Source organism: Dreissena polymorpha, chromosome 5 (assembly GCF_020536995.1).
Source record: "Dreissena polymorpha isolate Duluth1 chromosome 5, UMN_Dpol_1.0, whole genome shotgun sequence".
Lineage (NCBI taxonomy): Eukaryota > Metazoa > Mollusca > Bivalvia > Myida > Dreissenidae > Dreissena > Dreissena polymorpha.
Genome location: NC_068359.1, coordinates 94,312,912 through 94,440,194, shown reverse-complemented (window position 1 = coordinate 94,440,194; position 127,283 = coordinate 94,312,912). Strand labels below are relative to the sequence as shown.

Here is a 127,283-nt window from a genome sequence, read left to right as displayed (position 1 = left end):
TTAACTTACTGTTAAAATAGCTATTACTATACTAATGTATCGTTTCCCATAAGGCATGTTGAGATGCGGGTTGACAACGCTATTTCAGCTCCAAATTCTTTGTCACGCAAACTATCATATCATGAACAGAGTGACTTTCTTTGTATAAACTACTGACTTTTTTTGTTTTGTTTTTAATGCCCAAGTGCAGATTTTATGACTGACCTAGTTAAGTAATATCTATGAACATTACTGACAACATCTGTATACATTAACAATCGCATAAACGCCTTTTTACAACTATGGAACATACCCAACTATTATAAAAGTAAATGTTAATACATTGTTTCGATATTTTCATTTATTTTGTTTGTAATTTGTATTTTTATTATAACACTAAAAGATTGATTTAGATTGTGTTTTTGCGCGTATTATGCTTGCCATGCAATTCAAAAAGTAATAAAACAGTTCGGGGAAATCAAATAATAACCACACCAATATAAATCAAAGCGCAGAAGGCACCAGAGTTGTTGCTATTTGAACGTATTTAATGTCATTTACAGTCACAGGACATGAAGCTTAAATTTTAACTTAGGCAAATTAAACGGCAAAGACAAATGCAAACAGCAATGTAATTTACTTACTTCATTGACCGACGTCTATTTTAAAAAAAGTATAGCCCGTTATAACCGCCCTCCTTAGCATTCTCGGAAACGATTGGAAGGCAAAAATAACAGTGTGGCGACTAGAAAGTAACCAGAGAATTTCTTGTGACGCATCTGTGTGAGCACACATGACTCTGTACTACTTTAGAAGTTTGTTTTCATGTCATTGCTGAGTCTTCACGACCCCATTATGTGCAGACTGGCCCCTGTGAACTTTCACTTATTTAATTTTGAGCCAAAGTATGTCAAATTTACCTCGGCTGCCTGGGTATTCGCCAAAGAAATATTTTTAGATCCAAATAGACTAGTGCACGGTGGCCAATGAGACCGTAATGTGCACTGGTAGACAATTTAAAGACAATGTATATATGGTTGACCTTCAAAGGACAAAATTACTCCGCTAAGACAATTTAAAAAAAAAACTTCTTTCCGCCCCTCGCGCCTTGCGCCGCCTTTATGGCCTCTATACGCCACAAGCCGTCAACCCGAACCCCAGGACGGCTTTGCCACCATGTTGAAAGTACTGAGTACCGCCGTCATGGGACACGTCCGTTATCTTCAAAGGTCCACCCCTTCGCAATCCTGGTCTGAATCTCTGCCCAAGGTCTGCCCCGTCCTCCTGTACGCCAATACATCACCTGCTCCCGTCCCTATGCCGGCGATGTAGTGAAACCACCATCCACCTACGGACAATTACCATTCCGCTTGGAAATGGGAGTCGGCGAAGTCAGCCGGGGGATGCCGTTTGGCTCGATGGATGACGGTTCTCGCTCTATTAACAGAGCCGCCAGCAGAAGTTCCCCTATCCGACCCTCCTCAGACGATGTAATGAAACCACTATCCACCTACGGATAATTACCATTCCGCTTGGCGATTCTTCGGAGTACCGGTAGTCTTCAAGAAATTCTTCCGCGGATGACTCTCGCGACGTGCTTGCCCTAGCTGCTGACCGAACTCTTTTAAAGTAGGGAATATTAATATATTCATAGAGACACATTGATTTTTTTTTACAATCGCCCTCGCCATGTTCAACTTTTATCGCCAGCTAAAAGATTCAATTGTCATTGTCGATTTTGACGATCGTAAAAGCGCTAAAATATAATATCCTGATTTTGAAATAAAGTTGAAAAAAAAATCATTGTCCATAATTTAATTTGAAAATAAAAGAGTTGAACTTGTTGTTTTTTGTCACTTGTTTCTCGCATATTCACCGCATGAAATGTGTGTTATAAATTGCATATAATTGATATTTAAACCATACGTAAATATTCGTAAATAAAATTATACATATCAAAATATATGGTATGTTCATATTTGACTAACATGCAGTTTTCTTTCGACACATGCAAATAATACTTTCAGAGCGTCTTCATGCGAAAATGGGTCTTATTGGAAATTTGTCTAGCGTGACTCAAGCCCAGTCTGCGCAGTTGCACAGGCACAGTCTGGTCAGGAGCTGAGCAATCCGCTATAAATCCCGCAGGGTTTCGTGTTTTCATTAGATATGCCCTGAACAGACTGCTGTATACGCAGGCTGGACCAAACCTACGCTCTTCGCTTATCTTTGTATCTTATAAATGGAACATCTTAGCACCATACTTTTCGATAAAAAAACGAAGTGTTATTCATAGAAAACAGGCATATTACGGTAGCCTAGTCAGTCTTTGAAGAACGATTTCCGTACCGTGCGGATAACTAAAAATTAATATTTTACACAATTTAATCATCATTGTTTATTTAAAGATACCATGCTACGAACATCAACTCAGGCATCGTTTTGCAAAACAACAGTTTTCAAAATATTTTCTGCATTTTGATTAAATTACTGGGCACATTTTACCGTGTAGAAAAAAACACACGAAAAATGTTCCATGTTCGAAAAGATGAATGCATTTCACCCCTGCTTAAAGGGGACAAGAGAGCGATCCATGGCTGTCTTCTGGCGTCATAGAAACGCAATCCCGTCATGCAATCCATTAATGTCTTCATAAAGACATCAATGTTTCCAAATAATCATTTAAAATGAAATTATGACAAAGCATTATGAAAAAGCATTTCGCTCTGCAACACAAACATCATTTAAATGGTTAGAAAATTGGAAATATATTCTTTTTGCTGATTATAGACCTTTAGTGAAGATGAGGGAGGCTAAACAGTGGATTTGTATTGTCAATACATTGTCACATATGACACAAATAAAGAAATCGTACATGAACTGACATTTAGTAACGTTCACCACGATATTCTCTGTATCACCGATCCCATTGAATGACCCCAACCGAATGCATTTGGGGCCGAAATATATTCATACAAAAACCTGGCAACTCGAATTTTCTTTTATCGGAAAGCGCGCATATACCTACAGTAAACTATGAACTTGACCTTTTTAGAAATATTGTGTCTCATTCACAAGCATTTTGTCGGGTTTATCATAATATCCATATATATTAAGTTGAAAAAGATATACATAATCCAGTGAGTGAACAATAATATAAAGCAATACATGTTTTTATTTAACTTTTTGCAAAAGCAGGCTTGTTTTATCGTCATATTTATACACTTAACAGTATTGTGTTGTTGTTTGTTTCATTTTGCCAACATCGACAAAAGTATGTTGATAAGAGTTATTCTATGACTCATTGCGGTGTTCATTATGAAAACAATGTGCACAATTACAGGATTAAACCATAACAGACGAATAGTTTTATCTTGTATCTTTTAATGACTAAAAAGCTTCATTGCTTGCGATGACATGTTTCAACTGACATCGGATCATGACCGATGAAACACCGGATAATAATGCTGAGCCAATGGTGAAATAATTAACATATTGTTCAGCTTGATGAAAACGTTAATACAAGACTTCACAATTAACTATAAAACAAAAAGAACTCCCGCTGCATCAGAAGGATTCCATTAGGATCAAAACTTAAAGATCATTTATTTAAGGCAAGTGACCAATGTCAATAAAGTAAGGTGCACATGACAAAACATGTGACACTTACGAACATCAATGACTGTTGTCGTGCGCATAATGTTTTCGATATTTCATTGTACACCGATGAATACAAGTACGAGAGGAAAGATTTTGCTTGGGTCGACGTTTATTTTTTTCATATCATTGGAAAACTTCATAATATAATTTTCAGTAAAAATATATTTTTCTGACGAAACGTGTGTAAATACACACCATTGAAAAGAAAACCATCTTGATGCCCATGAGCTTTTTAAGTGACGAAAGAAGTACCGGTATATATCAGGTTCCTGTTCATAAGGCATAATTAAAACATGAACCAGAGTATAAAACGCTATAAGTATTAAAACATATGTGTCAAAATCTTCTGATTTATCATACACATGCCTTCATAAAAAACGTATCTGCGAACTCAAGCTATACAATTATATAACGTTTTCTTATGTACCGTAATAATAATTATATACATTCTTTGATTGCTAATCTTCTAAATCGGTACGCAGTCGTTTGTAACAACATTACGATTAACCTTTTTTGTGAATATTTCATAACTAGGTTTAATCGTCAAAATGTCAAATTTAAAATGAAATGTTTTGGTTCATGTCATAACCGTCGTGCATTTGATAATAGTTATACTTTAAATACATTTCGAGTGTCATTGTTTTCCAGATAGATACGACACAAATAACAGATACCAAATAGATATATCACATCAATTTACCCCTAACCCTAAACCTACCACTACCCTACCCCCAATTCTACCCCCACCCCTTACCCCTAACTCCTAACCTCTAACCTACCCCTACCCCTCCCTACCCCTAACCCTAACCCTTCGTGGGCTGAGTTAACACCGCACTTTCAATTGTACAATTTCTCTTAGGGTGTGCATATATTTGGAATACAATGTTCTTGATACATATCACACTTTTTACAAAACTAAACAAATGTTAGACTTTTTAAATTTGTAAACATACTACACATTACACACATCATCTGACAGAATACTACTTTTCCGTGAAAATCATAATAGCTCCGTAACGAATTTCTTTTATCCAAATTATGCCTAGCGATTAAAAAAATGACCTTGGCAAACAGCGTTGACCCAGATTAGACGCCGCATCATGCGGCGTCTCATCAGGGTCTGCGCTGTTTGCTTAAAGGAATTTCTGTAAGAAATATCTTAAATATAGAAATAAATATATTAGACATCCCTTATTTTGAAAATAAATTGATCCAATTTAGAAGGATGGGGGAGTCCACTAAGCATAAATGGGTTAAAAACTATCACAATTGATAGCGTTTAGTTTTGACAGTTTAAGGATCCTGTCTCTTTCATATGAGAGAGAAGCAAATAGCGGAAATTTAAATTGATAATGTTGATTCCCTAACGAGTCTGCGGCTGAAATGTGGGTTGTTATCCCCTGACGGTCTTTAAAGGTCCTGTCAGAAAGGATATTAGCGGGGAGGTATCACTGTTTATTTAATGCACGTATTCACGACAACACAGAATTAAAAATTGTAATGACGTGTTTAGACAATTTGTAGACTGGTTAATTGGGTTTAAAATTGTATTGTTATATTGAGTACTTTTGTTTTATTTACATGAAAAGGAAAATAAAACCGCTTTTTGATACATTGTTTATTTATTGATTGGAAATTAAACAAATGAATATTGGGAGTGTTATTTTACACTGTTTGACAATATTGTACTCTGAACAATTTTGGTTTTTAAATATGTTATTTATTTGTTTCGAAATTTGTTTTATTCGATATTAGTTGAATACTGTTAATAAATGTATCGGTAAATTACATAGGACTTTATTATTTTAATGAGTGCATTTCATTTCTGTTAATTGTTTAAAGATACTTTCGGCAATATTTAAATACATCGCAGATTTCACCCAGCGTCTTATTTAGTTAGTTGCGTATGTAAAAAGGTGATCAATAAATATGCAATGTTACATGTATGCAATAAATATATTTGGCGCGAGTTATCCTAAAAATTTTGATGACACATTACTCAACTCTGGCGGTAGAACCATTCGTTTCGCTGACATAAAACGGGCGTGACCAATCAAATAAGATTTATATAAGAACAGATATGTTATTTGTATAAATACGAAAAATTGGACCCAAAATATAAGGCATTCTGATAAGAAACCTAGTTTCTTGGGATTATGCGTCGAACCGCATGCCATAATTAACCTCCAGTTGTCTCCCATTGCTTGGTACACGCTTGCGTCATATCTGTAAAATTATAAGAAATAGGCTTGATGCCGTGAATGTTACTCCCCAAGAACATTTTCTGAACAATGTTCAGACAATGCTCAGTAATATTCTACGAAACTTGTAGGAAACTTTTTGAGGAATGAAATTAGTAAAGTAATCGGTCGACATTGGTCTGAACACGTTAATAAAACAATTAAACTGTTTATGAAATATATCATTAATTGTAAATATTATTTTGAGAATCAAAATTTAAACAAATTCAGATCAATCGTTACATAATACATTGTTACAGCATTAAATGAGTTTCAGATATTCAGTTCCCTTGTTCGGGCCTCAAACGACTGTACGGTACAGTTTTCTATTGTAAGTATGTCTGTGATATGGTAAGCAATCATAAATAAAAGTTTTATCTCTATTGATAATGTGTAATAATGTATTATTCAATCGTAAGATATCGGCAACACTGAAAGAAAAACTTATGCACTAAAGAGTTTGCAATTATATTTCAATAACTTGAGATATCTGCAAAAATAAAGTTCTTAACGGCGTGTTTTCATTCTGTCCAGCCAGTGTGTAATCATATGTGAACCCCATTGATCCTGCGCCCTGAATAATATGTGTCCCGTATTCCAAACGAGCAAGTTTACGCGTAATTCTGAAAACCTAGGTTCTCTGAAAACCTAGAGAACCTAGGTTTCATGAGAACCTAGGTTCTCATAATGAGACCCTAGATTCTCAGAGAAGCTATGGTTCCCAAATGAAAACCACGGATATGGCAAGCAGTTCGACGCATAATCCCAAGAAACTAGGTTTTTCATAAGAACCTAGGTTCTCAGAATGAGAACCTAGGTTTTCAAATGAGAACCTAGGTTCTCATGAAAACCTAGGTTCTCATGAAAACCTAGGTTCTCATTTGAAAACTTGGGTTCTTAAAGCCATGTGCAATCTTCAAGCGAGTACCTAGGTTCTCATTCTAAGAACCTAGGTTCTCATGAGAAACCTAGTTTCTTTGGATTATGCGTCGAACCGCTTGCCATACACAAGGCTTCAACAAGTTCAGCTCGGACCAGCATGAACCACTTAAGCATGAGCGGATGCTCCTTGTCCCGTTTTCCAATAAATATTGCATATTCGCTAGCCATGTCAACAACTTCTGACCGACTGTAACCATATCCACAGCTTGCCATTAGTGTCAGATGGTCTGTGAATTGTGCCTCTTCCTTCAGAGAGAATGAAGGTGGTGGTCCGGAATGTGTAGCTTCCGGATCGACTCTCCTATTCAACCTGTGCCACAGAGAGCTTCTGGGATGCCATACTCTCTAGCAGTGGTTTTATGCATTTTCCAACTGTATTATTTGCAAAAGATATTGTGTGCTTAGTGTCCAAAAGTTGTTTATTAAGTAAAATACATAAACAAATATTTCATTTGCAAATAATCAAATAAATATGTCGCAGTGGTGTAGTGGATTATGGTGTCCGCCTAGCGATTGGTCACCGGTGTGATCCCCACCGTCGGAGCGTTCTTAAGATTTCCGCCTTTGACACCAATTACTGGTTTCCAACGAAACGGACTCGAGGGCGTGTTTTTTAATAAGATGTGCCTGCTATGCAATGTAAATAGGTTTTAACTAACTATATTTTACATTTGAACCTGCTATTTACCACATAACAAACACCAACTGAAGTAAAGTGTTCGTACCGTACAATATGTTACTGTATGACGTCAACGTGTTTATTTCGCATTTCTTACTCATTCATCAGATTGCGTTCTGAATTGAGCAGTGTTTAATTTGATAGCATGTTATGTTGTTCTGTTTTTAACATGATGTTACAATGACAATATCAAAAATAGCATCCCGCCTCTATGGAAACTCGTAAATATTCTGGATAACAAAATGTATTTATTTAGTTCGCACCCTAGCAAATATGTTTGAGTTTGCCAACGCGCAAGGTTCTTAACAGTTTCTCGTGATATCATTTTAAATGATTATTTGGTAACATTGATGAATTACAACGTCCGGAGACAGTAATCGTAATACATTTCATCGCAATGTTGCGTGTTTTCCGTCATGTCTTTTAGCAACGATGCAGTTAATCTATCATAGCATTCATGCAACGTCGTCATTTCTTTGTCTCTTGTCACTTTGAAATGTGAAAAAAGCGATGTATGTGTTTATTGTGTTTGCACAACTGTTTACAGGTTTTTTTTTATCTAATTTTTGGGAAAGGGTCTGGCCTTTTTGAGGGGAAAAAATCGCGCGAAACGCCGGATTTGGGGAAAATAAGAAAGTCTTAAATAATCAATTTAGCATATTTTACTGTATAAAACACATTCAAGGTAACAGGTTAACTTATATATTTAAAGCATACAAAAATCTTTTTTTTGGTAGGAAATGAAATATAGCAGAAAATTTACCAGCTGAGGGGAAAAAATCCGAGGGGAATAGCCCGTTTTTCGGCAGGTCACAAAGAAAGAAAAAAAAACATGATTTTGAACGCATAACATATGTCGATGTTCAAAGGCGACGGCCTTGTTGATTTGGTGTGCAGTTACTGTTAAGAACGCTGCGATATTTTGCCCCACAAATGCAATTATTAATTGTCCCTGTTTGACACTCTTAATATTTGTTCACAGTGAACATTATGCCTTTGTTTCACTACTTTGCATTCTATTTTGAATCATACAGTATATTACTTGGAAAGAACATATTTTAAGATTTCAAACTTTATTAAACAGCAATATTTGAGACACATATGAGCTCAGACTTGTATAATGATGATAAGAGAATAAATTTAATATAAATATAATATATATTTAACCCACTTCGGAACCAAATGCAGCCCCATAAAGACCCACATCGGACCCACCTGCAGCCGATATGGGACCCATATGGACCATTATAGGACCCATATGGTCCTTAGTTGCAAAACCAATATGTGACCCTTATACCCTGCTTTTTGAGTGTTCACTTGAACTGTTTATGGTTCCCTGCTCACCACGCCGTTCAATCAGTTCAAACATTCAATTGTGTACATTGTGCATTCACAGGCGACGATGCAAGCTTTAATCATTTCATGTTGCAGGGTATGTATTGTCCTGTATTGAACAAAATAATTTTGTTAATAGCCTTTAGGAACATGATTTCTCTCCTAATAAAGTTTTTGGATTTTCATCATAACTATATTTACTACAACAATGACATGGTCTCTTTTTTCAAAGCAAATTCCTTGACAAAGAGGCAGTTTCTTAAGTAACGTCGTAATCCCGACTTTAATCATGCCTAAAGGAAAACAATACATTATTGGCCTATTATAACTGTTTACATGATTGGTTGATTTCGACAAGACCATTCGTGTGTTGTGGATTTTGTGCTACAAGATACAAGATACAAGATACAAACTTTTATTTAAAGTCGGTTTATAGTAGTAACATTTCAACATTAGCTACCAGTATGTATAGCTATTTACCGACACAATCAAAGGAATTATGGTTCTGTACAAGGCATATATAAATACAAATCATATTCGGTGTTAGTAAAAATCCACATGCTAATAATTAAATGCTATATATAACTAAATAATAGATCTATATACACATATAAGATACTACATATTTTAGTAAAAAACAAGGAGCTGGCACTCATAAGTAAAAAAAACTGACATGCTAAATAAAAGCGATGAAGAGATTATTATGTACTTTTAAAAGTAAGCCATGAGTGTAATAATAATCGAAAGTGATATATATAGGATTGAAAAACATAATTATTAATTTAAGTAATAAAGTTAAAATATTATTCTACCATATATTTAACACATAAACAAAATATGTTGACAGTGTGTTTTACTTGATAGTGGTCTAACTTACATTAAATACTCAGTTTCCTTACATGAACAAAGTACAATCTCAGTGTGCATGAAGCATAAAAAACAAGCAAGCACAAAAAGCATAACTCATAAAACAAGCAAGGAGCAGAGAGCCAATTTTAGCAACTTACATATTTAATAAAACAGACATATATCACAGTGTGCATGCAAAACATATAAAATTATGATGAAAGTAAATTTTACTTAATATTAATAATAATATTGATATACTTATATGGTTAATAATTATTTTCTTACATGAAAGAAAACGCATATATCACAGTATGCAAGAGACATTAAACAAGCAAGCAAAAAAAGCATGATCATAAAGACAAGCAAGCAGCAGAAAGCCAATTATAGCAACTTACATATTTAATAAAGCAAACATATATCACAGTGTGCATGAAAAACATATAAAATTATGATGAAAGTAAATTTTACTTAATATTAATAATACTACTGATTTACTTATATGTTTAATAATTATTTTCCTTACATGAAAGAAAAAGCAAATATCACAGTATGCATGAGACATAAAACAAGCAAGCTCAAAAAGCATGAATCATAAAACAGGCAAGCAACAAAAAGTCAATTTAAGCAACCTACATATTTATAAATCATTTAACTTAGTGTGTGTGATAGCATAAAGCAAGCAAGCAACAAAAGCAAATTTTAGCGACTATGTTTAGCAACTATGTTGGATCCATGCAATAGGAACAGCGACAACTCTCTCCGTCCCATGAGCTAACCAAACTGGAGAACTGATTGAAATGTACCTGGTCCCTAAAATGTTGGGGCAGAGAGTTCCACAGCTTGGCAGCTCCGAAACGGAAAGAGTTAACGCCGTAACTTGTTGTTCTCACTTGGGGGATTTCGGCAGTTCTGGTGTATCTAAAAGAATAGGAACTAGATTGAAGATTAACAAGGTCATGACGATAAATGGGGGTTTGATTATTTACTATTTTAAAGGTTTCTAAAATAATTGATCTTATTCTCCTAATTTTCAATGAAGGTAGTTTTAACTTTTTCAATAAATTATCATAATTTGAAACATAATCAACGAATCTTAATGCTCTTTCTTGATTTTTTTTCCATTTTCTTTGTATTAACTTCTCCACAGTAATGCCATACTATGGGGCAATAGTTAAAATTTGATAGGATAAAAGAATGGTAGATGGTAAGTTTACCTAATTTACAAATGTGTTTTCCAATTCTTTTCAAAACATTTAATTGCCTTGAGGCTTTTTTTTTACAAATGTTAGATTTATGGCTATTAAATTTTAGTTGAAAGTCAATCGTAACCCCTAATAATTTGGTTTCCAAGATTGAATGATATATTTTGTGGTCTAGATTTTTCCCAATGGCCATGCCTTGAAATTTATCCGGGTTAGCTTGCATTCTATTGTTTGAAAACCAAGTTATAATGTTTTGCTATCTTCCTCAAGAGTATTAACAACCTCTGTTAAATTATGTCCTGAATATGAAAGGGTATTGTCGTCAGCATAGTTATACAAGCTGCTATTTGAAATAAAGTAGAAAATGTCGTTTATAAAAATGTTAAATAAGACCGACCTAAGAATAGATCCTTGAGGAACTCCTTTGTATAAGTGTAAAAACTGACTATTTAAATTTCCCATACGGACACACTGTTTTCTATTCGACAGGTAGCTTTTCAATAAATCAGTTGAGTGTTCGGATATACCATATGCTTTAAGTTTTAATAAAATCAAGTCGCGAGGGAGACAATCGAACGCTTTAGATAGGTCCATTAAAATTGCAGCAACAAATTTATTATCATCCAAGGATTTTTTCCAATCTTCTATTATTTTTTAAAAGTGCAGTTTGGCAACCATAGCCTTTCCTAAAAGCAGATAAAAAATGGTTAAAATGATTGTTAAAGTATGTTGTTAATTGTTCATTTATTGATCGTTCGAAGATTTTGGACAGTGTGGGTAAAATACTTACTGGTCTGTAGTTAGCTTTATCTAAATTACTATTTTTTTTATGTAATGGTTTTACTTGGGCTATTTTAAGTTTATCCGGGAATGTTGAATGACTAATACTAGAGTTAAAAATGACGGTTAAAGGACTTGTTAGAGCAGGTTGAGCTGCCTTTAGTAATTTACTTGATATACCATCAATGCCTACTGCCATTTTAATGTTAAGTTTATTTATTTGCTTCCCTACAAAATCTTCACTGACAGGATTGAAAGTAAAACATTGATTAGATTTGACATTAGAGGATATCATAGAGATGCTAGGGTGATTTTCATTAGCTGTTAGGGATTCATTTCCTATGTTTTGTGCCACATTTACAAAAAAGTTATTGAATATTTCCCCGACCTGTTCTTGATTTGTAATGAGTTTGTCATTTTCGTTTAAAATGGTGTCTTTGTTAATATTATTGCCTTGGTTGGTTAAAAAAGGTTTGACAGTTTTCCAGAAGTCCTGAGATTTGCATCCCTCTGTACACCTTTCAATGAAGTAGTTATTTAAAGATTTCCGTTGTATTTTGGTTACAAGATTTCTTTGCTGTCTGTAATTTTCCCACTTTTGTGTATTTTTGTTATTTAAATATTTGTTATGAAGCATTCTTTTTTATATATTGCACTTTTTAATTGTTTATTCATGTATGGCACTGGTTTCTTTTGGACTTTTTTCATTTTAACTGGTGCATGTTTATCAGCTACATTAAAAAAGTGTTCCTCGAAAGTATTATACAGTTTATTTACATCTGGTTCGTTAAAGTCAACATATTAAAATTGTGTTTCTAACTCAGCTTGAAATAAAGAGATATCAATTTTTTTTTAAACTTCTGTAAATTTCGATATTCTTGTGTTTTAGCGGGTATGCTATGTTTTAGCTGCCCCCTAATCAGATTATGAAAATAACTTAAACCACAATGAAAGTTACATGTTTTCCCTAAAAGTTCAGGTTTATTTGTTAAGATAACATCTACCAGACTTGGGTCTGCATTTTTAGTAAAACAAGTATGATCTGTAATAACATTTTCTAGACTAAAGACATCACATATATCAAGTAGTGGTTGACTTTTACTATTTCTCATTAAATCATAATTTAAATCTCCGATAAGTAACAAATGGTAATATTTTTTCAAGCATTTATCCAGGATCAAAGTACAATCTTTTTGAAAGGTTTCATTGTCTAATACTGGTGGTTTGTAGCAGCCAAGAACTATCCATTTGATTTGACCAAGTGCAACCTCTATAGAAATTGATTCTATGTTATTGAATTCTAGATTATTCTTTCTGCCACATGCAATGTTAGACCTGATATATACGGCTATACCCCCTCCATGTTGGTTTCTATCAGCCCGCCATATGTGGTAATTATCAACTACAAATTCTGCATTTGGAAAAGAGTCATCTATTTTTGTTTCTAAAATAAAAAGGAGGTCAACAGTTTTATCTATAAGTAAATCTTTGATGAAAATAAATTTGTGTCTAGGACTATTTATATTTAAGCTTGCACAGATAGATGTTTTTGTCGTAAACCATAAATAGAGTAAAAAATATTGTCATTTGTCACTGGTGCTTCTTGTGAAGAGGGAGAATCTGAACTTGCAGATAGATCAAAGAAGGAGTCTGCGAAGTGGAAACGAGTACAGGCATTACAGATCCAAGGGATATCATTTTTGCCCAGCGTGTTGTATTCGTCGGGTGAGATGCCTTCACATTTAATGTGTTACCACTGTAGACAGGCTTCACAATAGATAGCCCTATGGTTTTTGGCAACAGGTTTATTGCACTGTCCACAGGGAAAACGTACCGGCCCAGGATTTAGTGCAACGTCAACGCAGATGAAAAGGAGCAGGCTAAAGTGTTTTCTTCTATGGAGGCTTATAGGTTGTGATAAAAGACAAGTTCTCGAGTGTTTACTGGCGTAATATAAAGCACTGTAGAAATCGCAGAAAGAGTCCTGGGAGATGATCAGGTTCCAAAGTTTAAGGCATATTGACTGATGATCAAAGTGCCACACTGTGTAATAGTCTACTCCAAAGTTGTTAGTTTTTGGAGCTGCGTTAATAAAGAAGTTAAGGTTTACTTGTATTTGGTCTGTGTTGCCTTCTTATTGATTGGTAAACCCGAATTCTGCCATTTTATCTCAAGGCGTAAAGATCTGCTGATAGTTGTAATGACTTTATTTAAATTAATAACTTTATTTTTTAAATGGTGTTGCGAGGGTCTCGATTGCCCATGAATGCGTAGCATTAGGAATAGATGCCATAATATACAAATTGAAATAACTGTTAGTATACATTGTATGTATCTTTATAGATTGGTGTTTAAAAGTAGACAAACACATTTCATCGCAGGTTCAAAACTGTTAACTTCTTTCCAAAACGAAATAAACGTAAAGACGGTGGCATAGTCAGAGGCAAGGGTGCAGAAGGGGTGAGGTCCGGGCTATTCACATACGGGAAAATGTGTTAACCTTTTACCAGGGCCAGGATCATGTGACATGATGGGGTTTATAAATGGATGTTAATGGATGTAAACATACCGGTATGTAGTGGTTTTTTTTCAAATAACTTTTTAAAACAACTTTTTCAATCGGTGAGAACGCAGAAAAACGCCACACGATCAACAAGAACGCCTCTTGTCGCAAAATGACAGCGAGTACCTCGAGGTTCCCTTTTCTTATGGCGACCTGGAATGGTATGCAACACGATTAATTTATTTAACCCATTTATGCCTAGTGGACTCTCTCATCCTTCTTACCTTCTTAAAGGGGCCTTTTCACAGATTTTGGCATTTTTTTTTAACTTATTCATTAAATGTTTTATATTGATAAATGTAAACATTGGATCATAAAAGCTCCAGTAAAAAATCAAGAAAAAAAATTAAAAAAAGGAAAAGAACATTGTCCGGAGCAGGTTTCGAACCAGTGACCCCTGGAGTCCTGCCAGAGTCCTGAAGTAAAAACGCTTTAGCCTACTGAGCTATTCCGCCATATACACAATCTTGGCGTATTTTATACCTTATATAAGCAATCTTCGTAGTTTCACAAAATTTAACGACAAAAACAGAACTCTCCAAATTATTCAATCGTTTCGCGTTGCAACGCTTTATAATTTTTTGGTTTTAAAATCGTCAAAAGATGCATATAATGGCTATATTAGAGCATAGTTAATGTTCAGTATTACTGTTTCCTCACAAATATCATAACTAAAACGAAAACTTACGAATCTGAAACAACTTATTTCAATTTTGTCAATTTACCAAAGCGTGAAAAGATCCCTTTAATTGGATCAAATTATTTCCAAAATTAGGGATGTCTTGTATATTTGTTTCTATATTTAGAATGTGGATCATGCGGCGTCTCATCTGGGTCTACGCTGTTTGCCAAGGCCTTTTTTCTAGACGCTAGGTATAAAAGGGTCGCCATGCTTTCAAAAGAAAATAGACAGATCGTGTGTTATGTTTCTATTTAATCACTAGATTGTGTACTTCCATTTCACCATATTGAAATCCCCTTTCGGAAAGTTAGTTTATGCATTGTATGATTTGCAATGGCCTAACTTTGTGGGCTTGCGACCAATAAATTGCTAAAAAGTTGAAGTTAATTGTATACAGCAGGTATATATACGCATCCCGATAATTATTTAATTCGATTTGGTGCAAAAAAGATTTAAATATAAATGTGTTTGAGTTTTAACTTATTTATTTTAGCTCGATTGCATAGAAAGCCTAAGGCTTATTTGAAACGCTCTCGAGTCCGTTTCCTGGTACTAGAACCAGTACTTGGTGTCTATAGGGAATATCTTAAAAACGCTCACCCAGTGGGGATCGAACCCGTGACCTCCCGATCGTTAGGCGGACACCATATCCACTACACAAATGCGGTCAATAATTGTGTTTTAATGGCAACATAGGACTCCTTGGCAAGAAAACTGTTTATTTGGTTTGCATTGGAATGTTTTACATTGGTACATGTGTAGAAGAATATACATGTTATTCGGTTACAGCATCCTACAGTTCGGGTAAATGAATGGGGTCGGTGATGCAAAGAATTGCATCTACCATTGCATGACGATGAAACTTATATTGGGCGCCTGGCATGCCTGACTTGCAACTGCGTAACGTAAATAAGCAATTAATTTCGCCTCATACGTCTAGACATAGTCCTACACTTTTATATTCGAATACGACAATGGAGAGTGAATTAGCACTACAATATGCTCTCATAGTTCTCAGAAAACCGGGCTTAATGTTTGTGCGTAAAGTACCGTCCCAGATTAGCCTGTGCAGTCCGCACAGGCTAATCAGGGACGAAACTTTCCGCTTATAATGGTATTTTTTGTTTCAAGGAAGTCCCTCCTTACCGAAAATCAAGTTTAGGCGGAAATTGTCGTCCCTGATTAGCCTGTGCGGACTGCACGGGCTAATCTGGGACGACACTTACGCACATGTATTATGCCCAGTTTTATCAGAACAAGACACATAGTGTCTTTCGTTAAAGACTAAAGTGTCATTAAAAAGGGCTGGTTATTCAACATTTTTGAAATCATTATATTTCATTTTAATTGTTTACAATGCTTGCTGCACTGGTTCTGGCTTTTCCTTTTTGACAAGTTCAATTATTTAAGAAAAAAGTTCAAAGTTAATTACAGCTTTGAGGAGACTCAGTGACCGAATATCAAATTTAAGAAATCGGGAAAACATCATTTCCTCTCCATAAACGCAATAATTTAGTTGCCTTTTTTGACGCCAGTGAATTTGAGAGTTACTTCCATTACAGCTTGCCATGTATTTGCGCCATTGCAAAGAAATGCTCAACGTGGTACCGGTCTCAGTCAAAGGTAATGCCATTGTCAATACGCACGGTAATAATAGCTACACGCCGCCACTTCCTCGAGCGCTCGCGGGGTGCAGGCTTATTAAATTTTGGTCGAAACTGAAATCTCAGAATGCGTTATTTTCCGGAAATGGATTGACTGAGATTTAAATCACATGTCACCAGGTCTAAAGAAATGCAAATATGAAAACATTAAAGATCTCTTAAATCTTGCAGTTGACTTCTATCATTTCAAATGCATGTTTGTTTAATCAACCCATTTATGCCTAGCGTCTAGAAAAAAAGGCTTTAGCAAACAGCGTAGACCCAGATGAGACGCCGCATACTGTGTTTGGATGTATAGATTAATGTCCGCACAATAGCAACACTTTTTTATCCAGAACAATCCTATTCTATGTGGGTAAACATACTGTCAGAACAATCCTATCCTATGTGGGTAAACATAATGTCCGAACAATCCTATCCTTTGTGGGTAAACATAATGTCAGAACAATCCTATCCTATGTGGGTAAACATAATGTCAGAACAATCCTATCCTCTGTGTGTAAACATAATGTCAGAACAATCCTATCCTCTGTGGGTAAACATAATGTCAGAACAATCCTTTCCTCTGTGGGTAAACATTATGTCAGAACAATCCTATCCTATGTGGGTAAACATAATGTCAGAACAATCCTATACTCTGTGGGTAAACATAATGCCAGAACAATCCTATCCTATGTGGGTAAACATAATGTCAGAACAATCCTATCCTATGTGGGTAAACATAATGTCAGAACAATCCTATCATCTGTGTGTAAACATAATGTCAGAACAATCCTATCCTCTGTGGGTAAACATAATGTCAGAACAATCCTATCATCTGTGGGTAAACATAATGTCAGAACAATCCTATCCTCTGTGGGTAAACATAATGTCAGAACAATCCTATCCTCTGTGGGTAAACATAATGCCAGAACAATCCTATCCTCTGTGAATAAACATAATGTCAGAACAATCCTATCCTCTGTGGGAAAACATAATGTCAGAACAGTCCTATCCTCTGTGGGTAAACATAATGTCAGAACAATCCTATCCTCTGTGGGTAAACATAATGTCAGAACAATCCTATCCTCTGTGGGTAAACATAATGTCAGAACAATCCTATCCTATGTGGGTAAGCATAATGTCGGGCATGACTTGAGTGAATTACGATACAATTTGAAGTATTTTTAAGATGCGTTTTATTTCTTAATTTAAATCATCGACAACGAATGTGAAAAAAACATCGCTATTCTGTATTCAGTGACTCGATGAGATGGTCGTTATAAATACAGTTTTACCAACTGAAGGCCCAACACAAACCTAACGAATTAGTTGTATCTTGTTTCTTTAAACTCCGTACTAAGCTTTGTTTCCCGCGATGATATGTTTTAAATGACATAAGAGCATTACCAATATAAGAACAAGCAGATAATTAAATGATATTGTAAACTTTAAAGACATTTTCGGAGGTAAATGTTGATGACAAATTTTATTTAATACATAACAATAATATCTCGTTACAACCATTCTCAGAATACCTATAGTTATATTTTGTGTACAGTTTTTCCTATTTTTACGAATAGGTATAGTTAAGAATCTGACTTTTGTGAATGCTTTTGTGTATCTAACTTTTCGGACAATTTCCGAAAACAAAGAGAAATCCTCGGAAATAAGCTGATCTGCTAGACTATGGAAGCGTATATGGTACACCCTGATGCTGTGATGATGTCAACGTTCTATGACGGCATATGAAAAAGGTGTCATGGCGTAAACAATAACTAATCGTATCTATACGCTTCCGTAGCTAGACAACAAAACCGATGCTGTTATCATCTCCATTTTCAGATGAACGTTAATTAATGTAAAAATTAATAGATCTAGCAGTAAGATTACTATCACCACCCACCGATTAACAAATTGTGTACATGCGCCATTACAATTTTGAATTCAATGTCTCATAGATATCGTGAAAACTAATATCCAAGCTAATATCCTTCCTGACAGGACCTCGGAAGAAAGTACGGAGATAACAACCTGCATTTCAGCTTTCAACTCTAAAGGGAACCAACATTATCAAAACTCATTGCCGCTAGTTGCTTCATTCTCCGATGAAAGATACCGGATCCTTGTACTAGCTGTCAAATCTAATTGCTGTCATATGTGATGGTTATTTAAACGAAATACGTTACGGAGCTGTTATGATTGCTATGAGACACAACTATTGATCTGTCAGATTGGTGAATTGAATTTGTCTCAACCGGACAAATTACAAAAAGTATTCAACATTTTTTTTAGTTTTGTAAATAGCCAGATATGCGTATACGTTCCATGTTTGATAAAAGGCAGTGCACGATAGTTGTTTTTATAATGGCGCTGATTTTTTTTTTAATAGATGCATTGACAATTAAATATATTTTTGAAATAATGAAAAAAGATTTGACTGTCAATTTTGATGCATGTCGTGAAGACTAAATTACCATTTAGACGATAAGCAGATTGAAGAGAGAGAGAGATATAAAATATATTTTTATTTTATGCTTTCCGGTGGTTTATATAGAAATATCAGTAAACTGAAACTGATAATTTCACAATTTAAAACAGTGAAAACTAGCAGTGAAAATTATCGATAATTTTTATTTTACTGTGAAATGACGTCTTGACGAAATGACGTCATTATCCCAGCGAAATTCTTTAGTTTAACTCTTAAACAATGTATATAAACGGTAAAAAAAAGCATAAAATAAAAAGAAAATGTGTTGGATTCGTCGGAATATCGATTTTAATTCACTCGTGATCATAGAAAATATTTTTTTCACGAGTGGCGCATCTTTATAAATGCGGTACATAACGTGATAGTCTTTATAAAATTAGTGTAGATCGAGTGCCAAGTTTCGTATTTGTTGAAGGTATGTTTGTGATCAATAAGTAGGCGTCATATTTTAATTACTTTAAGCATTTAACATTTAGGGTTAGTTTTCATGGCTTGTTATGAATATGTACCTGATACATACCACTCATCAAATTATCAATTTAATCTGCACATGTCAAGTTGTGTAATAATTCAGTTATTTATTACTGAGAAGTGTTCAGAATTGGAACCGCGCTGAGGAAAAACGAGCCCGGTTTTTATAAACGTATTGAAGAGCATTTATAAAAACGGTAATACTTAAATTTTTGTTATTATATACTTTTTCAATAGCTTGAGCCACTTTTTAGGATGGAAATGCGATGCCCGATGGTGCATAGGGTTGTAAGATAAATTCTTACACAAATAAAAATCCTGCATGTAACCATTTCATAGTGTGTTTTTTTTAAAAGAAGAGCTGTCAAGGCGAGATGGATGCAGAATCGTGTGTTCGATTTAAAAGTCAGTAGCAAAGTCTTGAATAAATAATTGTTCGCCTTGCTTCGTTATTGTTTACGCCTTTTGCGCCTTATTATATGGCAAATGGCCATTCGCATTAACCCATTTATGCCTAGCGTCTAGAAAAAGGCCTTGGCAAACAGCGTAGACCATGATGAGACACCGCAGGATGCGGCGTCTCATTTGTGTCTGCGCTGTTTGCTTAAAGGAATGTCTGTAAGAAATATTCTAAATATATAAATAAATATACTAGACATCCCTAATTTTGGAAATAAATTGATCCAATTTAGAAGGATGGGAGAGTCAACTAGGCATAAATGGGTTAAATATATATCTTGTATTGGTGATACTAATGAAATCCAGCTGATCCAACTGGAGTTTCATTTTATTTATAGTTGAATTTGAATCATCGCAATCTATTTCTCATCAAGGCTATGCTAATTTCTAATTTATTCAACATTGACTCATCCACTTCATAATCCTTCTGTTTTTTATAAGCCATGATTCAATGCCAGTTGAAACATGTCAGCACAAGCAGCGAGGTTTGTTGTGGCATTAAGAGATATAAGATAAAAAGTATCCTTTATTTATGGTTGAATAATTTAATTGTTAACAATGTTTCATAATGAACACCACAATGAGTCACAGAATAACTTGATCAGACCATCATTTTATAACCATTGTGGATGTTTGCAAAATGAAACAAACAACAACAAAGTACTATAGTAAGTGTAGAGCATATTAAAGAGATATTATGGACATCTAACAGTGTATAGGTGTCTATCGCAACCGTTGTTTATTTTTGGTGTTTTCACTTCATATACACTTATATTTGTTAATGCAGCATTAACATACTAAAACAATATCCCGGAAAGAGAAAGATAATGCATTTAAATATCAACCGTACTTTCGTTTGACAACTGATCATGCATGTACGATGTGAACCTAAATTTAGTTTTAGTGCAGATTCGTTCATACGACACAAAGACACAATTTTGTTTTACGGATCAATTCGGCTTAGAGGACTGGTTGAGTCATGTAAAATATCGTATATAAAATATATTTTAAATAAACAATTGGTAGCAAAATAAGTTGCAGATAATTGGTTAGTAACCACATTTTAACTAACTCTTTTCACCTGTTAATTCTTTTCAGCTCAATTCAACAGTGAAAAATGCCCATAATATCACTTTAAGATATAGCAAACCTAACTTTGCAAAAGAAATAAAACATATCTTATGATATTATTTTATTATATTTAATGAAAAAAGAGCATTGTGGGTCAATAGAACTGTTTCATTCGTACGTTATTCGTACGTTATTGTAAGAATATAGTTCGGTCACAACGGTTGGGGTAATTCTATTGGGCCGGTAATAGGTACATATCGCTTGTTTTAAATGGTACGGCATTTCATGTCGTGTTAGATTTCTTTGTTTGTGCCATGTGTGTCAGTGGTCAGCAATACAAATTCACTAAATTCATCTTCATAAAAGGCCTTTTTTTTGCAAAACTATGTCTTATTTCCATCCCATTGGAATGATTTTTACAGCGATGACCTTTGCAATCCGTTCTCGTAACGTCATTTTATATAATGATCAGGAAACATTGGTATCATTAATTCACCAGAAGACAGTAATGCATTTCATGGCGGGAATTTTAATGCCAGAAGACAGCAATGAATTGCATGACGGGATTGTGTTTTCTGACCATGGTTTCGAGCAGGGTTGAAATTCATGAGTCCTTTTTATCGCGGAAACTTTTTGGTTCTTAATTTTTGTTATTTTGTCATCAGACAATGTGCCACTTTTAAGCAAGTGTTAATTCAATTGCACAAAATATTATGAAAACTGTTGTTTTGCAAATTTGATGCATTGGTAGAGTTCCGCTATCTGATATCTATGAACAAAGAATCGCTATAAACCAATTTATGCCTAGTGGACTCTCCCATCCTTCTAAATTGGATCAATTTATTTCCAAAATTAGGGATGTCTAGTATAGTTTTTTCTATATTTAGAACATTTCTTTCAGAAATTCCTTTTAGCAAACAGCGCAGACCCTGATGAGACGCCGCATCATGTGGCGTCTCATATGTGTCTACGCTGTTTGCCAAGGCCTTTTTTCTAGACGTTAGGCATAAATGGGTGTGAAATCGCGAATTTTTTAACAAGAATAATGTCATTCATTTTCCAGAAACGTTTTTATCACATAATGAATTTACTCCAGTCACCATTATGCACACCATAACACGGAACCGCCGTTTTAATTTCATTAAAATTATAAATCAATATTTAATGTAGTATAATACATGTTTATGCAATATATTTGCAAATAAAAGACGCTTGTATTGTTATTTTGCTTGGTCAATTATTCAAGCATGCATTTGTGCATTCGTTTTAAAACACAGTAACTCATTTATAGAAAGAAATACACACTGTTTTTGATAGAACAGCGTGTGCGACAAAGAACCTGTATCTGACATATGATAGTCAATCCGCATTCAATCGTTCCATTTACCGTTCCTTTGGTTAAACAATACATAAGTTAAAAACATTTAAATTTATATTTAATGGGAATTATTCACATATTTTTTTTTATCTTTAAAAAATCGAACTTAATATGTTTATGTGTAATATGTAAAGGCTCGTTACCTAAATCTCGGTTAATCAATTTCTTAAAAAATAATGCATTTTGGGAGTTTGGTTTCGAACACCAGCTAATTAACCTGCACCCCGCGTTCGCCTGAGGAAGTGGCGAAGTGTAGCTATTATAACGGTCCCTGCACATCTACAATTCCGAGACCATTGACTGCGACTAGTCTCACGATGAGAATTTTTCGTAATCCAGTTCATGGATGACAAGTAAAAATGAAATTAACTCCCAGATGCACTGGCGTCGACTACTGGCAAAAATTAAATGCATTTGTTTTAAGAAGTAAAATATTGTTTTCCAAATTTTTTAATCGATATTTGTTACTGGGTCTCCAATGAACTGCTTTATATAAACTATGCTCCAATACAATTAAATATGTCAAAATAAAAAAGTAAAACCAGTGCAGCATGGTACAAACTAAGACTTAAAACAAGTCAATATCAAAAATGTTAAATAAACATTCAATGTTAATAACACCATTATCAGCGCGTGTGACCGATAAACAATAAGTTATTAAAAAATATACAATGTATATCATAGATATGTATAATTCAAGAGTTTGGCTTTTTAAAGTGATATTATGGGCATCTAACAGTTTTCAGGTCGGACCTCAAAGACCTCGTGAAGAGGCCGATAGGACCTGTAAATAAACTCTGATATACACACATCTAAAAGTTTATAGGTGTCTATCGCAACCGTTGTTTTTGTTTGGTGTTTTCACTTCATATATTTGTTAATGCAGCATCAACATACTATAACAATATCCCGGCAAGAGAAAAATAATGCACTTGAATATCAACCGTACTTTCGTTTGACAACTGATCATGCATGTACGATGTGAACCTAAATTTAGTTTTAGTGCAGATTCGTTCATACGACACAAAGACACAATTTTGTTTTACGGATCATTTCGGCTTACAGGACTTACCAGTCACGTAAAATATTGAATATAAAATATATTTTTATAAACAACTGGTAGCAAGATGAGTTGCAGATAATTGGTCAGCAACCACATTTTAACTAACTCTTTTGACCTGTTTATAATTTGGAGAGTTCTGTTGTTGTCGTTATATTATGTGAAACTACGAGGATTGCTTAAATGAAGTATAAAATACAACTGTCATTATATCCGGAAGGATGACCGAGTGGTCTAAGTAGTAGACTTTTTACTCCAGGACTCCAGGGGTCAGTAGTTCGAGCCCTGTTGAGGGTTACCTTTTTTCTTTCTTTAGTTTTATTCTTGATTTTTTACTGGAACGTTTAAGATTAAATTTTTATATTTATCAATATAAAGCATTAAATGACAAACTTCAAAACATGCCAAAGTCTGTGAAAAAGCCCTTTTATTGAAGGGTAACTGTATAACTTGTTTTAAATGTTCATATATGGACTATCGTCGTGCGTTTACGACACGATGTTTACATGTTTTTAACGCCATATTTGCATAGTTACTACCAATACTTCTCGCCCTCTCGTGATTTGTTTGCATAGTTACCCTTTTGTCTCCTACATATTCCATGGTCACACATGCAATCATTTTAACCAATTAATGCCTCGCGTCTAGCAAAAAGGCCTTTGCAAACAGCGTAGACCCAGATGAGACGCCGCATGATTAGGCGTCTCATCAGGGTCTGCGCTGTTTGCTTAAAGGAATTTCTGTATGAAATATTCTTAATATAGAAATTAATATACTAGACATCCCTAATTTTGGAAATAAATTGACCCAATTTAAAAGGATGGGAGAGTCCACAAGGCATAAATGGGTTAATGCGACCGCTTTGACATGTATTATGTATGCTTGTATGATCTTAAATATCGTTAAACAGTTTCAAGTCAGGCGTACTTAATAAAAGTGTCAGCGTAATCATGAGATTTGAAAAAAAATGTGCAGCAAGTTCTTGTTTAACTTTTCGTTTGACAGGGTATCATTAAAACACTCAAAGCAAGTAGAAAATTGTCACCGTTTGAAAATAATTGAGAAATTTTGTTTCCTGTTAAAACGCGAAACATTACAGTAAAACTGAGTCATTCTTTATAAGATTATCAATTTAAGGGAAAACATTATTGTGTTTAATGAGGTGTCGTCATAGGCTAAAGAATTCAAAACGTTTTTATAGAAAAGTCTGCCGGAATAAAGCCGTTGCAATTTGGCATCAGATAGAAACTATGGTGGTGTCTGTTTAAATTACTATACAAAATGCTTCATTGTGCGTAAAATAGAACTTCCCTTTTATGTAAATGGCAATGTTTTAATCTGAAATTCTCGTGTCAACATTCCGGAATCATAAACGATCCATTGACAATGCGGTATTGAGATCCGTTAACAGAAAATATATAAATGTTGACACGCGAAAATACCGAATTGTTTTCAATGAACTGTCGTATTTTTGTTTGGGAAATAACGGAACAATATTATGAATCTACATAACACCAATATATATGAATTGATTAACATGCTGAATTATGCAGTGCCATGATAAAAAATGAAGAAATGTACCATAAAATACCTTGCAATGTAAACGCCAGCATACCTGGGGACATTGACCATTCTCATCGTACGAACGCAGGGTATATATTATTCTGTCACTATTTTATAAACCGTGGAACAACTGGCTGGCTGTCGTTTCCATACATAGGGATTAGCCAAATAATATCAAACTCAACTATAGATCACTCCTAGAACATATATAGCGTACTTGCATTTGAGTGAACTTGACTTCCGACCAAGACTCATTTGATTGAATAGATCGCCTTTTATGACATACGGAAATATGAGTCGTGTTCTGAGAAAACTGGGCATAATGCATTTACGTAAAGTGTCGTCCCAGATTAGCCTGTGCAGTCTGCACAGGCTAATCAGGGACGACGCTCTCCGCCTAAATTTGATTTTTGCTAAGAATAGACTTCATTTAAACGAAAAATATAATAAACACATAAAGTGTCGTCCCTGATTAGCCTGTGCGGACTACACAGGCTAATTTGAGACGACACTTTACGCACATGCATTAAGCCCAGTTTTATCAGAACGCGGCTAATATTGTCAGTATGCGCCTATTTTTTATTATGCCTCGCCCTGGGAATACCGGGCTTAATGCATGTGCGTAAGCGTCATCAAGTAGGGGCGAAACTTAAAGCGTTTATGTTATTTATCTTTTAAAGGAAGTTCTCTAAGCGAAATCCACATATGTCGGAAAGAGTCGTTCCCGCTTAGTTGTATGCGGATTGAAGACCTAATTTGGGCTCGATTGGTTATTGTCGGCTCGGGTACTACTAACAGGTACCCCGGGTACTCTTAAGTATACTTACATGTACCCCGGGTACGGTAACTATACTTAAACGTACTCGGTCGATATTAGACTGAACCCGAGTTGTATTTCCGCCAAATATCCGATGTCGTGAAACGCGCTACCGATTACCGTAAAACGATATTGTTTATCTTAAACAAACTTCTCTTCAAATACACAACAACTGCAAAACATTCTTTTTGAGTATGAGTTTCGATAATATACAGGTCATTTATGCCCGGTTTGGGCGACGCTTTACGCACATGCATTATGCCCGGTTTGGGCGACGCTTCACGAACATGCATTATGCCCGGTTTTAGCGACGCTTCACGCATATGCATTATGCCCGGTTTGGGCGACGCTTCACGCACATGCATTATGCCCGGTTTGGGCGACGCTTCACGCACACGCATTATGCCCGGTTTGGGCGACGCTTCACGCACATGCATTATGTCCGGTTTGGGCGACGCTTCACGCACATGCATTATGCCCGGTTTGGGCGACGCTTCAGGACATGCATTATGCCCGGTTTGGGCGACGTTTCACCCGGTTTGGGCGACGCTTCACGCACATGCATTATGCCCGGTTTGGGCGACGTTTCATGCACATGCAGTATGCCCGGTTGGGGCGACGCTTCACGCACACGCATTATGCCCGGCTTGGGCGACGCTTCATGTACATGCATTATGTCCTGTTTGGGCGACGCTTCACGCACATGCATTATGCCCGGTTTTGGCGACGCTTCACGCACACGCATTATGCCCGGGTTGGGGGACGCTTCATGCACATGCATTATTTCCGGGTTGGGCGACGCTTCACGCACATGCATTATGCCCGGTTTGGGCGACGCTTCACGCTCATGCATTATGCCCGGGCGACGCTTCACACACATGCATTATGCCCGGTTTTGGCGACGCTTCACGCATATGCATTATGCCCGGTTTGTGCGACGCTTCACGCACATGCATTATGCCCGGGCGACGCTTTACGCACGTGCATTATGTCCAGTTTGGGCGACGCTTCACGCACACGCATTAAGCTCGGTTTGGGCGACGCTTCACGCACATGCATTATGCCCGGTTTGGGCGACGCTTCACGCACATGCATTATGCTCGGTTTGGGCGAAGCTTCACGCACATGCATTATGCCCGGTTTGGGCGACGCTTCACGCACATGCATTATGCCCGGTTTGGCGACGCTTCACGCACATGCATTATGCCCGTTTTCTCAGGCTCGTGTGTACTTCATAATCCGTCCTTCACAGCTTCACGGAGGAAATCTTAACATATTAGCTGACCGTGACTAACAAAAAGGGTTAATTTTCATTGCTTTTATTCGAGGCGTTCGCAACTTGTAAATTGACATATACTGACCAAAATGAATCGAATTACAAGCCATGAATCATGCTTCTAAATTGCTAACATCGGACGAAGTAATTGGATTTAATGAAGTGTTCGCTACTATACAAGATATGAATGAGTGTGACATCGAACCGCTTTGAGACACGTAGAACCCTTTTGTTTTGTCGGTTGTCGAAATATTGTAAGCCCTTTTTGTTCGTTATTCAGTCTGGATAAGACCGTGCAGCGTTGTCTCCGTCGATCTGGGCTCGTATTCACCAAACATTTCTTCGACTATAGTCAAAGAATAAAGCATTTTTTCTATAAATTGGACTATTCGAGAATTGCTTTAATTTAAAGTCTTTATTCATGTACAACATTCTGTAAAGGATATTTTCAATATTGATAGCCTATACATATTCAAACGTATTTTTGTTGTTTCTATGTCTATTCTTTATTCTTAAGTCTGAGAACAGCTTCGTGTAAACGGGCCTTGGATTCGTATACACACCCTTTCTTAAAATTACCAAGAAATGAAGAATAGTTTCGACACTGTGAGGCAAAACCATCAACAATAAATGTTAAAGGGGCCTTTTCATGTTTTGGTAAATTGATAATATTAAAAAAAGTAGTTTCAGATTCTCAAATTTTCGTTTTAGTTATGATGTTTGTGTGAAAACAGTTAAATGAACATTTGTTCTAAAATATCCATTATATGCATCCTTTGACGATTTAAAAACCTGAAAATTATTAAGCGTTGCAACGCGAAACGATTAATAATTTGGAGAGTTCTGTTTTTGTCATTATATTTTGTGAAACTACGAGGATCGCTTTTATAAAGTATAAAATACTTTTCTAATTGTATGATCACGGATGGCCGATTGGTCTAAGTGGTAGACTTTTACTCCAGGGCTCTAGGGGTCAGTGGTTCGAGCCCAGTTTAGGGCTACTTTTTTCGTTTTTGAATTTTATTCTTGTATTTTTTGTACATGAGCTTTTAAGATCCAATTTTTACATTTGTCAATATAGTTCTTTAATAGTTCGTTTTGACGCATGGCTCGTATTCATGAAGCTTATTAGGGAAATCGTAACTTAAGTCGTATTTCAGTAAAAAAAAATAGGTATTTGTATTACCTCTGCTTACACAAGTAATGTGTATTTGTTTAAAACATTTTCTCTGTATACAAATGTCCTAGACAGGAAAAAGCCCCGAGACTTAAGGAATTTTATAAAATTAACGGATTTCTCTCTGTTTTGTACTTAAGATGCTTAGTAACTACATGCCAAGATGGCAGATACAGAGTGGAGTACGACTGATGCCTTCGTATCTAAATAAGTACAGTATCATCTAATCCTTCAAGATAGACGCTTGCAAAACCGGATCTTTTCCGAATTTAATGAGTACATTATCTTCTAATCCTTTCGATAGACGCTTGCAAAACCAGATCCCTTCAGAAATATCGCATATAAAACGTGATTTCGTATTCTAGTCACGATATTCTATTTTCTGTTGTCTTCAGTGTCTGGTAAGCCATTCAAATCGCTTTCGGAGCGCATCAGATACGGTGTCGAGTTTGTATTTCCACACGGTCTTATTATTTAAATTCTGTATCTGACAAAAGAGTTGCCTTTCGTATATAACTAACTGTATGGGATTGTTTATATTATATGCCCCCGATAATAATAATAATAATAATAATAATAATAATAATAATAATAATAATAATAATAATAATAATAATAATAATAATAATAATAATAATTATTATTATTATTATTATTATTATTATTATTATTATTATTATTATCATTATCATTATTATTATTATTATTAGTATAAAAAATTATAATAACAATAATAATAATGATAATAAAACAGTAATTTTAAGGATATAGATGTTCGCCCATTTTCTGAATTGTTGCTATTATTTGATAGTTAGATCAAGTGCCATAACATACATTCTATTTAAATTGTATACCCGGCGCACATGTATAGCTAATTTTGCAGTATGCATAGTTTCCCAATTATCTGAAACATCAATTAAGTTTCTCACATAAATGGAGCCATCTGTACCGCCTTTAATCAATGATCAAGCGTGCATCTGCTTGCAAAACCATTGCAAAGTTGTAATAAAGTTATGGTTAACAATTCTATAATTTGACGGGGATAAATGTAGCGCCACAAACTACAAATTAGCTGATCGAGTCAACGGCCGACTTTGGGCATAAATTCATATTTACGGCAAATGCCACAGCGCGAATTGATGATCTATGAGTTGGAAGTGTCGAGGTGGCCACGTTTAGGCAATGAAAACACCGGGGTGTCACTTTTAAGGACCAGAAAAGGGGTGCGTAAGCTTCTGTTGGGTCGCGCCGTTCAACGAGACTAATGGTATAATTGAGTTTCAAAATCCATTAGGATTTCGAGAATAAGTTCATCTATTAGTCGATGTTCATGTTATATGATACTTGTTTGTGTGCGTTAGTTTGTGGCTCATATGAACCGCGTTCTGAGAAAACTGGGCATAATGCATGTGCGTTCAGTGTCGTCCCAGATTAGCCTGTGCAATCAGGGACGACACTTTCCGCTTTTATGGTATTTTTCGTTTAAAGGAAGTCTCTTCTACACGAAAATCCAATTAAGGCGGAAAGTGTCGTCCCTTATTAGCCTGTGTGGACTGCACAGGCTAAAATGGGACGACACTTTACGCACATGCATTATGCCCAGTTTTCACAGAACACGACTCATATATACTCCAAACACTCGTATTCTGATTATTGCTAAAAATGTCTTCGGCGTGTCACCTCACAATGTATGATAAGTATCAAGGGAAAGAATGCCTGACAGAAACTCGTTGTCAAGTAGACGGATCGCCTTGGGAGTATTAAAATCATCAGAAAGCATCCCGCCATACCCCACTTCAATCAGAACAAACAGTAGTTACGCTAGCACAGTAGGACATTATCGTATGGTAACGCTTCTTTTATAAAATGGTGTGAATGAGGTTTTAGGGGAGATTTCGTTTATACGAGAAGTACACGGACAGTCGCACGCAGGCAGGATGGGCGGTCTGATATGGTATATATGTGTCGTGTTCTGAGAAAACTGGGCATAATGTATCTGCGTAAAATGTCGTCCCAGATTAGCCTGAGCAGTCCGCACAGAATAATCAGGGACGACACTTTCCGCTTTTATGACATGTTTCGTTTAAATGAAGTCTCTTCTGAAAAATCCAATTAAGGCGGAAAGTGTCGTCCCTGATTAGACTGTGCGGACTCCACAGGCTATTCTGGGACGACACTTTGCGCATATGCACTGTGCCCTGTTTTCTCAGAACAAGACTCGTATATTCTTGATTTCATTCGGTCTTGGGAGCTAAAATATCGTTGACAAAATGCCAAAATACCTTAGTAACGCTCTATTGGTCGATTTCGGCTCAGGTACTACTAAAAAGTACGCGGGTAGTCTTAAGTATACTACAATTTACCCCGGGTACGAAAAATACGCTTAAAAGCACCCGGCCATACCGAAGTAGTTTTTCCTATATTTTCCGTCCCCCAGACAAAGTTGTACAGTATACTTAAGAGTACTCGTGGTACTTTCAACAAGTACCTGGGCCGACAATGACCAATCGTGCCTAAGTTACACTGCGTACGGCATTATTGTTTTTGATATTGATAGATCTTTGGAAATATATTCTCTGATAGTTGCTCTGTTATGACACAACTCTTGTACTTCACTTGTTTTACGATCGCTTGATTTATTTCCAGATCCGCAATTGTCACTGACGGCGAATATTTCACGTCTGGGTAAATAGTCCCATATTGATGACTGACATAGTGACTCAGACGTTCTTTGAGACATTCGAATCGATCAGGTCAATAAATCAAGAGTGACCTCATCCGGTGTTATTTTTTTACCAGGATCTCTTGTGAAGGATTTTGATAAAAAGATGACACAATACAATGGCCGTGTACTTCTACAAGGTTCTTCACACACAAACATTTCATACGAAATTGATAAAAATGTGAAATTCCTTCATTTGAGTTGCTAACAAGACGGTAATTTTCTTCAGCAAATGTGGCACAGAAATTGCGTGCGTAAATGAATATTTGGTATAACGGCGATGATTCTAGTTTAAATTATCGTATGATTATGGTTGGTGTTTGATTTAACGTTAAAACCTATTTATTATAGCTTAATTGCATCGAAATCTTAAGGCTTATCGAAAAGCTCTCGAGTCCGTTTCCTGTGTACAACCAGTCCTTGGTATCTTTTAAGGAGATCGGAAGGACGTTCCCACAGTAGGGATCGAACTTGTGACACCCCGGTCGCTAGACATACACCGTAACCTCTATGTCACGGCGACCTTCAATTGGTGTTCTGTTATAAAAGTATTTTAATAAAATAAAAATCTCCTGATATAGTTTCTGAAGTTTTAGTGTTTGCTATGTTATAGTATACAACAGCTTGATGTGTGCAGTGTGGATGCAAAAGAACGTATCGTGTGCATATTTGAGTCGCGTTCTGAGAAAACTGGGCATAATGCATGTGCGTAAAGTGTCGTCCTAGATTAGCCTGTGCAGTCCACACAGGCTACTCAGGGACGACACTTTCCGCCAAAATTGGATTTTTGCTACGAAGAGACTTCATTTTAACGAAAAATGTCATAAAAGCGGAACACGACTCATTTTAACTGTTGTCATTATTCAGTCGTTAGAGCTGATTTGCCTGTGCGGACTTCACAGGCTAATCTGGGACGGCTCTTTACGCACATGCATTATGCCCAGTTTTCTCAGAACACGACTCATTTTAACTGTTGTCATTATTCAGGCGTCAGAGGCTATTAGCAGTAGAGCTATTTTTGTTATGAGGATATATTCTCGATCTTTCAAGCGCCTAGTTTGTTTGACAATTTTGTGAAGATGCATCAGTAACTTTGAAATTTAATATATTTTATGGATGGACATTTTTTGGGGGTTAAAGGGGCCGTCCAACAGATTGGTAAATTGACAAAATTAAAAAAAGTTGTTTCAGATTCGCAAATTTTCGTTTTTGTTATATTTTTGAGGAAATAGTAATACTGACCATTTACCATGCTCTTAAATATCCGTTATAATTTATGCATCTTTTGACGATTTTAAAACCTGAAAATTATAAAGCGTCGTGCGACGCGAAACGATTGAATGATTTGGAAAGTTCTGTTGTTGTAGTTATATTTTGGGAAACTACGAGAATTGCTTATATACGTAAAAAATACATCCGCTAAAAGCATGAGCATGGATGGTCGAGTGGTCTAGGCGGGAGATTTTATACTCCAGGACTCCAGGGGTCAGTGGTTCGAGCCCTGTTGAGGGTTACTTTTTTAAATTGTATTCTTGTTTTTACTGGAGATTTTTAGGTCAAATGTTTAAATTTATCAATATTAAGCATATAATGACATGCTTCAATACATGCCAAAATCTGTTTGACGGCCTAAAATAATAACGTTGAAACCTATCCCCTTGTCATATCAATTTATTCATATTCTAAGGACACTTGGACAGTTCGTGTTTGCAGTCTTCGATTTGTCACGTTTTGGCATTCATGCTTCTAATTTCTGTCTGCAAACCGGTAAGTACGTTTGACTGTGATCGATTCAGTGGCGCGTTTGGTTTGTGATTGATTATAGGGTAAGAGTGAGGGTTTGGCTAGTCATCAAACCGGTTTAAACCCAAAATGCTTCAATTGACCGTTTCAAGGCGGTGCACCTAGTTTTAAGCATCGCATATTTATTATTAGTGATCTGTTATAATAGTGGATAAAAATAAGAATTTCTCCCATGAACTATTATCTGAATTTTCATTGTTTCCTATATTTTGTATTGCAGATAACAATTAAAAAAGCACGGGGTTTTAAACACAAAATAGAATTTAATGCATATATACAACCAAATTTACTTAATACACGTGAACAAACCGTGTAAGCTGCGGGTTATGAACAACCAACCAAATGAATTAGTTTTGTTTCAGTTTATTTACAAATTGTTAATACTATATAAAAATATATATGGATTGGTACAAGTCTAAATAAAATTTAGTTTTACAAAACCTTTTTTATGGTCCCGAGTACTCCACGTTCACATCAGATAACATGTACAAGTAACAATGTAAACATGAAGAAAAACAGATGGGAGAAGTGCAAATCGTTTGACGTAATTGGTGATTTCTTAGCTTTTTGTTTTAAAGGACAGAATCCGTACATCAGTGTAAACCAACCTGGGATTACCTTTAATAACACATTTTTCAACTACAACTGTTATATGTTATATAGAGAATAATAGGTTAGTGTTGATTATAGACCAGGTTTATCATGCGAGCATGATAAACCTGATCTATAATCAACACTAATCTATTATTCTATTTATCCCTCTGTTTATTCAGTAAACCTTTTTATTTAAACAAAATTGGTTTAAAAGGATAATTTCGCTGGATTTATGACGTCATTTTGTCGAAAATATTTCGCGGTACAAGTGGGATAAATATTGTTTCATAATACGAGCGAGCACTGTATGCCTGACTGTAAATTTGTAGCTGCAACAAGGACATAATTATAAGACTATACCAAAACACAGTGTTTACACTAAACAACCCAATTTTGGCTACGTGTGATAAATTCAAAAACGTTTTGTAATGTCACATAACGTCCGAATCATAACACATTCATTTTATCAATAACTCTCGCCAAATGCTTGAAACTAAAGTTTGACATTTGTACTTCAAGCAGTTTCTGCAAATGCCATTGGTGAGTCTGATTCAGAAAAAAGTGTTCACTATTTATATAACAAGAGATGTGTTTGTCAGAAACACTATGCACCCTACTGCGCCGCTTTGATTTATTTAATGTTTTTTTATCATTTGGCAGGTACAGATAATTTTTACAAGGGAAATATTATTTTTTTAAAGGGATATAATAAAAAATATTAATTCCCTTGTAAAAATTATCTGTACCTGCCTAATGATAAATATAAATTATCTCCCTTTAAAGCTTGTAACTTCCCTTGGATTTGTTTTTTTTACCTTTGACCTTGAAGGATGACCTTGACCTTTCACCACTCAAAATGTGCAGCTCCATGAGATACACATGCATGCCAAATATCAAGTTGCTATCTTCAATATTTCAAAAGTTATGGCCAATGTTTAAGTTTTTGGACAGACAGACAGACTGACGGACAGTTCAACTGCTATATGCCACCCTACCGGGGGCATAAAAACACGACACCTGATTTTATGCAGCAGATACATATCTGGAAGAACGTGATACACGTTCTACTCATTGATATTTGATTCCAGAGTGCTTTGTCAAAGATATATGCAGTTGTTGTTTTTTAATTCAATTTTTTTCACAAAAACAATGGTGATGAATGTTGAATTTCCGGAACGAAATGAAGCGAAATAAATTGGACATTTACTTGAAGTTTTTTTAAAGACCTTTAAAATTATGCTTTAAAAAAGATGCATTAAACCACATGGCATATTCTGAAAAAATCAAGAGAGTAAACATTGATTACTTATTACCTATAACATTGAACTTTAAAATCGCTTTAACGCACTACGGCATATTCGTGGCTTGATAAAGAACTATAATTATGTACAACATAATAAAAATATCTACCTGGTACAATATCTTTTTTGATACAAGAGCCTTTGATTATACGTACATGTTAACATTTTGCATATATGTATGGTGTTACTTATATACATCTTTATATGGGAATTCATTGCAGCACATCAAATTCAACTGAAAACAAATGTCTTTTATTTCAATCACTTACTGGTATTCAAGTAATGAATTCTAACAGAAGCTTTTGAATGATTACTACAGTCGATTATATACAGAAGTTGTGAAAAAATACATACATAAAAATGCCATGAAAATATTGAAATATTACTACAAATGTATTGTAAGAGTACAAAATGTATATAAATGATTAATATACATGTATGTACAGATCTGATTTATTCTATACTGCTCTAAAACAATTGCAACAAACTATACACCAGGACTGGTATTTACAAATTAATCCTAAGAATTAAGTATAACGAATATACTTTGGTCCAAAACAATCTTACTTTAAAGTTTGAAAAGATACTGGCTAGTATAAATGGTGTTTTGGCATACGCTTCAGGTTCAAGGTAAAGAATGATGTCATTGGAGGTGTCAAATGTCAAATTACACTCAACAATAAGGAACATTAAGAGCATTACAGTTTGAAAAATATTCGTTATTTTTAGACTTTAGTCTAAGAATTGGTTGGTAAAAACGGGCCCTGTTGTTTAAGTAAAAGTTAAAGAACAGTAGTCCAAGTGTGAAAGTTTAAATTTTGTGTAAGAATGTCAGCTATTTCAAGATTTTGACACAAATGTGTGTTAAGTAGTTCCTATTGTTTTACATTTAAAATTTGCCATTTACTTCTTTAAAACCGTTTTCAAAACCAAAAATATATTTAAACAACATGTTTCTGACCCTTGGGTAAAAACTGGCCACACCCTATAGGATCACATAATTTTATTGACGTCAACGAACATCAGAATCGTAATCAATATTTGTACAGATTTTCTACCATTATATAATATAAAAAAATCTCAACAATATCCCTTGCTTAATGCTCATATGAAAAAAAGGTGAGAAAAGGCTTATCATCCTTGCAGTGGTACCATTCTGTTCACACTAATCCACGTCTCCCTTGGCCCGGGCCATGCAGTAGAGAATGACATTGAGAAAACCGGCTATGACGCAGCAGACTGCAATTCCGAATCCTGCATGAAGACCCAGGTGTTGCACGCGCAGTAATCGAGGATACAGGGAGCCATACACAACCACGGAAATCAGGCACAGGAAGGCTAGAAAACAGTACAAGGTAACCTAGGTTACACATCACTAAATTTCATGTATTAGTGTGCACAACAAGAAACACAATGAGGTTACAACTGACTTTACCAGATGAAGTATCATGTATGTAAATGTTTTTTCAGTACATCACTTATCCAACAAGAACGCTTAAAATGTATAAAAGAAACACCAATAACAGGCATGAATAAGTGACTCACAGACATCAGGTACTAGAAGGCTACATGACAAAAAGCAGTTACACATTACTGATTTGTATTCATAGTTTTTGCAAGCAGAACTATATAAATATAACTATACTATAGATGAATGAAAGAACACTAAAGACGTTTATAATTCATTCACACAGTTTAATGCAAAATTACAAAATTGAATGAGAAAATAAAAAATCAAAATGTTGAGAGTCTAGAAATAAAGGTCTTTAAAGCGTAAAGACAGCTGAAGAAAGTGTAAAAAGCAGCTGTTCCTTATCATAGCGCTGTTGGAAAACACATTTTAAAGTTTGTGAATGACTAATGAGGCATCATCTTTGTGGCAATATATATTTCAAGTTTCAAAATTCGTGTAAAATTTTGAGATAAGACGCAACCCACCTCCAATCGTGATGAACACGGTTGCCGCGGTGATGAAGCCTGGCCTATCACTGGACATGAATGTGTACCGGAAGCAGAAGAATGTGGCCAGCATGTAGAAGCCCAGACCTACCAGCATGAACACGCGAACCAGATCCAGGAACTCTGTGAGACAGCCAAACAATGAGGTTTAAAAATAATGGGCAAGGACATTTATGGGAAACCCAAATATCAAAAGCAAAAATTGAGTGGAGAACAATTGTTTGATATTAATGCACATTATCTGATTTGTTTTCATTGCTATTTTATCACGTATCAAATAGAATTTTGCATTGTTGAACTGTGAGGCTATGTTGGTATCTTGTTAGATTGAAGTTACGGTTTGTATGTTAAAGGGTAAATGCAAACAAAACATTAAGCACTGAAAAACAACCTTGAACATGACAAAATATTAACATAAACAACTAAGTTTTATTTTTTTTCTTACAGCAATATTGGTATGTTTTCCCCTTTACAAGATTCAAACAAAAGTCCCACCTGGCGGCAACTTGATGATCTCGCATCGCAGCTCGGTCCCAGTGCCACTGAGCAAGCTGGGTTCGCAGCGTTGCCATAGGCCCTGATAAGCCTTGTTGGGTCTCTCAGTGTACAGCCAGTATGGTAGAGCTACGGCAATGATGTTGAGAATGCAGCAGGTCAAAGAACAGAGGAACGCGATGTTCAGCGCCCAGCCCATGGTTTTTCCCTGAAATATAGAATTAAATGAGCGGCTTAAGTTAACCCTTTACAGCTCCGGTATGCACTTTGACGCAATTGTATTCCATAAGAAAATATAACTGAACAAGAGCTGTCTCCATAAGATGACATATGCCCCCCAAAAAATGCTGCTATAGAAGTTATGAGCATTTTTCGAAATCTAGGCGCAGATTTTGAAACCTAAACGTGGAACCTAAGTTCAAGATCAAGGGGGTCAAAATTTGTGTGCCTATGGAAAGGCCTTGTCCATATACACGTGCATACCAAATATGAAGGTAACATGTGAAGCGACATAGCAGTTATGAGCATTTTTCGAAACCTAAACGCAGATTTCGAAACCTAAACACGGACCCTAAGTTCAAGGTCAAAGGGTCAACATTTTTGTGCGTATGGAAAGGCCTTGTCCATATACACATGCATACCAAAAATCTGAAGCAACATAGAAGTTATGAGCATTTTTTGAAACCTAAACGCAAAGTGTGACGGAAAGACAGACGGACAGTGCGATCACTTTATGCCCTCCTTCGGGGGCATAATTAAAGACCTGACTTATAAGATTCATGTTTTAAAGGCTTTATTTCCAACCTTGAGATACTGAGGAGCAGCAAACGACAAAACGTTAACAGCCTGCCAGTGTTCTGGTTTAATGCTGGTTGCATAAAGCCATTTTAACTTTTCTTCTGAGTAGAAAATGGTATAAGCTTGGAGATGAACATGATGAAAGGTTTCATCAAAGCCCAGTCAGATCATTTTCTCTCACAATGGCATAATTTGTATACAACAAGAAAGACATCGTGGCTGAATAATGGCTGGCTAAGATTGTGTTAAAAGGACCTTTTCATGTTTTGGTAAATTTACAAAATTAAAAAAATGTTTCAGATTTGCAAATTTTCGTTGTAAATGGTTCATACCATACTTTATTTTGAACAAAATCAAAATGTGTCAGCTTTGTTTGTACCTACATAAGAGTTTTTTAAAATGCAGCCCATTGTGTAGTGAGTTATTTACCGTGTATACATTTCATTTAGATTTAAAACAGTGTGTGTGATTCAGAGATATTTTCAGGTAAATCATGATTGTCACACATTTTGTACAGGTTTATTGATCATGATTGCAGCCTTGTCTCTTTTGTAGCCTTGACCCCAATCTAAATGTAGCCATAAGCCCCTTTTTTTAACAGTCACGGACCATTAAGAAATATAAAGATATGATGATGTTCACAACCCCAAAATATTTGAGCCGCAGCAACGTCTGTTCCTTTACACCTAAAAAATACTAGTTTTGTTACAGTAGGTTTTCATAATTATAAACCTAAAGACACTGTCCCAATCATGTTTTTATTTGGGAACCCACATGTGTGTCTATTTAGAAGTTTATGGATTTCATTTGCGAATGAGGCTGGATCATGTGTGGGCTCGGTGTGTGAACCAGCACTCCTACCTAATTAGCTATTTGATTCACAAATGTTGTGGCAAATGTTGAATTAAGGTTGCAATTTGAAATATGTGTACAGTTGTTTACTGAAATATTTTTTATTTTGTGTGTGTGTGGGGGGGGGGGGGGGGCATGAAAACGTGGAGGAAACCCCACCAGTCCGGTAAGGTGACCACCAAGCAAACTCACAGACATTAGCAATTTTAATGACTCATCCGATTTAACAATGATCGGTATCCGAAAAATGTAGTGTGTTGCACTCATGTCATGATAAAAATTAATGCACCGAGCCCCGAATCTATTGTTTCATATATTTATTAAGTTTGTCTGATGTTTAGGTTGTTCATGGTATAGCAAGTAAAGAAAATATTATTTAAATAGGTAAACATGTTCGGCTTACCTAGCTGTATCCTATGTATTGCTGAAGATCTTTATAAATGCGAAACATATCAACATTAACATGTTATTTCAAATTAAATTTAAGGCATACACTCTCTCTACACAGGTAAAATAATTTAAAGTTGTCATTGATCAACCGCTGACAGCAAATGTTTCTGAATATACCTATCTTACCTTTCAATTTAAATCACAAATTAACAACAGCAAAATCGTTTCCTGTTTCAAATACTGAACTGTTACTAAATATAGCTAAAATTGAAAATTCTTTACACCGCCATATTGTTTTTATCTTTACGCGTCAATGAACAGGTAAAATTTCACAGGTAAAACGCGATTCGTCCGATGACGATTCGTACCAATTATTTATCGTTATTTTTATGCTCCCGGAAGGGTGGCAAATAGCAGACGCACTGTCAGTCCGTCTGTCCGTCCGGCATCCAATTTACCGGACTTTTTTTCGCAAACGCTTTCATATATTGACCTGATATTTGGGTTGTGAGTATTCCTACATGACTTACAGATGAAGTGTGAATTTTGTTCCAGGCCATTGATTTTTTGGTTCCAGGCCATTGATTTTTTGGTGCAGTTTTGGGCATTGGTATAAGATATTTTCTCTACAATAACCGTTTTCCATATTTTTTTACGAAACGCTTTCAGATATTGACCTGATTTTTGGTATGTGAGTCTACCTACATGACGAGTATTATGAGTTGCGTTCCGGTCAATTGTTTGACCGGAAACAACGCTTTCAGATATTTAGCTCACTTTCGGTATGTGTGTCAACGACATGACTTACAGATAAAGTGTGAGTTGGGTCCCTGTCCATTGATCTTTGGCGAACTTATGGACCTTGGTTTCAGACCATTTATAATAATAGTCTCCGGAGATTTTGTACGAAACTCTTTCAAATACTCAGCTGATTTTTGGTGCGTAAGTGTTCCTACATGACTGACAGATAAAGTGAGAGTTTCGTTCCTGTTCATTTACTTTTGACGAAGTTTCGGGCCTTAGACTTAGGAATTTTCTTTGAATTAACACTTCCGGATTTTTTCCCGAAAAGCTTTCAGATACTACCCACCAAGCAAAGCCCGTTACTTTGTAAAACATCAATGGAATATAACAACGCCATGATGTTGTTAATTGGGATATAGTTGTTGTTTTGCTTCAAAGTGAAGTAGGGTGCATTGTTTTTCACAAACGCCGCTTTTGTTTTCGAAATGCATGTGTACCGGAATATATATATTGACATTCTTCGTCGCCATCGGGAACCACATGTTCAGAGTATGAAATAATTGATCATCCAATTATATAATAAGTAAGATGTAATTTTTTCGAAGTTTATAAGTAAGTTCGGACTGCACTGAGTAATCTTGGACGACACTTTACGCACATACATTTAGCCCTGTTTTCATAGAGCGCGTATTTAACCCATTTATACCTAGTGGACTCTCCCATCCTTCTAAATTGGATCAATTTATTTTCAAAATAAGGGATGTCTAGTAAATGCATATTTATTTATATATTTAGAATATTTCTTACATAAATTCCTTTAAGCAAACAGCGCAGACCGTGATGAGACTCCGCATCATGCAGCGTCTCATCTGGGTCTACGTTGTTTGCCAAGGCCTTTTTCTAGACGCTAGGCATAAATGGGTTAATAGATTTCGCAGTGCTGAGGCAACGCAATCACGTGCAGTTTGCTTCCCGTGTGATACACGTTGAATCCCACTCATTTCTGCACGAGTGAATCAGACATGTTATTTCTCTCCGGAGAGTCTTAGCCGCCATGTTTAACAATCCCGCTGACGTATTGGCCCCGATTATCCGCCGTCCCGGTACCAATCTATCGCATGTATTGACAATCGGCAATTTGTTGCGTTTCCTCAAGGGAACGCTGCGTACTTCTGCTGAAAAGGAGTCGTAGCTGATCGCCGATTCTGCGTGATGGATGACCGGAAATGCTCCATTTGACGGGTAAATCGAGACTCCGATGTTTTTGGGTGTCGCTAATATGTGTTATTAAGACACGAGTAACGCCTAATGTCTTGTAATGGTGGTCTGGTTTGTGTAATTTTTGTAAGTGATTGGTGCGGCCTGTCTCAGCTTGTTAGGTCCTGAATTAACGACCATAGCTAGTGAGCGGGGCTGCTAGTTAGCCGGACTTTTTCGTTAACGACGAAATCCACATAATCAGCTGTATTAATCACAAAGAAAATGACACGTTTTCCTGATTTTGTGTTTTTAAAATTGTTTGCCGGGATATGCAAGTTTCTCGATTATAGATTTGCACAACATGTCCGCTCCATTACACTGACACGAAATATGAGATCATTTTTAAAAACGCCCCGTATGTGTTTGTCATTGTTTTTCTTGTTTGTCAGTCAGAAAACAGAGGATATTGACACTGAATACAAATATGTAATTATGTATGCATTTATAATTGTTGTAAATTCGATTTATACTAATTAATCAGTGGATACACATACTGCTTTGTACACCTGTATAGCTTTTAACGCGACGCGGTAAAGCGCGTTTGCCCCGAAACCGCATTGTACCGAGTGCGGCGTTTCTAGGATGGTTAGAATGTTTTCCGTTTACACTACAAAAACGGAATAGCGGGTATACACGATCTTGTCAAATATTAATTAATTAATATAAAATGTGTACAAAACTTATTATTCATATATTTCAATATAAACTAAAATTAAAGTTAAGAAGAACATGTGTCGAAAAATGCTAAATAAGCCAGATATTTTATTCTGAAATCGAAAAAGGCTGTACAGCCGAATTCGTCAGCATGCTTGTACGATGTGAATCTAAATTTAGTTTCACGGTTCATTTGAAATTCTTGCAGCGATATCGATACTAAAAAGACGAATGCATCGGTTATTGTAGGAAAATATGTACGAATTATCTTCGTCACAATCGGCTCGGGGCGCTTATTTGTATTTGCTGCATTTTATGAAATTCGTCGTAAATGCATCATTTTTCTTGCATATTGTGTGTTATTATAACATATTTGTATCAATATATTACAATTCAACACATATAAAAATCGTATAATCTCGCTTTAACATGGCCTAAAACGAGTCTCTATCACTGTTCGAGAGAAGTTAATACGTGTATATTACTAATTAAATTGTAGGGTTTAGTGCAGTACAAGTATACATGCACCGCTCGACTGATCTGTTTTGCAGTCAACGCTTTATACCTCAGTCACAAATATAGACCTATCACCGTCCGATGAACGGACGACGTTTTTTTTCCCGCTCATCGGGCTGGCAACCGGCCGGTGATCGCACAGACACCGGGTCATTTTGTAGCATCGGGCGGCCTCCAGACTAATTTTAAGTCTAATTAAAAATTTTACCCAACGTCGGGCCCGGGAAGGAATCGATTTGAGATGGAAAAAAGATCGGACGATCAACGACCGATTATCGCCAGGCGATCGCCCGACATCGGATTCATTTTACATGTATAGGTAAAAGTCAACGTATTTCCGAGGGACATATACATCCGCCGGCGACCGTCTGATTGCCATGGGGTATCCGTACGATAACTGACGGACGCCTGACAGAGCTCGTCATGATACACGAACAATGAATCCGATATCGGTCGATCGCCGTGCGATAACCGTGCGTTGATCGTCCGATCTTTTTTCGATCTTTACTCGATTCCTTCCTGGGCTTGACATCAGGTACAATTTTAAGTGAGACTTAACATTAGTCCGGAGGCCGCCCGATGTTACAAAATGACCCGGTGTCCGTACGATCATCGGCTGGGTGCCAGCCCGATGACCGGAAAAATACGTCATCGTCTGATCGGGCGTTGATCGGTCTCTATTTATGACTAATAGGTATTAAACAGTGTCACTCAGCGGATGTCTCCGACGTGTCCAGTATTCCCAATGCCTGGTGATCGGACAAATCGGCCGGCGACCAGATAATTTGTGATTGAATCATAAATTTGCTGTTTCGTTTTGCATAGCCTTTCCTTCCTCGAACTGTCGTCAGCAAATAAATAACATCATTTAAGATATAAATCGTGTATGGAAATTTAATTAAAAAATTCTCGCCTCATTTGGAAATTGTCAAACGGCAATTCTTGTAATCTAAACATTGTGGATGATTTGTTTTCATGTTTTGGCGCCACAATCATAACTTCTCATTTATTTTGGTCCAAAATTAATTCAGTTCCACATGAAGACGGACGTAAAGGTGCAGAATTCTTCATTAAAAGGAGAACAGTTTTAACGAGTTTATGGATTTTACATGGAATTGTGAGCGAAATTAACTCTCGACCGGTCGAACAAGCGCGTTTCGGTCAGGGGCCATTAAAGCAACTATTCAAAGATTAATCACAGCGGAGCAATTCGGTTATAGAAATATGCGCTTTTGACAGGTCGCTTTTTCTAACAAATTGTGCCAGTAAGACGCGATAACTTTTGCCACTTGTGTGATTAGCTCTGGTCCCTATTGATGAGTCATTTCACGGATGCTAATCAATAGCTCGTCCGCGCTTGTATGGAACAATTTATAACAACTGTCGCCGTCTCTGAATGACCATGATATTTCATTTTTGAACGGGAAATTGTTCGTGCGAAATCGAAAAAGTGCAAGTCAAACGCACATAAAGGACTTCTTTTCCCATTTGCGTTGTATCACAGACAGACCATTGCTCACTCTATACTCATAAACGTCTTTAATACCCTTGCAGAAATTGATGTATCGGCCTGCGAGTAGAATCGGATGCAGATTATGTTAAGGTAAATCATAAAAAAAACGTATACGTGTGACTCAGTTAGCGAGCAAGTTAAATATTGAGTGTTTTGTGTACAATTGAACGAAGTAAATGCGCACTTAAGTCGCTTTGCAAAATAAGCACACCCACATGGGTTAATAAATGGCGGTATGAGAATCACTGTGTGACCCTTTCCCCCCTAAGAAGCAAAGTGAAAATGTTTTTTTTGCAAACAGCATAAAACCAGAACAGTCTGCGAGTAACTCGCAGTCTGTTCGGGTTTTATACTGTTTACTGCTCATTAGTATCTTAGGGTTGGAAATGAAGCCTTTAAAACTTGAATCTAGGAAAAAAGGTCTTTTATAACATTTAACTTTCTAAGGGACTACAAATGCGTAAAAATACGTAAGTAACTCATGTATACGTTATCGTTTACAGCAAAAGCCTATATATTAGATTATATATATGCGCTAACAGATAAGTCCTGACGTAAAGACTACAGTTTGATAAAAAGGACCCACGATTGAGTGCACGATGCATAGAATAGTTGAACTACAATATATTCATACATATGACCAGTTACGGGGTCTCTGATTTAGAAATAGGTTAGGGGGTTCCCACTTTAAATACATGTATCTACATACCCTTTTTTATCCGATATAAACACGAATTAAGGTATAAAGGGGTACATAATATATTATTATATATAAATACGTTATTTATTTAACGTCTTATGCGAGGAAATATATAGCGAAACTAATTGCGGGGTATATAAAATTTCTGTTTAAGACCTGATTGTGATTTTCGATATGAGAACTTTGATTGCATAACCTACCCTACGCCCCACCCACCCACCCCAACATAGTATTTTAAGGTGTCTAAAACGCGAGGTTGTATACAGACCCCGTTTTTTATATTGACCCCGTAAGTATAGCCTGAAAACTACCAAGACCGCGTAACTGGCATTATGTGTTAGTATATATATAATATAAAGTAATAGGAATAAAGCCAATTTTCTGTGAACTTCATTATTAAACTTATTTCTAGCCTCTTTTGGGTTATTTTCTTTTCTGGCAAAATGACAGTACCCATGCTGGTGTGTAATATGTTAGATTAATATCTTGAGTTAAAATACGTAGAATTTGTGTAGATTGGTCATGTTTAAAGACCCCCGGGCTTTCAACCCAAGTATAACAAGATAATTCGGACTTTGGACCGGGCTAAGAATTTTCGACTGCTGTAAACATATTGGTCATGTTTAAAGACCCCGGGCTTTCAACCCAAGTATAACACGATAATTCGTACTTTGGACCGGGCTAAGAATTTTCGACAGCTGTAAACACATCCGGTCCGCCCACATCAGGCTATCAGAAATATCCATCGTACGATGGAGTCCTTTCGTAATGACGTCGTGAAGACGCGGAGGGACTTGAATCAAGCTCTATAGCTCGTACGTGTTTTAATTCAAGGTTTTAATTACGCAAATGCTGTCGTCGCTGAATATGGATGTTTGTTAATGGGTAAAAACGTGTGTGCTTGGTTGGTGACAACCAGTCGACTGTTAAATGGTCTTTAATATGCTTCAAGATTCGTATATAAGCTCAATGTACCTTAACCCTATGCATGCTGGGAAATTTGTCGTCTGCTAAAATGTTGTCTAATGAATTTCTAAAATTAGCATTTTCTTCGGTTTGTTTTCAAAAAATACTATCAGAATAGCAAACGTGGCGTCTCATCTGGATCCAAACTGTTTGCAAAGGCCTCCAAATTCGGTTCCAGCACTGAAAGAGTTAAGCGTCGTGAATCGGCTGTCTGGTTCGCGCAGTGGCTGGTACATGCGCATCTCACCGAGGCGATCCGAATTTAATCACCGCTCCCGAATTTGGTTAGTGGTCAGTATACCGGACATGTTTCCTCGAGGTACTCCGGCTGCCCACGCCCCCCCCCCCCCAACAGCACAAGACGACAAAATATTAAACATTTTAAAAACTAACAATAAAAAGCTGAAAGTAACAGCTATAATTAAAAATCGTTTCCGAAACTACTGAGTCCAGAACGATACTTTAATAGGAGTGCTTGGATACACTCTGGGTCCTTACATAACCCAGACTCAGGCGCGGGAGGACCTCATAAACTTTGTAATACACACACTATGTTAAATACAACCTGATAAATAAAATCAAAAGAAAAGTGTATATCTCTCTGAAAGCATTTTTTAAAAAGTCTTTATGACGACCAATTTCGTCTCCAAATATGGTGGCGTTACAAATAACAGATACAAGTAAGTGTCATCGATTTTCAAAATTCGTTGAAATCGTCTAAACCAGATCATCAATAGAAGACATGGGGCATTTTCTCATGCCTTAAAAGCACATAATAGCAACATCAACAAAATACAAAATCTCGTTTAAGCCGAGCATTTCCGGTCATCAAACACGCGACCAATGCGCACCGTTCCATTCAGCACAAGTAAGCAGCCCCCCCCCCCCCCCCCCCCTCGAGACAATTCAACAAATTGACGCTTGTCAGTGGCTGATAGTAATTGGGACCAAGACGGTAGATAATCGGAGGGCTATATGTTAGTGGGATTGTAATACATGGCGGGCCTCCCATCTTGGGGAATTCTTAATGCACAATGCGTCATTCCCACTGAATCATCGTCAGAACGGAAGCAGCACTGTCAATCTGGTTAAATAAGCAAAATAAGTAAATTGCTTTAATCCATAAAATTCTTTAGGTCTAATACCTTTTTGTTTTGGGAAATTGTTATATTCTAATGTTTTAAGAAAATCAATAAAATAGAAAAACCGTGTTGTTTTTTTGCAAAAAATAATTGAACTTTCCAAGAATGCAACATATCATTACTCGAAAGGGAGACAACTTCGCGTCAATTTAAATGACCTGGACGTCTCTGTTCAGTATGAACTTGATCACAGCTTAGACAATTTTCATTATATTTTTTAGATTTGAATATTTTACGGTAAACACATCCAAGCGCAACGAGTGGTATAAAAATATTGATTTAATTAATGGAGAGATGGAAATTAGCAGGCAACTCTTAATTAATAGCCACGAATAATATGAGAAAACTCACCTGTTTTCTGTTTAAATATCTGCGAAACGGACGAGTTTGGGCAACCATAGTAAAAATGATGGTTTATAAACCTGCTAATATATTTCACTATTGATAACAAAATAAAATACATCTATTAACGTGTTATTACTATTGTGTTTTTCTGAAGATGCTTTCACGTACGACCATAAGTGGTCAACGTATCCGGTCCCTGAACACCGGCTTAAAGACTAGCCAGGTTGGCAGGTTCCCGTCTCGTGAGTAATGGAATCTTGAGCCAGTCGTAATGACGGTCATCTGTCTTGCTTCAGGTCAGTAATCCGCCACTTAACCCTTTGCATGCTGGGAAATTTGTCGTCTGCTAAAATGTCTGCTGAATTTCTAAAATAAGCATTTTCTTCATTTTTTTTCGAAGAATACTATCAGAATAGCAAACAGTTTGGATCCTGTGGCGTCTCATCTGGATCCAAACTGTTTGCAAAGGCCTTCAAAATTCGGTTCCAGTACTGAAAGAGTTAATAACTGCCCTGAAAAAATGACCGCTGATCAATGAGTTTGAATGTAATGTGTGCGTTTTGTCTTCCTTTTTTGAGGGGGTAGGTTTGGCGGGGATGGGGTCTTTGGGTTTCTTGAAGCCTTTCAACATGCACCATGAAACCAACACATGGAAATTAATTGATGCTTAAAATCATTTAGAATAAAGTATATATTTTTTAATCTTAAGCGTAGTAAGCGTAGGGCCGATATTTGGAACGTTTGTTGCGAATGTCTGAAAGCCAAACAATTGCTAGAATATGCTACAAACACATCAGTATCAATGGAGAATATCTTCAACTTAATTCAGCCTTTTTTTTTTAATTCTCGAATACTACAGAGTTTGCGCAGAGGTTTGCCTCTCGTAGAGGACCAGTGCTTTAAAAAAATACTTAAATCAGGGAGTCTTCGATATTCGATTTTTTTTAAAACAAATTCAGTTCAACTTGTCTATCAGGTATATCGGCGAAGAAATATTCACAAATGACATATTGAGAAAGAACAAGCTTCGTCAGTATTTACAGGGGTCCCATACCAGATGGGTGAAACAGTTGTCAATTGAAAATGCGCATTACCTTCAAATCTCCATTTATCTGAACAAATTTGTAACTCTTCATCATAATACGATTTGTTCTGTTCAACATTCTCCAGACGAGTGGCAAATGATGAAGCAATGCTAGGCATATGGCCGTCAGATTGCCGTGATTTTAATACCAAGTTTCTTGTATATCTTTTGAGCAACAGCGTTACTTCGTGTTGTTCTATTTTGGTAACAGTCAACTGACATTTAACATCTGCAGAAATGAACGATCTCGTATCTCTCATCACTTCAAGATGTATACTAAGCTTCCTGATCATACTATTTGCTTTTTGCGGATATTCTGACTGATGGATATGTGAACAGGCTAAGGCTAAACAACCCGACAAAGAGCACACAAACCATGTAAAGCAAAGTGTTATTAACTTGTTTCATGATCATAACTAATGTAGTTATTTAAATTCAGCACAATACTAAGTTGCCATTATTTTTCTAGTTACAGTAAACTCGCCTTTGGCCTTTTAAGTTACATACATGTGGCCTCTGGTAAAAACCGAAATGTCTTGCATAATCCCCACATAGCAATGCCAAGTTATATTCAGAAGCTTTTGAGAAATTGCAGGTTTCAGTTGTATGTTACATAGTTTTCTAATTACATCTACTTCAGCTGTTGTTTTTTTGCGACTCAGGGTTGACGAACAAACGAAACAAATGGGAAACCTAATGAGTATACCAAGTTTCATGATAATATCTAAATAAGTATTATGTACTTTTTGAGTTATTAAATAATAAGTATATATTCCCGTTTATAAGTAAAACAAATCTCATCAAAGCATCTAAGGCGCGGGGTAATTCAGGATACAATTTGAAGATCCACAACAAAGTAACACCGGCCCCTAAACTCTCGTGAGAATTGGCGTTATGTTGCTACCATATCTTTTAGAATTCTTCATGTCAACGAGACTATGAATACATTACTGTCAGTCGTTAAGCTGAGTTGCATAATTGTTTGGCGCAAACACAATAAATGTAATCATATGAGCTGCAAAATATGATAATGCTAAGGAATGCACTTTATGGAATTTTCTTTGTCGTAAATTTCGCAATAAAAATGCCGTTTTCCCCATTGTCCTTTTCGTAGGGTAACACCGGGCTGTCGTCAAACCGCTGTCTGCGTCTTTGATGAAAATATCCGACTGGAAAAATTCTTTTGTTGGTCTGGTCGAGATTTATTTGTTTAAGGAACACATGCCGTGTTTCGGTTAATTAGCATTCAGTCAGTATCTCTAATGACGCGTGCGCGTGTTCAATGAATGCGAAATTAATAAGATGCAGATTCGATTGCCCGGGTTTTCTCGTGCGATGAACGAGATTCGGTCAGCGGGCTTGACGAACAATATTCGAGCTAAATTAAGTCCATTTCATTGTCATTGAATTTAATGAGAATCGCGCCAGTCCGCACACGACCCTCTTAAAATTCAAGTACATAGCTTCTTCACGGACGCTTTGTGTTCACGCGCCATTGAATAACTTCCGCTACAAACCGGAAGTTGTTCTTAATGCTTTCAAAATGGCGCTCAGACAACTTCCTGCTTGTGACAGTCAATCATGAAAACTGTATAAAATCAAATTTCCAAATAAGCTTTATTCCTGATCAATATTTAGTTACACACGTCGCTTTTTGTTTAAATATAACAGCGTTGAAATACATTTAAAACAATACAACGAATGAACAAGAAAATACAGTCACGCAAAATGTATTAGACGTTTTATATCATGTCGAATATAAATATTAATTCAAAGCTAAAATAGTAAAACAAAAAAATGCAATCAGCAAAATACAAACTTAATAAATGTCTAAAAATCATTGATAATTAACCGTTAAATGCTTTATTTAGTTGAAGGACGTTTTGCAAAATGACAATATTCAGAGCAGTTGTCATATATTAAACCCATTTATTCCTAGTGGACTCTCCCACCCTTCTTAATTGGATCAATTTATTTCCAAAATAAGGGATGTCTAGTATATGTATTTCTGTATTTAGAATATTTGTTACAGAAATTCCATTAAGCAAACAGCGCAGATCCTGATGAGACGCAGCATGATGCGGCGTCTCATCTGGGTCTACGCTGTTTGCCAAGGCCTTTTTCCTAGAGGCATAAATGGGTAAAGAAAGAATGTATGCATATTACTCAACAAGCAAAATATCCATTCTTACTAATTAATAAAAATAATAATAAAAATAATAAGATAAGTTATGCTTATTCTTATATCTAAATTGGACAAATTATAAAGCGTTAGTAACGTTTACTATCGATAGTTAAACACGAACGCATATTATCGACATATCGTTAACAATTCCACGTAACTTCGGAAGGCTGCGTGGTGTAGTGATACCTTGTTAGATTGTGGCTCCATGAGGTTCCGGACTCAAACCCCGGATCGGTAAAAAGTATTTTTTATCGCTTTTAGCATTCCTTCACAGTGTAGGAAATTAACACTGGCGCTATTTTTTATGTGCATATTTCGTTCTAGTTATACATTTTCAAATGTAATTTTCATGATATCTTTAACAAAGTGTACTCCTTTGTTAAACCAACTAGATACAAGAATGGTCGCTGTTCAATTGAAAACCGTGATTAAAGAATTATAAAACTAATTATTCAACTTCCACTGCTATAAAATAAAAGTACTAAGTCGTTTATTCTTGACTGACCTTGTGAAAGAAATTCGTAAAACATTCAATTTATTATATTTAATATTTGTGATTTTGGAGTTAGTAATATGGAAAAAAAGTTTTTTAGAAGCGGTTATGACGGAGATTTGATAACTGTTATTCTACCGAATGGCGTTAGCGTTCTTCTACTCCATAATTGTATACATTTTGCAATACTTTGGAAATCCTCTACTTCATATTTTTTCTCGTTATAAAAGTTATTCAAAACTATTGTAAAAAATATAAAATACTTAAGTGTTTTTAGTAAATTCATTCAATGGCATTTTTTTTTAAATCCGAAAATCTGAGCACACGTTATTTTAAAGAAAGATAACTGTAATCAGTTATTATTTTCCCAAAGGGTGGGGAGGTTGCGATTGCTTACTGTACAAATAAACCTTCAGAATGTTTCCATGCTTGTACATATATTTGTTGAGATGATTGATCCTGGTTATTTTGTAACCACCTTCACTTTTTAACATGCCAAAATCTGCAGTTGTGCGAAGATATGCATGAGCAAATTTACAAAGTAAAATACATATGAGCGCAATCTTGTTGATACAAAAAAACAACGTCTAAATAGTTAAACACTCAGTAGACAATACTTATCTTTTGGTATGATATAACGTTTTCAAACGATTATGTACTAGTAATCAAGTTAACACTATCGGTATGTCTTAATAACAAGTGCGAGAACGTTCATTGTCATTTTGTTCTTAAAAATCATTTTGTAACTTAAATTGTAAGACGATAATTTGATCACGTGACCAAACCCGCAAGCTGTTCCTCTAGCAGACGATCAATGCCGAACGTCAAGCGGTGCTGCTTCTTTTTCTCCGCCTGGGCGCGTTCAAGCGGCTGTCGCATCGCGTCGGATTCCATATGATTTACTTCCGGGAACGGGCACAGTACTTCCTGTCCGACAACGGTTTCGGCGGTGTTTGGCGACTCTCGGGCAATAGCCGTCGAGACCGCCTTCATTTTGTTCCACGACTCACCCGCAGTCGCCTTTTCAATGCTACTTATGAGCGCCCCGAGATTCTCTGCGACGGACTTTGCATAGCACGCCAAGCGGCTGCCGGGTCCAACCTCGGAAGACGCTGTCGTTATTGACGACGCGCCGTACTGGTCCATTAGAGCTTGGAGACTTCTCTGACCGCTCTGCATGACCGCCCGTGATTTTTGTTTATCGCCACTTTTCACAAACTCGGCAGCGGAACTCAGCACTTCCGTCGATATCATCTGCAACTCATGCTTGCAGGCAGCCGCGCTCGCATCCCCTTTTTTGTTTTTGTGCGAAAGCGCGTTTGACAGGTCCTCCTTCGAAATTTCCTGCTCCTGCCAGAAGCGCTCCCCTTTTATGTTCGTATACTCCACTCGTAGCTTAAAGATCACATCGCCGTCTGCTAAACCGGCAATTGATTCCGGTCCGTTCCAGTTCGCGCAGACGCCAAGCTGACGCGCATGCCCGGCGGGAAAGTCGTACATAAAGTATGCTTTTTCGCTCTTCGGGCCGCGTGCGGAAAACGAGCGCTTGAGTCGCACGCGATGATCGCGTGAGCACTTGTTGTCGTCGAAGTTGACGTCATGAAAACTCTCGATGACGTAAGAGATGTTCCAGGCGACGGCTGTCTTTCTGAGGAGCACTGGAAGGAAGAGGGAGGCTTCCGGATCCTGACTGTCTTTGTTGATGTAGTAATAGGCCTCACTACTGCACATCTTTGACAGCAGGTAAGCCGGCTCGGAAATGCTGCTTCCTGTAAAAAATTATGGACAGCGTAAAACTTAGACGGACAGACAAAAAGCCATCGCCAACAACGATCTGTATGTATATAGTTTAGTGGGACATAGTGTCTTTTAATAACAGCTACTCTTGAGTAGGCCTTCATCGGTACATTATGGTGGAACTGATATAAAAAAGAAATGAGCCTAATCGAATACCTGTAACATAAAATGACGTCAAACAAATAAACAAAAAGACGCTATCATAGAAGACTGTGCGTAATCGATACGGGTGTGGAGAACGTACATGTACATGAAAGAAAGCTCCACAAAATCATACAATGACAAACCCAGCAAATTGACCCAATACAGTACAATATTGGTTGGAAACAGCATCCAACATACTCGAGAACTATTCAGAGACAAAAATGACTGATAAATCAATTTAGCCTTGTTCTGAGTAAAACTGGGCTTAATGCATGTGCGTAATGTGTCGTCCCAGATTAGCCCGTGCAGTCCGCACAGGATAATCAGGGACGACACTTTCCGCCTAAAATTGATTTTCGGTAAGGAGGGACTTCCTTGAAACTAAAAAATACCATAAAAGCGGAAAGTGTCGTCCCTGATTAGCCTGTGCGGACGGCACAGGCTAATCTAGGACGACACTTTACGCACATGCATAAGGCCCAGTTTTCTCAGAACGCAGCTCAATTAATCATGACGTAGCATATGTTTATTAAGTTTTGAGTACAGAAAGCTACTGCAATCATGTTTTATCAGCTTAATGTTTGCTAATATATGGTAATGTTAAGCATGCAAAATATTTATAAGGTGTTTAGAACGACCCAACTCTTGATGACAGTTAAAGGCTTTGGTATTTCCAAGACACGTACACTTTTTTGTTGACAAATATCTCCAATCGTCATCGTCACGTCGTGGCTCTGTTTGTCATGTTTAATTGACTTACTAATTAATCAACCCATCGCCGTATTAGAAGACATAACGCACCAAAATGACCTCAAAACATAGGCCTACATCGGCCAACAAACTGACGTCATCATAGTTCTAAGACCGCGCGCGCTGGCTACCTGTGGTGACGACCGATATGGTGACCCATTGGCTCTGCGTGTCGTCCAAGCCGGGGACCATCTGGCGGATGTTCTGCCGCGCCTCCTGCACGAGGCGGCCGGCATCCGTTGTGCCGGCGTTCACTTCGCCGTCAGAGAATATCAGGATTGAGTTCTTGGATTCAAGGAACGCGGCTTGGCTACAAGTATAGATACATGTAGGTTGGTGCGTATGCGGTATTTCGAAATACCTAAAGAACGGAAAATCCGCGATTAATCAGGATATTGGTATCAATATAAAAACTGTCTTAATCATTTACTTAAATAAATGAACAAATAAGTAACATAAACCTGTCATTTTACTTACAATAACCAAATCCTTTAACTCCACGAAATAAAACTAATAATTAATTAAAACCTGTATGTAATAGATAAATACATACAAATCCGAAGATTACGGGTACGATTTACAAAACTTGAAATAATTTTAACACATATATTTTCCTACTTCTTTATTTAAAGGGCCGTAATTAGGTACTGGCGTAAGTGTGTGCCTGTAAACCAGTTCTCTAGGGACAAGTATGAATAGTTTATGTGAACGCCCTGTTATGACTTAAATACTGTTCAACGCGGCGAAATAGAAACAAACAATACATCCGCCATGCGATTGCTTGCGAAATCACACATGGATTCACACACGTCACACATATACGCGCGACGGTGTTTTTTGTGTGTGGCTTCAAATCTTAAAGCCTGTGCATTTTGAGAGGAAAAAAACAGTGCGATACACCATTAAATTTAGAAAGATGAATCATTATGAATATGATAATTAAAACATCATTCCGTTTGTTTATATGTGTAAATTAACTGCAATTTTAAAGTTATAGTATTAAGAGCTACGAGATTATATTGTATATTGAACCAAATGGCCAAATTATATAGTTTATTGGTTTATTGACCTACTGTTTTGGAAAAAAAATTGGTTAGATTTTTCGGGAAAAAGATATATTTTTCGCCATCAAAAAACAGCCTGTAACAGCTAGTTGTTGGCAAAAAAAACAACACTGTGTGCATGCACTTATCCACGTAAACTTACTCTTTTACAGATTCGTAGAAGACTTTCAGCGCGGTTCGAATTCCGGCACTGAGGTTCGTCTTGGAAGCCATGGCTCCCTTGTCCAGACGGTTCACCATCTCTTGCAAGACGGGCTGAAAAGAAAAGAAGCCCGTGACCTACAAACAATCTAAGGTACTTGGTCCGCTTTGTCTTCGCTACATCGACGATTCTACGACTTTAGCACATGTTTGAGATTTATTTACACATTTTGTGGCAATTTTATGATTTCAATACATGTCTGACGTTTATGTATTTTGTAGATTTTGTAAATGGATGCAAACAACAGGTATACATATTTTCGTAAATATTCATTTATTTAAAAAACAGATTTTATAAAGTTTAGGGTCGGTACAAACAAAATTTGGTCGGTCGGATTTGTGCATAAACATTATCTTGTATGCATTATAAAGAAAACATTGAACGATTTATCACCCGGCTCTGGGCGTTTAGTCTCTCCAGTGGGAAGAACACTTCCGCCTCCTCCCCGAATGTAACTATGGCAACCTGGTCGCCCTCGTCCAGCGTTCCTATCAGCTGACTCGCAAAGTGCTTCACCTGCAACAATCGAGAACCGCAACGTTTTGTTACCAGCAACACAGATTCTCAAACACGGTGCCTATACCACCTGACTTTTTAAGATCTGTGTTGGGAGAATAAAGCGCGACCCATTTAACATTTTTAATGATGTCTTTTTAAATATTTCACCATTTTTAATGGGATAAGCCCGCTCATTCGTAAGTTTTCTATAGGTATCATGATCTTTAAAAAAATAGTATTTTTTTGAGATCCTTAAAAATGTTAACTTGGTCGCGCTTTATTCTCCCAACACAGATCCGAAAAAGTCACGTGGCATAGTCACCGTGTTCTCAAATGTGATGCTGAGTGCTTCATCTATCGATGGTTGATGTAACACTTTTTTAGATTGGCTTACAAAATATAAAATGGAAATAAAAATACTAAATGGAAAAAAACTGATACAGAAGGTCGTATGCGTGAAAATTGCTGACGTTTAAAATTTGTGGGAAAAAAACAAACAAATCATGTTGGAAGCAATTAGATGTGAACAGGATACTCGTCATTATTTGAACTGGTAAGTTTCTTTGTATTTTAGTCCATGGCCCATAACTTGGTCAAACAATAAATGGACCTGAACGAAACTCATACTTCATATGTACATGTACGTCATGTAGGTAACACATCAAATATCAGGTCAAGATCTTAAAGCGATTTGAAAAAAGTCCGGAAAATGAAATGCCGGATGGACAGACGGATGGACTGACGGACAGTCCGACATCTATTTGCCATCCTACCGGGGGCATAAAAACCAGCTCAATATATGAAAGAGTTTCGTAAAACAACTCCTGAAAATGGTTATTATATAGAAATAGCGTTAGTCCAATCTAATTTCGTAGTTGTAAACGATTGTGGAGGATAATCTATGCTGATGATGGTGAAAGTAAAAATGTGTAGTAGATGATATACATTTTATTAGAAATTTACTTTGACACTTTAGAGGAGGTTTGAATTCAAAGATAGTATGTCAGTCATACTTTATGACTGTTGGTTGTCGCTTGAAAGGAACCCAAGCCCAGACATTGGGGCCCGCCCAAACCCACCAGCTTGCTGTCGAGTTAGGATTTTTGTCAATAATGGGCCCTCTGCAATTTTTTTTCTCTCATCCAATGGTCCACAGTAAACTTTCTCTCAATAAAAAAGAGCAGATGTGTTTAATGGTCCCTGATAAACAATGGGATTACCGCTAATTCACTCACCAGTATAAAAAAAACCTGGGCAGTGTGTTCTTATCGCCTTCCTCGATCATTTCGTTCAACCGCCAACCAACAATCTCAAGATTTTTTGGTGTTGCCGACAACCAAGTTTTTTTAAGATTCCTTTAAACCCACAACCGAGATTTTGGACCATATGCCTGCATGCCCTACTCTTAGCTTACCGCACACACTGCAGAAGTATTAACCCATTTTTGCCTTGTGGACTCTCCCATCCTTCTTAATTGGATCAATTTATTTCCAAAATTAGGGATGTCTAGTATATTTATTTCTATATTTAGAATATTTCTTACAGAAATTCATTTAAGCAAATAGCGCAGACCCTGATGAGACGCCGAATCATGCGGCGTCTCATCTGGGTCAACGCTGTTTGCCAAGGCCTTTTTTCTAGACGCTAGGCATATCTGGGTTAACATCACCAACCTGGACATTTACACATATGCCCACCCTATGCAATGGACAACCGTTCTTTAGATGGGTTGGTTTGCGTGCTGATATGTTAGTTTGGAAGTTCCGGATAATGACAATATAATATTTAAAAACAAAGTCCCGTTCATACAATCAATACATACAATGACATGTTCCGTCCAAATATTATTTATATAATTACCACCCAAAGGACAAGGGGTCATTTAATAAGGTCGGGGGAGAGGGCAGAGTCCTAGTAGCGGGAGGGAGAATTTATGATTTATCTGCTCCTGGTTAGGAGGGGGGGGGGGTGGAGGGTCAGGGTCCCTAGTAGCGGAGGGGGAAATAATTTATGATTCCGCTGCTCCTGATCGGGAGGGGATGAAGGGTCAGGGTCCTAGTAGCGGAGGGGGAAATTTATGATTCCACTGCTCCTGATCGGGATGGGATGAAGGATTAGGCTCCTAGTAGCGGAGAGGAAAATTTATGATTCCGCTGCTTCTGATCGGGAGGGGATGAAGGGTTAGGGTCCTAGTAGCGGAGGGTAAATTTATGAGCCTGCTGCTCCTGGTTTACCTTGGTGATTTTCGTGTGTCGCGCATCGCGGCCGATCTTGTGTAGCATACTTCCGCTCCTGTCCACGAGCAGCACGATACGCACGGGCACGCGGGACACGTTAGTCACGTGCTCTGTGCTCAGTTTCGTCATGACCTTCAGCTGTAAGACGTGCTCAATTCCGTCATTGTTGGGTCCGGTACTTCTTTAAAGTACCCCGGGTACTCTTAAGTATACTACAAAGTATCCGTGGTACGAAACATATACTAAAAGAATCCCGGAGTATGACCGGTTACCTTTAAGCATATTGTCCGTACCCGGGGTGTATTGTTGTAAACTTAAGACTATCCGGGGTACTTTAAGGAACTACCAAAGCCGACAACGACCAATTGAGCTTTTCGTGGGGTCTCGTGAATAATGGTCCATTTTTTTAACCCTTTGCATGCTGGGAAATTTGTCGTCTGCTAAAATGTTGTCTGCTGAATTTCTAAAATTAGCATTTTCTTCGTTTTCTTTTCAAAGAATACTATCAGAATAGCAAACAGTTTGGATCCGGATGAGACGCCACGTTTTGTGGCGTCTCATCTGGATCCAAACTGTTTGCAAAGGCCTTCAAATTTGGTTCCAGCACTGAAAGAGTTAGGTTCGTTGTCAAGTTACCATTGCAATTAATGTTGTATGGGTATACTTGATATCTGAGTTTAAGAAAAAGACGTTAACATTGTTTCAAACGCCATCGATGCTTCTCGTTTACTGTATAGAATATAGCTGTAGTCTTACTTGATATATTTAAAAATATACGAAAATTTAAGTTAATACTTTTTGTATTAATTAATTGTTTTACATAACATTAAATAAACGTTAACCAAAATTATTGTCTGGTTATGTGTGCATTTTTGATCGTTTTTTATCAACAACAAAAGCATTTGATGACCGCAGATTAATACCTTTTAGTGACTCTAATAATAAGGAAGACTACATATAGCATTTCCTTGGGCCGATAAAGTGGAAATTATATGCCAGGGCCCATGATATGTAAACGTATAAGCCTAGAAAACAACGACGACACCTACAGCGTTTACGTACCGTATTGTCGTCTGCGACAAGGAAGTGTTCGAACGCGATATCGGATGCGTCCGAGGTGATCCAAATGTCTGTGGTGGCAGCACTGGAGTAGCGCCACTGACCATGCGTGCGGGCGGGCGTCGGAAGAGAATCTGCAGCGATAAAAGCGGAAGAAAGCTTGATCAAACATATTTATTAACGTTCGATTGCATAAAAACGCCTAAAACGCATTGAAAGATATTTGAGTCCGTTTTTGGGTGTATTCACTACCTGATTATTAGACGAAAAATATATACCGTACCCCGCAGCGGCCTTATAAACAAATGTTTGTCAGTAACTTAACCCATTTATGCCTAGTGGACTCTCCCATTCTTTTAAATTGGATCAATTTATTTCCAAAATTAGGGATTTCTAGTATAATTATTTCTATATTTAGAATCTTTCTTACAGAAATTCCTTTAAGCAAACAGCGCAGAACCTGGTGAGACGCCGCATCATGCGGCGTCTCATCTGGGTCTACGCTGTTTGCAAAGGCCTTTTTTCCAGACGGGTTCAGTATTTGACTCACGAAAGCTTGGGCGAAGTTTGAATAATCGAGGCAAATTCAAGCAATTCTTTTTTATTAAAATATACTTTTTAATTTTGGTGTGGTGTGGCGTTGTTTTTTTTGGGGGGGCGCAGAAAATCCCGCAAATCCCGCCTGTCCGGTATTGTGAACAGAAATCCAACACACATGCTTTCGGGCATGGGGAATGAACCCGGGTTGCTTAGGTGAGAGACGCGAGTAACAAACACTACCCTAACATTGCAGCATTGTTTTCGAGCGAAAATTCTTGTCACTAAATTCCGGTACAGAAGGTTGGCGTCAGTCATCATAGTTTACAGCGTTAACCCATTTATGCCTAGTAGACTCTTACATCTTTCTAAATCAATTTATTTCCAAAATAAGGGATGTCTTATATATTTATTTTTATATTAAGATTTTTTTTACAGAAATTCCTTTAGCAAACAGCGCAGACCCTGATGAGACGCCGCATCATGCGGCGTCTCATCTGGATCTACCCTGTTTGCAAAGGCCTTTTTTCTAGACGCTAGGCATATATGGATTAAACTAAACGTTCGCCTTTCAACAATAAACATACGCAGTAAAGGGATCTTTTTCACGGTTTGGTAAATTGACAAAATTGAACAAAGTTGTTTCAGATTCGCAAATTTTCGGTTTAGTTATGATATTTGTTAGGAAACAGTATTACTGAACATTTACCATGGTCTAATATAGCCATTATATGCATCTTTTGACGATTTAAAAACCTAAAAATTATAAAGCGTTGCAATCGAATAATTTGGAGAGTTCTGTTGTTGTCGTTTAAATTTTTGAAACTACTAAGATTGCTTATATAACGTATAAAATACGCTTCTTATGTATGCTTGGCAGGATAGCTCAGGTGGCTTATGCGTTTTTACTTCAGGATTCCGGGGTCACTGGTTCGAGCCCTGCGGCGGGCTACTTTTTTCCCCTTTTTTAAATTTTATTTTTGATTTTTTACTGGAGCTTTTAAAATTTAATCTTTACATTTATCAATATAAAGCATTTAATGACAAACTTCAAAACATGCCAAATTCTGTGAAAAGGCCCCTTTAAATGTTTAGTCATTCGTTCTGCAATAAAACTTTCATGTAACGCATAATGATCGTTTGATTTACAATTCACGTGTATTTGAGCGGTGCTTTGTGAAAATGGGTCACAACGCATATACGTAAAGTTTCTTCCCAGATTAGCCAGTGCAGCCAACACGTGCTTATAAGGGACGACACGTGCTTATAAGGGACGACACATTTCGTATTTTTCGTTTGAAGGAAGTCTCATCTTAGCAAAAATGCACTTTAGGCGGAAAGTGTCGTCCCTGGTTAGCCCGTGCGGACTTATACAAATCCATTAAGCCCCGTTTCCCTGAGCGAGCTTCATTCAATTACCTTTTCTTGTCGACCCTCTTGAAAAGCTTCCTTTAAAGGAGTTGTTATAATTTCTGCCCTTCTCACGCATGCGCATCAGACCTTCTTCTGTAAAACGGTGTATTGTCCTTTTACATCTTAGTAATTATTACATTTAAACGACCACAAATACACACTTCACTGATAATTGTCAAATCTCAGGGTTGTTTATCGCATATGTCTTGCGGAATGCATTTTATACGTTCATTACTTAATTAAGCCGAACGGATGATTTTATATTTGCTAATAAAATGCACTTTGTGACAACCATGTTTAAAAAAATAAGCATGATAAACAACATTAAACCCGATCACCTTATTTCTAGCAAAAGCCGACACCTCTTGGACTCACCAAATTTCTGCACGCTGTGGCCGCTAGGTGGTGTGACGGGCAATAGCGGCGACGGCGGTGGTGTCTCCATCGTCATCAGCGGAGACTGATGGGGAGACGGAAACGAGGAGGTCCCGGAAGAGATGGTAGAGCGCAGGTTCGTTCCGGCATTGGGTGACATATGAGACATATCATTTACGCTCGCTGATCTGCGGTTTGCTGGACGGGCGGGGACCGCCGGTGGTTCATCTGACGTCAAGGGCGGGCTTGTTGACGGGGAATGTCCGTTAAGCTGCCGTTTCGGGGGTACTTCTGGTCGAGGAACTTGTGAATTATAGTCGGCTGTGACAGATAAGCAAATTATAAGCTAATGTAAAGAGTGTGGTTTACTAACTTCGCTCTTTTTGCTACTTTAAAAGATATTTCATTATTTTCCCGGTTTTACAACAAACTTCATTGTTATATTTTGATGATTTACCCAAAAGGATAGCAAAAGAGTAATACGACGATTTTCATAAAAACACAACTCGTTTCAATTTTTTATATTTAATGTTGTATTTAAATAAAAGTAAATTATTGTTTTATAAATTATGACGATTAAACGAAAAGAGAAATATTGGATTTTTTGTTTACTTTGATGACCCGGCTAGTGTAAAGGGGAGGCAGCTCCATTTATAACACGCTTCCAACGTTTGATGCATTTATCGCCCTTACCCTAAATTTATTAACGAAATGAATACATCTCTAGTAGAGACAATCTCTACGGTCTATATATATGTCGAGACAGGTATTGTTCGCAGTTTTATACCCTTTATTACTTGAATAAATTGTTTGAATGCCGCTCACTTTCCAGCCTTATCAGCAAGAAAGTGATAAGCGTTTATTTGGTATAAATTTTTGCTCTATATCTCGACTTACCTCTCTAGGATTTTTTTTCCAAAACTGTAATTGTGTGACCAGCTAAGAAATTAGCGTCATAAATGACAATAGTGAGGGTTTTGTCGCATATCTCACGCGTATCACGTATCTCCCTTCTTTAAAGCTTACGATTGCCTTTAAAGATAAAAGGTACAACAACTATGAAACAGAAAATACAGGAATAACTCACTAGCTAATTTATGGCGGTCATTAAAATGCGGCGGTGACTTCCTGTCTGGTGACATCAAATAATCTTCAGCTACTTCCGCCATGCGCGAGAAGTCTGTGTGTGACGTCATCTGGACGCCCCATTTCCGGTCCGTTATGAACTTTCTGATTTCGTCTGCCTGTGCTTCCGTTAGATGCAGAACATAATGCTCCGACATTTTGCCTTGTTGTTTTTGCGCTTCAAAACGTAGAAATACATGTATCGATTTATTAAATAAGGTCTTTTAGAAACAAGAACCTCTTAATGTAAGTCAATTTGTTTGTGATGAACAAAGAACATAGAGTTACAGAATAATATTATCCGTGGCATCTTTAAATAGAAAAAAGTAGCATTAATAATTGGAAAAGAGAACCACAGTTGTTTATATAACAAAATAAAAAAGACACATATTTACCGCATTACTTATCCGAAGAAACTATATATTAATTTATATTTATATATCTAAACGAACACTCATGTGTTTCCAATGTTCTTCTGTTATGATGACTCATAGATTTATGTGGTATAAGTTACGTACTTAAATTTCCCCATTAAATGAACTACATCGTTGCAATCAAACCGGAGAGGGGGATTAACATGAAAGATTCACACATAATTTGATTGCAAACGGGAATTAGTATACGTTTTATGTGATTTTGCCTTAAAAATGTTAAAATTTTATATAAAATGTTTATTTGCTATTAAGTTAATTTTAAACTTTTTGTCTACTTGTATGTCCTCCTTTGCTTTAATATTATACTGCTCATCTTTTAAAGTATGTTAGTAACTGTGCCAGACGTGTCACGTATTTTACGTTTAACGTATTTGGAATGTTTCTGTGTGATTGAGTCCCTTTAAACTAAACTAAACATACCACATAATAAATCAGAAAATGATAAGGACATGTGATATATGTGCAAAGGAAAAAGTATATGGGACGTGCTCTGTAAAAAGATGGTTTAATGCATGTGCGTAAATTGTCGTCCCAGATTAGCCTGTGCATTTAGGGACGACATTTTTCGTTTAAACAGGCTCTTGTAGCAAAAATCACGTTAAGGCGGAAAGTGTCGTCCCGTGTTACGCACAGGCATTAAACCCCCTTTTCTCAGAGCGCGGTTCATGTCGATTTCCACACATGTGAAGAATGAGTGAATTTGTGTGATCAATATTAGTTGTTAAAGATATGATCCACCGAGTTCTGTATATTGCAATTTAGCAATTCACGTTTGGGCTGATATTTTAAATTGGATAATCTGCTAACATGTATATTATAATATGTAACGAGAGCGTATTAACATGACATAAGATGTGCGCACATAAAGTTGCTAATGAATTGCTTAACAATTTAATAAAGGATATGCATTTAAATCGTAACATTGAGGAAGTTTTAAAAAGTCAATATCTTCACAATGTTTTAGTGAGAATGCAAAAAGCTTCGAGCGCACACTTGAATAAAACTTTTATAAAAGGCATCACTTCACTACACCACTTTGTTTATATAGTCGGGATATGTTATAGAGAACTACGAGAATATGTTACTGTATGTATATGTGCATGTATATTATGAACAAAAACGGATGTGATTTCCGTAGAAACTGACCTATTTATCAAAGTGAGAGGGCTTCAATGACGAGTAAAGTTACATAGTGTTATTGTTTTTTTAAGATGTTGACTAAAGTCAGTATGGCGTGTCAAACGTTACAAAATTCAAAGGTTTCATATTTATGTGATATATTTGTGAACATGAGTTTTATATTTCAATGTGTGTATGGTTAACTTGTATAAAATAAATAAATAAATAAATAAATAAATAAATAAATAAATAAATAAATAAATAAATAAATAAATAAATAAATAAATAAATAAATAAATAAATAAATAAATAAATATATATATATATAAATAAATGATATATGTGTTGTATAATATTCAAAATATACGTGAGTTCTAAACCTTTATAATTGTGTGCATTATTTCCATATGTTTATTGCACGATTTCGTAGATAATTTTCATATGTACTGGAATTTGCATCATGGGAAATAATTTAGGCTACGATCCAATAAATCATTCGGTATCTCTGTTAGGAAAACAGTGCTTATTCTAAATAGTTCTTTTTTTTCTGGTTTAAAAGCAATTGAGCGATCGAACCAATGCTATTCGTGGTTAATTCATGAATGCTATGTGTGACTTCAACATTTTTGCGCATGGGACAACGTTTGAAGATACACGTTTTGGTCGCATTTATTGAAGTACTTTGTTTTAGTCGAAATCGCTCTCCCTAAACCCTGTCTGACATTTGGGCGATTACTATATTTTTAAGAATGAGCGAGAATAAAATTTTTATTGGAAGATGATCGATATCTATAGTGATGCCAGGCTTGGCAAATTTGATATATATTTAAAGGGACTGTTCAACAGATTTTGGCATGTATTAAAGCTTGCCATTAACTGCTTTAAATGCTTTATATTGATAACTTTAAACATTTGAACAAAAAAATCTCCAGTAAAAAATAAGAATACAATTTTAACAAGAAATATCTTTAAAAAAGATATACGGCGTTGATTGTGATTGGAGTTAATGAAAGGTAAAGAGTTCAATGAATGAGATCAAAGGTAGCGAATGTATTTTTCTGTGCAGTTCTAAGCTGCATCAAACGCAGTACGGGAAGATACGCGGGAGTTTTCGCGGCTTATTTTACATTATTACATATTGCTGGTCATAAACCTATAGATACAAAACAGAAAACCAAAAGAAGAATGGAAGTGAAATTAAAACATACGAGTCAACCAGCCACACGCGAAGTATCCGTACATATTTTAAATATTTATACGCGCGTTCTTCGAACAAACCTGTTTTAGTGGTTTGTCTGGCATTGCTATTTGATTCGATTATTTACAGTATCGAGAATCATCGCGCTCATGCTTAATTCATTAGTCAATATGATGGAATAATTCTTGTTAAATTAATTAAAAATAATATTTATCATAGTATTGTTGAAAACACATTAAGCATCTATTATTGACACACCATATTATGTCGCTGGATATCTTCATTTAAGATCTGTCTTGTCTAAAGAAAATTCCAGATCACCTAGTTCACGCAATAGCGTCTTTATTATGTAACGATTATTTTCCTGGCCGCGAATTCCGATCAGCACATAGGGTAGAGACGCAGCGATGGCCTGTATGTAAACTCTGAGATTCACACACAGTGGCCGCAAATTGACCCGATATACCTCGCGGGTTGAAATGCAATGCGTTAAAAGTGAGTCTTCGCTTCCACTGCTCTCTATACTTTTACATGTTAACATGTTGACAGAAATATGGAAGTTAGTACCAAATATGAGAACATAGCCTTTTAGTGCAAACGTTCTCGCGCTGAAAATCTTCTGAAAATAAAAGGTGGACGCACAAACTGTATTGATGTCGAGATTGAGTGTAAAACTGTTCTATCTATAAAGCCTTTTTATTAGAGATAAAATTGTTTCATGCTGAACACGCAGTAAAACCGTGTTACAAAGACGCGGACATGTTTCCAATGTTCTGGTCGTATTCTCAAATCAGCCAATGCAGTCAATGAAGTGTATTTATCTGCACTTGGCCGCGGGAAGTTTTATTTGAATTCTATTGGACGCTAACACAGGTCACGTAAGGTGAAAAGCTGGCGTAGTCAGCTCCGCCGAAAACGTTAACCTCCACAGGACTCGAACCACTGATCCCTAGAGTCATGGAGTTTTGTAGTAAAATGTCTCCCGACTTTACCACTCGACCATCCACGCTCACGTCTATTGTGGAGGTAGTTTTTAGATGGTCGCTTTAGCGACCGTCTAATGAGCATGATGTGAATTTCAGGTCGATACGGCCTGGGTATGATTAACCCAATACCCGCTTGTGATCCGCGCAAGAAAGAGTTGTATAATTTATGCAAGAGGTTTGAGTTCTCCAATTATGTGCATTCACAAATGGAAACATTATATTAATATCGTGTTACATTCAATATTTTCGAACGGTGTTTTATAGAAAAGACTCAATAAACAATGATCGTATTGTACGTGTCGCGGAGGAGATATTTTATGAATGATTAAAATAGTCCACTTTCTGCTGCGTGTGCGTGACGTAGTATTTTCGCTCAGCTCATTCATAAATCTGAGGCTAGCGATAAACAAAGGGGAGTCCGTGTGAGAATAACGCAATAGTATAAGGTTAAGCTTGTTTATATTCACAGGTCTCAATTAATAATACGTTGACCACGAGTTCAACAATTATTACAGGGATACGATAGACAACATTAAAAAATGTTTCATTATCGCTGAAACTGAATATTAAAAAAAAAAACATTTGAAGAATATTCTGTAAAATGTGTATATAGTCTTGCTGTTTTGAAATAAGGTTTTGAATTTTGGTTTCCAAATAACTTAATTCAAAACAAAAGTTTAATTATAGTGTATTTTACTTGTTAGTCGCATATTTACCGCACTATAATGTGTGTTTTATTTTATGCTTTCCATCGATAATTTTCACTGTTTTACCGGCACTTTTTTTTACCCCATTGTGACCCCCACGCATTCTTCCGCCAAGAGCGAGAACTCTTCGATGAATATTTATATCAACATACGGAGTAATTTCCCTTCAACATACATGTACACACTGTTAGCGTTATTTACGCTATAAATAGACTCCACATATTAATACGCTAACATGACATAAACAAATACAAGATACAAGATACAAACTTTTATTTCAAGTCGGTTAACATTAAATAATTATTGTAAAAGCGGTAATGATATTTTGGGGCGCCCAATGGGAAATTGGTTTGAACGGATTGGCAAACGTATAAAAATATTAATTTGTGAGCATAAAATAAGAAGAAAATTTGTTGGATTGGGTGGAATCACAGGTGGTTAGCGTGTGGCTATGATATTAATTAGTGAAAACATCATTTTGAATGATAAATAATCATATTATAACGAAAAATTAACTTTTCGAAAAAAAATATTTCACTATCAAATATATATATAACAAGGTATGCAACTCAAAATCAGTCCAAAACGGGGTGCATCGCTTTGAACAGCCATATCTTTATCAATTGTGCAGCGATTTTCACGATTTCGGTCTTATTCAACGCAGAAATGAATTTCCTTTCTGGAAATGTATATGTCTTGCAATATTTTTACAAATGCTGGGTCAACTTTTAAGAAATAACACGATACACAACACGCATGACCCAGTTGACAGTGATCATGCTGTCTTTAAGACTGAAATCTTCACGGAGTAAAGGGCAACTTCCCTATAAAGTTCATGTAGTTCGATACCATAATTCAATAAAACGTATGAAAAAACATTATTACCGTTCTTGTCGTAACATTCTGCATCAAGACTAACTGTCCAGCGCCGTTTGAAACCTTTGTTTACATACATTTCAACTAACTGACATTTTAAACATACGAGTGATTTCATTGGTCCAATGCGGAGGTGTGTCTTTACAACTGGAGATTTCATTCATAAAGAATACATGATCACTGTCAACTGGGTCATGCGTGTTGTGTATCGTGTTATTTCTTAAAAGTTGACCCAGCATTTGTAAAAATATTGCAAGACATATACATTTCCAGAAAGGAAATTCATTTCTGCGTTGAATAAGACCGAGATCGTGAAAATCGCTGCAAAATTGATGAAGATATGGCTGTTCAAAGCGATGCACCCCGTTTTGGGCTGATTTTGAGTTGCATACCTTGTTATATATATATTTGATAGTGAAATTTTTTTTTTCAGAAAAGTTAATTTTTTGTTATAATATGATTATTTATCATTCAAAATGATGTTTTCACTAATTAATAGCATAGCCACACGCTAACCACCTGTGGGTGGAATATCAATTTTAATTCACTCGTTATCATAGAAAAAATATGTTTTCACGAGTGGCGCATTTGTGAGCATAAAATAAGAAGAAAATTTGTTGGATTGGGTGGAATATCAATTTTAATTCACTCGTTATCATAGAAAAAATATGTTTTCACTCGTGGCTGCGCAACTCGTGAAAATATAATTTTCTATGATCACTCGTGAAATAAAATCGATATTCCACCCAATCCAACAAATATCCTCTATATAGGCAAACCATACATTAGTAAAATTCAATCTGCCTTCGCACATAAATGGAATGGGTCAATTAGGTGCTGCGTTTCCTTTGCTTACTTCAGTTAGAGGTCAATTCTTACGTAATAGCAATCACAAGGCCCCGGCTTCAAAGGAATTGCAGAGCGTTCTTACATAATAAAAGTCGAGTCGCATGGTATTTGCGTTTAGCGTCCTAATTTAGTCACGTGGTTCTTTTTCGCAGGTGTTTTGGCGTCTATTTTTCGTCACGTGATCAAAAGATGTCCTCAGCAAAAAAATAGTTCATCGAAACGATAGTATTTAATCATTAAGTTTGTACTATCGAATTATTTTCAAGACGGTAGTTATATGAAAATGATTTGTTTATTTATTATTTACTAATAATATTGAGTTCAAAATAACTTAAATTGTTGTTTATTGGCTGCGCAATGATACATTGTTTACATCCCACCCGAATCCCGCGCCGACTGTCAAAACATTCGATTTCGTTGAGCTCAACAGTCAGCATCCCAAGCAAGTTTCGCATTGTTGCAGAAGAACGCACTTAAAAAGTGAGTACATTCATATGTTTACATTTATGTGTTCATAACTGACGATATTTCATGGCATGCTTTATAAACGTAACATAGCGCTACAGAACAAGTTAACGTTGTTGTTTTCGATGACAAGTGGAAATGTAATTGATGTTATCTGAGTGCTAGTTTTACTGCGTCTTTTTTCGAATTGTACGAGTTATAAGCGTGTTTTTTTGTAAATATATAAGATATATTATATGTTGTTTGTTGAGATTTATTCTATTTCCAAATGTTTTAATTGTAATTGACTTACATCAGGTGAGATATATTGAATGTTGGTATCATTTTTTATTCAGCCAGAGATAATTAGTTAAAAGAAAGCTTAACTATCTTGCTATTAAGAACTAGCTTGCTATTAAGTATGACCAGTATACATTGTTTATATACTTGGAGTTGAAAGTAATGGCATACCCACATTTTTGAGACTGGATTTGTTATATTTTAATCCATTGACTTGCTTTCCAAACTTTTATCATATACTGGAATTGACTTTGAACAATGGTTAATGATATATTAAGCTACATATACTCGTGGTTGAGATGCTTTCAAAATATTGACCTCTGGAACTGACTTGGAGTTGAACACTGGAGTTGAACACTGGAGTTGAACACTGGAGTTGAACACTGTTTAAATATCCATTTGTGTGAAAACTATGAGTTGAAACTATAATAGCATTCCACACTGTTGAGGCTGAAGTTGCAATTTGTTATAGCAACATTAATTGCTGCAGTTGTTTACAAAATATTGATATTATACTGACACTGACTTGAGTTGAACACTGGTTAGTACCATTACTTTTCTTTATATGTTTTAGTTGGAACCATAATGGCATACTTACATTTTGACGCGAGAGTTTGTATATTTAATTCACTGAAATTTTGATCATTTACTTGAACTTACTTAAGGATTATACTGGCAAAAACTTGGCATTAAATATTGGTTACAGATCCATACATATGAATACTTGGAGCTGATACAATAATGGCATAGCCAGACTGGAGTTTCACTATTTAATTGCTGCTTTCCAAAAATCGATTTACTTGCAATGACTTAAGTTGAATACTTGTCAATTATCAATATCTCTATATACTAGGAAATGAACCAATAATGGCATACCCTCTCTGATGGGCCTGGATTTGCAATGTTAAATTTACAGGATACATGTAGCTACTTGCATGAACTGTTAGATTGTGTTATATGAATAGTTTGTGATATACCTTGTAGTTCAATGAACCAGCATGAGGTTGAAGTATAATATAAACAAACATTAGAAATCCCAATTTCTGTCATCATTGTTGTTTGGATTGTGCTCCTGTCAAGTATCGATATGGCTTACTTGCTGGTTGCACATGGTGATTACTGTCAAACTGATGAACGCTTGCCTTGTGATGCAAGAGGTAAACAGTGTGTACCATGCTGTATGATGTTTTTAGTTTTTGTAAAAAATGTTAAGCCTGCTGGTCAGATTAAGGCTGATGATCTTAATCATATCATCCAGGATGGCAGTAGCTTATACATGGCATTGAACACTGATGACACTGTTTCTGGCTTTGTGAATCCACAAATTTTACCTGACAAAATTGTCTATATGGGTAAAAGAGTGTATGTTGAGCATAAAGGTGTGATGTCTGGGGTTATCAGATGCTCGAGTGATATTGACATAGAAGCAGCGGGTTTATTTTCACTCGAAATTGCATTCACAAAATGTTTTGCAGATAACAATGATGTAATTTTGGTTTTTGCTGGGTTTGCTATTGCTATTCACTATGAAAGAAAAACTCATTTTTATTATGTGTTTGATAGTCACAGTAGAGATGAAGATGGTCTTTGTTGTCCCGATGGAACTTCTGTTCTAGGAGAGATGCATTCTTTGAAAGATATGTGCACATTTATTGACAATTTGGTAACGTCATGTGGACAGTGCCCTACCTCTGTACAGTTTGATATGCATTTGTTCTTTTTAAAAGCCTTCTTTAAGCCATATTTTAATGCCGTGCATATATTGGACAATCAAGAGGGTTTTAAGAAAATTCCTAAAAGAAAGCAGGCAAATACAAGTGTTGGGCGGAAACGGCCTTGTTTAAGGGATAAAATGATAGGAATGTCATTCACTGGTTGCATAGATGATAGATTTGTTCCAGATAAGTTTGTAGATCTTCCTTCAAAGTTTCACAATCTTGTAAGTGAAGGGCCAGATTATGTCTGTTCATGCTGCTCCCAAACCTTTTTTAGGTATTCAATGAAAAACTGCGAACAATTAAAAAGTAATCGGGAAAAAGTTGGCCCTTACTTGTCAAATTGTAAAAGTGTTAATAATGTTGAGTGGATTTGCAGTGGTTGCTATAAAGTTATATGCAAAGGTGAAACACCCCCTTTTTGCAAACACAATGGTTTGGCATTTCCTGTTAAACCAAAGGAGTTGGAATTATCAAATTTGGAAGAAAGATTGGTTTCTCCAAGATTGCCATTTATGCAACTCCGTGAAATGCCCAGGGGTGGTCAGTTAAACCTGAGGGGAAATATTGTCAATGTTCCTGCAGATGTTAACAGCACAATCAAGTCACTGCCTAGAATGATGAGTGAACATGACACTATAATGATAAAGTTGAAGCGTAAATTGGCTTTCAAACACCATGTTTTTTTTGAAAATATATGGCCAAATAAAGTATTCGAAGCTGCGAAATGGTTGGTTGCAAATAGCAGCATTTGTAGAAACGAAGGAATTGTTTTAAATGAAACATGGCTTGAGCAGCCACATGAAGATTTTATTTTTCCGGATTCCATGTCCCAGCAAGGGAAGGATGCTGTTAATACAGTTGATAATGACTATCAATCAGATTCCTGGACAGAAGATGATAGCTTTAATGATCGATTAGTTGGCAATTTAGACACATGTCTACAGCCCATTGATTTCAGAGAATTTAACCAGGTGCTTTGTGTAGCTCCAGGAGAAAATAATAGTCCTATCAGCTTATTTCAAGACTTTCATTCTGAAATACTCTCATTCCCATCGATTTTCTGTGGAAAGCCACGTCTTGATAATTCACAGCGTTTGGTACCATTGCATTACAGTGATATTTGCAAGTGGGAGTTAAGAAATGTTGACAGACGAGTTGCAAAATGTGTTCCTAACATATTCTTTAAGTTAAAACGTCTGCAAATCAAACAAGTCAAGGATAAGGTTAATCTAGCTGTAAGAAAATGTAAATCTAAAGACCAGAGTCTAACTGCGGGTAATTTGCTTAATCCTGTTTTTGTTGATCAGCTCACGATGCAAAATGATGGGTATAAAGTCTTACGGACGATTCGTGGATCTCCACCTTCCTGGGAGCAAGCTAAACGTGATGTTTTCGCAATGATTCGTCAACTCGGTACTCCTACTTGGTTTGCTTCCTTCTCTGCTGCAGAAACAAAATGGTTGCCATTACTGATATCACTACACAAACTTGGCCGTGGTACAGACATTTCAATGGAAGAAGCAAGGTTACTTTCCTGGCAGGAAAAGTGCTTTCTTATAAAGTCAGATCCTGTGACTTGTGCCAGGTACTTTGACATGAGAGTTCAAGTCTTTATAAAAGACATTTTAAAAAGCACACTTATGCCAGTTGGTGAAATAATGGACTTCTTTTATAGAGTGGAATTCCAGCAACGAGGTTCCCCCCATATTCATATGCTTTTGTGGGTGAAAGGTGCTCCACTTCATGGTGTTTCACCTGACAATTTAATCACAGACTTTGTTGATAAGTATGTCACCTGTAAAAATGACAATGCTATTCAAGAATTAGTAAATTACCAAACACATAGACACGCAAAAACATGCCGTAAACGTGGAAAAAATGTATGCAGATTCAACTTTCCATTGTTTCCTATGCCAAAGACTATTATATTATATCCTTTAGATGAAACTTCGGCATCCCCACAGCATTCGCAATTGGTTACAAAAATAACAGCATTTCTAAATGAGGCACACACAAATAACAAACAAATAGATTTCGACGAGTTCCTTGTTTCTCTAGGAATTGACTTCAATACCTTTATCGAGGTAATAAGATCGACCTTAAAAAGAGTGACAGTTTTCTTGAAGCGATCCTTAGCTGAGACACGGATAAATAATTACAACACTGTTTTAATGAAATGCTGGATGGCCAATATGGACTTGCAGTACATACTTGATCCATACGCTTGTGTTTCGTACATAGTATCTTACATCTCTAAAGGACAAAGGGGTTTATCAAACTTGCTTGCGGATGCTTGTTTTGAGGCTCAGTCAAAAGACACCAACATACGAGAACAGGTACGCAGAATTGGTAACCAGTTTTTAACCAATATTGAGATTGGCGCTCAAGAGGCTGTCTATTTGGTACTACAGATGCCACTGAGACGTTGTACAAGGCAGGTTATATATGTTGACACAAATCAATCAAATGACAGGACATCTATGATCAAACCATTTTCACAATTGCAGAGTCTTCCTAAAGAGTCGGTTGATGTAGAGATGGATAGTATTCTTAAGAGATACAAAAGGAGACCCAAGTCTATGGAGTTAATGTGTTATGCAGAATTTGCATCATGGTATGAAGTCATCCCTAAGCAGAGGGAAAAGAAATCAGTTAATGTTGAAGCAGAATTACCCGAAACTGAATATGTTCATGACCAAGAAGATGACATTGTGCCTATAAATGATGACGATGAAGTTGGTCGCAAAGTGGTGAAGTTACCATGTGGCACATGCTTAAGAAAAAGAAAATGTGGGAAAATAATTTATACTAATATAACACCAATCAATAAGGATAGGGAAGAGCATTTTCGTCAAAAACTTATGCTGTACACCCATTGGAGAGATGATGAAAGGGATTTTATAGCCGGATATGACAACTATGAGCAATGTTTAACTTCGAAAATTCTTGAAATCAGTGCTAATAAGATGCAATTTGAGAAATGTGATTTTGATTTTGAGTCATTTGTTGCAATGAATTTAGATGAAATAGAACCACCCGTTGACATGGAAGCGCAACACCAAGAGGCAATAGATGAAAGTGCAGGTGTCTCACTAGCCAGTCAGTTTTTTGCTTTGACTCAAATGTTGTTGATAGTGATTCATTATATTATGATTTAGGGGAAGACTTGAATGTTACTATGCGACGCTCCAATGCAGAAATTCTTCCTCAGAAAGAGGTGGATAATGATGCTTATTTTGAGAGTATACGAAAGTTAAATCACGAGCAAAAACATTTTTTTTTATTACATGCTTACTAAAATGAAATCCAAAGAATTACCCTTTTACACATTTCTGTCTGGTGGTGCTGGTGTTGGGAAAAGTGTGTTAACAAAGTGCATTTATCAAGGTTTGATAAAATATTATAATCATTTAAGGGGTGAAAATCCTGATACAATTAAAATTTTGATGTGTGCTCCAACTGGAAAAGCTGCGCATAACATTGGTGGAAGCACAATTCACTCCGCCTTTTGCATACCAGCTAACCAAGGTTTTTAGATGGTCGCTTTAGCGACCGTCTAATGTGCTTGATGTAAAATTCAGGTCGATATGGCCTGGGTATAATTAGCCCAATTCCCGCTTACACTACGCGCGAAGAAAGAGTTGTATAATTTATGCAAGAGGTTTGAGTTCTCCAATTATGTTTATTCACAAATGGAAACATTATATTAATATCGTGTTAAATGCAATAGTTTCGAATGGTGTTTTATAGAAAAGAATAAAAAAAACAATGATCGTATTGCACGTGTCGCGGAGGAGATTGTTTATGAATGATTAAAATAGTCCACTTTCTGCTGCGTCTGCGTGACGTAGTATTTTCGCTCATCTCATTCATAAATCTGAGGCTGGCGATAAACAAAGGGGAGTCCGGGTGAGAATTACGCACTAGTATAAGGTTACGCTTGTTTATATTCACAGGTCTCAATTAATAACACGTTGACCACGAGTTCAACAATTATTACCGGGATACGATAGACAACATAAAAATTATTCATTATCGCTGAAACTGTTAAAAAACATTTAAATATAACAAGAATATTCTCTAAAAAATGTAGTCTTGCTGTTTTGAAATAAGGTTTGGAATTTTGGTTTCTAAATAACTTAATTAAAAACAAAAGTTTAATTATAGTGTTTTTTACTTTTAGTCGCATATTTACCGCATTATAATGTGTGTTATAATAGGCAAACCATACATTAGTAAAATTCAATCTGCCTTCGCACATAGAAGGAATGGGTCAATTAGGTGCTGCGTTTCCTTTGCTTACTTCAGTAAGAGGCCAATTCTTTACGTAAAAGCAATCACAAGGACCCGGCTTCAGAGGAATTGCGGAGCGTTCTTACATAATTAAAGTCGTAGTCGCATGGTATTTGCGTTTAGCGTCCTATTTGGTCACGTGGTTCTTTTTCGCGGGTGTTTTGGCATGAACATGATATGAGGCTATTAATAGATGCGCCTGTCGATAAACAAAGGAAAGTTTACGGGCGATAACAACGCAATAGGTTACGCTCTCACATACAACTCAATGACGTAGTACAGGTCGTAAATTGAGAGATTTGGGAAAAAGTTGACGCTTATTTATATTCTCAATTTATAAAACGTTGAACATAAGTTCAACAATAACTTCAGTGATACGATAGACTAAAAAAATCATAATCGCTTAACCCGAATATAACAAATAATTTATAATAATAATACGAATGACCTGTTTCATAACCTCGTTGAAGCTACTACATCGGGTATTTCTGGAAAGCGTTCTTGGTTCTCAACACATAGCGGCGATCTTTTGTATTTACGGGTGCTAGCAACGCAATAGTAGAAGCTTAGTAGAAGGGTTAGCTTGTTTATATTCACAGTTCTCAATACATTGACAGTTGGATATGAGCTCATCAATTACTCAGGCATACTATAGGCAACCTCGAAAATGCTTTATAATCGCTAAAACCGAAAACAACTAAATATATTATAGTAAATATATTTATAACAAAACATGTCTTTTAAAAATGTAGTCGGCGTATACGCCGACTTTGAAATAAAGTTAGCAATTTACTTTTCTAAATAATTGAATACAATTAAACAAAAGTTAAACTATTGTGTTGTGTTTTTCACTTGTAAACTGCATATTCACCGCATGAAATGTGTGTTAGTATTGTCAAACCACACATTAGTGTGAGTAAATAAAAAATATACTACGGGAGAGCACTTCATATGTGTCCTCATATGCCTTGTTATGAGTATCTTTCTTCATTATCGAAATATATCGTATGTTTATATTTGATTTAAACGCAGTTTTCTTTCGTCACATTTAAATCACACGTCAATAGCGCCGTCATGCGAAAATGGGTCTTATGCGTTTCGGCAAGCGTTTGTTAAACCCAACATGTGCTCTTGCGCAGTCAGGCCATAGGCGACGCTGTTCGCTTTAAAATCACTCAATATGTTATGTTTCTCCTTACCAGAAGGAGGGATAGCTGAGTGGGCTATTTATATGAAGGGCGCATATGGAATAAGACCCATTTTCGCATGACGAGGGTCATTACAAATCTCATTGCGAATTGAAAATCCCACATTTAAAAACAATGCTTTTTGATACAAAATTGAATTCAAAATAGCAAACTTGTTAATAATGGCAGCCTATCGACGCATTAAGGAATGATTTCCAGACGTGCTGACCAAGTACGGCAAACATTGTGGTATGATAATTAAACGATTTTCTCTTATCGTGACACTATACTATTTCGCTAATGATTGTTTTCTCATCTTGGAGGCGAAATTGAAATTCTGCGAGATGGATTGTAACGCGTAATTGTAACAGGGCCACAATTTGTGTCGTTTGAGCATACAGAGAGTAGTCCGGAATTTCTTACACTGAACAGTGCTACATCCTTTGAATTGAGCACATACGCAGTGATGTAGCAAAAATTCAGAGGTTGTATCTCGAATCAGCTTATTAAATATTCGAAAATATTCATGTGTGTCTGTTGGCGTTATGCTAAAGTCACTAAGATGAAAACTGAAACAGCTTCGCCTAAAAGCGCATTAGTGCTCTATACCTATGTTTATGTTAGCGTTGTTGACACCGTGTGAACTGCTCGGGTAACAAGTAAAGCATAAACAGCAATGTTTATATACTTTTATTCCTCCATATACAAGATACGAAGATTATTGTATATTTTGAATTTGTATATGGTGTCAAAAATCAAAAGTTTTGTACACGGAACTTTCATTATGAATTTATATTCTTGGTGAGATAGTCATTTGATATTAGAAAAAATATTCCTTTAATATGATGGTGACTGCAAATTTTCTTTATATTAAGTTCTCATTACCATTTTCATCATACTTTCTTTGCTTTCAGAACTTCCAAAAAAGCATGCTGTTTTTATTTTGTCTTAGTTATTTCTATGAAATAATAAGGATGATAAAAAGTGCACACAAAACTCGACCCGTGCGCTATGACACACACTTTTTTAAGTTGAATGGCGTGTGTTCATTTCAAACTTGCGATTGATTTTGAAAAATGAATTGCGTGTTAAATTATGCAATAGCGAACATCTTCAGTGCCTTCAGCGCTTTGATTAGCTATATAAGCAATACGCGTAGTTCGCCAAAATATCGATTCGCGTCGAACGACGCTTTTGACTGTTGGACAGTCCCTTTAAGGCAAGAAAATGCTTTTTTAAGTTGGCAGTTTTATAGTTGGACTAAGGGATTTGGAATAAGTGTTACCTTCCCTTAATGAACGTGCTATACCACACATTAATGAAGATATCTTAAACATATAAATGGAATTATACAACACATTTTTTCCATACATATATATGATTTCGTCATAAACATATATGCCTTTATATGACATATATACACAAGTATACGACATAAAAATGCAAATATAGCATATATACACAAATACACAAATATACAACATAAATATGCAAAACATGAAGTCGGCAACACTTGGGATGTCATACCAAAGGACTTTTGTAACGTGATATAGAAAGAACAAGAGATGTGTTTGTCAGAAACACAATGCCCCCTAATGCGCCGCTTTGATTTGTTTGTACCTTTGACCTTGAAGGATGACCTTGACCTTTCACCACTCAAAATGTGCAGCTGCATAAGATACACATGCATGCCAAATATCAAGTTGCTATCTTTAATATTGCAAACGTTATGACCAAGGTTAAAGTTTTGGGACACACACACACATACAATGACAGACAGGCCAAAACAATATACCCCCGATCATACGATCCGGGGACATAACAATTTGCGAACTACTTTGTGCACGGTAGGCTACGAAGAACGTACAATAAAAATAATACATGTTGTGTACCAAAATAAATGCGCGTAGCTTCAGGTACTTCGCTACGTGTAGGGCATATCAACATAAAATTATTTTCTATTATAATGGCATGGTGTTGTACATGCACTTGGCAATTAACACAATTTTTCCACGGTTTAATAACATAGAATGGTGATGAAAGCAGGAAATTACTTATGACTTATTATTGCAATTTGTAATATGAAAATGGTTTCAATATTTTAAGAACAGTCTTGACATTCTTATAGTTTTGCTTTTGTCATACTCGAAAATGGGGCGGATTTGAATAAGATAACTATTTCCCAACAACACGTGTTAAATCACATATTTTATTAATGCGCCCCTTTGTGAAACTCATGTTAACACGTGTGGGAGACAATCCCGGTGCACTCGATAAAAAAACAAAAACAAAACAAACAAACCGCCGTTAACCCATTTATGCCTAGTGGAACCCCCCATCCTGCTGAATTGGATCAATTTATTTTCAAAATAAGGGATGTCTAGTATATTTATTTCAATATTTATAATCTTTCTTACAGAAATTCATTTAAGCAAACAGCGCAGACCCTGATGAGACGCCGCATCATGCGGCGTCTCATCTGGGTCGACGCTGTTTGCCAAGGCATTTTTTCTAGACACTAGGCATACATGGGTTAATGCATCCGGTCGGGAGTCGAACCTCGTTCGTCAGTTTGGGCGTCACGTGCGGCTATGAATGATTGATACTTACACGAACAAAGGCGTTGTCCCTTTGACATTTGATCTTTTCAATATAATGAGTAAACTTTTATTTTTGAAAGGTTGTGGATGTTGGTAGGTTGGATATAACAATATACAACAAATAGTTAGGCAGAAGTTTTACACATAAAACAGATATACAGAGTCGAGGTACGAGGTGCTTCGTGTATTGATATTCATGGTACATAATTAACGGTTGTTTTCAGGGGAAATACATTGAATTTTTGTGCAAGAACACAGACTTATTAAATAAAGTAATTCTGATGTAATTCACATTATTATAAGCAGCATAAAAGTAAGTCTTTTATGCACTAGTTGAAATTCTAAAGAAAAAATGTATAAAAAAAAGTAATTTGGAAAGCAGCACTTACCTGTGTGTTACATCCAATTACTTTTAATTGGGAAATCCCAACAAAGTCACGTGATCCTGCACCTTGTATACGACCAAGCTGAAACAGAAACGTCCATGGTTTCTTGTTGGTATAAATGAGTCAATAAAATGGGCTTTCAATAATCCTATTTACGTTCAGGATAACGAATTCAAACTACATGAAACCGAAACAGAAGTTTCGACTGGTTTTTGTCTTTAAGAAATATTTTCCTTAACTGTGGAAAATGAATTTCTGTAATGTAAATGATCTTTCTAACCGCGTGCAGCAGATGCAAATAATGAAAAAAAAATCTCGGATCTGCTTGCTAACAAATTGCACTTAATTGGAAAACAAGAAATTCCCGCAAGAAGGGTTTGTATTATATATCGATAGAATTACACCGATAAAAAACATGACTTGGATGATACACATTTCTACAAAATAAATATTTCGAAGAAAATCAGAACAGGCTTGTTATTACAATTAAAGATCAACCTGTACTTTAATGTTACGCCATGCTACATTTTAGTTTACTTACGTATATGAGAAAATTCAAATGTTTTGAGAGTCGGATGCCATTTTTTGTGGCCTTTGACACAATACTCTACAATTTAGGAGTATTACCCTTTTCTGTATGTAGGTGCAATGCAATAAAAGCACCTATACATGAACTTCGTCACAGTAATTCAGATACTGTACAAGACAAAACAAGAATATATTCGAAAGAAAAAGTAATCTGTTTCCATAATATGGCATGTAAAGATTTCATGTAGGCATTTCTTTTTCCCAGCATTAGTTTTTTTTATTTAATTCAAATGTCTTACCCTTGTTCCTTTTTATTCAACAAATAAAGTAATTAAGGGTCAGGTAAATCGCACTTCGAGCAAACCTTATCGTTGCGTAAAGGGTAGGGAACCATATGGTCAAAGATCTCCATAAAGGGAGTTTTCCATTCGCTTACTCTTTTTAATTTTGTGGCTAAGCTCTAGAATCGTTTTGATGATTCGATTCTAATGAATAAATCTGTATTTGCCTTAAAGTCACCCACCTTTTCTGTTATCTATAGTCCTGCTATAAGTAATTTTAAACGTGATCGTGTTGATCTACATGATCCGTTGTATTTTCATGTCTCTAAATCTCAAGTTAGCAATGACAAATAAATTCTTTATTTAGACTATACTTTTCGGTCGTCACCTGAAATATATATTTTTTCATATATAGGCATTTATATCTTATATAAAACAATTAAATGATTAAACGTCAATAGTAAAAAATAATAGTTTTAAGAATGTATGTGTTTATATAAAAATGAAATTACCCGGTATAACATTATAAGACCTAATATAAATTGATATATGGCCTCAAAGCGGCGCAGTAGGGGGCATTGTGTTTCACAAACACAGCTCTTCTTCTTTGGTAAATGTACGCGATATATTTCAATAGGGAAACGTGAGAATTCAATGCTTAATGCTCGGTCTCGTTAGGAATTATAAAAAGAAGCATAATCGGAATACGTTAAATAATGTTAATAGAATCTTTAAGGTTATCGTCTTGATCAGAAACTTCCTTGTTCGATTTGTACTGCACTTCGCTTCATTGTCGCTTTTGTTCTTAATTTGAAATAAACAATATGTTTTATATTGCAACTCCATTTATAAACGAACATATTTTACGGTTCACCAAATAGAATCTATACTAGGGAAATTCCCAACCACTTAAAATCCCCACACATTACCATAAGCTAATAAACTTAAGACGTTATCGCACGGCAGAAAACCAGGTAGTTTAAATTAACCTATTCACGTACATGCGCATACTAATAATATACATACGTGTTGTTGTGTTAAACTTAAATGAGTCTAAATTGATTTCAGTGTCATGGGATTCTTTAATAAATAGAGAACGAACTCAGATTGATATTTTAATGTGTGCGAATTTGTTGCAAGTTAACATATTGAATACTGTCACACAAGAGATGTGTGCATTTGTAATTCTCTATCGTGCCCGTTTGTCAAATACTATCGCAACATATAAGGCCAACTGTAGTATTCATATATCAGATAACTGCCTAGAAGTGCTTTCTAAAACATGTTACTCAATGCACAAAACCACGATAAATGCAAGTACGAACCTGTCAAAGAATTATCGTGAAATGAGATGACGTAAGTTATCTCACCAGAAGCTCACAATTACAGAATTTGTAATATGTAATACACTGCACATATATGCTCACTAATTCCAAGACATATAATTAAATCATATACCACAAGCCTCACTCATGAGAAAACAGGGTTTAAAGCATGTGCGAAATGTTTTCCCAGATTAGCCTGTGCGGACTGCACTTTTCGCCTAAATTGGAGCTTTGCTAAGTAGAGATTTCCTTTCAACGAAAAGTTTAATAAAAGCGGAAGGCGTTGTCACTGATAAACGTGTGCGGAGTTATAGTGTGACACTAAACGCACACGCAATAAACCCCGCAGTCCGCACAGGCTAATCAGGGACGACACTTTTCGCTTTTATGGCATCTCTCATTTAAAGGAATTCTCTTTCACACAAAAATCCAGTTACGCACGTGCATTAAACCCCAATTTCCCAAAGCGGGGCGCATATAAAAACTCACCTCTTATTTCCGCAGTAATTCCTTCCTCAAGACCTATATAATCACTAAAAGACAACGCATGGTTCTTTCGTTAATTATTACTTCCTAGTACGCAAACTTAATGCACAAATTAACACCCGAAAATCCACTGTATTTACCAATTAGTTCATCTAAAAGCTATTCGTTAGAACTAAGTTAAACCGGCGCAATTCGAACCGTCATATAATCTTTTGTATCCGTACTGGCTCTTACCATATTTGATGGTTCAATAACTTCCGGGTTTTATCCTGTTTACTTCCCATGGCAAAACGTGTCGACTGTAAACAGTAGTATTTTATATACATTCACAACTGTAGGAAAAATTACAATTTAATAGACTTTGAAGGACATTGCCGTTTTATCTGACAGGGTATATGCACGGACTCTGGATGAGGTCAATATACGCTCCGTGGTAATGTAAGCCTCGCTCTATGAAAAGCGGGCTTCATGTCGGTGCGCAGTGTCTACCATATTAGGCCTATGCAGTCCGCAGAGGCTAATCAGAGTAGACACATTAAGCGTTTATGGTATTTTCGTGTAAAAGGCAGTCTCTTCTTAGCGAAAATACAGTTGAGGCAAAAAGTTACTTATTCGAAATAAAACGCGGTCCGTACATGTTGATTGTCTACTAAGTAAATTAGGTAGGGGGTGGGGGCTAGGACGAAGGCCGGGCCCACCAATAACGCAGCCTCATATGCGAAGTGACCTTATTAACGGCGAAATAAACACGTTCAAGCGCATAATGCTGATTGAGAAGCTTAAGGCTTCTTGAGACACACTCGAGTATACTTTCTGGGTACAAACAGAGAGAATTACCCAAAAATTGGGATCTTACACGGGGCATCTAGATCGGTAGGCGCACACCGTATCCATTGCGCCGCCGAGGCATGTTACACGTATGGCTGACAACAATCCAGTTAAGTACGTAAGCCTGAGAGTAGAAGAAGAAGTAAAGAAACACCCTGTATTTCAACAATATTCACACAGGTATAATATTGACTTGCTCCCCTTAAACCCTGAACACATAAAGTTCTCATAATGCTGTGGTTTAAAAATATATTTGAGTCATAATATAGAGGATATTTGTTGAATTCGGTGGATTATCGATTTTAATTCACGAGTGATCATAGAAAATATATATTTTCTATGATCACGAGTGAATTAAAATAGATTTTCCACCGAATCCAACAAATTTTCCTTTTATTTTATGCTTTATTCACAGTTTTTATACATTGTTAAAGAGTTTAACTAATGAACGTCGCTGGGATAATGACGTCATTTTGTAAAAAAATGACGTCATTTCACAGTAAACAGTGAAAATTAATTCGATAATTTTCACTGATAATTTTCACTGTTTGAAACAGAGAAATTATCAGAATTAATTCAATGATATTTCTCTATAAACCACCGGAAAGCATTAAATAAAAAAATTGTATTCACTCTCTGCAGCTTAAAAGCACATACACTTTATGTATCAATTGCGATCCAGAAGGGATGATCAGCATTCTTTCAATATTGCTGAAATGCCGTCTATGCATTTAAGTGACGAAATGTATTAACATCACATGTACTAATAAGCTAGTCTAACAAACGAGTCGTTAATCGTGAGTTCAACAGCGCGTTTCAAAAAGGGCTAAATCTGCTTAAACAATGTTGCATAACGCACACAAAAATTATGAACAGAGTCTATAAGAAAGTATAGTAACTTACACGAGATTATCTTATTCTTGCAAATAAAATACCATATTAACAGTCGGTATTCCCCTCTAAAGAATGGAAGAGAAACTGTTGTATCTTTTAAACATTTCTATACAAGATAGCAACAACTCAAAAAAGAGCTCAAAAACTTCGTGTTGAAATTAAACAGATATCTTAGGGTCATGTAAGAATCAAAATCATTTTTTTTATTTGTCATTGTTTATTTGTGAATAAATATTTTTTCTTGATATGTCTAAATTAAACAACTCAGGTTAACTCTTTTATGGTTAAATGCATATGCAGTATGCATAAGACACAAACGTCTGGTTAATTTTTCCTTTAAACAACTTAATATAAACATTATTTTTAATAACAAATGTAATGCTGAAAAAAGACCTTGTAAATATTTAAACAGTCAATTGCACAAAAGTGTTTGTATTAAAGCACACATTTGTAAGCGGATAATGAATAAAGATGGTCATATAAAGCACATAATTTACAGAGAGATTGGATAACAGTATTGTAAGCGGAAACTGTATATCGACTATAGAGGTAATAAGATAAATTTCAGACAGGAAGAATATTCAATTTAAGAAAGTAAACATAATTAACAATTAATTCGCAGAAAAAAATAGAATTTTGAAATAAAACAATCTCTGAAAAGAAACAAAGGAGCTCGATATGACACTGTCTTTTCATAATGAAATAATACAAATTTTTACTATAAATATTACAAATTCATAAATCATGGGGTGTAATAAGCATCCCATGGGGCATTATAATATAATTACTCCAAGCCAATTTTTACGCTGGGGCATTATAATATATCTTTTGTGTGTGTGTGTGTGCAGAATTTTATTCATTCCGTATAATATTACATACATACATACATTCATACATACATACGTAGAATAGTGTGTACATTCATACAAAGTATTATGAATTTTATAATAAAAACAAAGCATTTCATATTTTATATTATAATACATCTATCCCAGGTGAATGCTTATACATATGAAAAGAATCCAATTGTATGACATAGACAGAAGCCCCACTTAACACGGTCTAGTCAAATGGTTGTCGACTAAAATTTCATCAAAATTCACAGAAATCCGCAAAGGCAACTTAAAAACAAACTCACTCAATTGAATAATAAAAATCTGAATACAATATAACTGAAACTCTATATTGAACCCGTAAGTTGGATAACGCTACATGAATCTTTGACTCGAACTTAAATAGTTTGTTTCATAATATATTATTATAGTGAATAGACAAACCGTTTATCTCATTCATATCTAATTCCAGTAATTCTTACCATAAAATCAATTCATATGCACTTCCATTTAAATTGATTGCATTCATTCCACTTGATTAATAATAAAATCTTGGACGCCTACCGTTCTGACTAGAAACACCACGTAATAACCTATTAACTCGTAAGAGGCCATAGCCGTATAACAGCCTGACGGACGTTCTCACTTCGGCAGGCAGTTCATATGAAAATTAATTTTTAAGTATCCATACAAACTCTTCAACAACTGCTGTCATTTTTTTACATTATCATTTAAAAAAAGATTTACCAGCCATTCAGAATACAAATAGGATGTAATAAAAGCAGTTTTTCTTATAGTTTTCATAAATTTAATTATTCAGAAATGATTGTAATAGAAAATCAAACTATTACAGATGCTAAAACCTACGTATGCATATACATCTATCTTTGACATTTTCCAATACCAGAATTTTGGGAGACAATCATCAAATTCAAATGTGATACAAAATATAAAAAATCACACCTTCATTTTATGGAATAGCCTATAGCAAATTGATGTTTGCACTATACTCAGCATTATTAATAAAAAAAAAACATATTGCAAGTACAATAAACTTCATCTAAAACAAGTAACAATACTATGCTTAATATAAAGGCGAATTAATATGTATCAAGGAAAAATATGAGGTTTCTTTTCCTGAAAAATGCATTCGATTTACCCCCTCCACCACACAAAACAAGAGGGCCAAGATGGCCCTAGTTCGCTCACCTGAGAGAAGTCGGTTCATTCAATCTTGACCAAACGTCAAACTTGACCTAGATATTGTGCAGACAAACATCCTGGTTAAGTTTCATCAATATTGAACCCAAACTCTGGCATATGGAATGATTTTGTTTTTGTAAGATTTGACCTGGTGACCTATATTTTGAGTTGACCCCCCCCCTTACCAAACATCAAACTTTGCTTACAAAAATAAATATTATGACCAAGATTCATAAAATCTGAAACAAAATTGTGACCTCTAGAGTGTTTACAAGGATTTTGTATAATATAATGAAAATTTGGACCAATCTTTTCACCAAGTTTCATGATGATTGGGCAAAAACTGTGACTTCTAGAGTGTTCACAAGCTTTCTTTACTATTTAAATATGAGAAAACTGCCCCCCCCCCTCCCCCCGGGAACCATTTTCAAACTCATCTCTCATAATCAAGAAAACAAATGTTCTGACCAAATTTCATGAAAATTGGGCCCAAAATGTGACTTCTAGAGTGTTTACATGTTTTCACTATATGCATATAGAGAAAAATGCCCACCCACTGGCGGCCGTGTTTTTTCGCCGATCTGGACCATTTTCAAAGTCGTCCGAGATATCAATAAAACCAATGTTTTGACCAACTTTCATGATGATTGGGCAAAAATTGTGACTTCTAAGAGTGTTTACAAGGTTTCTTTATAGCCAAATAAGGAAAACTGCCCCCCCCCCCCCCCCGGCAGCCATATTATTCAACTGACCGGAACCATTTTCAAACTCAACTCTCATTTCAAGTTAACAAATGTTCTGACCAAATTCCATTAAAATTGGGCCAAAAATGTGACTTCTAGAGTGTTCACATGTTTTCACTATTGGATACCCCAAGGAAGAGCAACGGTAAGAAAAGTGTTAGCAAGTTGTAAAGTGTGTCGACGGTTTGAGGGTGGTGCGTATAAACTACCACCTATGGCTTCTTTACCATGTTCGCGTGTGTCTAGGACTTCGCCTTTTTCTAAGGTCGGTCTTGATTATCTTGGACCACTGAATACAAAGGAAAACAGAGACTCAGTTACAAAAAAGGTTTGGGTATGCTTATTCACCTGTCTCGTAACTAGAGCGGTACATCTCGAATTGGTATCAGACATGTCAGCACAATCATTTCTATTGTGTTTGCGTCGATTTATTGCTGCCAAGGGTACACCTATTGAAATTATTAGCGATAACGCTCAACAATTCAAACTATCAAGTGACGTAATTAAACGGATTTGGAGTGATACTGTGAAACATGAGGACGTTCAAAATTACGTTTCAAGCGAAGGAATAAAATGGAAATTTATCATAGAATTAGCCCCTTGGATGGGAGGCTTTTACGAACGTTTAGTTGGTGTCGTAAAACGTGCGCTACGCAAATCAATAGGCCGGAAAATTCTGACATTTTAACAGTTAACAACGCTACTTAAAGAAAGTGAAGCTGTTGTCAATTCACGACCATTGGTTTATGTTGGAGAAGATCTGAAGTCGCCCATTACTCTCACGCCAAGGCATTTTTTATGTTTGAATCCGCATACAGGTATACCGGAAATGGAAGACGATACCAATGATCCAGAATATAAACCATTCGAAAGTAGTGCTGACACATTGCTGAAAATATGGAAAAAAGGTCAACGTATATTAGATATGTTTTGGACGATTTGGAGATCTGAGTACCTTTTAAGTCTCAGAGAACGAACACAGTGTAAACATAAATCGCATAGAATACAGTCTTCCGAAAATCCAAGTGTTAATGATATAGTGTTAATCAAAGATGACGTTTCTCGTGATCGATGGAGACTCGGGAAGTTGATTAAACTGAATATGAGTCGTGATGGTCAAATTCGATCGGCAGAACTTGTAACTAGCAAAGGAACAGTACTGAAAAGACCGTTAAACTTGTTGTACCCAGTGGAACTTGCTTGAAATAGTGAAGAATAATTTATGTAAATCAGAAATTATACAAAATACAAATAAACATAATTTTTTTGCAGGAGAAGGTCGCATACATGCGAATTGTGTAAATAATTTAGTGCAGAAAATATATTGTATGTACACATATATATAATATACAACTCCGGTCAGACCGGAGCATAACGTTAAAGCGTTTGCTATGCTTCATGATGAAAGTAAAAAAAATGTTAATTTCGTGTTCCATGTGCATATTACCGGAGCAAAGTACATTATTGTGAATTGAGGCGACGTGCACGTGGATCTCGTGAAAATATAGTAGCGGAATTTCCCGCACAAATATATTACCGGAGCAAAGTACAATATTGTAAATTGAAGCGACGCGCACGTGGATTTCGTGAAAGTGCTGAATACTTGTCTTCCCCTAACCATTTTATCAACAGGAGTGGACGTATTTTCAAAGTGTTCTTTTTTTACCAAATTAGCAATTATGTATAGTTGTGATACCTGTGACAGAACTTACCTGTATAAAAGGAATCTAAAAAGGCATATTTCTGAACGCCACAGGGAACTTAAACATTGGAAATGTGTTGAAATGTGTTGTTCTGCGAAGTTTATTCGGCCAAATTATTTATTAGATCATCTGATAAATATTCACAAGTACACGCGTTCTAATGCAAGAACTGCAACATTGAATGCAGAAAGCGAAACGCAGAAATCCACTGCATACTACGAAGACATTTCGTCATCAGATGATATTTTTGTATTATTGGCTGAAAACGAAGAAATAAATCAACTGGATTATGAAAATGGAATAAATGATTTTGATACTAGAGATTTGGATAGTTCAACGAGTGAAGTGATTGTGGAACCAGAAGTCAATGTGTTGGATACCGTCAGTGGCCACGTTACTGATGATATCTTAAGCGTAGACGTCATTGACTGCAACGTCAGTGGTAACAACGAAGAAATTGCCGCAAGTTCCGTTGTGTCAGCAAATGTGTCAGATGACGAAAATAGTGTTGTTACAGATGACGTCATTAGTCGACGTGTTGGTGACGAAGAAAGTGCCGCTAATACCGTTTCAGAAAATGAGGACGAGTCGGATTACGTCAGAGATACTGATAGTGATAAGTCTGAGGATGTTATCGTGATTAGTGATGTTAGTGATGATGAGCTGTATCCAGTAGTGACTGATTTTGGAAAATGTTTAACTGTGGAAAGGCGATCGCTCAGAACGGAAGTGGAAGTCTGGACGAGGATCGGATTGAGATTTACTACCTACAGCGGAAGTGAGCCTTTGTTTCGTTCGGTGCGGTATGAAGATGACTATTATAAATACACCACGAAACAGTAACTTTGAAACGAATACTAGTTTCATATACACATGCAGGGACAATTACAGATAGTAATTCTTGTACATTATTTCATTGGAATTGATTAAAATTTGAATGTCATAAATGGTTAACATTATACCTATATCTAGTTAAGATTGAATATATGTTTGTAATGATGAAAATTGTATGTTCATGTATTAGCTTGATCACGAAAAATTTGTTTTATATCACATTATATGATTATGAATAATATCTATTATTTTTCATTCTCGGTCGGGAGTGTCGTGAAGATCACGAGTTTGTTGTTTTAAGACTACTCCGTTGTTATTGTTTTATAATCTTTCCGGAGTTTAGGATCTGTTTCCGGAGTATATTTGTTATATTACCGGAGTTTTTTCCCCGCCTAGAATGATATTCATGTAATTAGCATGCTTTTCTTGAGTTTTCGATGTATAAATACGAGGATATATGTTGTTCAAGTTTTTAGAAAGGATTTGATAGTTTTTTTGGAATTGTAAGAATTTATATTTATGTATTTAGGCAATATAACATCACCAAATTAAATGGAAATAATTACTTTCAGTGTTTTAATAAAAGGAAATCGTGAAATTAGAAAGTGTTGTGTTTCTCTTGGGATTTAAAATTAAAATATTCGATGTGGCAATAAGGTAAATAATTCAGTCTAATTAAACGGTTGCGTCTATCCAAATGATCAGTTTGCCACAACCATACGGGGCGAAAATAAAGGGCCAGCCCAGAAACCAGATGCCAACCGTATCATGGCATGCTTAATTGTCAAGCTCTGCGGCGCCTTCCCATCCCCCCCGAGAAGCGAGACGGCCAAAGGCAGGACCGCTGGACCCTGGTGACGCGGGCCTACCGCAATATCCGTCAGCTGGTGCTGGACAGCCCGGTGGTAATGAAGAAGACAGCCTTGCAGCTCTTCAATGTCAACAATGCCACTCTCACCAAGTGGTACAATGACAGAGTGAAGGTTATTAGTGCAAATATAACCATAATTAATTTATTGGCAACAATGCAGTGCATTAAAAAACTGTTAACATATGTATTGCAGTTCTTATTTGACCATTTGTCTGCTTTCAGAGTCAGGAGTTGCTCATTCTTGAGCAGGGCATCTGGCTGCCAGTACCCCCCATGACAGCGACCATGCCGTTGCCACCAGCTCTGCAGATGGCCTCCGCGTCATCGCTGCCACCTGTTCCGCCTCACCTTGCCCACCAGTTCTCCGGTCAAAAGAACCTGGCAGGTGCTGCGACAGTGAAGAAACGCCCTTTTCCCATACATCCAAAGCCTGAAATCCTATACACGGCCACTCCTCTCAAGCTGGCAAAGGAGTCTCCGGAAGCCCGGACAACTCTCTGGTACCACCGGAAACAGAAGGAGAAGGAGGCTGCGGGAGAATATGTAAAGCGTAACAAGCAGCAGCGAAGCAACAGGACATACACATGCAGCAAGTGTAGTGAGCTACGCCTTCCTCTTGGCCACACGCAGTATTACGGCAGCTGGTTCTGCATGAAAACGGCAACACAGACTTTCGAGGAGTGGCGCCAGGAAAAGGAGGAGGAAAGGAGGAAGCACAAAGAAAATGCAAAGCAGTGATTTTTCTAACTTGTTTTTGTTTCTTGATTGGTTGATGCGGTTCCATTTGTTCCAACTTTGATTTAACTTTCAACCAATGAAACTGGACGCTTTTGGCGCGTGACTCGTGACGTATTCGCTTTGTTTCAAGGGCGCAGCCATCTTGGATTTCATACAGTCATTTTAGCGTTATTTAGTGTCTTTTATTCGTTATTTTACATAAACTTCGATTTAAATTAGTGCCTTTTATTGGGATATATCTGCATCAGGCAGGAAACTTATATTTTTCAACCGTAAATGTGCTGTATTATAACCCTAAAACCCTTTTTAAGAGTTTTTTTTTCTTTGACAGACATGCAAAATATCCCCAAAGTCAGGAAGCATGGGAATGGGTACATTATCTTAGCCCCAACTGAGGCAGCCAAGTCTGCCAATACCATCAAGGCTCAGAGGGGTACCAAGCCCAAGTCGCTATGCAAGACCTCCGAGCAAGTGCGGAAGGAGGCAGAGAACGCCGCACAGAAGGACGGGCGGCCCAATCCTGACAGGTTTACCCTGTTGGGCTTTAATGAGCTTCAGGTTGGTCAGTACCAGGGACAGACATTCCACTGGTTGGCAGAGAGTGACATAAGCTATGCTGCCTACCTCGTCAACCAGATGGAGCTTGAAGGCGGCAACACCGGCGACAACTTCATGAATCATAATAAGCAACAACTGAAGGTAAAAAAAAGTTTCATTTCTTTGTGATACAATGTTTACAACTAATGTATAAATAGTTTTGATTATGCTTCATATTTTCACTTTACACAGGCCTATCTGCAAGGTTTCCCCGACGGCAGACTGGCCATCAAGCAGAAGGGGGACGAGATGCGGAGGAAGGCGGACATGGCGCTTTCCCAGAAGAAGAAGGTCTCTGCTGCATCACTGTTGGCTTCTTCCCTCAGCCCCGAGGCAGTTGTTCAGAAGCTACAGAAGTCCAAGGCTACAGCTACTGTGACAGGTAAAAAGCAGTTCATGTAAAGGCATAATGAGTATTTGTGTGTACATATGCATAAATTGCATCACATTGCAATGGTATGTTATTAAATTAACAGCAACGACAACCTCTCTTGGCGATTCGGAGCTGGTGGAAGCAGCCGTTGCAGCCGAGTCACAGGCTTCTGCGACCAAGTCTGCCCCTGTTGTCCCGGCAAAAGATGTGCCGCTCTCAACTGCGACAGAGTTGCGGAAGGAAGTTAACCTTGCAAGTATTATGAAGCAGCCAGGTATGCATTAGCATTGATGAGCATCAGCCAGTTGTGGTACTACCCACCACAGCCAGCCAGTGTCAACACAGGCCTGCCAAATGTTGACCGGTACTTTGGCCACCCCCTCCTGTGCTGGATGCCGCGTCGTCTCTGGAGGACGCGCTTCGAATGCCAAAGCTGTCGTAAGGAGATGGTGTCCGCTGGTCCGTACGAACACGTCCGCGAGGTCTTGGGGCTCACTGGCTATTATTACTGTGTGACAGAAGAGTTGCAGTGTAAAGGCTGCCAGAAGCGACTTCTCAGCTGGAGCCAGGCCCACCTCGACCAGCTGGACGCATACCACAGACAACTGTTTCCTGTGCTGCTTACCTACAAGTAAGTACACGTGACAGTTAAACTATCCTTTTCACTCAGCTTAAAGTACTTTAACGCTGTACATGTTATCTGTCTCTAGCGTTTCTCAACATTTACGTATTGTTGCAGGTACGCATGTGACATCACTGTTGTGACCCTTATGCGGACGCGGGGTCTTAGCAACAGTGCAGCGCAGCTTCGGGGCAAGCTTGTGGAGGAACACAGCCAGGAGTGGATGCGGAAAGCCGGGCACTACCTAGGTGACTGCGAGTCCATCTTTAACTCCAAGCTCGTTAGCCGACAGTCCATCTGTGAGCCACCCGCACAGCCCGAGGTTCCGTCTGCCTTCTGGTTGAGGTCGGTCTACTGCAACGACATCATGGCCAGGGTGGATGCAGTCAAGGCGGCCATCACGTCTACTTTTGGCAGAATCCTGAAGATCGACTCAACCAAAAAGGTGCTTATAGCTATGTACCTTTATATTTAAACTGTGTAGCAAAAGCAAAAAAGCATCACCTTTTAGACTGTATGCAGATATTAACCTCACTTCACTTGTGTCTTGTATTTACAAATAGGTCACCAAGAAGCTGACGGGTCAGACCAGAGGCAACGCCACATGGGCCACCAACGTCGGCAATGAGAAGGGCCAGGTTCTCATGTGCGTCATGACATGTGCCAAGGGAATTGGGCTCGGACCCATGATTGCCGGACTGGTCGACCGGATGACAGGGCTGGGCAACCGCCGCCACAGGTGGTACATATAGAGAAAAATGCCCTGCTCACTGGCGGCCATGTTTATCACCGATCTGGACTATTTTCGAACTCGTCCAAGATATCAATAGAACCAATGTTTTGACCAACTTTCATCATGATGAATAAGGAAAACTGCCCCCCCCCCCCCTGGCAGCCATGTTATTCAACTGATCGGAAGTCCGGAACCGTTTTCGAACTCAACTCTCATATCAAGGAAACAAATGTTCTGACCAAATTTCATGAAATTTGGGCAAAATTGTGAATTCTAGAGTGTTCACATGTTTTCAATATATACATATAGAGAAAAATGGCCCGCCCACTGGCAGCCATGTTTTTTCACCGATCTGGACCATTTTCGAACTCATCTGAGATATCAGTATAACCAATGTTTTGACCAACTTTCATGATGATTGGGCAAAAATTGTGACTTCTAGAGTGTTTACAAGGTTTCTCTATAGCCAAATAAAGAAAACTGCCCCCCACCTCGGCAGCCATGTTATTCAACTGACCGAAACCGTTTTCGAACTCAACTCTCATATCAAGGAAACAAATGTTCTGACCAAAATTCATGAAAACTGGGCCAAAAATGTGACTTCTAGAGTGTTCACATGTTTTCACTATATACATATAGAGAAAAATGCCCCGCCCACTGGTGGCCATGTTTTTTCAACAGACCAGAACCATTTTCGAACTTGTCCGAGATATCAATAAAACCAATGTTTTGACCAACTTTCATGATGATAGGGCAAAAATTGTGACTTCTAGAGTGTTAACAAGGTTTCTCTATGGCAAAATAAGGAAAACTGCCCCGCCCACTGGCGGGCATGTTTTTCAACGGACTGGAACCACTTTTGAACTCAACCAACATATCATTAAGACAAACATTTTGACAAAGTTACATGAAGATTGGGCATGAAATGTGACTTTTTCTTTTTTTGACCTTGTGACCTAGTTTTTGACCCGGCACGACCCAGTTTCGAACTCGACCGAGATTTCACTGGCACAAAGCTTCTGACCATGTTGCATGAAGATCGGACAATAAATGTGGCCTCTAGAGTGTTTAGGAACAAATGTGGATAAACGGACGACAGTCGGACGGACAAAGACCGGTCACAAAAGCTCACCTGCACAATCAGGTGAGCTAAAAAATGTCACAGAAGATTTCTTAGATTGCTTCACTTTTTTTCAAAAAGTTGCATCTTTTTTCACAGTTTCAGAATACAGCAATATCTGGAAATTATTAACTGGTGTCACTCTGGCATTGGGACTGTAAGTAGCTCCTTTTGTTCTTTAATGATTGTGATTTATATTGTACAAGTTCAATAACCAAAGTATGATGTCCGCTTTCGATTCATCACATTTGGAATTAAAAACTTTGGCAATTCTTTGTTCCCATTTCAGTACAACATCAGAAAACAACCTGCACCCAGTTGCTCAAAACAGATCATGACAAGTTAAGGTAAAGGTTTGTTAACTTTGAATGTCCACACAATAAATGCATTAATAACAGCAAACAACTTGCTAGTCAAACAACTTTGTTAACGACAAACTTTCAGTAACAAAGTATATATAATTTTATTTACAAAAAATAATTCATCCAAGTGAAATGGCTGTTAACTAAGTATGCTAGTAAATTTTTGAATTGAATTTAAATGTGAAGCATTCTAATAAATGAAGAAAAAAAAGATAAATAAAAGTGATTAATGCAGAGTGTCAGCTTTTGGTGACCAACTTTGTGACAATTTTTACAACTAATTTAATCCGCAAAATCAGTTAATAATGACAACAGTTAATAATGCCCAGTGCCCTCCCTTTTATCCCAGTCATTCTGCATCAGAGTTATCTTCCCTCCAGCCCAGGCATGTTGAAGCTGCATGCAAACTTGTTCACCTGGTCCCGCAGCTTCTTGATCCTTTCCGTGTCTTGGTTGTTTTCCACCACGTACTCTTTGAAGTCCTTTAGCGTCTCTGTTAATATGTGAGAAAACATGAGCTGCGTTCTCGGAAAACTGGGCCTAATGCATGTATGTAAAGTGTTGTATCAGATTAGCCTGCTCAGTCCACACAGGCTAATCAGAGAAAATTTCCGCTTTTATGGAATTTTTCATGTCTCTTCTAAACAACAATTCAGATAAGACGAAAAGTGTCGTCCCTGATTAGCCTGTGCAGACTAAACTGGGCCTTTTGAAAAAGGCCAATTTATTAAATAAAAGTGTGAAAGCTTGACAAAAACTCTCAATGTACTTCAACAGTTGTTGAGAAAACAACAACAGTTGGGGCAAAGTTTATTATTAAGTCGAACTTCAACAAACAGCCATAATTTTGCAAAAGTGTTAGCCGCAAAGTCTTTCTTACAATCACATACGCTTTCAAAGCTGAGATAGTTGACAGAGCTTGATCATTCTATACAAACATGTTGTCATAAGACAAACTTTTGCTAATCATACCTAAGCAAAGATCTGGGATCAAAAAAAGGAACAGGGTGCATCTAAAAAGGGGCAGAACGGAAGTCTGACCTGTCTGGTTATGGCATTTTCCAATAATTAGCAAATTGTTGAAAGTGTTACAATAGTGATTAAGGTTTTAAGTACCAAAACCGTTGAAGTATCTGTTTTCTGGATTATTTTTTTGGTCTTGTATTTGGAAAATACAGAATACGCTTTTCATTTTCAATCGAATATTTGCCAAAATATTTTAAATATTCAAATAACAATAATAATAATCACAATTGTTGTATTGATTATTCCAGAATTGCAGCAAGGGGGGGGGAGTAAACGTTTGTGACAGTCAGACGGGCAGACTTACAAACCGACCGATGGAAAACGGAAAAGGCAGGGGGAGGAACAGAACGGCATAATGGAGAAAGAGTGGCGAAATGGAGTAAAAAGGAGAGGGGAAGGTATTGGGATAAAAAAGAGTAAAGGAGGGGTGGCAAAATGGAAGAAAAGGAGAGGGGAAGAAGGGGGACAAAACAGAGCAAAGGGGAGGGGTAAGAAATGTAGAAAAAGGATTGGGAAAGGGAGTGGGACAAAAAAGAGCAAGGGGGAGGGGTGGAATGGGGTAAAGGATAAAAGGAGAAGGCAATAAGACAAAATAGAGCAAAAGGGGGAGAAGATAGGAGAAAATGGACAGGGGATGGGAGGGGGGGGAAACAGATGCAAAAGTAGGGGGGAGTGGACATAGAAGAAAAACGAGGAGAAAGAGGTGGAAACAAAAAGGTGCTAAAAAGGGCAGGACAGAAGAGGGCAATAAGAGCAAAAGATGGAAAGGGGGAATTATAAGAAGAAAATGAAGTGGAAAGATAAAAACAAGAGGGCCTGAAAGGCCTAAAGTCGCTCACCTGAGATTCAAAGGAACTGACCTGTTCTGTGCAGCCCAAGATGTCATTAGAACAATATGTTCTTACCAACTTTCATGACTAGTGAACACCCTGGCAGCCACGTTTTTCAACAGACCATAACCATTTTCATACACATCAAAGATATCATTTAAACAAATAAACTGACAAAGTCCATATAAGAAAAAATGCCCTGCCCTCTGGTGGCCATGTTTTTCAAGCAACTGGAACCACTTTCGAACTTGTCCAAAATATCATTGGGACAAATCTTCTGACAAAGTTTCATGATAATCGGACAATAAATGTGGCCTCTATAGTGTTAATAAGGTTTTACTTAAGCATGATATATAGTCATATTAGGAAAAATGCCCCACCACCAGGTGGCCATGTTTTTTAAGCAACTGAAACCATTTTTAAACTCATCCAAGATATCATTCAGACAAATCTTCTGACCAAGTTTCGTGAAGATCGGAACATAAATGTGGCCTCTAGAGTGTTAACAAGGTTTTACTATAGCCATATAAGGAAAAATTCCCTGCCCCCTGGCAGCCATGTTTTTCAACCAACCAGCATCATTTTTGAACTCGTCAAAGATATTATTGGGGTAAATCTTCTGACCAAGTTTCATGAAGATCGGACAATAAATAAGGCCTCTAGAGTGTTAACAAGATTTTACTATAGCCACATATAGCCATATAAGGAAAAATACTCCACCCCTTGGCAGCCATGTTTTTCAAGCAAACGTAACCATTTTCTAACTCATCCAAGATATCATTGAGACCAATCTTCCGACAAAATTTCATGAAGATTGGACAATAAATGTGGCCTCTAGAGTGTTAACAAGGTTTTAATATAGCCATATAAAGAAAACTGCCCCACCCCCTGGCGGCCATGTTTTTTGACCGATCTGGACCATTTTCGATCTTATCCGAGATATGAATAAAACCAATGTTTTGACCAAGTTTCATGATTATTGGGCAAATTGTGACTTCTAGAGTGTTCACAAGGTTTCCCTATAGCCATATAAGGAATACTGCCCCGCCCCGTGGTGGCCATGTTTTTCAATGGACCGGAACCATTTTTAACTCAACCAACATATCATTTAGACAAACATTTTGACAAAGTTACATGAAGATTCGGCATAACATGTGACTTGTACAGTGTTCACAAGGTTTTTCTTTTTTTTTGACCTAGTTTTCGACCCAGCATGACCCAGTTTCGAACTCAGTCGAGGTATCAATGGGACAAATGTTCTGACAAAATTTCATGAAGATCAGACAATAAATGTTGCCTCTAGAGTGTTCACTAGGCAAAATGTTGAAGACGGACAACGGACAAAAAGCCATCACAAAAGCTCACCATGAGCACGTTGTGCTCAGGTGAGCTAAAAAGTTAAGAAACACAAAACTCACTTGTTTTCTTCTGGATGTCTATGGTCAACTTGATACCCTGGTCCAAATACTCCACCACCTGCTTGAACTCCTTCTCCTTGAACCCGCGCGAGGTCAGTGCTGGAGAACCTGCAGGTGGAAATGGTAACATCAAACCAGGAAATATCCCCAAACTGTTTGAACACATTCTCCATGCACCCAGGAAATGTTTTTTGAAAAGTGACAATGGTACGATCAAACCTTATTTGAGCCAGTTCTAAGAAAAGTGGCTTAAGACATGGGCATAGTTTCATCCCTGTTAAGCCTGTTGTGCAGTCTGTACCCATGGAAGGGGGGGGGGGGGGTAAATAATGAAAGAAACATGTTTTTGCTCGATTGTTCGTTGTCGGCATGGGTTCTACTTTAATGTACCTTGGGTACTCCTAAATATGCTTAAATGCAACCTGTGTACTCTTAAGTATGCTTAAATGTATGGAAAATATACTGAAACGTATCTGAAAATCTAACGCTAAATCGGTCATTGTTGGCTAATTCTTAAAATTCATTATGTTCATATTTATGCCAATAATCTGTTAAAAAGACTTTATATTATCGAAACTCCTACTCAAAACAGCATGGTTAGGCAGGTCTTGAGAAAAAAAAAATTGTTTTGTATTCCATATCGTGTTTTACAACATTTTTGGCAAGTTTACATGGGTACAGTCATAGTTGGGCAAGTATTTATATTTTCAGTACCCAAGGTGCATTTAAATAAAGTTAAGAGTACCCTTGGTACATTTAAGTAGTTCTTGAGCTGACAAACTAATGACCTATCAAGCTTAAATAACCTAATCAATGAATTAAATATTAGATACAGTCTCATGCCCTCACCTAGTCTCAGCCCTCCTGGGGTGAAGGCATTTTTATCACCGGCCGTCGTGTTTTTGTTGACGGTGATGGAAGAAAGCTCGAGCACCCGCTCTGTGCGTGTGCCATCTGTGCCACTCGGCCTGAGATCCATCAAGATAAGATGATTGTCTGTACCACCTGCAAAACAGACATGTTGAATCCATGTTAGTTAAAAGCTTGATTGCATAAAAAGGTATTATTGAAATGCTCTCATGAGGCCTTTTCCTGAGTAGAAACAGTACTTGATGCCTTTGGGAGATATATTTATGTTTAGATTATTTTATGTTAGGATAACTTATAATCAGTAATGCAAATGTCTTTCTAACATCTCTTATATGTTTCTTAAATTTAAGAAAATCTTTCAAAATAAATCTTATGTTTACACCTTATGAGGTATATATTGCTGTTCTAAATCAAGTATTGCATACAAAAATCCACATTCATGCCAAAAGTTGTATATTAAAGTTTCAATTCACTGCCTGAACTCCCATAACTCTGTTTGCCAAGAAAACAAACTGTTAGGAAAACCTGGTGTTACCATGCCTACTTAAGATAAAATAAAAATTGAATCATCTCCTTACCATTTTCTTATTTATCACCTTGACAGTGACCCCTGGCATCTGGTATTCCCAGACCTATAATTACCATGGTAACACACTAACTAACAAGCCTGGGGTTACCATACTTACCTGAGATAACCTTGTACCCCTTTCATAATTTCCTCACTTATAAAAGTAGCATTTACAAGCACCAGTCCTGTTATGGTTCTCCCATAACTATGGTTCAATCTTCGGCATTGGCAAGCAGCTGGTTTTGGCACTACCAGAACTATGGTTACCATGGTAGCATACTATGTGAAAAGTCCAGGGTTACCACGCCTACCTGAGATTACCCGGTATCCCTTCTTCACCAGTTCCTCCCCAATTACCTTGACATTGGCAAGCTGCTGCTTCTGGTATTCCCAGAACTATTGTTACCATGGTAAAATACTATGTGAAAAGTCCAGGGTTACCACACCTACCTGGGATGACATTGTATCCTCTCTTCACAGTTCCTTCCAATCACCTTGGAATTGGCAAGCTGCTGCTTCTGGTATTCCCAGAACTAACTATTGTTACCATGGTAAATTACTGTGTGTCAAGTCTGAGGTAACCATGCCTACCTGAGATGACCTTGTATCCCTTCTTCACCAGTTCCTCCCCCATCACCTTGGCATTGGCAACCACCTGCTTCTGGTATTCACGGAAATCTGGGGATTGGGCCTGGGACACAGAAGTTAAACAAGAAACACAATGCCCCCTACTGCGCCACTTTTTATTTTTTATTATATCCCTTTAAAAAATATTACTTCCCTTGTAAAAATGATCTGTACTTTCCAAATGATAAAACAAATTATCTCCCTTTAAAGCTTGTTACTTCCCTTAGATCTGTGTTTGTTTTTACCTTTGACCTTGAAGGATGACCGGGGGCATACAAAAAAACATGAAAAGTATGAAAATATGTTCATATAGAAAAAGGAAAAAACAAATAAATAAAAAACAATACACCCCCTCTTCTTTGAAGGGGGATCACAAAATTCAAACAATTTAAAGACAGAAACATGTTAATGAAATAACATGCTTATTTTGTTTGTTAAGTAATTGTTAAGTAAAAGGGCTAAACTATTATTACAGGACTGATCACAACAGAAGTTATGCTTCTGGGCGCTAGGGATTGAATTGGGCAAATTTTGTAATTTTAGATTCCTTGATGGGTAAAAAAAGTGTACTGAAATAATTGTTCTTAAGAATACAGTCTAAGCCCTCTTAATCTGACCCTACCCTCACCAAACAATGTGCATTATATCCCTTTTGTACAAACAAGGACCCCTCCCCCTCACAAAACCATGTACAGTATATCCCTTTTGTACAAACAAGGACCCCTCACCAAACCATGTACAGTATATCCCTTTTGTACAAACAATGGCCCCTCCCTCTCACCAAACCATGTACAGTATATCTCTCTTGTACAAACAAGGACCCTCCCCCTCACCAAACCATGTACAATTTATCCCTTTTGTACAAACAATGGCCCCTCCCCCTCACCAAACCATGTACAGTATATCTCTTTTGTACAAACAAGGACCCCTCCCCCTCACCAAACCATGTACAGTATATCCCTTTTGTACAAACAATGACCCCTTCCCCTTACCAAATCAAGTGCAGAATACTCTTTTGTACAAACAAGGACCCCTCCCCCTCACCAAACCATGTACAGTATATCCCTTTTGTACAAACAAGGACTCCTCCCCCTCACCAAACCATGTACAGTATATCTCTTTTGTACAAACAAGGATCCCTCCCCCTCACCAAACCATGTACAGTATATCCCTTTTGTACAAACAATGGCCCCTCCCCCTCACCAAACCATGTACAGTATATCCCTTTTGTACAAACAATGGCCCCTCCCCCTAACCAAACCATGTGCAGTATATCCCTTTTGTACCCTAAATCCGTTTGAGTCACAGTCCATTTTGATTGAGACAAATACAGAAAAAAAGTGCAGTAAACATTTTAGAAAAAAAGAAACCCTCGGAGACGGGTGATGCTCCCCAAAGGTTCTTTTTGTCACAATATTGCACTATATGTTCAGACAAGGGACAAAATTGTCACAAAACCAGGTTTTCAGTTGAAAAAAAGTCTGATAAAGGGAGACAAAATGTGTATTGTTTACCCCCTTGTGTAAAATTGACCTTGATTTCAATTAGAAAAAAAAGTCTGATAAAGAGAGACAACTCAAAATCATAGTTACTAGTTCATTAGTTGCTGAGAAATAGCCCGGACAAGAATTGCACTATATGTACAGTTAATGGAAAATTTCAAAGGGCCATAACACTGTAAAACAACAGCACCGCCTTGCGGGTGCAGACCGCTCATCTATTTTCTTTTTAAAGGTGAAGGGACTCTCATTTTCAATCACAAAGGAGGGAGGGGTGGAGTGAAGAGGGGTGTATAGTGTGGGGGTGTGGACATATTATTTTCCAAAAATGCGATTTTTTTTTTAATAAAATTCGGGGGGGGGGGGGGGATGATTGGACGGTATTTCAAATATAAAACAAGGGCTGTTTGTAAAACATGCATGCCCCCCATATGGGCTGTCCATTGTAGTGGCAGCCATTGTGTGAATACGATTTTTGTCACTGTGACCTTGACCTTTGACCTAGTGACCTGAAAATCAATAGGGGTCATCTGCGGGTAACGATCAATGTACCTATGAAGTGTCATGATCCTAGGCAAAAGCGTTCTTGAGTTATCATCCGAAAATCATTTTACTATTTCGGGTCTCCGTGACCTTGACCTTTGACCTTGTGACCTCAAAATCAATAGGGGTAATCTGCAAGTCATGATCAATCTACCTATGAAGTTTCATGATCCTAGGCATATGCGTTCTTGAGTTATCATCCGAAAACCATTTTACTATTTCGGGTCACCGTGACTTTGACCTAGTGACCTCAAAATGAATAGGGGTCATCTGCGAGTCATGATCAATCTACCCATGAAGTTTCATGATCCTAGGCGTATGCGTTCTTGAGATATCATCCGGAAACCATTTTACTATTTCGGGTCACCATGACCTTGACCTTACACCTAGTGACCTCAAAATCAATAGGGGTCATCTGCAAGTCATGATCAATCTACCCATGAAGTTTCATGATCCTAGGCGTATGCGTTCTTGAGTTATCATTCAAAAACCATTTTACTATTTCTGGTCACCGTGACCTTTGACCTAGTGACCTCAAAATCAATAGGGGTCATCTGCGAGTCATGATCAATGTACCTTTGAAGTTTCATGATCCTAGGCCCAAGCGTTCTTCAGTTATCGTCTGACAACCACCTGGTGGACGGACAGACAGACCGACATGAGCAAAGCAATATACCCACTCTTCTTTGAAGGGGGGCATAATAATAAAAATAAATATTTGTGTTTTTTAACCGTTTCAAAAAAAAAAAAAAAAAAAAATTGGGGGGGGGGGGGGGGGGGTTGGGGTTGGGGGGGGGGGGGTATAGTGTGAGGTCGTGGTGGTTATTTGTGAGATGATCTTAAAAAAAAAAAAAAAAAAAAATTAGGGGGGGGGGATTCGGGTGGGGGGAGGGGGGGGGGGGGTGGGGGGGATTCTTGGGTGCGATGGTTAGACGGTATTACAAACATAAAATAATAAAAAAATATTTGGGTTTTTTAACCGTTTAAAAAAAAAATTGGGGGGGGGGGGTGGGGTGGGGGGGGTATAGTGTGAGGGTGTGGTGGTCATTTGTGTGATGATCAAAAAAAAAATTAGGGGGGGGAATTCGAGGGGGGGGGGGGGGGGAATTCGGGGGGGGGGGAGGGGGGAAGGGCACAGGGGATGGTTTGGGTGGAGTCTATTGTGGTATGTCAGGTAGGAGTAGTTTTGTCAAAGTATCAATCAAATCTAATCATAAATAAAGAAGTTATGGCAATTTTAGCAAAATTTAATAATTTGACCTCGAGAGTCAAGGTCATTCAAAGGTCAAGGTAAAATTCAACTTGCCAGGTACAGTAACCTCATGATAGCATGAAAGTATTTGAAATTTTAAAGCAATAGCCTTGATACTTCAGAAGTGAAGTGGATCGAAACACAAAATTTAACCATATATTCAAAGTTACTAAGTAAAAAAAGGGCCATAATTCCGTAAAAATGACAACTAGAGTTATGCAACTTGTCCTTTTACTGTACCCTTATGATAGTTTGCGAGTGTTCCAAGTATGAAAGCAATATCTTTGATACTTTAGAATAAAGTGGACCAAAACACAAAACTTAACCAAATTTTCAATTTTCTAAGTATAAAGGGCCCATAATTCTGTCCAAATGCCAGTCAGAGTTACATAACTTTGCCTGCACAGTCCCCTTATGATAGTTAATAAGTGTTGCAAGTATGAAAGCAATAGCTTTGATACTGTAGGAATAAAGTGGACCTAAACACAAAACTTAAACAAATTTTTAATTTCTAAGTATAAAAAGGGCACATAATTCTGTCAAAATGCCAGTCAGAGTTACATTACTTTGCCTGCACAGTCCCCTTATGATAGTCAGTAAGTGTTGCAAGTATGAAAGCAATAGCTTTGATACTTAAGGAATAAAATGGACCTAAACATAAAACTTAACCAAAATTTTAAATTTTCTAAGTATAAAAAGGGCACATAATTCTGTCAAAATGCACGCCAGAGTTATCTAACTTTGCCTGCCCAGACCCCTCATGATAGAAAGTAAGTGTACCAGGTTTGAATCCAATAGCATTGATACTTTCTGAGAAAAGTGGACCTAAACGCAAAACTTGACCATAATTTTCAATTTTCTAAGTATAAAAAGGGCACATAATTCTGTCAAAATGCACGCCCGAGTTATCTAACTTTGCCTGCCCAGTCCTCTCATGATAGTTAGTAAGTGTACCAAGTTTGAATGCAATACATGTAGCATTGATACTTTCTAAGAAAATTGGACCTAAACGCAAAACTTAACCGGACGCCAACGCCGACGCCAAGGTGATGACAATAGCTCATAATTTTTTTTCAAAAAATAGATGAGCTAAAAATCATCTGACCAGAACTGGCTGATAATATGCACATCTTCTCTTGGTAGTGAAGCTTCCCATAAAGTTTCATTGAATTCCGGTCATTAGTTGCTGAGAAATAGCCCGGACAAGAATTGCACTATATGTACAGTTAATGGAAAATTTCAAAGGGCCATAACTCTCTGAAAAATCATCCGACCAGAACCCGCTGATAATATGCACATCTCCTCTCGGTAGTGAAGCTTCCCATAAAGTTTTATTGAATTAAGGTCAAAAGTTGCTGTGAAATAGCCCAAACAAAAATTGTGCACAGATGGACGGACAAAGCGGCTACTATATGCTCCCTCCCAAATTTATTTTAGGGGAGCATAATAAAAAGAAAGAATATTCTACATATAAGTGGACTTCCCCATGGAAAGACAAGGCATTCCTCAACCCAGACCAAATGTAACGTAATGAATATTATTGAATATTAAAGCTATAAATAAGTTTAAATAACAAATACATCTTTCACCATAATGCAAGGTGATGAATATGATTGGTATTTATTATATAAATTGGAAATTATTAATAAATCTTTAATTGCAATAATGAATAATAGAATACTTGAATTTTGAAAATTATTAATACATGTTTAATAATAAAACATATAATTATAAAGTTAAATAACAGAATTTTGATCAAAATATTTCATAAGAATAGGTTTAAATTAATAGACCGTTCCATAATCGATAAATTGACCGCCGCCATATTGTCAGTCACGTGACTGTCCGCCATTACACTGCTGCTAACTGGTGCGAGACTGCGATTCCAAAAGCCAAAAACGTAGAGAATACCCGCTTAACCGTTGTCGGATAAATAAATTACTTTATGAATTAATGTGAGGCGATTATCACATTTTTGTTGTTTAAATGATTGTTTGAAGTTGAGATTGATTGTTACAAATAAAATGTTTAAAATGCTTTCGTGTATTTGTTTTTTTTATATCTGTAATCAAGTGGTAATCATCGGCGAAAATTTGCCGGTTCAGTCGCTCATACTATGTCTTTGATTAGACTTGTTACTTTTAACGTTTCACAAACAATTCACGCATGTATTGTTGTGTTGATTTTAATAGCCGCAACATCAAGCAATTTATATTTTAATTAATACTTATTAAAGATTCTCGCGCAATTAATTACCGCTAATTGTTTGTAATTGGTCTCATGTGGTAAAAATCTACATTCCAAAATCATAACATATTATATTAAGTATGATATTTTTGATACGCCTTCCTTTATTTTTCTTGTTCTAACTGATATCAAAGATAAAAAATTGTGGTTTGGATTTATATTTAATTATGGAATTTTGTCACGTTAAAAACGAGCTTTTTATTATGAGAGAGTGATATTGATCTTGACGATCTTTTATGTGATTATTCGGAAGATAAAGAGAATGTGATCTATGTGATATATCTATATTTTCATCTGTGAATCATTTAACAGCTATAAAGCTAAAAAATACAAAAAAATGTATTTTATAGGTCTTTGAAGTAACGCAAAACATATGGTCCATATGATATGATATGGATAACGACACCAAATGTTAAGTCAATTAATCCACACAAAAAAACTCCGAAAAAACACCTAAATAATATTTCAAAAATATATTATTAAGCGCCAAACGAATTTATTAATACATTTATTTGCAACTTTAAAAACGCGGCATAAGAATCAAATTAAAGATTATCTTAAGACTGAAAGGCCGACAATTTGACACAACAAAGAGCTCTATGCATAAGCCGTAATATTTTTTGCAGAAAAGCTTCAATAAATTACAATAGTAATACATCTAATTATAAAAATATAATTATGAATGGCATGAGCACGTTAGTGTGATAAACACAGGAGTAATAGAAAGTATAAGGGGTGCATTGAAAATAAACGTACTACAAAGCCCTATTAAAAGCGAAGTGCATGACAGTATTAACATGTAATTTTAATTTGATGGGTTTTGTACAGAGAATGACGCTATTGAGGAATATAAACATACAACTGAAAAACACAACTTTACATGATGCAATTTGAACTGTGTATTCATGTATATTGAAAACTCGTTACTAGTGAGTATGAGTGGCAAATATCTAACATTTTAACACACATATATCTATATTAATATTTTTTTTAAACAATATTTACCCCCGTTCGTGTCAAATGTAATTTCTTGTTTTATGATGTCGTTCGTGCATTGCCGTAACATTAAATCTTCATACGAAATGACGTAGTTTTAATTAACCAATACCCGCTAAATACGTTAAATGTTATGTTTTTAGGTAAATTTTATAATTATCAAATACTTTTTTTCATAAATTAAACCAGGGATTAAACGGGCTAGTATCTTTACGGTGTACAATTTCTGATATTCTATATTGGACATAACTTTTAATTTGTACAATATGTAACATATCTAATGAACGCAACTGTTAAGTATGTCGGAGGTAAAATATTAAACCAAATGACTGCTTAATACTACCAGAAAGAGAAGACATGGTGGCATCATCAATTGTGTTTAATGACCAGACTGTCATCTGCCACCCAGTGTGGTTTATGACACCCCGGGATGACGCCATGTTGTTAGTTAAGTCTGGATAATATCTGATCAAAACGAGATAATCGGATTATGCAGAACAAACGGGCAATTCAACACTGGAATGCAAAGGATTACGCGATTTTAAGATTGATGCATATAATCAAATGATAAATATTGCATTTAGTTTAATTAAATGTTTTTTTTTAATGTGTTAACGTGTTTATTTTCCTAGACAAATACCTAAAAATTGCACGTTTTTCAAACATTTTTCTGTTATAACACTAACTTAACATCTCCTCTAGCAGAAAAACTTTATTTCATACAATTTGCATGACAAACAAACAAGTTTTACAAAAAGAAAGAAATTCACCCGTTGAATAATCGGTGCTCTCTTATATATGTTACCGGTTGTTTGGCAGTAGTGTAATGGCGGACGCGGAGAGTATTCAGGGGAGATAATTGGGTAATTACTAAATTATGGAACGGTCTATACGCAGTTAGGGTCACCTAAAGGCAAATACATAAAGATGTCAAGATAATGGGTTTTGAAACTACCATCCTCCTCGCCAAAGCAATTACTCCCAATTAAATGTAAAAAAACATCTGGTCTACAATGATTGAACGGACAACTCAATTAAGGCTATTTCGACCACGTGGTTCAATTTGTGATTCAGCCAATCAACAATTAGCACGTGCGGAGACAAATACTACTAAAAAATCAAGAATTGAATAGAAGCTAATTTAGTTTTATGAACATTAACCTGTCAATTTAAAGGTGCGTGTTTTGTCGGAAAATAGGACACTTTTGCATAGATTTAGATGTGAACGGACGAAGAAAGGTCCAATCATGTAGCCGTCAGACTGTATTTGTATTAATTATATTAATTGAAAAAGATATGAAATTGGACTGGAATTCATCTATGACATTGTCATTATATATTTCATTCCATTTTATTATACGGATTAATTAACATTATGGGAGCGGGACGGACTTACCATATTCACACGAAACAAAATGCAGTTAATGCAATTCACGTCATTACGGCAATTTGCCCATGACATGTGATGGAAAGGTTACATGACACATTAACACAATTTCCATGGCATTGTTTTCGCCTCACACATTCCTCAACTGGGTCATAGTGGGTTTTTTCATCATAAATTTCTCACCAGCTTAATAATGCTTTTCCCTCTCACAATTTTCTCTTCTGCTTAACAACTGTTTTCCCCACCTGCATTTATGCAATGCTTCATGCCATTTATTACCCTCAAGCTTTTTTCACCTGCTTCATGTTTTTTTCTCTCATATATTTCTTGCTTGCCTCATAGCAGTTTTTCCCTGAAACATTTCTAATCTGCTTCATTGCATTTTTTTCTACTCACAAATTACCCACCCACTTCATTGCAATTTTTTCTTACTTCCACATTTCTTATCTGCTTCATGGCTATTTCTTTCCCTTATGCATGTCACACCTTCTAAATTCCAATTTTTCACCCTAACACTAGGCTTACCTGCTTCATTGCAGTTGCTATGGCAGCAATCTGATGCTGGTGTGGCCCGCCCTGCAATGAGGGGAACACGGCCCCATTGATGCGCTTCTCGTAGTCATACAGGATGTCATTGCCCTTCTTGTCCTTTCCCTTCAGACCCTTGCGGAAAAATATGATGCCAGCCCTATGCAATGGAATGTGGAGATATAAAACAGTTCACATTTTTGGTTTCCATTCATAATTGCTTTAAATTCACGAGATTTCAGAGATATTAATATTTGCAGACATGGAAAAGCACCCACTGACGATATTTTTCAGATTTCCATAAGTGCATATCCAATTTAATGTTCCCGAACTATAATTTTGTGTAACACTCCTTGTTTTCATTTTATAATGGTTTAACTCTAGAATTTTGTGGAAATTCTAATGTCAGGATATAAAATATAAAATGCATTCTAATATTGCACAAATTTTGAGAATTGATGATCTTTACTCATTTTATAAATTCAAGTCAAACAAGCAAGACATCAGAATAACACTGCACAAACCTTGGCCCCCTCAGAGTTTTGTGAGTGGTGGATGAGACAACATCAGCGTACTCGAAAGGAGATGGGATGACATCCGCCGCCACTAGGCCAGATATGTGTGACATGTCCGCTAACATCACAGCGTTCACTTCATCACAGATCTACGGATGATACATACTTTTAATTGAATATTTAGCTCCATTCAACAGTATTTAAGTAATATCAAGTATCAAGGCAGTCATATTACCAACTCTTTCTAACACTTTTACTGAGATAGGCCCCAACACAAATAGGTCCGTTTCTGGTCTCCTTTAAAAAAAACAGGGTCGGTAGGAAGGGATTTTTTTTGTGTTGGTCTTTCGGGTACTTGAATGGAAATGGGAGCGGAAAGTTATACGAAATGAACCGAAATCAACAATTTTTTTTTTGCGACCCCAAATAACACTTGAGGGTCGGCGCCGATTCCGGAGACACGGTCCGGCAACCGGAAACGGACCTATATTTTTGGGGGCCTAAGCTAGTTTACCATTACTAATTATGCCCAGGTATGATACTTATAATTGGATTGTTTCCCTAATTCAACACTATTTTTGTCATATCAAGTCAGTCAGTTCACCAACTCACACTTTTCCTGGGCTAGCTGATTTATCACTACCAAGTGCCCCTACTTATGCCAGTAACTGAGAACTGCCTACTTGAAATAGAGATAAGGGGGATGTAGCCATAAAAATCATGCCATAAATAGCTGGGGGGAAATCCAATATTTGTTCAGGAGCACTCTGCCAAAAGAGTAAGCCAGCCCAGACACATTTGATTATGATGCAGTCTCAGCCAAACATGGCCGGACCGTCGGACATGTCCTGTAAAATTTTGTAAGGTCCAGCCTGTCTGTCAAATTTACAGGACTTATTGTCAGGTAAAAAAGAGAACAAATTCATTGGTTTGAATTGGTTTGTTTACGTCTTTGAAAGTGTTCTGAGTTGCAAAAATAGCGATAAAGTCTTATACAAGTGCTTTTCCGTACTGACGCTCTTTCTGCTGACGGAATTTTCCGAGGGCACCTGATTGGATCATTTTAGTGTATCTTACGAATGCGGGTCAGGACTGACGGTCCAAATCCATGAAGGCCTAGTGGCTTAACAAGATAATCATAAATCTGATTATCAAATGGATATGGTTTAATTAACCCTTTCAGTGCGGGAACCGAATTTTGAAGGCCTTTGAAAACAGTTTGGATCCAGATGAGACGCCACAGAACGTGGCGTCTCATCAGGATCCAAACTGTTTGCTATTCGGATAGTATTCTTTGAAAAAAATCGAAGAAAATGCTAATTTTAGAAATTCAGCAGACGACATTTTAGCAGAAGACAAATTACTCAGCATGCAAAGGGTTAAACTAGACTAGTACTAAGTACGGCGTGTATTATTATTTAACGTCAGGTACAAATGTGTGACCATGAAATTAATAGCTTTTTAATCATTTATCATTTAATATCATTAACACCTTGATCCCAGCAATGATACCAAGTTATTTTACTATTATATTTTGTAGCGTGATAGGTCCTGTAAAAAAGAGGAGGTTCTGTATTTTTTCCCATTTCACAGGACCTACTGTCCTGTAAAAATTTGCCTAGTTTGGATTTGACTGATGGTGACTATGTAAATGATTGGAACCAGAAAATGAAGAAAACATAATTGATTCTGGGGAGGAGAAAGTTATTTCTGTTCAGAATTACAAACCATGAATGTTCAAGCCACTGAAATCTCCCATGTATTATCTTTATTCTGTTTTTAACTTAGTTGCATAAGTAAAACAAATAAAGTTTTGGTAACATCTTTAGTGTTTAAGTACAGGTTTAATGGATAAAACTAAGTACTTACACCATTTATGTTTAGCGTCTAGAAAAAAGGCCTTTGCAAACAGCGTAGACCCAGATGAGACGCTGCATGATGCGACGTCTCATCAGGGTCTGCGCTATTTGCTTAAAGGAATTCCTGTAAGAAATATTGTAAATATAGAAATAAATATGCTTGAGATCCCTAATTTTGGAAATAAATTGATCCAATTTAGAAGGATGAATGAGTCCACTAGGCATAAATGGGTTTATTTGATCCCTCAACTAATTATCCACGTTGTCCGGAGATCGAGAGATTTATCTGACATTCTTTTATTTGGCCCTTACTGCATGATAACCATCAGTATAAAATTTAGTATCTACTGCGTTTGCATGAATAAATTATCAGGGCTTTCCTTCAACTATAATTTTGACTTTCATATTATCTATAAACAAAATATTATGCCTATTAAAAAAAAACAAAGTGAAAACTTCATGGGTCAAAATTAAAATATGCATGACAATATGAAAGCCAAAGCTTAGCTTCATAGAAGCAACACAAAGTTGACAACTTGCTTTGGCATAGTAGGTATGGTGTTTGCCTAGGGTGGAGGTAACAGGTTCACTCCCAACCCTTATAGCGTTCTTTACAGTGTTCACCAACGATATCAAGTACTGTCTCTACCAAGGAGTAGAGTGTTCACCAACGATACCAAGTACTGTCTCTACCAAGGAGAGAGATACCAAGTACTGTCTCTACCAAGGAGAGAGATACCAAGTACTGTCTCTACCAAGGAGAGAGATACCAAGTACTGTCTCTACCAAGGAGAGAGATACCAAGTACTGTCTCTACCAAGGAGAGAGATACCAAGTACTGTCTCTACCAAGGAGAGAGATACCAAGTACTGTCTCTACCAAGGAGAGAGATACCAAGTACTGTCTCTACCAAGGAGAGAGATACCAAGTACTGTCTCTACCAAGGAGAGAGATACCAAGTACTGTCTCTACCAAGGAGAGAGATACCAAGTACTGTCTCTACCAAGGAGAGAGATACCAAGTACTGTCTCTACCAAGGAGAGAGATACCAAGTACTGTCTCTACCAAGGAGAGAGATACCAAGTACTGTCTCTACCAAGGAGAGAGATACCAAGTACTGTCTCTACCAAGGAGAGAGATACCAAGTACTGTCTCTACCAAGGAGAGAGGACTTGATAGCATCTCAATAAGCCTTGTGGTATGCAATTTAGATTTGATAAAATGTTTGTTTTTTTACTTTGACAATTGACCTCAAATCACTGACCTCTCTGAATTTCTTGTAGTCAAGGAGACGAGAGTATGCCGTGGTGCCTGCGATAATGAGCTTAGGACGGAACAGGCGAGCTGTTTCATGGAGTTTTTCATAGTCTATAATACCAGTCTCAGGCTGTAAACGCAAATAAATATATTTTAAACACAAAATGCAACAAAAACAGCAAAAAACACATTTTACATATATTAAAGGCTCATGACGTCATTATTAACATGTCAAACAACAAAAATAAAAATAATATTCTTTCCGGCAAAAAATGCAGCTTTTATGCGATTTTTCCATTATTCCTTCAAAATGAGGGATGTAGAGGTATGATAAACAGAAAAACAGGTTATTGCCTGATCTTTTTGTAAAATATCAGGCTATGCAGGAATAAAATAACGGCTCCGCAAGCCTCAACGCTATATTTTTCTAAGCCTTGCCTGATATATTGCAAAAAGATCAGGCAGTTACCTGTTATTCTCTATATACAAGCACAACAGCATACAAAACACAACAAAACGATGTGGTAAACATGTACATTTTGTACTTACATTAACTCTGTAAGGCATAGATTCAAAGAAAATAGAAGTTGCAGAGATCCTCTTTGTGTCAGTCATGAAACCGTGAGTCAAGCTGAAATATGTGTAACAATTATAGTGACCTGAAAAACCAAGCAGTCATGCAACCATGACAGAGTCAAGCTGAAAAATTAACAGAAACTATTGCAGAAGACGATCACAATTTACTGGCCAGACTGTCCTACGAAGAGGAAAAATTTACAGGCCTCAATTTTACATGTGATTGATATCCTTTTGTTTTACTTTCCAAAAGGAAAATACATCAAGTTTTTCAAAGATTTCCTTATATATAAACAAAAATAACAATTGAATAGCGTTAAGCTTCCTTTTTTTCTGTCCTAGAACACATCTTTGAATGGAAATGGAAAATGTCAGAATCAATAATTTTTGCTCACATAAGGATAAAATATATTTTATTGTTTTTTGGCATTCTTCAGGTAAAAAGACATTCCATACAAATACCTCACAGAAGTTCAAAAGAATGTTGACTAAAACTGGGAAATTGCTATTGTTGTCTTATTTTGCTCACCAATACTTAAAACAGAGGATAAGTGTTTTAATATTATGTCAACATATGTTTAACCCATAGAGCTGAAAGGGAAATGAACACAATTTTGCATTAAAACAAGAAGTGTGTTTGTCAGAAACACAATGCCCCCTTCTGCGCCGCTTTGAAGCCATATATTTGACCTTTGACATTGAAGGATGACCTTGACTGATGACCTTGACCTTTCATCACTTAAAATGGGCAGCTCCAAGAGATACACTTGCATGCCAAATATCAAGTTGCTATCTGAAGCGACATAGAAGTTATGAGCATTGTTTTAAAACGTAAATGCGAAACCTAAACGCCAAGTGTGATGGAAAGACAGACAGACAGACGGTCCGATCACTATATTGCCTCCTTCAGTCATAAAAAAAAATGTTGAACCTTTTATTGGAATTTGTGAACATTATATGCTTTTAAAAGATTTGAATGGGGCAGAATTTCAGCCTCAAATTTAATTAAAAAAACACATCATAACTGCTACTTACTGTCCCCCATCCGGTAGATCTAGGCCCATAATTCGGTCATGTGGGTTCAGAAGGCCCGTAAACACCTCAAAGTTTGCTGGAGACCCAGAATATGGTTGCACATTCACACCCCACTGTGCCGGATCCAACCGGAAAGTCTCGAGGCTTCGCTTCTGGCAGAGCGTCTCCACCTGGTCGATGTACTCGTTACCACCATAGTATCTGGAGTGAATAGCAAAACTCAGGCTTTATGCATGTGCATTAAGTGACGCCCAAGATTAGCCTGTCAAGTTGGCACAGGATAAACAGTCGGCTAAAGCTAAACATTTTTTGGCTAAACTGGATTTTAGCTAAGAGGAGACTTCATTTAAATGAAAAATAGAATAAAAGCAAAAAGTGTCATTCCTGATTAGCCTGTGCAGAGTTCACAGGCTTATCTGGGACAACACTTTAAGCACATGCACATACGGTCAGTTTTTTTATTTTATTTTATAGTATAAATGTCATTTACAGAGATGTTGATGTTAACTTGCTGTTTTTCAAAAGAATTCAGTTTGAACTTATTCATTTAAGCTAGATTGCATTGAAAGCCTAAAGTAATTGAAATGCTTTCCAGCCCATTTACTTGATACAACCAGTATTTGATGCCTTTGGGGTGTTGATCTAAACAACGCTCCAAGAGTGGGGTTCACAACGTGTCCTTAACCAGTGCTTTTTTCACCATATGGGAATGGGGCCCAAAGCCTTTTAGGATGGGGAAAATTAACTGCGTTTTGACTAAAATTGGGAAAATGTTGTTTTTGCTGTTTTGCTAAAAAATGATTCCCCCCTTTTTTTAAAACCTTTCATTTGGATTTTTAAGCTCCCATTAGGGAAAAATATATACTTATTTCCATTGGGAATGGGGATGTTTACCAGACCCGATTTTGAATGAAAAACAAGAGTTGTGTTTGTCAGTAACACAATCAATGCCCTCTACTGTGCTGCTTTGAAGCCATATATTTGAACTTTGACCTTGAAGGATTACCTTGACCTTTCACCACTCAAAATGTGCAGCTCCATGAGATACACATGCATGCCAAATATCAAGTTGCTATCTTCAATATTGCAAAAGCTTAACAAAGGTTAAAGTTTGTGACAGACACATACAATGACAGACAGACTAATACAATGACAGACAGACAGGCCAAAAACAATATACCCCCTATCATTCGATCCATGGGCATAAAAACACTAAAGAGTCTACCCTCATTAAGCCCTGTTTTCCTTCAATGAGGCTCAAATACATAACTGATGTACCAACCTTGCTCCAGGATAGCCCTCAGAGTACTTGTTAGTTAAACACGAGCCCAGCGCCTCAATCACTGCTCTACTGGCAAAGTTCTGTCAATACAAGACATTGACAAATACAAAAAATGTTGAACATAATTTCCTGAGAAGTAATATCAACAGGGCATATAATATTCCTACACCTGGCCTTCTTTTAGACTTATTTATTAAAGCTTGGTGGCATCTCAAGCCTTAGGCTTATTGAAACTCCGTCCAGTCGATTTCCTTGGAGAACCTGTACTTTACAACAGTCATGTCTTTAAGGGGATCATAAGAATGATCCCACAGTGAGGATTGAACCCCATTACCTCCCAGTGGCTATGCAGACATATTATCCACTAACAAATACAAGAAAATATTGAGCTGTATGGGGTGAGAAGTTATATCAACTGGGCATATTCTTACATCTGAGGCCAAATCACATTCTTGACCACAGCAGGATTTTTAGAATATTGATAATTGACATCAAACAATAAATATTTGTTTACATTCAAAAGATTTTTTTTACACCAATTAACAAATACATAAATCCTGTACCTCTGATGCGATAAGCTCAAGTCCAGTGACCTGCCTGTTTTTCTCCTTTGAGATGATGGCAGAAAGCTCAGGGTCATCCTCCGCCAGCGTGTTCCTTCCTGTCCAAACGCTGCGAACCCCACCCAGAGGGGACTAAAGAGGTCACAAGTAGACATCAAATTTGAATGCAATTATTTTGTTCTTAACATTCTTAGTTATTTAAAAAGAACCAATGTCCAAATTCTCCAATTAAATTGGTTTAAAAATCATGGGTTCCCCAAACTTATAAGTTTCTTAAGTCGAATTCACCTTGCTATTGCAAAACTTTCCATTTTGGTCATTTAACGGGTTTTGTAATTAGAATGTTGTTGCTTAGTACAACACTTTGGTCGTAATTTAGGCTCGGACTTCCATTAAGGGAAGCGCTGAACAATGCTTTTAAGCCAGATGGTTTGTGTTCAGCATGCCTTAAAGACTGAAATGAACAATCAGTCTAAGGTGTCCCACTAGCAAATTTGGCAATACAAAATATGGCATGTGTGCTCAATCTTAAGCTGTTGACTAAATTTGAAGACAGGCAGAGGAAGGATTGTGTTTGTTTATTCCAATTAGAAATTAATGAACTATGAAAACTATACTAAACATTGTTGAAGCAGAAATGTTGTTTCCAATATTAAAATTCCTTTAAAATTTTTTAAATATATTGTAAAACGACTGGAATCATCAAGAACAAGATGTGTTTGTGAAACACTATGTCCCCGTATATGACGTTTGACCTTGAAGGATGACCTTGACCCTTCACCACTCAAAATGTGCAGCTCCATGAGATACACATGCATGTCAAATATAAAATTGCTAGCTTCAATATTGCAGAAGTGACATTACATGAGCAACTTTGACCCATATATTTGACCTTGAAGGATGACCTTGACCTTTCACCACTCAAAATGTGCAGCTCCATGAGATACACATGCATGCCAAATATCAAGTTGCTATCTTCAATATTGCAAAAGAACTCATAAAATGAGCGATTTCGGCCACATATATTTGACCTCTGACCTTGAAGGATGACCTTGACCTTTCACCACTCAAAATGTGCAGCTCCATGAGATACACATGCATGCCAAATATCAAGTAGCTATCTTGAATATTGAAATATTGCAAAAGTGTACATTAAATGAGCAATTTTGACCCATATATTTGACTTTTGACCTTGAAAGATGACCTTGACCTTTCACCACTCAAAATGTGCAGCTCCATGAGAGACATATGCATGCCAAATATCAAGTTGCTATCTTCAATATTGCAAAAGTTATTGCAAATGTTAAAGTTGGCAAAACCAACAGACCAACCAACCAACAGACTAACAGACAGGGCAAAAACAATATGTCCCCCACTACTATAGTGGGGGATATAAAAATGGCAAAAAATTTTGATACCGGTACTTAAAAACAATGATTTTTTTTCTGTATATAAGACCACTCTGGTATTTCGCTACCTTTTTTGGTGGTGACATCAATTTAACACAACGTGCATGACACTGAAACTCATCCATTGTTATTACGCATTGGAGCTTTAACATATCTCGCTTATGGTTAACTTTGACAAGCAATATAAGACTATTGCAAAGCAATAAAAGTCCTCTACCGGGATATCAGCTATGTTTGTAGTTTATTTGTTGCCAAAATTCTTGACGTAGGAACAAAATGAAATGATGTGCATAATCTCCATATTGCCATCTATCCATGTTTCAAGTTTCATAAAAAAAATATGAAGAACTTTTAAACTTATTGCAGGATCCGCCATTTTCAGCAATATTTCTAGTTTATTTGTTGCCATAGCAACCATAATTCTTGACGTAGGAACAAAATGAAATGACATGCATAATCTCCATATTGAAAAATGTCCATGTTTCAAGTTTCATGAAAAAATATGAAGAACTTTTAAAGTTATCGCAGGATCCAGAAAAGAGTGACAGGCTGACAGACACACAGAGCGCAAACCATAAGTCCCCTCTGGTTTCACCGGTAGGGGACTAATACTGGTAATGTTATTTTGTTATAATTTTTCATTAAGTTTTATTGAAATTGCGTTTTACAACTGTTTTTGCAAGCAAATAGTTATTCTGTGTGGTTCAGTGTGTTGCTCTCGGGTGCAAGGAACGTGCAGACAAAGCTTGTACATACCCAACATACCAAATAAGATAAATTAAACTGGTGTTTATACTTTCTGAAATTTCGCGACAAAGTCTTTATTAATATTACTAGAAACATGGATCATTGTACTGCCTTTAGTAGAAAACAGATTACAGTTATTTTCAAAAATGCAATTATTTGTATACTCAGTCATGTATGCATCAATCAATGAGTAACAAAAAAGGTTATTTGAACTCTAGCATATTAGTATGGACTAATGGGCAAATAAGTAGAACAGTTATAAAATGGACAATATTATGTATGCTTGTCAGTATCAATTAGATTTCCTAATTTTCTTGGTAACTTTGAGAGAATCAATGTGTTGGTAAAAAAATAAGTGTGTAAACTTTCACCAACACTTAGTACAAATAATTTACTGTTTTCTACACAGACTTTGAACAGACAACAATTTAAAAGGCTAACATCATTCAGTGCATGTGTCTTAATCATTAGTATTGATTTCACAAACAATGAACGGCTTGGTATTTCTCAGTAATGGTTTATATCTGGATTCAATTAAATGTCAAAAAGGGAAGGATTTTTCACATTTTTAATGGACGCAAATATCCATGGCAATCTGTCAATATATTAGGATCTCAAATTGACACCATTTACCAGTGTTGTGTATTATTCAACGCAGATATGTAAATTGTGTCATGTATTTGGCTATTTTACATGTGTCTTATCAGTGGGTATATATCAAGTTGATTTTGGCAGATAACAGATTAGCCCTCACCCAGTTAAATGAACTTCACATCATAAACATTAATCACTATCAGCAGCACCCTTTCGACCAAGATCCTCCACCCAGTCCCCTTATATACACACATACATATCCTTGTTTTGATTTCATCAGTTAATTTTAGTGTAAGCTGTATTTGAAGTTTCAATAAATGTTTCATTTAATGAAGTATCTGTTCTGTGTTGATAATTATGATGTGTACAACGAAGTCATATTTAACGCGATAGTCATGTAGAATGAAAATCACATAAATGAAAATTGAATTGTGTTTTGTTTAGACATTAAAATTTAATTGTGTTTTGTTTAGACATTAATCACAATAAGACAATTTTAATAATTACGAAATTGTATTTCAAACATGATGGCATCTTGAGCATCGAAAAAAGACTCCTCGCTGTCCAAGTCAGATTCAGACAAATCTGACTGACAGTAACTAAATTCCGGCTCATACATGTACGGTTCAACAGAAAACTCTTCATAATCACTATTATCTTCCATTTTCACCAATTTTTCCTGCTAAATTTGCGACAAATACCACAATCAAATCCCTTTTATGCCGGTTGTTACTGAGAGTATTAAAAGAAGTGTACAAGACGTCACTTCCGATTTGAATGAAAATGGCAAGAAAATCAGAATGTGTGAAAATGTGCAACTTTATTGTAAACGTTCTCGCTAATGATACCGTTATTGAATGGAATATAATATATACTAAATTCGATAAATATTTTTTTTTTACAAACTTTTAAAATAACGGCATTTCACCTTCTAGCAGGGGTGACAAATGACAAATGACAAGCTTAATTCCATTACACTTAGTATTGAGCACAAGAGAGTGATTAAATGCATAGTATGGTTGAGAAAGCACTTGTTAAGGACTCTCACAACTGACTTAGAAAGAAGAGCACTCACTTTTCACAGATTTTGGCATTTTTTAACTTATTCATTAAATGCTTTATATTGATAATTGTAAACATTGGATCGTAAAAGCTCCAGTAAAAAATCAAGAATAAAATTAAAAAAAGGAACAGGACATTGTCCGGAGCAGGTTCCGAACCAGTGACCCCTGGAGTCATGCCAGAGTCCTGAAGTAAAAACTCCTTAGCCTACTGAGCTATTCCGCCGAGTACACATACTCGCTGATTTTATACCTTATATAAGCAATCTTCGTAGTTTCACAAAATATAACGACAAAAACAGAACTCTCCAAATTATTCAATCGTTTCGCGTTGCAACGCTTTATAATTTTTAGGTTTTAAAATCGTCAAAAGATGCATATAATGGCTATATTAGACCATGGTAAATGTTCAGTATTACTGTTTCCTCACAAATATCATAACTAAAACGAAAATTTGCGAATCTGAAACAACTTTTTTCAATTTTGTCAATTTACCAAAGCGTGAAAAGATCCCTTTAAGAAAAATAAGAACCTAAATTTTGCGTCATTTCCCTGCTTAAAAGAACTTAAAAGCTTGCAAGTTGAATATTAAACAAGCGGCAACAAGTCTGTATATAATTATGAGTACAGATGATGTAAAATCACTGTATGATAATTATTTTTATCTTCTTGTATTACAAGATACTCCGCACACGTGAGACGCAACCAACAGATGCACAGACAGATGATGCAATTAAAATGCCAGAGAACTGTTATGAACTTTTAATTTAAGTGTGCTTTACTGTCTTCACTGACTTTATATGGAATTAAAATATCTAAAACAAGTGAGAGACTAACAAGCCTTGAAGGAGACTGTAAACGTACATATCTGTTCATAATTTGGGCTTTGTGAAGCGCACCCGTCCGTAACGGTAGTTGACGCCGACGTTAAATGACTTGCTTGATCAGCATAACGTCGTTATATAATGACATGTACATAGATGATAAGAGTATAAAACTTAATTAAAAATATACCTGCGTTAAAACTGCTAAGTTCTCTGTATTTACATAAATGTCAGTGCATTCATTTGGTACGTTTTCATTCGGCAAAATATCATTGATCGATTTCAACAGAAACTTCTCTACAAGCATACTTACACGTCGAAGGGAACGTAAAACCAAGTTGAGCAACATTTTGTGATCGACGTTGGAAAGTTAACTTTTTAAAGGTTACAAACCATATGATTGATTATGAGATTTAAGCCGGAAACCAAAACACTGCGGAACGTTTATTACCGCTTGTTTGATTGGTTTATTTTTTGTTGATAAATGTAACACGCTTTTTGATTTGTTAACAATGAGTCAAATGGAATGGTCCCCAAAACTAAGTCGAAACGGTCCGAGCAGACGAAAAACGGGCTTGAGTGGTAAAATACAATAAGAAATGGGTGGTCTTAAAATAAAAAAATAAGGTAAATACATTTTAAAATGCAACCATGTAGTATTTTTCTCAACTGAAATGTAAATCATTTATTAGCTTACATAATCTTTGGTTGACAATATAATGGTTATGTGTACAGACTAATAATAATGTGGTAAAAATTGAAGTTATTAAATAATATTATAATGTTCTTCTTGTTGAAAATCATCACCATTCCCTTAACCGGTCTGGTCGTTGGGAGAGGGGGGGGGGGGCGTATGGGGGACGACGTTTCTTCTAACGGCCTCCGACGTAATCCTCCCTATGCATGCTCTAGAGCACAGTTGTGCACAGATTCCACCAGACCTTAATTTTGGAAATGGCAGTAAACTTAGTTGTTGAGACCTTTGCACTCATTTTAATTTTTGTCAGTTTGTTGTGACAAGGAATCAAAGAGGTATACACAGTTACTGACTCATTGATGGAATTAACTGCCGAAATAAACATGCACCTAAGAATTATAACACGAGCTTCACATGATAAGACTAGAAACAATCAAATATAAGAAATTAACAAAGACAAATCGTGTTTCCTGTGCTACTTCTTTTTGACTGACCAATCGCATAGCTTGCTTGTCACACATTTATTGAATTCCTTTAATAAAATATGATATGAAGCGGAAACATCCGTCATTTTCTTCTATTTGTAAAATCTAGAAAAAATGTTTGTTGATGTTGTTTTAGTATTAAAAAAATGTGGACAATCACCTTGAAAACTAAATATATTATTTAAGAAAATTATTTTAAAATATTGTTAAGTCTGTTCTAAAATAGAAAAGTATTTATCACAAAACAATCTTTAAAAATATCTTACCCTTTCAATACTGACAAGCTATGTGGCAATATCTGACTGAAGAAGACTGATTCATTACTTTCTGTCAAAGATTTAGTAGCCAAAACTTGCGCAAAGAGATATAACGTTGTAAAATGGAGCAACGAAAACGAATTGCCTACTTTTAAAGTGACTTATTCACAGTTTGTCAAAATGACTATTTTCAACAAATTTTCACATACTTATAAAAGGATGTATGCTTGATATTGACATAACCCAAAACAGAACCGTAGACGAAGACAAATATTAAAATTAATTTATATATAATCATAATATAAATAATAAAATATAATCATACGTCGAAATCGGAAAAAATAGTAAAGCGTTGTTAATAAGTTGGTGACATACTTTTTTCTTTGAAAAGTCATATTTGTAAAATGGTATCACGTTAAGTTTTGCTGCTAAAGGACCTGGTATCGATTCCCGAGGAAAACCTTTTGTAATCAAGTTTGTTTTCTTGCAATTACATGTATACACATTTAAAACTAATCTGATTTATGATTCTTTTGTTAGATAATGAATTTCATTACATGAACAAAAAAAAAACGTTATTTTTTTTTCCTGATGAAGGCGTAAGCCGAAACGTTGATAAAAAAGGAAAGAAAAATATGTGTTTTGTTGGATTTATCATACTTTATTACATGAACAAAAATCAAAAGACAATCTCTTAGCAAGACCCTGTAATATACATACATCTTCTGAACTTTGTTCTCAGGGACTAACGTTAGTTTAGTGTCGACGGGTGGTGAACAGTGTGCAGCCAGTCTGGGACCTACCCTGAGACCACTCGCTTTCAAGACGAGTGCTCTATCGAGTTGACGAACCTTGCATTGTGTATATATAATCAATATGAACGAGTGCAAAATAATCGCCAATGAAACCACAAGCGTATCCGGTGTGGCGGGGGAGGGGGGTTCCCCCGGCGCTCTCCATTATTTCCGGGTTATACGAATATGGGTTTATATAAATCAACAAATGGATAGTTATGCTGATTTCTTTTCTCTATCTCGATTTGCTCGCTCACAATGCCTGAAATTTACATAAATTACGTATGCCCTAGCGCTAACGGGGTTTTGGCGCATCTTGAGTCACTTAATATTTATTGTTGTGTGCATTATCATATGCATTTCGTCACACACCGAACTCTTTTGAAGTTTCTGTTTTTACAGCCTATATGTTTCATCTAAAAGCAATAATTGTTGGTTATGTCGGGACTTAATAGTTTCAACAGATCCAGTGCGAAAAAAAGCATTTAGCAAGACAAATAAAATCAAATAAACTGACAATACTCGATTTTTTTTCTGATATTACTAATACAATATAGCGTTATATATAGTTCATCAGTATTCACTCCTTGCTAAATGCATATAAAATCATGAAGATTGATTTCTGACAGTTGAATACAATTATTGCATCAACAGCGAAATGATCAATCAGTCGGACACTTTTAGTTACACAGAGAGGTCTCTAATCGTTCTTTAGCATGCCGGTAAATAGATAATCTGCGCATAATATTTCAAAACAACTGCAGTGATAATTTTTCATTTTCAACCAAAGAGTTTTAAAAGTTCAATGTGCTGAAACAATGAGCTTTTTTCAAAAACCACGAGCTCCTTGGTTTTCAAATAATAAAAAAACTTGAAACATCAACGAATTTTTAATGATTCATAAACATTTTATTTCCTAAAAGTAACTGTTACAACTAAAACACACAACATTAACACGGAGTTCCGAGTTTGTTATAAATTAAAACACATAACATTAACACTGAGTTCCGAGTTCAATTCTTTGAATAGAGCCGTTTAGGCAAACATTTGTTCGAAATAGTAGATGTACTTGCCTCGCTAACACTCTCAGATGATGCTACATGTTTATTACTTTCGGCAATTCCAAATGCAGCCTTCAAAGTTAATTGATCTTGACAGGTTTTTTTTTTATGGCATTTTGACAATTCAGAAAGCGAAAGCGTATGCGAACGTTTGGATGGTTCTACGTCGTCTTATTCAACCTTATAGTTCACGCACAAAGCAGAAAACCAGAATAAAATGCAGATAAGGATGACGTAGTATGACGTAGTACACATATAACCGGTGTTACAGTAGAAATCATCTTTTGCGTTCCGATAAAATGCGGACAAAATCGCACCGTGTTACAAAATGTTAGTACTGACAAGTTTCTTTTCCGATTTTGTCTTTCTTAAGAATCAATGCGCTTTTTTAGACGCAGATAATTTTGTCACATGCGCTTTGGTAATTTTAATGCGCAAATAACGCAAAACGCACAGGAAAAAATATCACTGCAACTTATAAAGTGAGCATACTTTTATTCCATACTCTTTTGTGTCCAAAATATGTGTGACTGTGAAATATATCTATTTGACAATGCTTTCACACGCGAAGTAGTTCTATATTTAATTCTTAATTTTGCACATACACATGTAAACATTCGATAATCCATAATTGGGTTCATTTATCTATTGACAAAAAAGCTTTTTATACAATTTTTTTATTTGGCACTTACACATTGCAATACTTGTTAATTCCATCTTCTTTTCACGTGTCTATTGACAAAACGTAGTTTCTTGTTACGTTAATTTCATAATTTTGCTCGCGTTTTTATACGAAACAGCATCACATTTTTTCTTTATTTAGCACGTTCATATTGACACACTGCTTGATTCCATTAGTTTTTCAATCATACATTGACGGACATTCACTTTTATGGCATGATATAAGAACACGGTACAATCATACATTGACGGACATCCACTTTTATGGCATGATATAAGAACACGGTACAATCATACATTGACGGACATCCACTTTTATGGCATGAGTAAAGTACACGGTACAATCATACATTGACGGACATCCACTTTTATGGCATGAGTAAAGTACACGGTACAATCATACATTGACGGACATCCACTTTTATGGCATGAGTAAATTACACGGTACAGTCATACATTGACGGACATCCACTTTTATGGCATGAGTAAAGTACACGGTACAATCATACATTGACGGACATCCACTTTTATGGCATGGGTAAAGTACACGGTACAATCAAACATTGACGGACATCCACGTTCATGGCATGAATATACTACAGGGTACAATCAAACATTGACGGACATCCATGTTCATGACATGAGTATACTACAGGGTACAATCAAACATTGACGGACATCCACGTTCAAGGCATGAGTATATTACAGGGTACAATAATACATTGACGGTCGTACACTTTCGTGGCATGAGTAAAGTACAGGGTAAATCATACATTGACGGACATCCACTTTCATGGCATGAGTATAGTACAGGGTACAATCAATCATACATTGACGTACATCAACTCTTAGTGCATGAGTATAGTACAGGGTACAATCATACATTGATGGACACTTGCATGACATGAATAAAGTACATGGTACAATTCCAAATTATTTGTGCAAATGATAAAAAATAAAGTTAACCTGTTTCTTGTTATTTGGTTAAATGAATGTACGTGTCATAGAATTTATTTTTTGTTTGTTAATAAATGACAATTTTCCCAGTGTCCACCCCAACCCCCCACCCCACCAAAAAACCAACAACAAAAACACACGAACACACAACGTGTTTAGTCAGTCGCATAATCAAAACCTTTTCTTGTTTGTTAATTATTTTCTTAAACATATTTCCACACAGCCAATATAAGCATTCTTACAGACGTCTGAGAGAAAAATGTTCATCTAATCATATACAGTATACAGGTTAATAAAAACTTAAAGGCACAACACATATGAAATATCCAATCAACAATACGATTGTTTTGCAAACTTACATATCATGGAGTATAAAAAAAACAATTTTATTCAGCACTTTTTTTGCATACACGAACACACAATTTGTAGCTAAAAATTCACAACAAAACCATAAATTCTGCTTTTTGGCGATACAAATTTAAGTTAGTTGGAATTTAAAAATTCAGAACATTTTGTTTCCTATTTTCAGTCAGCAATTAATATTTTCGTAAATCCATTTAATGACATTGGTCAATACTCAACTTTTCACTTCGACACACAATCGCAAGAAAAAATAAAGGAATGATAAAGAGAAACAGGTGCAATAAAACAATCTCGATCAGTCATGATCGCTATAGATGATAAACGATAAAGCAATCAGACACCTTTACAACTACCGATATTCCATGAACCTTAATGGAAAGAGATAAATCTGTGAGCTGAAATGCAAAATGTATGCTAGTATTCTTTGGAATATTTTTCTCCAATATCAATAAAGCCATGCATTTTGGCACGACAACAATACAATTACATGCCTAACATAGCATCACATAACATTACTCCATGTGCAAAAAAACTACCCTATTAGTAAGGTATTCTATCTCTGATTCTCTGCGTACATTTGTATATTTAGATTGTTTATTAGGTATCCACACATATATTGTCACATTAGTGATGGTATATATACAGAATCTAGCTTCAAGTTGTATTGCGATAATATAATAATTTATTGTATATCTTATACTTTTTATAAAAATAAAGTATTCGAATATATTTGTTAAATAACGCAATAAACAACATTACGTTTTATGTTTCCACCAACCCGATCGACCTATTGTTTTTATGTTCCAGGTTGGCTTTTCAATATATTTAGTTACATTCGATTATATTCGCTCAATAAATCTTACTACTACGAACAATTCCAAAAAAGACTGTTAAATAGACAATATGAATATTCCTGCATTAAGTTTTGCTTAAAGCGGGGAGGCGTAAAAAGTAAACATACAACAAAAGTTAGGCCAAACTATATACCCTATTTTTGCTGAAGTAAATGGAGGCGAGATCCATTTCTGTTGCCAACATGAAATTTGAATCACAATGAATACAAGTTTTAGTGAATAACATGACTAGAAAAGCGAAGCGTACCCGTGTTTTGACATATTTTCTAATGTTTATCGCTCCAGGTGTATATATAACATCTTTAACTAAAAATAAATAATATATGAATTCAAAGAATACGTAAGCTGTTGAGTCCAATTTATCATTTGCAAAACACGAATTGCATTAAACGCCATAATGAAGTGTACGAAAAAGATCAAATGCGATGTCCAAATTAAACAATTTACCGATATTGTTCCGTAGTATTTACAAAAATCCAACCGGCAGTTGGCTAATTATTTTCTTGCATAACTTGCCTCCATGTTTCTTAATCTGTTTATCTTTTCTGGATTCCGTATTCATCCTTTGTACAGCTCGCAGTCTGCTTTTTGTCTTTTTCTTTCACGTAGAATACACGTTTTACCTCATATCACATTTATTGAGCCTAAAATTAAAATGCCCACAATTACTTGGCAAGATCCGTTTTATTTTAAAATAATATTAACGTTGTTTTTCTATATGCCAACAATTCTTTGACATTTGGATGTGTTGCTTTGGGTGCCTTCAATTAAAATACACATTTACCAATTGTTGTTTATTGGCAAACATACAATGATCGATCTTAAATTATTTCATTATAATGACGTATTCTCTATCTGGTATCCTGTCAGAATAATATGAATGCATTGGCATGATTATTGTTTAGTAAATAAATTACATTCGAAGCCGAATTGATTAAAAATAATAAATTAAAATTAAAAATAAAATAAGGTCTATGTACAGGTATGTACATTAAAATCGAAAATCTAAGTGTGTACATTTTACAGTCAATAAAATTGACGTGAACATAAATTATATTATTGTTGTAATGCGAAAGGCCTTGACGTGTGACGTAACTATTAAGTTGTCTAATTACGTCTGAATTGCAGCCTGTGATGATTGATTATACTTTATATGTGCACCCTGGTTAAATTGGTACTATAAATTCTATGAGCAAATGGTAATTGTATGTATTAAAGTAACATTACTAATCAAAATCAACGAACATTTCGTACAATATTTCGTAAAATAAAGGTAACAATTAAAAATCATTGTTCCTTATTGCAATGGCCGAAATTTCAACGCCAGATGTGGTCTGGTAAAATAGATGTTTGTAGATACAAAATGCTCGTTTTTTATTATTGTTTTGCATATGGTATCATTTAAGTGTTCGTGTG

At 36.5% G+C, this 127,283-nt stretch overlaps 4 protein-coding genes across 6 annotated transcripts; 1 reads left to right on the top strand and 3 right to left on the bottom strand.

The window, feature by feature from the left end:
- Nucleotides 1-33,189: 33,189 nt before the first annotated feature.
- On the bottom strand, nt 33,190-39,564 carry LOC127882241 (uncharacterized). The gene is made up of 4 exons (XM_052430775.1): nt 39,418-39,564; nt 37,192-37,399; nt 36,676-36,819; nt 33,190-36,075 (listed from the first exon to the last, which is right to left on the bottom strand). Exons 2-4 carry the CDS (start codon nt 37,388-37,390, stop codon nt 35,903-35,905), a joined length of 516 nt encoding a protein of 171 aa, XP_052286735.1. The 5' UTR covers nt 37,391-37,399; nt 39,418-39,564; the 3' UTR covers nt 33,190-35,902.
- A 10,305-nt stretch (nt 39,565-49,869) lies between these two features.
- Nucleotides 49,870-82,005, bottom strand: LOC127882295 (uncharacterized). 3 transcript variants are annotated; one of them, XM_052430855.1, is made up of 11 exons: nt 81,755-82,005; nt 79,135-79,212; nt 61,997-62,212; nt 60,910-61,230; nt 60,541-60,627; nt 58,588-58,718; nt 57,523-57,663; nt 55,184-55,306; nt 54,731-54,843; nt 53,656-53,834; nt 49,870-52,602 (listed from the first exon to the last, which is right to left on the bottom strand). In XM_052430855.1, the coding sequence occupies exons 3-11, from the start codon at nt 62,190-62,192 to the stop codon at nt 51,605-51,607; spliced, it is 2,289 nt and encodes a 762-aa protein (XP_052286815.1). In that variant the 5' UTR covers nt 62,193-62,212; nt 79,135-79,212; nt 81,755-82,005; the 3' UTR covers nt 49,870-51,604. The 3 variants fall into 3 exon arrangements, with proteins under 3 accessions (XP_052286815.1, XP_052286817.1, XP_052286816.1); XM_052430857.1 differs by having other exon boundaries at nt 60,910-61,203; nt 62,000-62,212; XM_052430856.1 differs by lacking the exons at nt 79,135-79,212; nt 81,755-82,005 and adding an exon at nt 62,430-62,851.
- Nucleotides 82,006-91,191: 9,186 nt separating this feature from the next.
- Nucleotides 91,192-93,959, top strand: LOC127881183 (uncharacterized). The gene is made up of 4 exons (XM_052428886.1): nt 91,192-91,377; nt 91,472-91,999; nt 92,108-92,435; nt 92,554-93,959. The coding sequence occupies exons 2-4, from the start codon at nt 91,659-91,661 to the stop codon at nt 92,740-92,742; spliced, it is 858 nt and encodes a 285-aa protein (XP_052284846.1). The 5' UTR covers nt 91,192-91,377; nt 91,472-91,658; the 3' UTR covers nt 92,743-93,959.
- A 328-nt stretch (nt 93,960-94,287) lies between these two features.
- Nucleotides 94,288-120,197, bottom strand: LOC127881182 (serine hydroxymethyltransferase, mitochondrial-like). The gene is made up of 12 exons (XM_052428884.1): nt 120,032-120,197; nt 115,084-115,215; nt 114,521-114,600; nt 113,239-113,439; nt 112,177-112,258; nt 111,635-111,757; nt 108,521-108,660; nt 107,994-108,156; nt 99,509-99,608; nt 98,329-98,484; nt 97,480-97,587; nt 94,288-94,698 (listed from the first exon to the last, which is right to left on the bottom strand). The coding sequence occupies exons 1-12, from the start codon at nt 120,065-120,067 to the stop codon at nt 94,571-94,573; spliced, it is 1,449 nt and encodes a 482-aa protein (XP_052284844.1). The 5' UTR covers nt 120,068-120,197; the 3' UTR covers nt 94,288-94,570.
- Between the last annotated feature and the right edge of the window lie 7,086 nt (nt 120,198-127,283).

Excerpts from the sequence above, each read along its gene's own strand:
- LOC127882241 (XM_052430775.1), bottom strand. The coding sequence starts at position 37,390 with ATGGGCTGGGCGCTGAACATCGCGTTCCTCTGTTCTTTGACCTGCTGC. Across the intron at positions 36,820-37,191 it reads GATCATCAAGTTGCCGCCAG|AGTTCCTGGATCTGGTTCGC; the intron begins GTGGGACTTTTG and ends GCTGTCTCACAG. Across the intron at positions 36,076-36,675 it reads CGTGTTCATCACGATTGGAG|CCTTCCTGTGCCTGATTTCC; the intron begins GTGGGTTGCGTC and ends ACTGTTTTCTAG.
- LOC127882295 (XM_052430855.1), bottom strand. The coding sequence starts at position 62,192 with ATGTCGGAGCATTATGTTCTGCATCTAACGGAAGCACAGGCAGACGAA. Across the intron at positions 55,307-57,522 it reads GACACACGAAAATCACCAAG|GTGAAGCACTTTGCGAGTCA; the intron begins GTAAACCAGGAG and ends CGATTGTTGCAG. Across the intron at positions 54,844-55,183 it reads GACTAAACGCCCAGAGCCGG|CCCGTCTTGCAAGAGATGGT; the intron begins GTGATAAATCGT and ends TTTTCTTTTCAG.
- LOC127881183 (XM_052428886.1), top strand. The coding sequence starts at position 91,659 with ATGAGCATCAGCCAGTTGTGGTACTACCCACCACAGCCAGCCAGTGTC. Across the intron at positions 92,000-92,107 it reads CCTGTGCTGCTTACCTACAA|GTACGCATGTGACATCACTG; the intron begins GTAAGTACACGT and ends GTATTGTTGCAG. Across the intron at positions 92,436-92,553 it reads AGATCGACTCAACCAAAAAG|GTCACCAAGAAGCTGACGGG; the intron begins GTGCTTATAGCT and ends ATTTACAAATAG.
- LOC127881182 (XM_052428884.1), bottom strand. The coding sequence starts at position 120,067 with ATGTTGCTCAACTTGGTTTTACGTTCCCTTCGACGT. Across the intron at positions 114,601-115,083 it reads TTGAGCTTATCGCATCAGAG|AACTTTGCCAGTAGAGCAGT; the intron begins GTACAGGATTTA and ends TTGTATTGACAG. Across the intron at positions 98,485-99,508 it reads GGGATACAAGGTCATCTCAG|GTGGTACAGACAATCATCTT; the intron begins GTAGGCATGGTT and ends TCTGTTTTGCAG.